This window comes from Pelobates fuscus, chromosome 1 (genome assembly GCF_036172605.1).
Source record: "Pelobates fuscus isolate aPelFus1 chromosome 1, aPelFus1.pri, whole genome shotgun sequence".
In the NCBI taxonomy this organism is placed as follows: Eukaryota; Metazoa; Chordata; class Amphibia; order Anura; family Pelobatidae; genus Pelobates; species Pelobates fuscus.
In genome coordinates, this window is record NC_086317.1 from 402065265 (window position 1) to 402201461 (window position 136197).

General features: G+C 44.2%; 2 protein-coding genes across 2 annotated transcripts; one reads left to right on the top strand and one right to left on the bottom strand.

Moving 5' to 3' along the window:
• Positions 1 to 16046: 16046 nt before the first annotated feature.
• On the top strand, positions 16047 to 40411 carry LETMD1 (LETM1 domain containing 1). The gene is made up of 9 exons (XM_063428040.1): positions 16047 to 16158; positions 18519 to 18670; positions 19079 to 19194; positions 23322 to 23404; positions 29223 to 29409; positions 30542 to 30643; positions 31103 to 31255; positions 36895 to 36991; positions 39589 to 40411. Exons 1-9 carry the CDS (start codon positions 16079 to 16081, stop codon positions 39660 to 39662), a joined length of 1044 nt encoding a protein of 347 aa, XP_063284110.1. The 5' UTR covers positions 16047 to 16078; the 3' UTR covers positions 39663 to 40411.
• A 14944-nt stretch (positions 40412 to 55355) lies between these two features.
• Positions 55356 to 109551, bottom strand: CSRNP2 (cysteine and serine rich nuclear protein 2). The gene is made up of 5 exons (XM_063444783.1): positions 108939 to 109551; positions 64810 to 64984; positions 61964 to 62223; positions 59198 to 59494; positions 55356 to 57726 (listed from the first exon to the last, which is right to left on the bottom strand). The coding sequence occupies exons 2-5, from the start codon at positions 64967 to 64969 to the stop codon at positions 56866 to 56868; spliced, it is 1578 nt and encodes a 525-aa protein (XP_063300853.1). The 5' UTR covers positions 64970 to 64984; positions 108939 to 109551; the 3' UTR covers positions 55356 to 56865.
• Between the last annotated feature and the right edge of the window lie 26646 nt (positions 109552 to 136197).

Below are 136197 nucleotides of genomic sequence, written 5' to 3' on the forward strand. Positions count from 1 at the left end.
GGTCCACGCGGATGGCTCGTCGCTCTCTCGCTTCCAATTTCGGAAAGTTTTCAGCCTGGGTCTGGGTCGGATGGGATTGGATGCCGGCACATACGGTACCCACTCCTTTCGTATTGGGGCGGCCACGGAGGCCACACGTCTAGGTTTGGGGGATGAGGTAGTCAAGCGGATTGGGAGATGGGAATCTGTTAGGTTCCGCTCATATGTACGCTTGGGTTTGTTGGAACACTAAGGGGCATTGGGGCGGCCTGGGGGGTACGGGTGGTTTTATCCTGTGTTTTTCTTTCTTCCCCAGGCCGGGTCGCTTGGATCGTGGGTCATTCCTTCATTTTCTGGGCCGGACGGAGGGCTGCAGCTCGAGCTCAAGGCCAGCAGCTGGGCTTTCCGGAGGACCAGCTCGTAGTGCGCTGGTGGGGGTATCGGGGCTTCTGCTGGGGGGACGTCTGCAGGGCAATATTTGGTATGGTCGCAGGCGGGGCGCGGCCGGATATGCTAGTTTTACATGCAGGCGGTAATGACCTGGGCCTCACCCCGCAGCGGAGGCTGGTAAAATGGATGAAGCAGGATCTTAACCGGTTGGTTGATCTGCTTCCCGGGGTGATGCTGGTATGGTCTGAGATTGTTCCGAGGCAGCGGTGGCGTTACGCCCGGGACCCGGTTGCCATTGATAGATGCAGGGGTAAGGTGAACAGCCTGATGGCGAGTTTTGTCAGGAAACTGGGGGGAGTGGTGGTAAGGCACCAGGAACTGGAGGAGGGGTTGGATGGGTATTACTGCTCGGACGGTGTACACCTTTCGGCAGTGGGCTACGACCTGCTGAACTTGGGTCTGCAGGAAGGGATGCGGAGGGCGTTCCTTCTTCGGGGTGGCGGAGCTCAGACAGCTTAAGGGGTCAAGGTCTGAGCTTGTGGCGGGATAGGGAGCTGAGAGAGAGGACATAGGCTCCCTATGAGGAACGTGAGGAACATGGAAAAAATTGGAATTATGGTCAATGGTGGTTTCGAGTCCTGGAGGTGGCTCAGAACCTGGTGGGGCAGGGGTATCCGGGTATACCCCTGCCATGGTTACTTATGGTTGGCACTTGTTCGGTTCAAGTTGGCGAGGTTGGAAAATGTCGTTACATATTTGTATTTGTTATGTTGGGGGTCATTGCCCTCTATTAAAAAGAAGGATACGGATGAGAGGGGCGGAAGGTGGGGGCAATGACCCATGTTTATATGTTAACTTATTTAAAGCAATATTATCGTTATATATATTATAAATTATTTAATAAAGCTGTGGACAAATTTTCCCATATACCAGGTGTCAGTGTGTTATTGGGTTAGGTATGTGGGGGGGTTTTTGTCCAAGGTTCCGCCAGCCCATATGGCGACTATACACCGGTCATGTAGCCCCATGTAGCCAAAGCGCAGCTTAAGCGGAACAGGGCCTTGACAGGGGTTAGGAGGCGGGCCCAGGAGGAACAGACAGGACAGGTGGGTTATGGGATATGTGGGATTGGCTATTTAAGGGAGGAGCCATTTTGTAAGGTTCACTTCTAATTTCCTACCCGGTTCAGTTTGTCCCGCCCACCCTCCCTATATTTTATGTTTAGATAAGGGTTTCCCGTTTTTTCACAGCGGCGGGATAGGGAGCTGAGAGAGAGGACATAGGCTCCCTATGAGGAACGTGAGGAACATGGAAAAAATTGGAATTATGGTCAATGGTGGTTTCGAGTCCTGGAGGTGGCTCAGAACCTGGTGGGGCAGGGGTATCCGGGTATACCCCTGCCATGGTTACTTATGGTTGGCACTTGTTCGGTTCAAGTTGGCGAGGTTGGAAAATGTCGTTACATATTTGTATTTGTTATGTTGGGGGTCATTGCCCTCTATTAAAAAGAAGGATACGGATGAGAGGGGCGGAAGGTGGGGGCAATGACCCATGTTTATATGTTAACTTATTTAAAGCAATATTATCGTTATATATATTATAAATTATTTAATAAAGCTGTGGACAAATTTTCCCATATACCAGGTGTCAGTGTGTTATTGGGTTAGGTATGTGGGGGGGTTTTTGTCCAAGGTTCCGCCAGCCCATATGGCGACTATACACCGGTCAAGCAAAAGATAACCATTTAACTGTCTATTCCATTATATAATAGGCTTTATTATCCATTGCCAAAAATAAACATAAAACTGACAGTTGTATCCATATGCTAATTAGATAAAGTGATCCTTAAAATCAAGCCAACGGGTGATATATTGTGTCTCTATATATTCCCTATTAGTATAACAAACATCCATTCAGAATCATTTCATAATTACAAAAAATCTGGATCAATCATTGAAAAAGGAGAGGGGAGTTTAATTGAAAAAAAAAACCAGTATTATAATAGGGAGAGCCTGTTAGGGTTAGGGGTAGGGTTAGGTTAGGTTAGGGTTAGGGTCAGGGAAGGGGTAGGGTTAGGGCTAGATTCCGGTCATCATTCCCTTAATTTTCCCTCCCTCTACTGTTTTGCCACTTTTCAGAAAGCCGAAGTACTTCCGAAAATCGGCACTTCAGCAATTCAGTTCAGCACTTCCGAAATTCGGTACTTCGGCAATTCGGACATCCGGAAGCATTCGAATGTCCTAATTGACTAAATTTGTCCAAATTTAAATTTGAACCGAAACGAATTGCACATGTCTAACAGTCTGGAGTATTATCGCTAAAATCCCTCAATTACTGAACCTTCAAGGGTGCAAAAAACCCAGAAGTATGTATATTCTCCTTCACCTACACAGGTTCTATTAGTGTCACGTTTAAACATTTGTTATGAAGGAACACAACTGCAGATTTCATATAGTTTGGGTCTTTATTATAAAAAGTAAAAGGTATTGACTTTAAGTCCAATTTACAGGTACTGTAGCTTTAATTAGTAAACGATAACTGAAGTTTCACAATTACAGGTACTGTAGCTTTAAGTAGTAAACGATAACTGAAGTCCACAATTACAGGCACTGTAGCTTTAAGTAGTAAACGATAACTGAAGTCCACAATTATAGGCACTGTAGCTTTAAGTAGTAAACGATAACTGAAGTCCACAATTATAGGCACTGTAGCTTTAAGTAGTAAACGATAACTGAAGTCCACAATTATAGGCACTGTAGCTTTAAGTAGTAAACGATAACTGAAGTCCACAATTATAGGCACTGTAGCTTTAAGTAGTAAACGGTAGTAATTAGCAGACACTGAATCAGAAAGAGTCTCTTAGTAGTATTAATGAATTAGGTGATAAGAAGTTACAATAGCTGTTCCATAGACTTTAACTGAAGCAAGACAGATGCAGCTAACTGAGATAAAGTATGAGTTGAAGTTAGCTGTAACGGGTTTGTTTTATCGAAAGACTTTGGAGACAGGAAATAACAGCTTTGAGATGCAACGCTTATCACAGAGGTTTTACTTAGCTTCCGGCACATAGAACACTGGTTCCCGAGATCTCCTCAGAGGCGGTTATCCTGGAAGGAGAGAGTTCAGCTTTAGTCGTGGAAGAGGAGAGGTGAAGGGAACTTGAAGTCTTCCAGTCCGGTCCGGTAACAGAGGGCTTTCACAACGATGTTGCAGCCGGTTCGTGAGTACGGAACGTAGTTCAATAATCCAGCGTCGATCAGCTGGTGCGGTCAGATTAAATAGGGAGACCGTGTCAGAAAGGGGTGTGGCTAAGCTCCGTGGAACCAGGAAGTAAGAGGATACCATAGTTAAGGCATGACAATTAGTGCCTGTTACTGACATCCTATAGCACCTTCATGGATGCTAATGGTATAAGCTGCAATGGAGGCGCCTATCTCCTAGTATACATAGGTAAACCCTAATTTAACCCCCACAATAATAAAAACAAAAACAGTGATCGAACTTAGTGTATAGTGAGTAAAGTGCTAAGTGAAAAAGCAAATACAAATAAAGTCCCAACGCGCGTTTCGGTGCTCTAATAGCACCTTTGTCACGGGACCAGCTTTAAAACTGAAAGCCTTGAGTTTTAAATGGTGATCGATCCCACCTTTATCATGCTTCCACCTATTGCGTCTCATGTTCCGTCCCCCAAAAGGACATCATCATCCAGGAGGGCGGATCTTGCAAGTTTAACCCTGCGTGGTAGTTCCCAGTAAGGAATGATGTATGTGATTCTCGGGTGGAGTATCCACTTTAACCCTTAAGCTTATCGATCATTTATAGGTAGTTAGAATAGATAGGAATATAGAGATATAAATTATGTTATGGGGGTGGACTACTTGTGATTTTGCAGATATATATGAAAATGCCAGTAAATATCAAACGGTACAGAGTGTATCTTCTTGACAAAGGGGCTATAGATCCCCCTGTGGAATTCGGCAATCTTTCTCGCAAGTAGTATTATTTTATGAATCCTTTATGACATCAGATCTGTAAATAGAAACTTAGAGTATACTTCCATCTTTTCATTGCAGTCTATTATAGGGTTACAGGTCCCTAATCTCTTTTCCAATGAATAGAACAATAAAGAAAATTATGGAGATGTTAGGACATAGTTGTCATGCTGAGTTGCTGAAGATCTACTAAATGGTTGCATGTTTTGGTAAAATAGTGTATAGTTTAGCGGTTGAGTCAGAAAAGAGTTCATAGGTAATCAATAGTTAGGAGCTATAAAGGAACTTTTATTGGCTGTTTGTCATAAATCAAGTTTACAATATGTCAAAGTTAACAGGTGATGCACTTGGAACAATGTATGTATAGTTCAGCATAAGTAGATGTCATTAGCAACAAATACAGTGGGACCTCGGTTTACGGATTTAATGCGTTCTCCGGGACGTTTCTTATTGCGAAACATTTGTAAACCGAAACGCATAGGAATAAAATGCATTGAAAACCAATTAATCCGTTCTGGAGGTCAGAAAAAAGTCAAAATGAGCTGGCATGGAAACCAACCCACAATGCAGAACACACAATAAAAGGCATGCAAACGACGAAGCTCAGCTCCCTACATTTCCACAGCTTGAGAAATGCACCAAAAAGTCCCAAAACAACTGCAAACAATTTCCAGAATGGCTCCAAAACTGGATGCAAAAGCCGCTCCAACACCTCCACCCTCTACGCCACGTGCTACTCACAGGCTCCAGCATGCAGGGGGCGGTGCTATAAACCTCCCAGGTGCAATGCATCCTGGGGAAACTTGCTTTGTATTGCGAAAAAAAAATTGTAAACCGAGGCATTATTTTCAATGGATTTTCATTTGTAAACCGAAAATTAGGTTAACCGAGGAGTTTGTAAACCGAGGTCCCACTGTATATATAGCCCACAGGACCAGGGATGGTGCAAGGATTCCTGCTGCCCTAGGCAAAAATTTATTTTGCCGCCCCCCTCATGAATGCAACCAGAGTCTCTCAGAGGTTTATTCACTAAACTCTGATTGGAAGTAAATTGAAAATCGAATTTCAAAGTTTAAAGCGGCACTGTCATGCCGAACTTATCTTTCTTTAATTGATTCTTCTTCTCTCCCTCTCTCAGGATCTGTTTTCTTCCTGTTTGCTCTAGTTTTCTTTAACTCCTTAAGGACCAAACTTCTGGAATAAAAGGGAATCATGACATGTCATGTGTCCTTAAGGGGTTAAAACATAAGACAAAGTAGGGACTACTATGCTGTGAGTAGGGGCATGCCTACTAAACAGTGAGCAGCCAGTAGCTGCTGACTGTTGTAAAAAAAAAAACCCCTCATGCCTCTAATAAAGTGCCCCTTAGTAGGGCATGAATAACAATTAACTCGGGGACATAGTGTCCCCCCGTTACTAAACTATATGGGGGACTTAGTGTCTCCCCCCGGCCACCACCCATGAGCGGCGGATGGGGGCCCTAAGATAAAACAGGGAGGGGAGGACCTATTGTCCGCCCCCCCCCACATGAGCAGTGGGTGGGGCCCTAAATGACAATGGGGGAGGACCAATTTTCCTCCTCCCGGCCCCCACCCCCTAAGATAAAACAGGGGAGACCTATTGTCCTGTCCCTCCCCGGGCCCCAACCCATTAGCGGTGAGTGGGGGCCCTAGTGACAATGGGGGGGGAGGACATAGGTCCTCTGCTGGCCCCTACCCATGAGCAGCGGGTGGGGGCCCTAAATGACAATGGAGGGACTATTGTCCTCCCCCCAGCCCCCACCCATGAGTGGCGGGTGGGGGCCCTAAGATAAAACGGGGGGGAGACCTACTGTCACCCAGCGAGGGCATTGCGCAGACTGAGCCCAGCAGGGCGGGGAAAGGCTTATAAAGCCTTCCCACGCCCTGCAATTTGACTCAGAGGGCTCTGATTGATTGGTTTAAGCCAACCAATAAGAGTGCTCTGATAGGTAAATAGTGAGCTTTTTACCTATCAGAGCACTCTTATTGGTTGGCTTGGGATCCAACCAATAAGAGTGCTCTGAGTAATTTTACACAGTGTGGGAAAGTTCGGTCTTTGTTCGTTTGAAATTTCTATTCATTCGTCCTTCTGACAATGAAAATAAATAGTTGAAATTCCCATACGAATGCCGAACTTGGCAAGCGCGGGAATTTCACAGCGCTATCTAGTGTGGGCACAATGACGTATCCCACAGCGACTTAATCTACCCACACAAAGATGGCGGCGCCCAGGACCTAGGTCCGGGTAGAAAATGAACATTAGGGGCATTTGGGGGCGCCCATGGGGGCTATTAGATGTATTAGAGTCGAGATGGGGTGTAAAAAAAAAAAACAGATGTGGCCATGACAGTGCTGCTTTAAGCAAGTACAGCTGAACTGTGACTGTAGCTGAGTTGGAGAATTCTTTTAAATCAGCTATTTTAGCCTAAATTTGACATTTGGTTTCCAATTTGGTCTGATCAGCTGTCCCTTTCCTCCACAGCTCTCATTTCTACTCTAACACACTGTTATTGAAGTATACACACACTCACTCTTACTAAAATATACACACAATGTCACACACACACTCACTAACACACACTCTTACTGAAATATACACACACACAATGTCACACACACACACACACACACACACACACTCTTGCCTAAGTATACATACAAAGTCACACACACACACACACACACACACACTCACTAGCACACTCTTACTGAAATATACACACAATGTCACACACACACACTCTTGCTGAAGTATACACACAATGTCACACAAGAGCCGGCGCTTCCTATAGGCGACCTAGGCAGTTGCCTAGGGCGCAGCTTTGAAGGGGGCGCCCCTCATGCTGCAGCCACCTTCAGGCGGCACAGCCAGAGCCTGCACCCCCAGAGCCAGTGCGCCCTGCAGATACAAGGCTTACTGCAGATACAAGGTTTAGATACAAGGCTTGTATACACAAGGTAAACAAAGCACACAATGGACAGCAGTTCACTGGAAATACAATATCGAGTGTACAAGTATAAACGACTGAACAACTATAAAGCACTGAACAACTCTAGCCCCTCTTATATCTCCTCACAGATCCATAGGTATGTCCCTTCTCGGTCTCTCCGTTCTGCCCGTGACCACCTCCAGTCCGTTGTCCGCACTCGTACGGCCAACTCGCGCTTGCAGGACTTCTCGCGGGCGGCTCCCTTCCTATGGAATAGCCTGCCTACCGCCATCAGACTCTCCCCATGTCTTGCATCTTTTAAGAAGTGCCTTAAAACCCATCTCTTTAGGAAAGCTTATGGCCTCCAAGACTAACCCTTACCTCACATACCTGTCTCTTGCCCTCTCCTAAAGGGTAGCCCACCTTATTTGAGTGTAAATTCCTGTCCTAATGTGTTTTACACCCCACCTCCTATAGAATGTAAGTTTATTTGTAATTGTCCTATTTATAGTAATTGTCCTATTTATAGTTAAATCCCCCTCTCATAATATTGTAAAGCGCTACGGAATCTGTTGGCGCTATATAAATGGCAATAATAAATAAAATAAATAAATAAACGAGTACAAAACTTGTTTGATTGATATTGCCATCTGACATGTGTCATTACTAAATCACAGTTGGTGGTTATGTAGCCCCATGTAGCCAAAGTGCAACTAAGCGAAAAAGGGCCTTGACGGGAGTAAGGAGGCGGGCATAGGAGGAGGAAAGGAAGTAATGGAGTTATGGGTAAGTGGGCTGGGATATTTAAATAGGCAGGCATTTTAAGTGAATTCACTTCTAATTTCCTACCTGACCGAGTTTGTCCCGCCCACCCTCCCTGAATATTGTTTCTGGTGGGGGTTATCCCGTTTTTTCACAGCGGCGGGATAGGGAGCTGAAGTAGAAGAAATAGGCTCCCTAGGATGAGCGTGATAGAAACGGAAAACTGTGGTCATTGGTGGTTGGTAGGTTTCGAGTCCTGTCGGTGGCTCAGAACCTGGTGGGGTAGGGGTATCCGGGTATACCCCTGCCATGGTTAATTTATGTTTGGCACTTTAAGTTGGTATGTATGTTATATATATGTGTTATTTATATGGGGGTCATTGCCTTTTATATGAACAGAAGGATTCGGATGTGAGGGCGGAGTATGGGGGGCAATGACCCATGTTTATTTGTTAAGTTATTATTATGATTATTATTATAATTAATACATTTGGTATTATTCAAGATTGTTTAATAAAGCTGTGGACAAATTTTCCCATATACCCGAGTGTCTGTGCGTTATTGGGTTAGGTATGTGGGGGGGTTGTCCTGGAGTCCGACTGCCCATATGGCGACTATACACCGGTCATGAACACTTACCTGACACAACAGGTGTTTAGTTAGGAGATACCACTGTTATCATTACTAAACAGCCTACTAAAAGGAGTAGAAATAAAATTAACTTAAGATAAAGAAAAATAATAGGCTGAAATACTTAAGGAATTACTCTGAGGGTTATGATTGGAGGGTTATGATTGCGGTAGCTGGTTCGACTTGCATAGTCTATCCCATGGTTCCCCAAAGAATTCTAAACTTAGCTAGAGGTTCCTGCATTTTATGCACCATCTCCTTACGATTCCTGGTGCTTGAATATTGGACCACACTAGATTAATTGGGGGAAAAATTAAGACTTCCAATGCTATGTTAATGCGAGCTTCCAGAATGACATGTAGCGGTGATTTTTGGATTGATCCATTGAATTGGTGTAGCAGCATATCTAGGCTTACTTATTCCTTAACCCCTTAAGGACCGGACTTTTTTTGCGATGTTGTACATTTGCGACCAGGCATCTTTTTGACACTTTTGTGGTGTTTGTGTTTAGCTGTAATTTTCCGCTCTCTCATTTACTGTTCCCATACAAATTATATATTGTTTTTTTCAGGACAAAAGGGGCTTTCTTTACATACCATTATTTATATAATCTCATGTAATTTAATTTTAAAAAAATGAAAAAATATGATGAAAAATTGAAAAAAATACATGTTTTTTTACTTTTATGTGAAAAATCTTTTATTCATCTACAAAAGCGAATGAAAAAAACTGCTAAATAGATTCAAAATTTTGTCCTGAGTTTAAAAATACCCAGTGTTTACATGCTTTTTGCTATTTTTTTGCATGTTATAGGGCTATAAGTACAAGTAGGATATTGCGGTTTCAAAACATACATTTTTAAAATGTATCAATAGTGACATTGTAACACTATTATCTGTCATAAATCGCTGAATAACACCCCACATGTACATATTTTTTTTAAAGTAGACAACCCAGGGAATTCAATATGGGGTATGTCCAGACTTTTTTAGTAGCCACTTAGTCGCAAACAATGGCCAAAGTTAGCGTTCATATTTGTTTATGTGTGAAAAAAGTAAAAAACTAAATTGAACGCTAATTTTGGCCAGTGTTTGTGACTAAGTGGTTACTAAAAAAGACTGGACATAACCCAAGGTATTGCAAATGGGGTGTCTTCTTTTGCAAATGGTATGCCATCATGGGGGTAATTCTCATTCCTGGGCTACCATACGCTCTCAAAGGCAACGTAACCAACCTGGCCATTTTCAATGTAAAAATATTTGACCCATATATTTGACCCTGTAACTTTCAAAAACGCTATAAAACCTGTACATGGGGGGTCCTGTTCTACTCAGGAGACTTTGCTGAACACAAATATTAGTGTTTCAAAACTGGAAAATGTATCACAACAATTATATCATCAGTAAAAGTGCTGTTTGTGTGTGAAAAATGCAAAAAAAGTCACTTTCACTGACAATATCATCGCTGTGATATGTTTTACTGTTTTGAATCACTAATATTTGTGTTCAGCGAAGTCTCCCGAGTAAAACAGTACCCCCCATGTACAGGTTTTAGGGTGTCGTAGAACGTTACAGGGTAAAATACAGTGATAGCAAATTAAATTCTCTGTACTCTCGGCCTGGGTTGGCAGGCAGGTCCCTTAAATTGCAATCAATAAAATAACTTAATTATGTAAAAATATTACATAAATATGCAAGTAGAATTTAATTATTTATGCATATTTATATATTTGAAGTCTACGTGTATATTTATATAATTATTTATGTAATTTTGTATATGGACATATGAATAGTTCGCATTCTTTTTATTTATTTATATATACATAGATATATATACAATTTCATTCTAAGTGTATTTTGATATAAATATATATATATATTAATATCAAAATACAGTTAGAATAAAATTTCGTATAGATATAATTTTTTTTTTAATTTTTATTATTATTTTTAATTTTTTTAATTTAATTTAAATTATTTATTATTCGTATTTTATAATAATATATATATACAATATATATAGTTATTATATATATTATATATATACACGTGTGTAAATTAATTATAAGTGTATTTTTATATTAATATATGTACATATTAATATAAAAATACACTTAGCATGACATTATATATATGATATATAGACATATATTATATAGGTATAATATATGTCTATATATCATATATATACACATATATTATAATATTTTTTTTTTTTATTAACTATAACTTTAATTTTTTTTTTTAATTTTACAGTTGCAGGGAGACTGCCTGTCAGCACAGACAGTCCCCCTGCAGGCAGAGACTAGGACACCTATTGTGACCATGTGGTCGCCCTGTTGGGCGATCACATGGCCACAGGGGTCCTAAACCGCCATGGGGAGACTGTCTGGGCTGCAGGCAGTCTCCCCACACCGGGAGCACCGCCGATCGCCGCCGGGGGAACGACGGCGATTGGGTAAGTACATTTTAAATTTAGGACGGTTCAGGACCGTCGTCGGTCGGCAAGTGAAAAATGCCGATGACGGTCCTGAACCGTCCAGCGTCCTTAAGGGGTTAAGCAGCAATTTCAAGTTTCACAGAATATAATAATTTTATTTAAAAACACCTCACCTAGGAAAAAAAATAATGGGGGTATAGTTACAGTATATGATCATACATTGCATAAGCCTGCCACAACATCAATGTACCCACCCCATTCTTGGTAGGTCCTACTCTAGCAGCCTAATGCCTGCTCTTATGAGATGAATCCACTTACTTGGGAAATCCTTCCTACTGGGACTCTCTGCATGTCAAGGGGGCTCTTTGTTTACATAAAAGGTGAGATCCTCATGATTATGATTATGATAAATGCAAAAGTGTTGTGAAACACTTTTTAATTTTTTTTAAACCTTTAGATAAATTACAAATATGTTCTTTTATTCTTGAATGAACTGAACGAATAGTCCGTCCAACATAAAAAAGTCCACAGGAACAGGGGAGGATGTAAATAACATTTTAGCGAAACATGTTTAATGATCTTTTATCTCAAAACCAATACCATTGATTTTTAAAGTAGTGACATGTCATGTACAGTTATTTTTTTTCTTTGCAAGTTAAGCAATAGCTGCTACCATAAAAGTCTTTATAAATATTGAACTGATTATTTTGCTTATCTAAGGTAAAATAACTATCAATCAAATTATGTTGAAGGTTTCTTATTCCCCTATGTACTATTACTGGCTTGCCTTGCATAGGGTCTTATTTTCAGAAATCTCCAATACAAAATACAGATTAAATATCAGCGGGCACACACACACAAAATAATTATTCAGGTTTAAATCTTACCAGGTTAAGTAAAATCACGTATCTTAGCAAACAAATATTGGCATTTGGTTACATCATATGGCCATATGTTTTTAATCTTACAACTACATAACAGTACCCAAATATCAGTGGGTCCTACACCGATTTTAAAATGGGACATAAACATGTGAATTGCAATACTTACTGCTCAAACTGCTTCCAGAAAACCTCCTCACATTTATGCGTTCCTGTGGTCACCTGCAAAGGAACGGAGTGTTGTGGTGCTCAAACCAAAAGGAATCCGGTCTGGATTCCAAATATACACAAATAAAAGGGATTTGGAACTCCTGGAACATACATTTCTCAGTAGTGATGCTGCTGTAAAGACCAAAATATATACACACAAAGAATTATGCAACGTTTTACATTTTAAGGTTACTTAAAATCTCTTAAATGGAGATTTGTTTATAGTGTATGCTTTTTTCTTTAGTCTGTATTTTGCATATATTTTAGTCTTTACAGTAGCATCGCTGTTGGGAAATGCCACCAGGGAAATAATATTGTGTGTGGGGAGGTGGATATCCCTGCATATTTTTTATTAGCTCCAACTTGCCACCTTTGGGTGGGAGCTGGGGGGAGGGGGGAGGAGGGGGGCAATAGGGATCTCCTACCTTTATTATATTTCGAGCCACCACTAACTGCCAATGAGGGGGGACTGGAGGGACAATAGCCCCGACCCACTGACTATGAATGAGGAAATGGGGGGACACTATGTTACCCCCTCTTTATTATTATTTTGGGGGAAGGGGGATTTGAATTAGCAACTGGGCAGCTAATCCATAGCTGCCCAGTTGCTACTTGCAACTTAGTAGGTGTCTCTTTTACCAGAGTAATCAGCTACTGGCTGCTCACGACATGGTGTGTGGGGGCATAAAAAAAAATATTTAAACCTCATTATATTATTAGTAAACAGCTGAAAGACCAAACATATAAAAATGGCTTTACCTCATTTTCTTTCAGCAGTTTAGTATAGGGATCTCCAAGCTATATAACTATACTATACATACGTAGCTAGGAGCACCTTAAGTACAGGTGCAAGATGCACCTGTTGATCACAGAATTTGCAAGCATGAAGCCCAGCCATGTGCCCTACACACAACTTTTTCGGCATAGCAGGGTGCGAACGAGGTACCCATGGTATTCCCCCAATTTTGTGAAGAAAAGGAATCAATAAACCAAAAATAATCGGTGGTCAAACAAAAAAAAACATCCCCCAAAAAATCTCTTTGTAAAGTTAGAAAATTGGATTTCTCCAAGAAACAATTGCAGCCTTTAATGCTATTATCATGTGGTATAATGCTAGAGAGTGAACTGGTCACAATTCACCAAAACACTGTCTATCCCAAAAGTGATATGCTTACGTTTTTGCGACATGTACATCATGTCTTTCAAATATATCGATATGTTACAAAAATATTGATTTGTTACAAGCAATGGTTGTATTGGTGTATCTATATATTCAGAAATTATAGATGAAACTGATCAAATCTTAAATATAATTGACCTACCTGGGGAATCGAATCCTCCTTGTGAAATTTGGGGCCATGGAAAAAAAAAAAAAAGTAGGATTTTAGGGTTATCAACGGTTAAATATTTGAATTCGGTTTTATTTTAACCCCTTAAGGACCAAACTTCTGGAATAAAAGGGAATCATGACATGTCACACATGTCATGTGTCCTTAACCCCTTAAGGACACATGACATGTGTGACATGTCATAATTCCCTTTTATTCCAGAAGTTTGGTCCTTAAGGGGTTAAACCTTTAAATCCAAAGCTTTTTTGACATCATTTTCGAATTTCTCAAAATTTATCCCTTGGCACTGGGTCAGCCGGCAGGGAGACCTAATGCACATGCACGGCAATGGCCGCACACGCATTAGACCTCCCAATAGGAAAGCATTATTCAATGCTTTTCTATGGGGAAAATCTGAAGCTGGAGGTCCGTGAGGATAACGGACCAAAAGTTTGTTTGGATTCCGGAAGCCCACTAGTGGCTGTCTGATAGACAGCCACAGAGGGCAGACTTAGAGCTGCAATGTAAACATTGCAGTTCTCTGGACTGCAATGTTTTACATTGCAGCACTAAGTGCAAAAGGGACACAGTACCCAGACCACTTTAATAAGCTGAAGTGGTCTGGGTACCTACAGTGTCCCTTTAACTATTTTTATCCAAGAAGGACAGATTAGGACAAAGAAATGTTTAAAACAGTCAACGCAAATAGTTACACCGCTATAAATAGTTACCATTATCCATCATGACTTATATAGGCACCTAGAAGCCAATTCATGAAAGTGAGAACAAACGGAACAGAAGAACGCAACAATTCTTCATAAAATTAAAAACAATTCTTAGAGAAAGAATATATTAAATAATAATGTAAGTGTATAATAGACCAGAATTAATAGAGAAGATCTCCTAAACTATAAAGATGAATATGACCTTCCGTTAATTGCAGATTTATTTGAAATTTTAGCTGCGAAAATCGACAAGCGAGAAAGATAATTACAAAAAGTTGTGGAATTCCCGAAAGATGTTGAATAATTTATTACCAGACAATCCAATTATAATATATAGGGCAGTAAGAAACCTTTGTCATTGTTTAATTAATAACTCTTTCACCTTAGACAAGTAAAATAATGCATTTAATATTAATAAAGGCCTTTATGGTTATGGCTATTGCCTAGCATGTAATAAAATGAATAAGTGTAAAAGACATGTCACTTTTTAAAACATCAATGATATTGATTTTGTGATTAAGGATCATTTAACATGTTTCTCTAAAAATGTTATTTACTAACTCTCCTATCCCTGGAAGGAGTATTCGTCCGTTTTTACAAGAATAGAACATAAAATCACAGCATTTCACAACACTTCTGCACTTAGTATAATCAAATTACTGAAGATTTCACTTTTAATCGAAATAAACAGGTCCGCCAGAATTGGAGAGGAGGTTATTTTATTAAAATTTAAGGGCTAGAAAAATTTCAGTACCCTGGTTCAATAAGGACTAAGAAATGATTTTCAACTATGTCACTCTTCGGGATCTCACCTGGTTCGAGGGCCACAGGCTGCTCACTGTTTAATAGACATGCCCCTACTCGCGGTATAGCGAGTAGGGGCACAATTTACTAATACTAAGTAATTTTTACTTAGTATTAGTAAATTTGGCTGAAAGACCAATTTAGGTCTTTCAGCCTTTTGGTAGATAACTCCCTAATACCGTGGGAATTAGGGATTTATCTACCAAGCGGCTGCAACAAAAGTCCCGAAATACCGGAGTTCCGAATTGATAATGTCCCGAATTTTGGAATGCCGAACCGAGCCGAATATTTTCCCCATGCACATGCCTATTGGTCACACATAATCCTGATTCTGCGCGACCAACGAATGGTTGCTGATTTGGACCTGTGTGTCCGCGAATGTCGCATTTGATGTTCTACTTGACGATCAATAAAAATCTTATTCCTTATTTTAAAAAAAAAATAAAAAATATGTTTGAAGATATATATTTAGAATGAGCTGCATGCACAGCACAATACAACATCCAGCGTGTAAAATAAACAGACAAAAAAAAACCCCACCAAAAATAGTGCTGCGCTCCAAAATAAGACATGCAATAAAATTACAAATCATTTAGCCGAAATCCACAGAAAATACAAAAACGTACATAGGTCAGAATATTCAAGTCAACAAAGCACCCCTTAGTATATAAACCAACATATATGTGAATCCATCATATAAACAAGGCTTTCTGAATGTGTGAAAACAGTATTAACCAAAGATAATAATAAAATGAAAAAAGCTGACTTGGATTCCCCAGGTTGGCTATTTCGGCGTAAAATGTGAAATTCCGAGTGAATATAACCATATTGAGCCCTGTCATTCTGCCCTTGTTTTATAGACAGGGGGCAGTTGCCAGCAACAAAGATGGCCGCCCGAGCCTCTCCATTGGTGACGCTCTTTTGCATCGCCTGAACTCCGCTCTTTTGACCTTGTCGTTGCCTGATGCTCTCCTCCTCCTCCTAAAACATGGCGCTGTACAGGGGGAAGATTTGCCGGTCAGTGCTGGATGGAGGCAACCGGCATCTCAGGAAATGCATTGTCTTGCTGTGAGTAGGCATGGGTGTCTGAGAGTGATGGGAAGAGGAGGCATTGCCAAACCAACATGACCTCCCTGATAGACACATTACTGATACTGGCGATGACAGCCCATTGGAGCCATTACTCATAATAATCAATATGAGGAGGAACCACCAAACACGGTCTGGCCATTGTCTCAAGCTAGGTGACAGCACAAGGTCCAATATTAAGGACATCATTGACATCCCACCTATGGCAAAACAAAATACAAGAGTTGGGCAGGGCACCTGCAGCATGGCTGACCTTATAATGAACTCCTCATGATTGTGTATTTAATGGGCTGCGGTGTCAATCTGTTATTTTTTTGATGTACTGCACTTCTTTGTAACCCAGGGTAAATGTTACAATGGTTATATGTGTTTGTAATTGCTTGTAAAATAAAACCAAATATTAGCCTGTTAAATAAAATTTTAAAAAAATGCTTTCTTAGACATGGGTTGCCCTCATAATCAGATGAAGACTCTGGAAATGATGTGGACCGTACCTCAGCCATTTCCTGTTTATGACAAAGGTTCCCTTTTTTTTTTTTTGCAGATTTTCCTAGGTGCAGATCCATGGCCAGTGTTGCTAAATAAAGACTTGCCATAGAGAGCAGCTTACCAGTATAAATTCCAGTGGCATGCATGTGTTTAGTGAAACAGGGGGGAAAACATTGCCTCCCATGATGGCGGAGATTGTTGCAAAGATTTGGCAGATGCTTACATGAAAAACTAACCGCTACCTTTCATTAGACTTCTGCAAACTCCCAAGTCTGGCCATCCTGGATACGTTTTCCCTGTCGGGGACACATCTCAACATTCTGATGTTTTGATCGACTAGGTTAATATTCAGGGATCCAGAGACAGCGCTAGCATTTTTGCCTTGTGATGCCTTTGCTCTCATGCATTGTGACACAGGTCTTCATCCTCCCCCCTCACTTCTTTTGTCTCTCTCTTATTCTCTTTCCATTCTTCACTTTCTACCAGTGACCTTTAACCCCTTAAGGACCAAACTTCTGGAATAAAAGGGAATCATGATATGTCACACATGTCATGTACCCTTAAGGGGTTAAAGGATCACTATAGTGTCAGGAAAAAAAATCATTTTCCTGACACTATAGCTTCCTTAGGGCCCCCGCCCCTACCCTCAGGGTCCCCCTCCCTTGGCGCTGAAGGGGTTAAAACCCCTTCAGCATCTTACCTTAATCCAGCGCAGGGCTCCCTCGAAGCTGGTGACCTCTCCTCCCCCGCCGACGTCCGCTCCCGAGTGGAGCAGAATGCGCGTCAAGAGCCGCGCGCGCATTCAATCAGTCCATAGGAAAGCATTTCTCAATGCTTTCCTATGGACGTTCTGCACGCTGGATGAGAATTTCGCATCCAGCATCGCTAAAGCGCCTCTAGCGGCTGTCAGGAAGACAGCCACTAGAGGTTGGATTAAAGGGACACTCCAGGCACCCAGACCACTTCTGCTCATTGGAGTGGTCTGGGTGCCCACTACCCTTAACCCTGCATGTGTAATTATTGCAGTTTTTATAAACTGCAATAATTACCTTGCAGGGTTAAGTCCTCCCCTAGTGGCTGTCTATTAGACAGCCACTAGAGGACACTTCCTGCTTCATAGCACAGGTTTTCTGTGCTAGAGCGTCGCTGGACGTCCTCACGCTGTGTGAGGACCTCCAGCGTCGCTCTATTCCCCATAGGGAAGCATTGAAATTCATTTTCAATGCTTTCCTATGGGGTGCGCGCATGCGCATTAGGTCTCCTCGGCCGGCGGGTGAGATCAGTCTCGCCCACCGGCCGACGTAAGCAGAAGGAGGAGCGGCGGGGGAGGAGGAAGCAGCGACGTGGGACCTGTCGCTGCCTCTGGTAAGTCACTGAAGGGGTTTTCACCCCTTCAGCAACTGGGGATTGGGGGGTGGGAGGGAGAGGGACCCTCCAGTGCCAGGAAAACTGATCGTTTTCCTGGCACTGGAGTTTCCCTTTAACCCTGCTATGTAAACATAGCAGTTTCTATGAAACTGTTCTGTTTACATCTGAAGGGTTAATACCTGGGGGACCTGGCACCCAGACCACTTCATTGAGCTGAAGTGGTCTGGGTGACAATAGTGTCCCTTTAATGTGTTTTTGCTTCTTCCCCTTTTATTATGAAGAACTTTACATTCTACCCAGGTGCTAGTTTTTTGATGTAATTTTGCACTCTCTTTTGCTTCCATTATCACATTACTTTTAAATCCAACAAATACAAAAATCATGATTGTTTCCTTTAGCAGTATGAAATTATTTACTGCTGCTAGATTTGATGAACATCCATTTATGTTTCAATGCACTGATATGATCTTTGTTGTTTACAGGTATCAGCCTTGCCATTTATCTACCAGTAGCAAACCAAAGGGTGTGATCTCTTTAATTGTTTCAAAAGCAAAATATGTCAATGAAAAATATGAGCGATTTTTGGAAAGAAAGTTTCCAAGGTTTTATGAATTATATTCTACTTTCATGAAAGGTAAGTGTGCTCCTACATTGATAAAAATATGATTGATCACTGTTTATATATCTGCAATAGATACATTTATAGAGGTATACAGTCTCTTGTCATAGATTCTGTTAAACAGTAATCATACCTGCATTAAACGGACACTAGCCAAATTAGTGTTTGCTCAGTAAGTACACCCTTTCTTATTATTTTATTAACCTGTAAAATGCATATTGATCATCGTGTGCTGAGTGACTCCTGTCTGTTAACAGAAGAAAATCTATATGGTGGGCTCTAAATTTCCTAATTCTACCCACGTAAGTTATACATTCCTAAAAGCAAGCATTTATGCGAACTGCATTGTAATGTACTGTAAACACCCTCCTTGATAAATAGCATGAGCCTACTGCATTGCATTTACTTTCTTTACTATTACAGGTTTTCGGATGTTGTTAGTTGAGGCAAAAGAAGTAGGAATGATCAAACAAAAAATGACTCATCAAGGAGTAGAGTTTCATCAGCTGTCTTACAGAGAAATGGAGAAACTAAGACAAGTAGGTATATGTACAATAAAAAAAAAAAGAAATCACAAAAAGTACCACTTTAATAATTATACTAAATGCTGCTATGTTATTGTTGGGATACGGGGCATGAAATACCAGCACATCAGATTTCGAGAGCATACTACATAGAGTTTAGTAATTTAAACACTGGGTGTCAGTCTCTACCGAGATATTTTGAAAACTGTTTAGGTTTATTCACTAAAGTGCAAATTGCATAGCATTGATAAGGAAATTGCAAATTTTAGACCAAAGTTGTACATTTCCATTCAATTTCCACTCACAGATCTAAAGCTCTCTAGAAAGTTTATAAATTATATTTATTCAAAACAGTGGCTTTACTGTTTTTTCACAGAGTGTCAGAATGCTATCTCTTACTTAAAGTGAACCTGTTGTGAGAAAAACAACTTACCTTAAAATGCTCCTGTACACCTTGAATTCACCATATATTATAAGCTACATGGTGTATTCAATGTAAAGATTCACTCACTTTTACTCTGTTTCAGCGCCAGTTTGTGGGTGTTAGTCTTCGTGTAACATCCACCTCCAGACTGTCCTCCGCTTCTCACAAAGTTTTCTTTGGTTTGCCCTACTTAGGATGCATCCCCAAGCAAAACAAATCTCATCATTAATGTTGGCAGGCTGGCTTCATGGACTGCATTGGAACAGAGGGACGTCATGTCACTCCATTCCTAGTGCTGGCTAGGGAACATCTATAGAAACTACAGAGCATGTGCTGCGGTTGCTAAGGGAGGAGAGCAGCTGGGAGATTCTCCATATCTATACATTTGCTAGCAAAATATTGAGAATATTGATCTGCAGAAACCTAACACGACTTATCAAAAGCCAAACAAGTAATCAATAAGATATCGTCATAATATCTGCTGAGATAAATTACTGTACCCCAGAAGCTGTAGGTCAGCTACCCATTGGTATTCAAATATAAGTAATATGCTGGATAAATACAGTGCCAGCTAGGAATTAAGTTCATGATAACCAAACCTATAAAAAGGAAGTCTAGACTAGTACAAGACAAACTCCCATCTTGCATTTGCCTATATTTATACCGATTTCAGAGTTCTATATTCCTGTCCTTTCTTCTGTGAAGGGAGGAGCTGACCCATAAATAAATGCTGCCATGTTTGATCAGGAAATGTATTTTTCTCATTTAGTCAAAAGGCCTTCCCTCTGTAAATGTCACATTTACCGCATTACTAAGTCCTTTATTATATTTTTTACTAGGATCAGAACTCAAGTGCTTATAATACAGTGGATCATTAAGCATTAAGTAGGCTTCCCCCATTTAATTAGTCCTATCTAGACTCACAATCACCCTTCCCTTATCTGCTCCTTTGATAATATTAGGGTTGTTCCAAAGTTTGTGCAAAGCTCTTATTTCCTCTCTAGTGAGGTTATGACCTCTAATTTAATTTCCATTGTGGTTCATCTGTTTGAACTCTTTTAGTGCTGCCTCCGTAAAGACCATAATATAATTGTCTTTGTCTACAGTGAGTTAATCATTTAGACTTGGTTGTGAAATTAGTATTGATGTTGGATGGAACAAAAGGTGTCTTTATCAAACTTCTCATTAGATGTAGCATAATTATTCTCTAATCTAATAAATGTAGCCAAATAGATTCATTATAGTTTATCAGCTGCCTTTTAAAAAAATTTAGATTCATGCCCTAACGTATTGGCTGATTGCAAATTAGATGATCGTATTAATGCACGTTTACAAGCAAATACATTTAAATCTGTAAATTAATCTTCCACCCGTGGATAAAAGAAAATGTAATTCAATAGTGTCATTTAACAAATAATAAGTACTAACTTAGAGAGATTAAAATTCCTTTTACTTTGATCCAATTATTTTCAGATTTTTTGCATAGTCTTCCACATCTAGTCCCCTTATATCTAAGGTTCTCTTTTTGCTCCTGGGTGCCTCTCAGATATTGAAAAAAGAGGCTAGGATCTGCTCGGACGGGTGCTCTTGGGCTATATACTGTCCTCTGAAAAACTACTGCTTGTTTATGGGGCAAGGGGATAAACTAAGTTTAGGTTTAGCTACTATAATCTCGTAATTGCTGATAGGCTTATCTGATGGCCTGATATCTTTATTCAATTGCGATCCAGTCCCTTTATCTAATTGTGGAGACGTACATGGGGCAAAATAGTTAATTCTGACTCGTATAAAATTGGGATTAAGAAAATCCTCAGAATTTGTTTCCTCAAATGTCTACATCTATGCTTCTGGGTGTGGGGAGAGTGAGTACGAAAATTTACTGTACTCTTCTCCCTTGACTCCCGGTACCTCAGAGCTGTGAAGTGTGTTCTATGAAGTTTCTAAATTAGTTTGTTACTTTAGACACCCAATTGTCAGTGGTGGCCGCAATATTACTTTTACATATATTTTTACGGAAGCTGTTTAGGAAGCTGCCCTATTCCTAAACCTAATCCTAACTCTAAACCAAATGGTTTCTGTCTGCTAATATCCGTACTGATATCAGCAAAGGGATTTCTAAGATAAAACACGGAATTGTCTGTGACCACCATCTATTGACCCTCATCACTTTGAGCGCTGCATACAGCTCATTTGTCAGTCTGGGGCCACTAAATATGGATACTGGCAGGGGCGTATTAGCCGCGAGGCAAACAAGGCATTTGCCTTGGGCGGCATTTTCCAGGGGGCGGCAAAAAACGCCGCCCCCAAATGCCCAAGGCAAATGTCTTGTTAGCCTTGCGGCTAACAGACATGCTGGGCTGGTTGCTGGGCGGCCGGCGAGGGAGCTCTTCCCCTGAGCTCTCTGCTCAGCTCCCTCGCGCGCCGCCCGCAGAGTGAGACTGGGAGCCGGAATATGACGTCATATTCCGCCTCCCAGCCTCACTCTGCGGGCGGCGCGCGAGGGAGCTGAGCAGAGAGCTCAGGGGAAGAGCTCCCTCGCCGGCCGCCCAGCCTGCCCGCCAGTGCCGTCCTGCAGCCACTGGACCACCAGGGAATGGGAGAACCCCCCCACCCCCAGCATTCCCAAAGGTAAGGGGGGGGGGGGGAGTAAATAAAAAAAAATGTGTTAATGTGAGTGTGTGTGTGTGTGTCTCTGACTGTGTGTGTCTGATAGTGTGTGTGTGTGTGTCTGTGACTGTGTGTGTTAGTGTGTGTGTGTGTGTGTGTGTCTGTGACTGTGTGTGTTAGTGTGTGTGTGTGTGTGTCTGACTGTGTGTGTGTCTGACTGTGTGTCCGACAGTGTGTGTCTGTTAGTGTGTGTGTCCGACTGTGTGTGTTTGTTAGTGTGTGTGTCTCACTGTGTGTGTCTGTTAGTGTGTGTGTGTGTGTCCGACTGTGTGTGTTTGTTAGTGTGTGTCAGACTGTGTGTGTTTGTTAGTGTGTGTGTCTCACTGTGTGTGTCTGTTAGTGTGTGTGTGTCCAACTGTGTGTGTGTGTGTTAGTGTGTGTGTCTGACTGTGTGTGTTTGTTAGTGTGTGTGTCCGACTGTGTGTGTTTGTTAGTGTGTGCGTCCGACTGTGTGTGTTTGTTAGTGTGTGTGTCTCACTGTGTGTGTCTGTTAGTGTGTGTGCGTCCGACTGTGTGTGTTTGTTAGTGTGTGTGTGTGTGTCCGACTGTGTGTGTCTGACTGTGTGTGTCTGTTAGCTAGTGTATGCGTATCTGTCAGTGAATGTGTGTGTATTTAGAAGGCGGGGCAGGGGGGAAGGGTTGGTGGGGGTGGCGCGCGCGCGCGCGGGGAGGGGGGTGGCTGAGTTTTGTCCTGCCTAGGGCAGCACAAAACCAAGATACACCACTGGATACTGGCCCTGTTGGTAAAATATGGATGGAATTATTCTGTCTTGCAACCTTAAGGGGTTAAGTAGACAATAAGGATACGCTATTTTGTCTTTACCATAAACAGCAACATTATTATTCCAAATGTATTTGGAACATCAAAGGGTGTTTCAACTTTGGCCTTGTCACTCTCTGTATACTTGGCCCTATAATTACATTTATTGTTAATATTTCTAATCTGTATTTTTTTATTTATTTTTTTATATATATTTAGGTGTTGCTTGACTCACTTATAATGTTCCTCCTCTTTTTAAAATGTTTAAAATTGTATTTATTTTCTCTCCAGTTTCGCAGAGATATTATAAAGGCTGCACCTGTGGTGCTTATTTCCATTCCACCTTTTGCCAACTACATTGTCTTTCTTCTGATGTAAGTAGAACTTGCTCCACTGAATTCAAATGTCCATTGGCGGGTATGAAACCTTGTATCACATGTTAAAATGCAATTCAAACAGCCTCTGAGAATGTATAATTTGTTTTACAATGGCTATAAGGTAATCATTCACATTCAGCAAGGACGTGAAGCACAGATTTTAGTATAATAAAATATATTTATCACAAATCCCTATAATTTGTGCTTTTTAGTTTTATTTTAGAAATAAAATTCTGAATCACTTACAGTTTTTTTTCCTCCTTTATCACTAAAGTATTTTTGGCTTCCATACTTTATTAATCACTTAACGATGTTAGGACATGTTATTATGTTCTAACTATACTGGGCTCTAACGCTGTTAGGATGTATTGAGTGTAGGGTTCAATTCCTGCTCACACCAGGAAATCTGAGGTATCATTCTATAGCTGGGGATTCCCTCTGGAAGCTGAGGCCATTTTTAGTGGCCTTAAACTTTTTCAGATGTTCTGTATGCAGGGCTCAAAGTGATTTATATCTCCATTAAGTGCAATGCATTGTGTGCAAGATTAAAACTCTGGGTCCATATTTAGTTGGCCCAGACTCACAAACGCACTATATGCAGCCCTCAATCCAATACCTGGGACTTTTCTCTACCAGCTAGGACCCCAGTGACCCAAGGCGACTCGAGTAACTGTATGCAGCACTCAAAATTAGCTCTGCATACAGCCTTTTAACCCCTTAAGACCGCAGGGCGTTCTTTGCCGTCCTTAATTGGCCGGCTCTAAACGCCGCAGGGCGGCAGTGTACTGATTGCAGCTGCCTATACTGTGATTAGTACATTTATATTATTTTTTGAGGGCGGGTAGTAGGTGTTAGGCAGGTAGATAATTAATTATCCACTTAGTATATAAATTAATTTGTCCCCCTAAAATGGCACGTCGCTACTCAGCCGAGGAGGTGTATGCCATTCTGGCAGGCAGAGTGCCACTATCACTGCCTCTGACATTGAGCCTCTGAGTGAGACCTCAAGTGATGGTGCCCCACCACCACTCACAAGAGGATGCTCAGCAAGCCCAATGCCAGACGGAGACTGGGTGCCTCCAAATATGATGGCCCCAGAAATACTGCCGTTCACTGTAACAGTGGACGACTGCGAGACAATTCGTTTTATTGAGCTCTTTATGTCAGACGATATATTTGAGCTCATGGCTCAGCAAACAAATTTGTTTGCCATGCAGTATCTCTCTGCACATCTGGGGTCCCATCATGGTCGCAGGAATATGTGGGGACCCACGGATGTCGCAGAGATGAAGCGGTTTTGGGCTTTAACCCTAGTGATGGGTATAGTTAAAAAGCCCAGTATCCGGTCCTACTGGAGCAAGCAACGTATCCTGGCTACCCCTCTTTTCCCTGAGGTTATGCAGAGGGATCGCTACCTGCAACTGCTGCGATTCCTTCATTTTAATGATAACTCACTGTGTCCCCCTAGAAACGACCCACTGTTTGACAGGCTCTATAAAATTCGGCCCTTTATCCAACTCCTGTCAGACAGATTTTCTGAAAATTATGTCCCCGATTAAAGATATGTCAATTGACGAGTCCCTTATGAAATTTAAAGGTCGACTGCTATTTAAACAATATATTCCATCTAAGCGGTCCCGATATGGCGTTAAATTTTATAAATTATGCGAATCCTGTACTGGTTACACATGGGCGTTTTGCATTTACCAGGGGAAGGATAGCCATCTTGACCCACCAGGATGCCCTGATTCTGTGGGGACAAGTGGCAAGATTGTTTGGGATCTAATCCTTCCCTTGTTGAATAAGGGATATAGGCTATGGGTTGACAATTATTATACCAGTATAGAATTATTTAAAAATGTATATTGTTTTGAAACCCTAGCCTGTGGCACAGTGACGAAGAATCGCAGGGGTTTCCCCTAAGCCCTGACAAATCACTTTGTCAAATCTCCAACTTTGAAAAGGACATCTAATATTTTTGTTCCCGTGACTTCCCCCAAAAACTGAAAATCTAGTACATGGGGGTACTGTTACATTCAGGAGACAATGTTAAATACAAATAGTGAGGCTTTGTTGCAATAACTCATATCAGGAATATGAAATGTCCTGTGAAAAGTGAGTTCATGTGTGTGAAAAAGCACAAATAAAGCTATAACCGCTATGTGGGCCCTTCATTTCTGATAAAGTGGTTAGAACAGACATCTTACAATGCACCATTTCTTATACTCTGGGTTGCCTACTTTTGAAAATGGAATGCCATAATAGTGGAAATGTTATTATCCAGGGTGCCATGCTCTCTCAAATGCGATATAGGCCCAGAAAATCACAAATTTCAATGTAATAAAGCATAAATGGATAAGCTGTATATATGACCGTGTAACTTTCCAAAACACCATAAAACCTATACATGGGGGGTACTGTGGCACTCGTAAGACATCACTGAACAGAACTAGGAGTGTTTCAGGGCAGTAAACTATATACTAACAATAATATTATCAGTGAAAGTACAGTTTTTATGTAAAAAAACGCTAAATTTGGCTAGGGTTTGTGCCCAAGTGGCTACTACAAAAGACTGGCCATATCCCATTTTGAATACCCTGGGATGTCTAATTTTTCAAATGGTATGCCATGATGTGGGAATTTTTTATTTATGGGCTGCCATACGGTCTCAAAGGCAACCTAGGCCACTCAAACCAATCTGTCAAATTTCTATGTAGAAAATAAAATAATGGACAAGCCGTATATTTGACCCTGTAATTTTCCAAAACCCCATAAAACCTATACATGGGGGGTACTGTTTTACTCGTGAGACATTTCTGAATACAAATATGTATGTTTTAAAGCAGGAAAATCGAACAGAATTCTGACATTAACAGTTAAATTGCCATGCTGAAATTGAAAAATAACAAGATTTCTTAATGTTTTCAAGTTCTTTTAGATTTTATTCATATAAAATGGAGTTCCATATATGAATGTTTGATATGAAATTAAAGCTCTGTTTCCCCTGAACAAAATTATATATAATAAGTGTGGGTGCACTTAGTATGAAAGAGGTAAATTATTGTTGAACAGACATATAGTAAAATTCTGTGGTTTGTTTACATTTTTTTGGATCACAACTTGTACATTTGGCTGCGGTCTTAAGGGGTTAAATACTTAGAAGACACCGCAGGTGAGCAGTTCATGCTCAACTTTAGTTAATATGGGCTGGCAGGTGCTCAAGGGAGGTCCACAGAGTGTGGACAGACCGCAACAGCATCTCCTAATATAATAGAAAATATTAAAGAATAGGCATCACAGCAAGATGTGCTAATAAAGCAATATTTGTTGAAGCCACGTGTGCCCCTGGTTCATGGTAAAAAACATTTCGGCTGTATGAGCCTTAATCATGTAGGGTCTCCCAACATGGCCCCATGCTGATTGTGATCGGTACTGGACGTTGCCAGCTGCCCAGTAGTGATCAAGTGTAATCAGCATGCCTGATTTTCAGCATTAGAAAGATAGGCCTGTAATGTTGAAAACAGCCAGTAGGTGGTGACAACAACATTCTTTACTGTTTTAAATAGAAAACTCATCTGCTGATATCAGTACTAACTTTAGAAGAGGGTTATGATAGGATTAGTGGTTAGTTGTAGGGTTAAAGAGCACCTGTCATGACAATACATTTAAATCTTAAATGATAGATAATCAAATTTCATTTATACATTATACTAGCACAATTCCTAGCAAATGTCTTTTCTCTAAAATCTCATTAAAAAAGAGCCCTTCCCACCTCCTCTCAGTCAGTTCAGTCTGTGCCAAATTGCAAAGAGATAAAGTTGCGCTCTGAATGTCTTTTACCAGGAAGAGTCTCCTTTTGGTGTGCCTCCTGCTTGGATTCTTCAATCTAAGGGAAAGCAATGCCTGCAAGGGGAAGTAGGGGAGGGGCAGGCTCTATGTCAGAGCAGTACCTGCAGCAAGCACAGACAGAGGCGAAAAACAGCCAGAATGATTTATTGCAGAAGCTTTGGATAGGTATTCTCAAAATGGAGGGAGAGAGATCAGATCAGTTTTATTTACATAAAGTGTTGGGGACTTTTAACCTGCTTCTTCCCAAACAGGGATTTGTAGGAAAGGTGTGTTTTACAGCAAGTGTAACACCCACTGAAACATGTTTAATAATCTCCGCAAGATGCAGGAGTAATGGAAATGCATTTAAAATATGAGCTTTTGGGTGGGCGGGGCCTGACCAGCATGGAAGACAGACGTGCTACTGCAGAGCTCCCCAGACAACAAGGCAAAAAAACCCGGGACTGGCCTTCACCAACAGCAATCAACCACAGCTTGCAGTGCCTCGGGACTTAACTGCACATGGCCTAAATTGGAGCTGGGACTTACCTATGCAGGTCCCAAAACCGGAGCTCCGTGCTGCCTGCCATGGACGCTGCGCACTAGACTATGTAAAATCCCTGCTCCACGCTCATAACCAAGTTTAATATCTTTACCACAGCTAATTATACCATGTTTCCTGCCTTATACCCATGAGAATATAATGCCAGACATACTGTTGGTGTTTAGCAGTCTTGGCTAAGGAATACACACTGAGCCTCACTCATATAAGCTCTAGCTGATAACAGCTAGCCAGTTAAGAGACCATCACCCTCTCTCACTACTGCCAGCATGTCAGTACCTTATATAGCAAGGTTTCTTTCTCATATAGTCTGCAAAAGATGATATGCCTACCATCTCTATTCATTGAGGCATTAAGCCTGACTAACACAACGATAATCAACATTCTGTTAACATGTCTTCTAAGGTATAGATTAGTCTTTACTATGCCTGTACATGCCTTGTCTCTCATCTCTATTACTCCTCTGAATAAGCTTCCTGGATACACTCTATGTACTAACTTACTTAACCTTATATGTACACTCTCATGCACAAGCCATGCTCTCATCCTATGTCTCTCCTCTACCTATTTCTCCATGACATGTGCATTATGCTAACGTTTTCAAAACCAAAAGTGAACCTAAACTACTGTTCTAGAGCTCATATAAATATTATAAATAATGTGCATGTAAATCAAATGCCATAACATGTAATACCAATGTTCACCTATTCTACTGGATGTCGCTGCTGTGGCGCACGCCGGCTGTTTGTTAATCTTGTGCACAACCAAAATAAAGAATTAAAAAAAATATATATAGATATATATATATGAGCTTTTAAGAGCATTAAGGGAAGAAATATTTAACTATATAATGTGAGTCAAGCCAGAGATAAAAAACTGCAAAGGTTCACTTTAATGTTAGGGCAGGTATATGGTTAGAGCGTAAGCAAAGGGTTAAGGGTATGCCACCAAGGTGGACTCTGCAACCTTTTGTCATCCCTGAGTACCAGTGTAACACATACAGTTTAAATACACACTTAATCATGCATAATTAATTGTAAGTGATTTAAGTTGCCAAAAGGTGGAGTAAATAGAGAGATGAAAGAATTAACTCCAAACATAGTATAAGTAGACAGAAAAGAGATTATAGTCCATGATTAGAAAAAAAACGAATTGATAATAAACTGTATTGACCGCACCCCTTAATGACTAGCATCCAATGAAAGTAGATTATGGGAACATGCTAGAAAATGTTCTTTTATATTTCAATTAATACATTACATTATTACATTAAAATCTTATTTTAGATTGCATATGAAAAAAAGTGTGCATTCAATTTGTTGTAATTAGGGTTTTTGAATGTATTGATATGCTACCACGTGTTCGAATTTTTAATTATATGCTGAATGCTCTTATTAAATCTTAATTTCTGCTCTCTCCATTAAGGTATTTTTTTCCTCGGCAGTTGTTAATTCGTCATTTTTGGACCCCAAATCAGCAAGAAGAGTTCTTGGATATTTATCACCACATGAGAATGGAATCCTATGTAGATATCTTGGACAACTTGTCAAAAGCCATTCCCCAAGTCACGGAAAAGTCGCTCCAAAGCCAGATGCTAAATCTCTGCACCCAGGTACTGCTTTATTTGTGAACCTGTGATCAGGAATGTTACTGTGGCTCAAATTCACTGGTTATTTAACATATTGAGCCTGTAAATAACTAATGCACAACAAGACTATTATTTTATTCTATGTGTGTTTTGGTAACATATGCCAACATGGATTTGAAATTTACATTGCCCAATGCCTGGTACATGTAGTTCCAGGGCCTTGGCAGGAAGTTATTTTTTACCTTGAGTACAGGACAAGGGCAGGGAATGTGTGGTCTGCACCTCAATCAGCAGACCACAGTAATTGCTCCCTCATGGTCGGGTGCTCATTAATGAGTCAGAGCACAGCCGCCAGTACTTCCAGCAGCTGTGCTGTGAGCACTGGACTGGGAGGGAGCGATTACTGGACCACCAGGCAAAATTAACCTCTCCAATGACCACCGGCTAGAGGAAATCCCTCCTCTCCCTCTGTAAACCACTAGACAGAGTTAATCCCTACGGGCCAGTAGGGAAAATTTAGCAGGAGGGGGCAAAACATAGATCACCATTATTCATAGCCAAACACGACACACACAGTTTACATCAAACACATAGCCAGCACACAACACACACACATACTACAAACAGCCAGAGCAACACACATTATTCACAGCCACCACACAGCACGCCAGCACACCACCCACTCGATAAGCCAACACACAGACACTAAGCACATTTACTGCACACAGCCAATACACAGCACATCACGCAACACACACACTTACACACAGCCAGTACACAACACCAGGATTCCCAACTGTTCGGCTTTTGGCAGGAAAGTGCCTATTTTGGACTCCTGTTCCACCAATCCAATTTATTTTCCTGGTGTCTTGCATCAGGGTTAGCCATGAAACAATCCTTGCGCAGTGCAAGTGCATTATACAAGGAGCATTTCAGCAATGCACTCTGTATGGTCCTTTATGTTGGGGGGTTGCAGTGGTGAGTAACTTTTTGAGTTGTCTAGTAGTGCAGGATTTGAAATTTTAAGTCCTGATTGGTATTGGAGCAGTATAAAGGTGACCATTGAAAGTGAAAAGCTGCACTCAAGCAATGTTATATAAAGTGTGTGCTTCTTACTTGTTCAAGTGATCTCTGAATATGACCTATTGTCTCTTAGGTGAAGCATGGATCCCATCCGCAGGTAAATGATATCCAAGCAGTCGGTGCCGCATTCACCGGCCCGCCCTTGGGTTTGAAGAGACTGGATGTCCATCAACTGGTAAGATACTATTACCAACATTACAATAATATAGACACAATATATACAAATTCCTCTAAACACAAAAGATAACCATCAGCATTTACATAGGTAACAGGGCAGATCTTATTTTTTAGTTGCCCATCCCTATTGAAAGAACTAAAGAAAAATTAGGTATGTAGAGGTAAAACAGTAAAAATGATTTAAACCTCAAACATCTTTTGTAGGTAGAAGTAAAAACAGAATCAATGGTGGGGCGGGGAGAAACACACAGAGACTCATCCCAGCATGCACTACGTGTTCTTGCTAAGCAGCACTACGTAATTATTTCCCTGTGCATTGATTTATTCATCAATTTTTGGTGACTGGGATACTTTAGAATCCTTAGATTACACATGAGCGTTGTTTTTTTTTCTGAAATACTTACTGTAATTCATTGTTTTCTGAATCTACTGTCCATCATTATATTTCTTCTAACAGAAAGCCTTTAGCCGTGTTCTGTTCCTGACACCACACTTGCCAGCTTTCTTTCTGCAGCGTCGGCTCGGGAGCCATATTTGTGAGATCCATAACCTGGACTGTGCACTGCTCAAGCTTGGAGTTGGCAAGCTTTCCGAAGTAGAAGTAAAGAGGGTGAGAAATATATTGATCCTATGTGGCCAGAAGGCAGCAGCAAAGCAGGAATTGTTAAGATTTGCTACCTAAAGGGGACGTATTATGTATGTTTGGATGATTAGGTCAATTAATAATATACATCGTGTTACTGAAACTGCCATTAAAGAGACATTTCTAGCATCATAACAAATTGATGATGTAAGGAGGTCTTCTATCCAGTGGTGTATTTTGAATATGTGCTGCCCTAGGCATTACGAAATTCAGGCACCCTTCCCTAATCTAAGTTTGCTGCACCTCTTCCTGTTTAAGACCAACATGCACTTTGACTGACAGACACACACTGACACATCCACTCAGTGACAGGCACACACTCTTAGATACACATACACTGATATACACACACACTCTCACTGATTTGACACTGACATATGCACACAATCACGCACACATATTGACACACACTCACTAACAGACATACACTGACACACTCACAAACAGACATACACTGACACGCACACTCACAAACAGACATACACTGACACAGGCACACTCACAGACATACACTGACACAGGCACACTCACAGACATACACTGACACAGGCACACTCACAGACATACACTGACACAGGCACACTCACAGACATACACTGACACAGGCACACTCACAGACCTACACTGACACATGCACACTCACAGACCTACACTGACACACGCACACTCACAGACATACACTGACACACGCACACTCACAGACATACACTGACACACGCACACTCACAGACATACACTGACACACGCACACTCACAGACATACACTGACACGCACACTCACAGACATACACTGACACACGCACACTCACAGACATACACTGACACACGCACACTCACAGACATACACTGACACACGCACACTCACAGACATACACTGACACACGCACACTCACAGACATACGCTGACACACGCACACTCACAGACATACGCTGACACACGCACACTCACAGACATACGCTGACACACGCACACTCACAGACATACGCTGACACACGCACACTCACAGACATACGCTGACACACGCACACTCACAGACATACGCTGACACACGCACACTCACAGACATACGCTGACACACGCACACTCACAGACATACGCTGACACACGCACACTCACAGACATACGCTGACACACGCACACTCACAGACATACGCTGACACACGCACACTCACAGACATACACAAATTCACTGACACACACACATTGTCTCACACACTCGCAAACTGTTATAGATTTATTTTATTTAAATCCACCCAGCCTCCCTACCTTTGGGAGAGCTGGAGTAGATTATTTCCCTGTGGTGCGGCTGGCCTGTCTGCTGCTGCTGGAGATCTTGTGCTGCTGGGTGTGTGGGTGAGCCATCAGCGTTGGCAGCAAGGGAGCTGTAATCTTCCTGCTCAGTTCCCTCACGCATAATGTCATATTCTGGTATCATGTCTGGGCGCGCAGGGGAACCGAGCAGAAAGAGTTCAGAGGACAGCACTCACTCGCTGCTGGACCACAAAATAAGTAGATGCCCATCTCGCGGGGCCATAAGGTGGCCAGCCGGCCAGCTCTTGAGCCCCTCATGAAAGAGGTTGACAAGGCATCTGCCAGGGCGCTTTACGGCGGCGATTTTACCGCCACCCTGAAAGTGCCGCCCAAGACAAATGCATTGTTACTTTCGCTGTTACTACAACACTGCCTCTGTCCCATAGTGCACATAGTGTCTTATAAGTGCAGCATTTAGCAAAAAAAACAAAAACACTACACTGCAACTACAAGCTGTCCTTGTCACTCAAGTATGTCACGCAACTAACTATGTTTTACTCCTCCTGTACAAGTACTATTTTGATAGGCTGCACAACAGGGGTTTATGGAAATTATAATTCATTTGTTTCTTTCTACAGCGGGAAGCTGAAACTAAACTAAAACTATCATAATCTTGGCTGTGATTGAATTTATGAGATAAGCTTACCTTTTCCGTAGAAAGTTACTGAAGCATCATAACTGGCAGATTAACTTCCTGATTTGTGCATAGCCCACCTAAACCCTGCAAAGCCTGAGGATTTAGACATCAAATATAGGAGTTTTTTGGTTGTTGTGTGTTTGTTTTTTTTATATTTATTTTGCATATTGTTTTGAATGCATTTTGTTGATATCATGGATTAAATGTGTGTTCTTTTCGATCTGGACAATCCAAAGAATTGAGCCTGATGCTTTAAGCTGTGTCAGCTGTAGACATTCCTGTTAAAGGTGCATTGCTTTAAACAGCAGAAGAGCAGTGCTCGGCCATTGCAACATCCAGATTTGTTTTCAGATGTAACCCCATAATAATGTTAGAACGTGTCATTACGCCCCAACTTTAATGGGCTTTAATGTCTTTAGGGTGTAATGACACATCCTGTAAATTTGGTGTGAGCAGGGTTAAATTGATACCTGTCTGCTGGGCCAATTTTAGTGCCCCCAGTCTGTTACATGAGCTGTTTGCAGCGCTGGAAACCAGAACTGCAAACATCTTGTTAAATAGGCATTTCAAGGCTTATTAAAATGATCGTGATGTGAGCAAGGTTAAATCTCTGCTCACACCACTAACCCCAGGTATTAATGGATACTTTGGGCTCCACTGATTTTGCTGGCCCCAGAATTTTTGATGAGTTATTGCAGCTCTGGAAGTGACTCCTTAACCCCTTAAGGACACATGACGTGTGTGACATGTCAGGATTCCTTTTTATTCCAGAAGTTTGGTCCTTAAGGGGTTAAATGACTGTTAAATGCATTCAAAGAGATTGGGGTGTGATCAGAGTTAAATCCTTGCTTGCTCACACCACTAACCCCAGGCTCATTTAGATTACACTAAGTGTAATTTTGAAATGGCCAGTAGATGGTGGCAACATACCATCATCTACTGTGTCAAATACAGAATAAACAAAATTGATATTCACGGTGGGTTAATTTAGGTTTAGGTGAGGGTTACACTTAGTGCTAGGGTAAGGGCTCATACTTGGTGTGGGTAAATGTTGTTTTTGGGCTAAAGATAATGTAGGGTTGAGTTAAAGCCTCCAGCCAGCCCCCTTTCCATAGAGCCAGCTGCTCGTCCATTCCCCTGCGCGGCCTCATTGCCAGGAGGAAGTAATTACAGTTCTCTTCACTTCCTCCCGGCGCACAGAGAGTTGCACGGGGCTGGAGAGACAGGAGAAGGAAGAGTCCGGAACAGCGGCAGCCTACTCCCATCAGCTGCAACCAGCCCCACTAACCTGATGTCACTTGCTTCTGCCCAGTTCCCTGTGTTCCAGGGAAGACACCCTCCTGAGCCCAAGGTAGGAAACAGGAGGGTGGGTATAAATGTATTTTTGTTTTATTTTTTGTAGGTATGTTTGTATCTGTCGTGTGTATGTCTGTATATGTATTTGTCTATGTGTCTATGAATCTTTCTGTGTGTGTGTGTGTGTGTGTGTGTGTGTGTGTGTATCTATTTGACTATTTGAGTGTATCAAATAATAAATAATACTTTGTGAGTGTGTGAGAGAATTTGTGTCTGTGTGTGTTTGTCAGTGTATGTCTGTCTGTCAGGCTGTCAGTCAGTGAATGTGTATGTTTAGGTCACCAGCTCCCCATCCGATCAAATGGAATGATGTTTTTACTGTAGGGAGAGGTATTAGCAGTAGAAAGAGGGAAGTGCTCATGCCATTGTACAGAACACTGGGGAGACCTCACTTGGAGTATTGTACGCAGTACTGGAGACCGTATCTCCAGAAGGATATTAATACTTTGGAGAACGTTCAGAAAAGGGCTACAAAACTGGTTCATGGATTGCAGGATAAAATTACCAGGAAAGGTTGAATGATCTTAACATGTATAGCTTGGAGGAAAGACGAAACAGGGGGATATGATAGAAACATATGAATACATAAAGGGAATCAACACAGTAAAGGAGGAGACTATATTTAAAAGAAGAAAAACTACCACAACAAGAGGACATGGTCTTAAATTAGAGTGGCAAAGGTTTAAAAATAATATCAGGAAGTATTACTTTATTGAGATGGTAGTGGGTGCATGGAATAGCCTTCCAGCTGAAGTGGTAGAGGTTAACACAGTGAGCGGGTTTAACCATGCTTGGGATAGACATAAGGCTATTCTAGATATAAGAGTATTCAGAAAATTGGGCAGACTAGATGGGCCAAATGGGTCTTATCTGCCGTCACTATCTGTGTTTCTGTGTCATCTTTTTCCAACGCCGTGCCAGTCTTGCCAAAGCTGGCCCGCCTCAGTAGCTGAGATCAATTACCAATAAGCATCTCCTTATAGAGATACGATAAATCAATGCATCTCTTTGGGGAACGTTCAGCGTCTCCATACTCACTGTGCAGCACTGAGTTAGGAGACACTTTAGTGTCCGTTTGAGTGACTGCCACTAGAAGTGTTACTAGGCAGCAATGTAAACACTGCCTCTTCCCTGAAAAGGCAGTATTTACATTGAAAAGCCTGCAGGGACAATATATAGACACCAGAGCCACAACATTAAGCTGTAGTAGGTCTGGTGACTATAGTGTTCCTTTAAGAATTGTATTTTTGTCGTAGGGGGGAAAAACTGGCTCCTAGATTGAAAGCAAACTTGTCAAGCCCTGTGTTATAGTATTGGATGTTAAATTAAAGCCCTTTCTTTCCTTTACAAAACTCTATATAATGTGTATGGGGGCACTTGACGAGACAGTCAAGTGGAACAAACCTATAGCTCTGTCCTTAAGGGGTTAAGCTTTAATTTTATAAATGTATAAAGTGCCATTTTATGATTTTGCTAGCAATTTAACACCAATTATAGATTGCTTTTTATAGTCTCTAAAGTGACACCATAATACAATTTTTTTAAATCAAATCATTAACATTTGATTAATGGGAAAAATATGATCTTTTTCTTGGGACTGGAGTTTGATCCCTGCCCCTGCTGTTGAGTATGACTCTTTATTACAGTTAGGGCACAGTCACACCCACGACTCATTTGGCTTTTCTTATCTTAATATATTTACCTGATCGCTAATATAGTTGCATAGTAATCTTGGCTGAAAAAAAACTCTCCAGTCCATCAAGTTCAACCGTTAAATGCATTTTTTGTGCTGTTGCTCCAAAAGAATGCAACAAAAACAGTTTGAAGTGATGACAAGTTATGCCACTAAATGGGGGGGGGGTGTGTGTGTTTCTGGACTCCATGATGGCAATCCGATATCTCGTCGACCACCAACCTGTTTACATACATGTTAATTATATCCTTGAATATTCGGTTTCCCATACAAACCTCTATCAAAACATAAAGTACATTTGTTTAAAATGTTTCTTGTGTGGTAGAAACAAAAGTATAGTATATAATAATGTAGCTTATGCAAGGTAAAAACATGTATAGTTGCAAATACAGACCTTTTACAATGAACTCCAACTCCCTGCAAATACGGCTTGGGGAACTGTCCCCTTAAGTTAAGGTTTTTGTTTTTTAACCCTTTCATTATCCGTAAGGTGTATACACATTGTTGGCTTATTTTTGCATATTCAGATTTTCTAACATGGGAAAATTAAATGCTGGTATATTGCATGACATTACATACATATTTGAACTTCTCTTTTTGCATTTCAGGCTTGTTATATCAGGGGCCTTAATTCGACTCACCTTAGTACAGAAGACTGCAGGACGTGGTTAAAGTGTTGGCTCCAACTCTCTAGCAGACTAAAAGGTAAGGATTTTCATTGCACTGAATGTTATAAATATAAAGAACTTACTAATATTATCTGTCTGCCTAGATGTATCATCAACATATATACACTGCTCAAAAAAATAAAGGGAACACTTAAACAACACAATGTTACTCCAAGTCAATCACACTTCTGTGAAATCAAACTGTCCTCTTAGGAAGCAACACTGAGTGACAATCAATTTCACATGCTGTTGTGCAAATGGGATAGACAACAGGTGGAAATTAAAGGCAATTAGCAAGACACCCCCTATAAAGGAGTGGTTCTGCAGGTGGTGACCACAGACCACTTCTCAGTTCCTATGCTTCCTGGCTGATGTTTTGGTCAATTTTGAATGCTGGCGGTGCTTTCACTCTAGTGGTAGCATGAGATGGAGTCTACAACCCACACAAGTGGCTCAGGTAGTGCAGCTCATCCAGGATGGCACATCATTGCGAGCTGTGGCAAGAAGGTTTGCTGTGTCTGTCAGCGTAGTGTCCAGAGCATGGAGGCGCTACCAGGAGACAGGCTAGTACATCAGGAGACGTGGAGGAGGCCATAGGAGGGCAACAACCCAGCAGCAGGACCGCTACGTCCGCCTTTGTGCAAGGAGGAACAGGAGGAGCACTGCCAGAGCCCTGCAAAATGACCTTCAGCAGGCCACAAATGTCATGTGTCTGCTCAAACGGTCAGAAACAGACTCTATGAGGGCACAACATCCAAAGATGGGGGTTGTGCTTACAGCCCAATACTGTGCAAGACGTTTGGCATTTGCCAGAGAACACCAAGATTGTCAAATTCGCCGGTGGCGCCCTGTGCTCTTCAAATGAAAGCAGGTTCACACTGAGCACATGTGACAGACGTGACAGAGTCTGGAGATGCCGTGGAGAATGTTCTGCTGCCTGCAACATCCTCCAGCATGACCGGTTTGGCAGTGGGTCAGTAATGGTGTGGGGTGGAATTTCTTTGGGGGGCCGCACAGCCCTCAATGTGCTCACCAGAGGTAGCCTGACTGCCATTAGGTACCGAGATGAGATCCTCAGACCCCTTGTGAGACCATATGCTGCTGCGATTTGGCCCTGGGTTCCTCCTAATGCTAGACCTCATGTGGCTGGAGTGTGTCAGCAGTTCCTGCAAGACGTAGGCATTGATGCTATGAACTGGCCCGCCTGTTCCCCAGACCTGAATCCAATTGAGAACATCTGGGACATCATGTCTCGCTCCATCCACGTTGCACCACAGATTGTCCATTTGTTGGCAGATGCTTTAGTCCAAGTCTGAGAGGAGATCCCTCAGGAGAATATCCGCCACCTCATCAGGAGCATGCACAGGCGTTGTAGGGAGGTCATACAGGCACATGGAGGCCACACACACACACACACTACTGAGCCTCATTTTGACTTGTTTTAAGGACATTACATCAAAGTTGGATCAGCCTGTAGTATGTTTTTCCACTTTCATTTTGAGTGTAACTCCAAATCCAGACCTCCATGGGTTGAAAATTTTGATTTCCATTTTTTAATCTTTGTGTGATTTTGTTGTCAGCACATTCAACTATGTAAAGAACAAAGTATTTCAGAAGAATATTTAATTCATTCAGCTCTAGGATGTTATTTTTGTGTTCCCTTTATTTTTTTGAGCAGTGTATTATCAAACCATACAATAAAACCATGCAGTCACTCCTGGGCAGCAGGTGCTATTCTTGTCTGCCACAATAAATTATGCCCATCTTGCATTATTCAAATGATTGGCGTCCATGCCAGCTGCCCTTTGAAATAGAGGTTGATGGTTTTAGCCAGTTTGTGAGGGGTGGGGGAGGGGGAGGGGGAGGGGGGGGGGGGGGAAGATGCTGGACCTGCTCATGCAAAACATCAAACAGCAGGAAGTGTTTCTAGTGACTGTCTGTCAGCAAGTCTTAACCCTGCAATGCAAACATTGCAGTTTCTCTTAAACTATAATGTTTTACATCGCAGGGCTATGGGACAGGGACATTGCACCAAGACCACTTCAATGAGATGGGTGGGTGCCTATAGTGTTCCTTTAAAGCTTCATCGAATTTTTTTGGTTTACAAAGATCTATTTGCAAATTGCCTCCTTGCAGATGGAAACTTGGGTGCAATGTACCAGTCCCACTTAGCACTTAGTACTTGCTTTCCTATGGGGAGGGCCGTATGCGCTCACGGCGCTTGATGCCATGCACATTTGACCTTCCCCCAGGAGGGACATCAGTGCTTGTATCGAGTGAGTAAATTAAGTGTTTTAACCCTTTCTCTGCCGGAGGGCACCAGAGTGTTAGGAATATAGATTTTATTCCTAACACTATAAAATCCCTTTAATTACGTATTTTTTCCACACTGGGTTGGTACATGCTCATACTTGGTTATCAGGCTATTACAGCTGTTTTTCTTTGAAATGTATGGATCTGATTTCCTATGTGAGTACCATCTGTGATTGTGTTGCTTATTCTCTAGCCCATGAGCTCCCTCTTGTGTTAATCTGTTGCAATGATGTACAAGGTTTAACTTTGTATTTTCCTGACAACCAGGGTTATTTACTAAAGTAAAAGAAAATATTAACAGCTGTTTTTTGTATTTTGCAGTCTCTGAGGCATCCTTATTGTTACACAGTATGGTACTGCTGTCTACGAACTACCACAATTCCATAAAACAATAATTGTAGAGGAACCCTTGGACAACCAATGAAATTCCAGTTTACTGGTCGCTATTCCATTAGAGAGCGTAACATTTTGGAAGTGGGACGCTGGATTCTCAAGTCACCATGTTTAGGGTTTTCTATAATGTGGCCTGAATAAATATCTTCTTCTGATAAGCTACAGTGAAGCTTTTGGAAACCTAATGTTTGTCAGGGAATATCCACTTAAATGGTAATAAAGGGACCACATGATGTAGATGAAGCTACTGCACTGGACAATCACTAACATCTTTAATGTCCTAGCTAAACTAACTCTCCTTTGCTGAAATAAATACATGTACAGCCCTTATATGTAATGGGCCAATGCACTGGGAAGGTAATCAAACTATGAAGACTGATCAACACTTGCCCACTTAAACTTGTGCAAAGCCCCTCATTTCAAGAATTCAATCCCTTTAAAGTGGTCTGAACCATGACATATTGCTACCACTAGATGAACACCTTCCACAGACTGGACACTGGACATGTGCAACCACGAGACACTTTCTAAACCTTTTTTCCATTGGTAACCACCGTTTGTCTTTTATAGACTTAATAAATGCAGTTTTCTTGCTGTTGCCATGATTAGGTTTATCTTTGTTTTAAAGATTTGCATATTTTTGTTTTATATTATGTGTAACTGGCGCTGCATGGCTGTATATTCTGTGTTTTATGTCATTAAGTGATGTTTTCAGATTGTAAGATTAACATTATGGACACGGCTCATTGTCTAAAACACTGAGGTTCCTATTTACTTCTATGAAGGTTTTTTTTTTTTAATGAAAAGTCTTTGTGTAAATGAGAAGTATGTGCGCATAAGCTGAATGTATACCATTAAGGGGAAAAAAAAAAGTGAAAGAAAAAAGTCCTGGTCTTTGTCAAATCTTGACAAATACTCCATGTGGTTAAACACTGGCAGGTCACCCATGTGGTGACAATGTACTAAGGACAATTGTACCAATGTACCATTTCTGCTTTGAAGAGAAGGTAAGTTTAAAAGGTATAGTAAAGTCCATGATTTACTAAACAGTGTGTTGCGGTCAATTGAAAACTAAAGTGCAATTTTTAAGTTAAAGGGTTACTCCAACCCTTTCTAATGTTTTTTAATTTACAATGAGCTATTGGTCATTTGTTATGAAAGGAAAGGAGTGATGCAGTGTGATGTTGGACAGGACATGGAAATACTCAAGGAGAGCTTTGCCCACTGCTGGATTCAAGGTAAGGAAGAGCGTTTAGGACAGGAGTGATGTGGGGTGACGCTGGACGGAGCATGGAACACTCAAGGAGAGCCTTGTCTGCCGCTGGACCTAAGTGCAATAGGGCACTATAAGGTATAAGGATTTTTTTTTACTTAACCTTGGTCCTGAAAGAGGTTAATTCACACCTTATTTAACTTTTCCTTAGTTGAACTTGTAGTGAGAGAGAGCGTCAGAGAATTCATCTGTTTGAATCCACTAGGTTTACTCTGCCAGAAAAATTTCGGGTATTGCCCCGAATGTATTGTGGCATCGATTCTAATGCCCATTAAAATTTTGGAAATGTTATTTTCCAAAAAATGTGCGCGTTAGATTTGAGTAAATATGGTAAATCCTAATAGTGGAAGTAAATTAGGATGTAAATATAATTACATGTTAATGGGTTTGCGGCACCTCAGTAAAATGCTTTCGAAGTGCTTGAATTTTTCAAAATGTTTAATATATATTTTCAATATTTCATCTTTGCATTTAATAAAGTACATTTATTGTCAACACATGCGATGATGCCCAGGTTTATTAAATACGTGTAACACATCTATACATTCAATAACCGTCAGGAAATTATTAAAACATACTTACATTGCAACAAAGTGAAAATGAACCCATAATCTACATTACCCTGCAACTACATTGTACATTGTTGATGATCCATGGTCAGTTTTGTCCCATGCTCAAAGTCATTAATTGTCAATATTTTTATTTTATAGTATGAGCCTCCTATCTCCTATCTAGGCCTGCTTTCAGGTGGCGGGGCTTCGAAACAACACACTCAATATCATGACGTGATGACGCGTTTCGCCTTAGTCGGCTTTTTCAAATCTCTGTCGGAATCCCACTATCCATCCAAATTTATATCCACCTATAGGGGCGTGAATACGAAAAAGTCTCAGTTTATTGGGCCTGTTAAAAGACCATACAGTCCATAGGAAAACATCCTTATGCAAATTAAAGTCTTTAAGCAAAGTATATAGGGAAAGATTGGCTAAATGTTTTCTTTATTGTACACACAAAGGCTTTGAACGGCATAGCGTATCCGCACACTTTAAAAAATGCCACAACAAAGATCCCAGTGGGTTTAATTTTCTAGGGATTAAATTAGTGAAAAAATCCTAGCATGGGGGGCAATCATATTTTAGACATAGGCAGAGAGGAAATTAGATGGGTCCACAAACTAGGCACTTTAGAACCAAAGGGACTCAATATAGAATTTTACCTGTATAATTTTTTTTATAAAGCATTTCCTCATATTATTTTATATTTTTTGTATAAAATATTTTTTTTATATGCAACATCTTTTAGATATATTTGTGTGTGTGTATGTGTGTGTGTGTATATATATATATATATATATAATCTTTATACATAATTTTTATAAGTATATGTATATTATTTTTTAGAGATATTATATTGATATACTTTCTGACATTTCTATATGTAAGGTTCCTGTTACTAATATTGTGTTTTTCCTTCCTCTAGTAGGCTATATTTTAATTTTCTTATTTGTTAGTATATCTGTCAATGTACCCTTAGATGATGACTTTATATGGTGCTAAAATATTTAGTTTTGTTTATATATCTTAATATCAATTTTTAGCTAATGTTGCACAATAAAGAAAACAACATTTAGCCAATCTTACATAGTTGCATAGCTGAAAAGAGACTTGCGTCCATCAAGTTCAGGCTTTCTCACTTTTTTTTTTTTTTTTGCTATTGATCCAAAAGAAGGCATAAAAAAAAAACAGTTTGAAGCAGTTCCAATTTTGCAACAAGCTAGGAAAAAAAATCCTTCTTGACCCCAGAATGGCAGTCAGATTTATCCTTGGATCAAGCAGTTATTACCCTACATTGGAAAATGATATCCTTGAATATTCTGTTTTTGCAGGTATGCATCTAGTAGCTGTTTGAACATCTGTATGGACTCTGATAAAACCACTTCTTCAGGCAGAGAATTCCACATCCTTCTTGTTCGAACAGTAAAAAAAAAATGTCTTTGCCTTAGACTAAATCTTCTTTCTTCCAGTCTAAATGTATGACCTTGTGTCCGGTTTGTGAATAGATTTCCACACAATGGTTTGTATTGGCACCGAATATACTTGTGTAATGTTATCATATCCCCTCTCAGGCGACGTTTTTCTAAACTAAAGAGGTTTACATTTGTTAGCCTCTCTTTATAGCTGATATATTCCATTCCTTTTATTAATTTTGTAGCCCGCCTCTGCACTTTTTCTAGTGCCATAATATCCTTTCGAACACGTGCCGTTTGGCACGTGTTCTAAAGGATATTATGGCACTAGAAAAAGTGCAGCATAGAAAAAGTACAGCATATTCAATATGTGGTCTTACCAGAGATTTATAAAGCGGAAAAATGATATTCTCATCCCGAGAATGAATGCCCTTTTTCATGCATGACAATACCTTACTGGCCTTAGCCACTGCTGATTGACATTGCACATTGTTGCATAGTTTGTTGTCTTTAACAATTCCCAAGTCCTTTTCATGTGTTGTTATCCCCAATTCGCTTCCATTAAGGGTATACGTTGCTTTTGCATTCTTTATGCTGAAGTACATTTGCATTTTTCAACATTATATTTCATCTGCCATTTGAGTGCCCAGTTCCCCAGTCTATCTAAATCCCTATGCATATGCAGCAAAGTAATATCTTGCTCTCATTGTATTACTTTACAGAGTTTTGTGTCATCTGCAAACACTGAAATATGACTTCCCCTATCGACTTTGCTTAAAGACTTTGATTTGCATAAGGATGTTTTCCTATGGACTATATGGTTTTTTAATACACCCAATGATCTTAGACTTTTTTTTTTGTATTCACGTCCCTATTGGTGGATACAAATTCGGATGGCCAGCATGAGGTGCAAAATGTCATCCGAAGCCCTGCCCCCTGAAAGCAGTCCTGTGTATCCGCGCTGTGTGGTATCGCCTGAGCCAGCAGCATACCGCAACTGCTGTGTCTGGGTCATAAGGAGTGAAGATTATGGCTGGAGATATTGTGGCACCAGGCCTGGACTAGCCATCGTGCATACCGGGCAAATTCCTGGTGGGCCGCAATGGCTATGGGCCGAGGCTATCGGGAGATCACAGGATCTTCCCTGTCGGCCCATGCAGAGCCAGCGCTATCCGAGCGCCAGCCCTGTGTGCCACTCCCTTCATGTGCCGGTGGGGAGATCAAAGATCTCCCTCTCCGGCCCACAGGCACAGACAGGCGGCCGCCAGCTGGGGAGTGAGGGAGGCAGAAGAGGACCCGGTGAGCACTAGACAGCAGCTCTGCCGGGTTCCATTCGAGTGGTCGGATCATTGCCGCAGTTACCACAGCAACGCTCAGATCTCGAGAGAGTGAACTCTAGCCACTAAGATCACCCAGGATGGCAGCACGACTCCACCTCATTTTTTTCCCAGTCCGGCCCTGTATGGCACTTTTATATGTATACTTGAAATAAAGTGTTATCTTTACCTCCTGGAGCCATCTGTCCATCTTTATTCAATTGGGTCCATCACACTGAAAGTGATTACAGCTGGAGCAGTTTACAGTTCTGCTCCCTACTTGTGAGTGGAATTTCATACTTTGATAGTTCACTGCAGTAGCGTACATACTGGGGTTGCAGGGGGCCCGGCTGCCCTGCGACCCAGGTATGTACCCACTGTGCCAGCCTCTTCTCCTGGGGGGCCCATGAGACGGCCACCTCAGGGCCCCCCAGGCTGGCCTTTATGTCACTCGGCAGGCGGGCGCGGGAGGGAGCACTCTCCCCTGAGTGCTTCCTCTTCAGCTCCCTCGCGCACCGCACTGATACTGGAGCCGGAAGATGGCGTCATCTTCCGGCGCCGGCATCCCTACGCGGCGCGCAAGGGAGCTGAAGAGAAAGCACTGAGGGGAGAGTGCTCCCTCGCGTGCCCGCCAGCCTGCCCGGTGACCAGCCGCCCAGGAGCCCAGCAGCACCACTGGAGCCCAGGGAATCCCCTCAGCACTCCAAAAGGTAAGGAGGCTGGGGGGGATTAAATTTAAAAAAAAAAAAAAAAAAGTGTGAGTGTTAGTGTGTCTGTTAGCGTTAGTGTGTGTGTCTGCTAGTGAGTGTCAGTGAGTGTGTTACTGTGTGTGTCTGTTACTGAGTGTGTTTGTTTGATGTCTGTTAGTAAGTGTGCTTGTCAGTGAGAGTGTATGTTTTGTAAGGGAGTGTGTATGTCTGTCTGTCGCTGAGTGTGTCTCTGTTAGCTAGTGTATATGCGTCTGTTCGTGAGTGTGTGTGTGTGTGTGTGTGTGTGTCTTCAGCACTTTCCTTTCTCCAGCGCCGGACTCCCTTGGCGCTGGGGATCCCTCCAACTCTCAGCTCCAAATGCACATGCATGGCAAGAGCCGTGCATGCATTCAAACCGCCCATAGGAAAGCATTACTCAATGCTTTCCTATGGACGTTTAGTGTCTTAGAATCGCGGAAGCTCCTCTAGCGGCTGTCAGTGAGACAGCCACTAGAGGCTGGATTAACCCTCAGTGAAACATAGCAGTTTCTCTGAAACTGCTATGCTTTCAGCTGCAGGGTTAAAACTAGAGGGACCTGACACCCAGACCACTTCATTGAGCTGATGTGATCTGGGTGTCTGTAGTGGTCCTTTAACTTTGTGTGCATCTGCATGCACTGGCGTACATACATATTTTATGTACTATCACCCCCTGTGATGACATGAGACAGAGCTAGGAGGAAGTGACTGCCCGTCACTCCTTTCAGCTATTAGAGAGCTGCGCAGGAGGAAGTAGGAGGGAGTCAGAGTGGGAACTGACTCGCATAAGGATGAGGCCCCCACTGGACCCCAGGTAAAGTCACCCTCCTGCAAAAGGTAGGAAACAGGAAAAGTGTTGTATATATATATATGTGTGTGTCTCTGTGTATGTATGTGTCTGTGTGAATGTCTGTCGAGCGGTGTGTTTGACTGTATGTATGTTTTTCGGGGTGGGAGGAGGGTGTGAGAGGAGGCCCAGTGATAAGTTTTGCACCAGGGCCCCATGGATTCTGTGTACGCCACTGAGGTTATTAAAAGGGATACTATAGTGTCCCATGAGATTTACCACTTATTGGAGTGGAGATATACCTGTACATTGCCTTTATCTTGTAAGTGTAGTATCAATAAAAGGGGTGTGTGTTTTTTTGATGGTGTACACAATATGTCTCTTTATATTTATATATAGCAGAGGACTTATGGCAGAGCTCTGGCTGAATTTACTGATGAAACCCTGGAGGGGGTGATAGGCCTTGTTCTTCCTATTGTTTGTTAGTGCACATAGTATTACATATCTCCTTAAGGACACAACTTCTGGAATAAAAGGGAATCATGACGGAATATTTCCGTCATCTGTCCATAAGGGGTTATTCACACATATTGTATGGAGTTACCTTCAGTCTGAAGGATTTAGGTTCTTATTTATATTTAGTAGGAATCTTAATTGGTGATGAATTAGTCGCCTTACTATTTTGGTGTGTTCATTTGGGGGTTTGGTTTTCAGTTCACTGCAAGCCGATGTTTATTGAATAAACTGTGTTGTCATTTCATGTAATGCCTTAGCTCTCAGTGTGTGGGTCATACATACAGCCTAAATTAGCAAGTATCTATTATCTGCCTGATCAATTACCACTAATAACCCTCAACTCACAGCACAAAGAAACCTTCTGAACGACAGACCGTGTGGACACATGTAGGTTCCAGACCCATAGACCAGGGATAGGCAACCTTCGGCTCTCCAGATGTTTTGGACTACATCCCCCATAATGCTCTTACACACAATGCTGGCAAAGCATCATGGGAGGTGTAGTCCAAAACATCTGCAGAGCCGAAGGTTGCCTATCCCTGCCATAGACGGACACTCCAGACCCATAAAGCACTTTAGCTTGCTGAAAAGCTTTAAAGTGTAATTTAAAAGGCAGTTTTGTTTACAATGGATTATCCAACAATTGTACCTAAAAAATAATGTGATATGCTGGTGACACGTGACTAGCCATTTTGATTACATAGATCATGTGTAACACAAGCGCTTCACATTTTGGAGTAATTACTATATATAGTTCTACCCTTAGTCATAAAATTCATAATGTAAAATAAGTGGAATTGCTAAATAAACAGAGCGCAGCCACATACTGCAGTTGCTACCACTGGGTGCAATGATCTCCTGCACCTGAGCCATGTCTGTCCAAATATTCACACGCAGTGTGTGCACGTTTAACATACACACGTGGGTCAGCCCATAGATGTTGAAAGGAGAATGGGGGAAAAAAAAAGGTCACTAGTCTGTGAGCACAAGATAGCAGCGGCTATGGGATGGAAGACATTGTACTCTGTATACTACAGTTTGAAATGATGCAGGATTGGAAAAAAACACAAAAAACTATTTAAAGAGAAAAATGATCAGTATATTAATTTTATATAATATTGAACAAACCAGAGTTTTCAAAATGTATGCAGGTAAATATATAGGTTGTATATATAATGCCCAGTCTGAGCATTATCAATATGTTTCTTATCTCAAATACATGTTGTAGAATACAGTCAGATCAATAACCATTGATCAGACATACAATTACTGTATTTTGTTATACTGGCTTTTAAAGTAGAGAAGAATTGTTTCATTACTTCTAAATAGAAATCATTTACCTGGGGAAAAACAAAATAGTCAAAGAGAAGTTTCATAAAGTGTCAGCATAGTTTCATTTATTTTTACATTTAAATATTCTCTTAAATACAGAATTATCACAATTCAGAAATCCTACAAAGGCAAAAGAAAATGGCAGGGACATCAGATTAAAAAAAAATATATAAAGAAAAAACAAACAAAAAACATGGCAAGCTATAGAATTTACATTGAATTTATGTACATTTTTCGGTAATGTGTGCAATGACAGGACAGCTGGGTAATTAGTTTAAGCTTACATCACTAGCAATAGGCAGATAAGAGTTCTTTCACATAGGATGTGTCAATTGGATGCATGTATCACAGGGAGTGATAACTTACAGGTCTCCCCCTTAATATCCTTCACCACCAACAAGTTTCTGGATAATGAGGATTTGTGCTATAACCACACAACTAGTTTAACAACCCCGATCTTACCCCATCTTCAACAAGGAGAGCTCACAGTGAATGGTACAGAAATGGATGGAGTGATAGACATTCAAGAACCCATCTTAACAAAATTGTCTTCATTAAACAAAAGGGTGAGGGTTTGAAATGACAAGGACCAGATTTGTACAAACCACTGACCATAGTCCAAGAGCTTTTCAGAGCACCAATTGCTTGGCTTGGCATCATCCTAGTATGGTCATTTTTGGAAAAAAGGACGCCCCCAGTAAATCGCATATAAATAAATATTTCTTGCTTAGTCTTTCATGAAGAAATGTAGAATAAAATCTATACAGTATGAGATCACACAAACCCTGAATTTGTTTATTATTCTAGCTGTGCAAGTCAGGTAACAGGGTTGAAAGGTGAAATAATGCAAAGCACTTAAAAGCCTGGACACATTTGCCTTAATATGGAAACATTTTAGGAAATGCTCATTTCAAGTATAAATCAGACACACAAAGCATTACATTTTCACAATCGCAAAACCTGGTGCAAACAAACGGGGAACAATTGGAGTTTTTATTAGTGTTCATTAACCTCTCCAACATAGAACGAGTGACCGTGCTCTTTACAACAATGTTAGATGCCCAACAGAAAACCAGAGAAAGTATGCTTATTAAGCATTTCATTTGAAAACTATAAATGGTAACATGTTTAGACAACACAATAATGATGGAAGAAAAAAAAAAATAGTTTCACTTTGTAAATTTAAAAAGAAAAAGAAAAAAAGACTTTCTGGCAATAGGGCTGAGGTAGAACAAAGGTTTGGTACATTGGATTGTCTTCCAAACGTATTGCCCACATTAAATCCTAGCTACAGCTTCACTGAAGATGCCAAAGCAGGGTTGTTACACAGAAATGCATGGATCTCTCAGTGAAGAGTTCAAGTCAATAGGATATCACAACATTACCAGTCTACCATGTTTTTACTCTGTCTACGAACACATTAATAGTTATGTATATCAGGAATGCTAAATCTAGAGTGATCAGGGGTTTTCTACGAATTGTTGCATTTTGCACTAAATTGACTTGTACCTTTATAAATCTGACCCACAGTAAATATGATAAAGAAGAGATACCTGCATTGGCCTTGGTTTCATTTAGAGCCCCCCCCTCTGTTTATTTTTTTTAATGATATATTTCAGACACCGGGTAAATAATGTTAAGACCAGTCATTCTTTATAGCGTGCAGCGCAAGAGGAGGCCTTTATGACATCACTAACTTAATTTGCTTGTAAAACATTAAATAAATCATGGCTGTGAGTATTTATCAGCAATTTGCCATTTTATATGGTTCTTTAAAAAAAAACAAACAATTATTTTCTGCTAAAGAACAGCTAGCAGCGGCGTTATTTTGGAGGATTTACGCATTATGTACAATGTGTGGTTGCAATATTTCAAAAAAGGATAGTGCCCAGGAGGCTTCATTTTTATAGGTTATTTTATCCCACTTCTATTTAGGGATATAAATCATTTTTATTTGTACAAAGCACAAATCTTTTGAAGCTCAGCAGTGTACCTTAATCAGGAAATACATTGTATAAATGTAGAAATTTATAGAAATTACATTTCCACGACGAAAAGAGTTTTATGTCCAGAAACTCTAAAATATCCAAATAGAAAGGTAAATATACACCCCACGATAACAATGGATCAACCTTTTTATCTTGTGTGAGTCACTTCTGTAAACGAAGAGAAGCCCCACAAACACAATAAACCCTAGTACTCCAGTTCACTCATCACGTTTGACTCAATTTGTGGCATTAGTGTTCTGTACAGTACAAATTAAAACCATGGACTTCTGAAATCCTAGCAGCCACTTGCAAAATGCATCAGAATTTGAGGTGCAAAATCACCTTTTCTAATACACTTTCAATTATAATCTGTCTGGGTCCTAAAATCAGATCGGACATGTGGATGTGCACAGATTACCAGCAATGGCTGTATTTTGATTGACACTGTAATACATGTGCACATTTAGCTCATGACGGTACTGGGATAACCTAATGTCAAACATTTGCATTCCCACCTACAAGATTTATAGGTTTACATAGAAAGATATCAGAAAAAAACAAACCATCTGTTGTACAGGGAGTTATAGGATACATTTGGTGCTCCCACAAGGAACAATGAGCGGAACAGGACTGGCTGAGAAAGCTCAGTCACTTGCTGTGGAAAAAAACTGCCACAGAGATTTACTCCAAACAAGGGGCATTCACAGGCATGTTTTTGTTTTATTCACCGTTTCACATTTTCATGTGTGTGGACTCAAATCAAAATTCCTTCTCCTGCAACGTGGGATAGCTACAGCGCTTGGTGTGTAGAAGAACATTTACTGTAAAGGAAGGAATACTTAAAAAAAATAAAAAAAATATGTAAAAACACACAAATATACCCACAATAATAAATACACTCAGAAAATATGCAAATTGATCGTTTTGCATGTTTTCTTTTGGCGTATATTAATATTTTCCCGCAATAGCTGCAGATCTAGTATCTGCAGCTACAGCAAGCCCCCACAGCACAGATGTTTTGTGGCTGTCCAATCACAGATTTTCCTGTGAGCTGAAATGCAGCTCATTGAGAAGTCTTTGCAAGGCAGGTGCTCTGTGCAATTGCGGCCTCTTGCCTTTAGCTCCATAGGGCTACAGGACCAGCAATCCAACAGACAGTCAAAGTCAAGGAAGTATAATCCGGTTTACTTCTAAAAGTACAGAATTTTATTGAACGCAAGCTGAAGAGTTGTGTGTTTAGAGTATCCTTTAAGTCGCTATACCAAAGTAAAAACCATACAAACCATGTATGCCACAATAGAATTCTATATTACATCCTCACTAATGTAACATTTTAAATTGGTGCACTAATAACATTCAGAATGTTCCATGTGCCTAGTTGGCAGCTACAAATTTCAATACCTACTTTCTTTTATAAACTTTGCTATAGAAACCAGATCAGTACCCAGTCTAATTTTTAATAAATCCTTTCCTATTTGTGCATGAGGCAAAGGCTCCAGAAAATGTTTACTGCTTCTATTATAAGGCACAATCACTTGCTCAAACGCTTCCAAACAAAGTCATTAACCCCTTAAGGACACATGACATGTGTGACATGTCATGATTCCCTTTTATTCCAGAAGTTTGGTCCTTAAGGGGTTAAACCTTTAAAAGCAGGTAACCCTCTGCGTCCAATTTTATGCCTATTTAAGGCAGGAATCCCCATCCTCCGTACAGCTATATTCACATGGGCTTTGCCAGCCTAAATGCAAAGCAATGGCACAAACAGGCCATCTTTGATTTAAATGGGATTGTTACACCTCGGGATATTACATTGGCGATTGGTTTCTGGGTGGGTAAACTAGGTGCAGTATTTGCGCTCTGTAAACAATGGAAAGAACTAAAACAAAACATACCGGTAATTAAAAGTGAACTCATCTTAAAGTAGGTTTCATTAATGGACTACTAGATTTCTCCCTGCTATTCCAGCTGCTGTCATGTTGATAGCACTAACTGGAATACCTTACCAGTGACGATTTGCTGCAAGGCTGAACTAGTGCAAAACGTGTATCGTAATGACACTGGTTATGTGTCCAATTTACCCTATCTGGCATCTCGCTAAATTTTTAACTATTGCTTTTTATTAAAGGGATACTATAGTCACCAGAACAACTGCAGCTTAATGTATTTATTCTGTAGTGTATAACATGTCCCTGCAGGCTTTTTAAAGTAAGCACTACTGTTTCTCATTGGCACAGCGTGGCATTGTGCATTCCTTACACTATAATGTTCCTTCAATCATTTCAGCTACAATCAAGGAAAACAACATTGGTTTAAAAAATAAATACAAAAAAATGCAATTAGAAGAGTGGCCTACACTTTGCAAGGTTTTAAAGGATCTATTCACACACATTGCTCCTGTGTCTGGAGTCTGTTATATTTGTGACTGTTCAGAAAAGTGCTGATTTCAATAGAAAATTTTATAACTGAACTGGAGGCAGAAACACCTTCCTGGCAGCCTGAGAGTTTTTTTTCCCTACTTCCGTTCTTTTCATGCAGCCTACAGAAGTGGCAGTCACATTAACCCCTTAAGGACACATGACATGTGTGGCATGTCATGATTCCCTTTTATTCCAGAAGTTTGGTCCTTAAGGGGTTAAAGGAACTCTATAGGATCAGAAACACAAACATGTATTCCTGACCCTATAGTGTTAAAAACACCATCTACTCCCATCGCCCTCTTCCCCTGCCCCCCTAAAAATAGTGAAATTTTACCTTTATTCCAGTATGCTGGCTGGCTGGCTGGCTGGCTGGGCTCCTGATCGGTCTGCTTGGCTGACATAATCAGAAGTGTTGATTTGAGCCAATCGCAATGTTTTTACATAGGAAAACATTGGATTGGCTGAGTGTCAAGGAGGCAGATCAGGGGCAGAACCAGCACAAGCCAAACACAGCCCTGGCCAATCGGCATCTCCTCATAGAGATGCATTAAATCAATGCATCTCTATGAGGAAAGTTCAGTGTCTCCACGCAGAGGGTGGAGACACTGAATAGCAGTGCTGCCTTAGGAAGCATCTCTGAGGAGTGGCCAGTGGAGGTATCACTAGGTTGTAATGTAAACACTACATTTTCTCCAAAAAGACAGTGTTTACAGCAAAAAGCCTGAAGGGACTGATTATACTCACCAGAACAAATTCAATAGGTTGTAGTTGTTCTGGTGACTATAGTGTCCCTTTAAGCTAGAGTGCACCTACCTTCCCCCTTCTCAATGAGCTGCATTACAGATCATTGAAAACCATAGCAAAACTGTGGTTGTGTTCAGAATCATGGCTCCATTACAAATGGTTCTGAACCAGAAGCTTCAGACTGATATAGTCCCTGGCACAAATGGAAAGCATGTGCTGGGTAAAGGGAGTGGTTTTCTATATAACATACCACACCCCCAAGAAAACATTGAGGGGAAAAAAAAAAAATATGTATGCATGTCTTCTTTAAGTGGTAAATCTACAAAATTGTTGAAAAAAAAAAAATATTCTGAAGTAAATAAGTACTATGTATATTGCACACCTAAAAAAAGAAATAAAAAAAGAAAAGGACAGTGGAAGATGACTTCATACTTCATACTGTTTGGGCATTTCTTTTCCTTCTATGTTGCATTAGGTCCATCCGAACCAACACTATATAATAAAGGGGAATTTAACCTCTGCCCACACCTGCTTTAAGACGCTGCATAGAAATGTCTATTAGAACTCCTGTAAACCCTGTGTTCTGTTCTCGGCATTATTTCAGCGGTTAATGTTTGCGATGCACATCATTACAAATAAAGCTTCCAAGAATTACTACTTAGAAATTCAACAGTTTGGGATTTCAGGAACTGCCAACAAAGAAATTAATTTCGATTATTTAATTCCCCCCACCGGCTGATGTCGGTGGAGACTGAACCAGCGCTGAGAAACATTGGAACTGGAATCCGGTAAGTGATAGAGGTTTTTACACCTTCAGCATCACGGAGGGGGTGGGCAGAGAGGGAGGGGTGCACTATGGTTCTCGGAAAACAACTTGGGTTTTCCGAGCACTATAGTTTCCCTTTCCATTTTTTACACTAGGCATGTCCATATGCAACATAGGTGGGTTATGTTGGGTTTAGAACAGGAAAGATCCCCAGATGTTTTAGAACTACAAATTCCATGATGCTTTGCCAGCCTTTACAATAGCAAAGCATCACGGAGGATGCAATTCTATAAGATTTTGGGATGTACAATTTTTCCACTACTGCTTAAGAATGTACGTTTACTTCTTTGTGCTGTGATATACGTGAAGTATGAAGTAACAAACACCAGTTTACACTGACCTGTTACCAATACTCTATATGAATGATAAACAGACACTACAAATAAAAAAAAACGCTAAATGAATTGCATTGATGACTATGCAGGATTATAGCAAGTCTTATTCAGCCAGTTCTACTTGATATGCACTGGACCAGTTTACCAGCATAATTAAATTCTGCTTAAAACAATAATAAAAGAATAAAATGGATAGATGTTAAGCTGTAGATTGCACATTATTAAAAGTGAAAATGCATGGTCTGAAATTAAGGACAAATAAATTAACACTAGTAAGCTAGCCAGTGCATGGTTTTTGTTTATTTTTTTTCTACTCTGCTATCTGAACAAGATTTCTCCCCTTACAGCCTTCTCCCTTGCCTCAACTGGCTGGAACAGCCATGTGCAGCAAATTGGTCCCCCAAACCAACTGAAGAAGTGTAATAAATCAGACAAGTTCATTCTTCACAATCTCATTAGTGGATATCATCACTCATGCAACATTCTATTAAATAAACCATGACCTGCCAATTGTTTGTTCCAAATGCTTAGCCAATGAATGCCACCCAAATATGTATGGAATTAATGTTGCTAATGAGAAAGTAGCATCTGCAAAAGCAATATGCCTTGTGAGGGGTTGGGTCTTGGTTACCATCTGTGTCAAACAACTCAAAAATGTTTTGCTACCATGGGATGCCACGAGAGTCATGCTAGAACCATGACAACTATACCAGGCTCTGTGGGTGTGGGTGTGGGTATATATACACATACAAGAAGAAAAAAAAAAAAAGAAGAATACTGCACTCCATAAATTAAAGTTCCTTGTCCGGTGCTTGTCAGCAAAATACAAAAAACAGAACATGATATAGCACTCCCGTGACTTGTTTAAAAGTTAAAACTAAATATTTATTGTTTACCTAAAAAGTCAACGTTTCAGCTCAATTCCTTCAAGCTTTCCTCAGGACTTTTTAGGTAAACAATAAATATTTAGTTTTAACTTTTGAACAAGTCCCGATAGTGCTATCATGTTCTGATTGATATATATACATACACACACACACTTTTAAGCCAATCTAAAAGGAACATGGAATTAGTTTGTAACAGTCTCTCGCCAAGCTTCGATAACACAGACACAAGAATTTACTGATGTGATGGCTTCCACAAGTACTAAAGGTAGGAGGTTCTAGGCAAAAATATTATCATAGGTATGGGAGAAATTGATTATGTAAGTAATTTTAACTTAAAATGTTATATATGTCTTTAAATCCTTATAAAGCCAATTATAAGGCCTTCATTTACAAACACTTGCAGGAGCTCTAGCTTGGATATGATTGTCGGCTATTCTCTTCAACTCCTTATAAATGTTGTTCTAGAATATTGAAATATTACAGACCAAAAAACAGAACTTCAGATAATTTTGAATGCTTAATGCAGTGTGTACAGCTTATACACACACTTTTTGTCATTTGGTATATAGGTCTTACATACAGAACTTTGAGTCATTCTACGGACGGTGATAAATTTGAATTTTTTTCCACATCCGGGACGGTGGAAATAAAATCATGATTTGCTTCACTGTTTTAAGATTTCTGAGCGGAATATCCCAGTCATTCTGATGAGTGCTCATTTATGTGCAAACAGATGTACACCCAATGCAATTCTTATCATGGATGGATTCAGGATTGAATCATTGTACACACAGGCAAATTACATTTATGAAAATTTGAGGGTAAAAAGGTTCCACATGGCATTTAATTATGAAACACCATACAGTATCCAAAAAGAGATGTAAATTGATACATGCATCCAAACAATTTCAAAATTCTCTGTTCCTTTAAGGTGTGTACACATTCACATACCTGGTTTGAAGAAAGAGAAAATATTTTAGCCTTCATTGTCCATTAGTATCCGCAAATAAATATTTTTTTTTATTCATGGGGTGTCAACTTAACGCAATGAATGAAAACTCAATGTGAAAAGTAAAAATTAAAAATACACCTCAACGAAGTGGTGTTTGAGCTCTGAAATTAATAAGCACTGAATTGTCACCATTATCATAATTGATGAAAGAGCACATCTAGCTACACCAGACCCAATTGTTCCTCTGTATTGTACAGGTTATGAGATTAGCAGCTTTAGTGGAGGGAGTCCGTTCTTTATAGGAGTCCTGTGTGTCAGCCTTGTCCTAAAGTTAAAGTGCTGTGCACTGGTTAAAGGCAGCTCAACGCTCCATAAAGATGAAATTCTAGTCCCATCCAATTTATTAGCACCATAGTACCCAGCCCTGCCTGTTTAGTCTACACGGACAAACCAAATATACTCACAGCACTCGTACAGAAAAGATCCATGTGAAGAACCTAGAATGTGATGGGTCCACGATATAGTAATTCACACTATGAACTCATGCACAGGGGGGGGGGGGGGAAGGTGCCAAATAGCAATACCCTTCTTATGCCATGTAAAACAGCAGATTCTTTGGGTGGTAGATCAACGTCTGCAGTGCCATTGTTCTCGCATAGTCAAGGACAAATAAAAACAGGATCAGCATTGCAAGGTTACTAAACATCCATGATTGTGAGGGTTTCGAGGGACTGGAGGGGAAATATTGCAACAAAACCCAGCAATAAAATAAGCCATACTCCCTCCCCCACTGGGTCTCCACTAGATGATGGTACGATCACAGATAAAGCATACAGACTAGGACATGTTGAGGATTTAAGTCCCACACCCATCCTAAAGGTTCTGCGAAATAGATAACCGAAAATAATGACTGGGGATGGGGTTAGAATTATACATTTCTCATACAGCTAGGGTTTTGATGAGGTCTAAAAAAAAAATACAAATAAATAAAAACTGACATTTGTAAATAGCAAACTAATAAAAAGAGAACCATCAGATGCATGGTTGGGTCAAGTAAGACTATGGAGACTTTTAGAAGTAAATAAGTAAAGAGGGGGAGTTAGAATGGCTTGTGCAAAATAGTTGCCAAAAATTGTCACACGCTCAGGGCACTATTCGCAGAAGAAAACTGCTGCTCTGACCAGGGGGTTTGGCTTTCACAATTTTCCTCCAGTGTGCCCTCATCACCCACAGTTGCTAGTTTCCTATTTGAATGTACCACGGGCGCAGAGCTACCCTCTGCCAAATTAGACAATGACCCAGGAAGCTCTGGAACCAGGTCCACTGCATCAGAGCAAGTGGCTATCGTGCATTCATCAACTTTTACCATGATACTTTGCTCTGCAGTGACAGAGTTGACAGATTCTGTCACTACTGGACCAGGCTCCAAGCCTGTGTGGTTGTGGTCATGATCATACAGGGACACCACACTGCCATTAGTGTATTCCGGTGGTGAAGCTGGCCTCCCTGAGTCCTCATCAGTGAAGCAAAGAACTGAGGTACCAGCAGAAAGTAGGATTGGAGTAATAGAGGAATGGCAGGTGGATGGTGGTAGTGTAATGGGTGTCTCTAGTAGACAAACCTCTAGACTCTCCACACTGGAGTCCAGACTGAGGCTAGAGCCACTAGAGGCTTCATCTGCCTCATCAAGCATCCTCTGGCGTTCCTCTGCACTCTGTAGATGTCGAACTGCAGCCTCATTTTCAAGATGATAGTTCTCAGCAATGAATTCCTGAAAATCTTGTGTCTCTTGGGGAGTTGTTGCTACCAGAGAGCCATGAGGAGGCTCCTCTTCAAGATGTTGTGGTCGAGGATGCTGCCTCTTATTCTCTAGCTCTAGCTTCATGATGGTGTGAAGATAATGAGTTCGTACCCGAATTGGGTTAAATTCAATGCGGCCTGCAATGTTACTGCAGCCATCTCGAGAACAGCCACAAGGAAAGGACATTCGATCCACCTGAGAAAGATATTTGAGGGAAAGGAAAAAAAAAAAAAAGGAAGAGTATCAAGTGAGTAGTGTGAAGGGGGAATAAATAAATAAACATAAAAAAGAGAAATATACCCATTAACAAGAAACACACTGTACTAACCCCGTAAAATTGCTTATTGAAGTTTAACAGAACATGGTCAGACTACACTACTTTAGGTCAATGAAAAGGATGTTGCATGGTTTAGAATAACATTCATACGTGGTTTTGCCATCTCAAATGCCTCTTAGTGGCACTGGAAGGTACAAACTTTATCCAAATGTAGTATGACTTCCCTTGTAATATATTTTCAAGTTCCTACTTAAATGAACAACCACGTGTCTATTCTACCTGGAGCATACCTGCACAACTTGGCAGTAGGTAAGGGCCAAAATTAAAATAGGCTAAACTTCTTCAGGTTGCAGGTTTTTTTGCGCCTTACTTCATATGAGAAATGTAGTCCACCAACATGTGCATTGTCAAGTTCCATCCTATTTATTACAGAGGGAGGAAGCTGCGCGGTGGAATATGGAGCAAGGATACCCATTAATCCTTTAACCACTGACATGTTGTGAGCACTGGGCATCTATTAATAGAATCCCTGTGGACATCTGCTTTATTTTCTATAATTTTCAGTGCTGAAAGGGATTTTTAAAAATCCTTTAAGTTCTACTGTTTTTTTTGCCAGAGTATGCCGTAATGGTGATGACTAGCACAAGCCAAATTTGCACATGTAAACTCAATTTTCAGTGAACAATCAAGTGTCACAAAGATTACTAGTAAGCATATAGTTAAAGGGACACAAAGTTACCAGCTTGATGTAGTGGATCTGGTGAGTATAGTCCGTCCCTGCAGGTTTTTTAATGTAAGTACCACCTTTTCAACATTATTGCCTAGGGACATCTCTAATGGCATTCACTTAAGACGCTCAGCGATGCACTGACGTTCAGACACTGAACATTTCCCCATAATGATGCATTGATTTCCTTTGGGAATGCATTGGATTGGCTGAGATTGTCAATTTTGATGATCTCAATCTAGGAGGCGTAGCCAATCGTGACATACCCGTGTAGCACTGGAATAAAGGCAAGTTTCCACCCATTCTAAAGGGAAGTGGTGTCCAAAGATGCGGCACGGTTTACATGTTTTCACAAAATGTGTTTTCTAAACGAGGATGGTGAGAACTCCAGGGGAGTCAAAATAATTTCAATTAAATAAAAGTATTAATTAAATAGGATGGAAAACAAGGAAAATAAAGACAAAAGGAAACAAAATGCAGTAGGGATATTGCTACATGGGTTATGGGTATATTTGGGAAGAGTTCTAGAATGTCACCATTCACTTAAAGTAGAAAGAAAAAAAAAAATCTAGATTTTTTCCCAATTAATAATTCAGTGCAGGTGAGGGTGAATAGAAAACAAAATACAAAAGTTAAAAAAGATAATTAAGTTCTCGATATACCTGACACTTGATCCCAGCCTGACTGCAAGGGCAAGCCTCTGGATCACAGTAGAGGCGGCAGTCACACCCGCACTCCTCCCTTGAGAGGCGGATCGCTCGCAGCTCCTGCTTTTCTTCAGCATCTATACGATGCACCCCAGCAGCTCTAAGAAGGGCTCTGCGTCTCTTGGTAGGTAGTGGCTGGAGAAAGAAGTAGTCATCCACTTCCACGTTATCTACATCTATATCCTCATCAGACACGTCCTCCAAGGTTAGACCTTCAGCCTCCTCAGACTCTACAGTGCCATTCTTGGTCAGCTGGTGATAGAGGGCAGAAACAAAATAAAATTTAACTACGTTTAAGTCTATTACACATTTCTGTTTCAGCACAGATGTCATGCCATTGATAAAGTTCAGTGAGGGACAAAATTAGTTTGGCAATATATTCATTGCCCGAACCAGTGCCGAGGCACATTGGTGCTGGACTCAGGTAAGTGACAGGAGGTGAGGAGGGGGTTACTATAGTGCCAGGAAAACAACGGTTTTCCTGGCACTACAGTTTACCTTTAAAGGAACACTCAGAACTGACTATCTCAGCTAAGTCAATGCTTTCCCATGGGAAAGCATTTGATTGTCTGAGATCGTCATTTCTAATGATCTCATCCAAGGAGGCAAGGCGGAGCCAAATCATGCCCTGGCCAGTCAGCTTCTTCTAATAGAGATGTATTAAATCAATGCATCTCTATAAGGGACGCTCAGCATCTCTATGCACAATGTGACTGGAGGTGTCCCTAGGCAGTAATGTTAACACTGCCTTTTTTATGAAAAGGCATTGTTCACATGAAAATGCCTCCAGGGACTGATTCTACTCACCAAAACAACAAGATTAACTTGTAGTTGTTCTGGTGACCATCGTGTCCTTTTAAGGAAAAGATGAAGCAGCATTTATTCTGCACATTATGTAAAGGGCCACCATCAGGATTCTGACATGCTAGTCTAGCATAGAAACTGCTCTGCAGTTTTGTGCCAGAGGTTAGTTGCTACACCAGCACACACGAGTGTGAGTTATGTATAAAAATTATGTTTCCCCATAAGTAGGCAGGGTGCACGGGCGACAGTTGTCATTAGCTTTTACCCTGGCACGCAGCGCTGGAAGGGAGACTGCAGATTTCCCTCCCTCAGTTTAAAATATATAACAGAGAAGCATTTTATTGGACCTTGAATGACAAAACATGAAGTCAGATGAGCTGTGGATACGATGGAGGATGACCTTGTCTCAAGCTTGATAAGGTAATAAGTAGGTTTCTAGTGAATAGTAAAATCAAGAAAAGGGTTATAGTAATTTGTTAAAGGACAACTATAGTGCCAGGAAAACATACTCGTTTTCCTGGCACTATAGTGCCCTGAGGGTGCCCCCAACCTCAGGGACCCCCTCCCGCCAGGCTCTGGGGAAAGGAAAGGGGTTAAAACTTACCTTTCACCAGCGCCGGGCGGGGAGCTCTTCTCCTCCGATCCTCCCATTCAGCTGAATGCGCACACGCGGCAAGAGCTGCGCGCGCATTCAGCCGGTCTCATAGGAAAGCATTATGAATGCTTTCCTATGGACGCTTGCGTGCTCTCACTGTGATTTTCACAGTGAGAATCACGCAAGCGCCTCTAGCGGCTGTCAATGAGACAGCCACTAGAGGATTTGAGGGCTGGATTAACCCATGTTTATAAAAAAAATGGGTTAACCCTAGCTGGACCTGGCACCCAGACCACTTCATTAAGCTGAAGTGGTCTGGGTGCCTATAGTGGTCCTTTAAGGTTCGATGGGCTATTAAGGACTGAATTATAGTCAACTATTTTTAACACATTTTACGAAGTTTGTGTTACCCATCCCTCCCCCCCCCCTTTTCTTTTTTGGTAAAAAGGTACACTATAGTCACCTGAACAACTACAACTTAATGAAGTTGTTCTGGTGTGTATAGTCAGTACCTGCAGGCATTTTGCCACTAGAGGTGCTTCCTGTGTCTGTGCTGCAGTGTGCAGCTCTGACGTTTAGCATCTCCACGCTCTGCATGGACCAGTATTTTAAGTTTCCCCATAGAGATGCATGGATTCATTGATGAGGAGATGCTGATTGGCCAGAGCAGTGTTTTGCTGCGCATGCGCAATAGCCTCCCAAATGCTTTCCTATGGGAAAGCATTAGATTGGCTGAGATTGTCAATTAAACACTATTGGGACAGGAATACAGGTTTGTGTTTCTGACCCTATAGTGTTTGTTTAAGCGCAAGTCCATTAGTTGTTTTGTATTTTAGACATTAGCCCACATATTATAGGAACATTATAGCATTAGGAATAGAGGTTTGTATTCCTAACACAATAGTGTACCAGTCCGCAGCAAAAAAATGTGTCCCCATTGGGGCTTCCACGTCACGTGGCAGAGTTTTACTCTGTCAGTGCAGTGGAAGCGCCTCAGGTGGCTACCATACTAAACTGAAATGCTTTACATATTGCAGGGTTATAAGGACAGGGGTACTGCACCCAGACCACTCAAGGTGAAGTGGTCTGGGTGAAATAAGCATCACGTTGCTGCATCTTTGATTAAATAGTATAGGAACGCAGCACATGGCTCCTAAAAATCAGAGATTATCAACCATCTTGGATTAAACTAATAATCTAAACAGCAAACTATGCAAGATTTATAGAAAACTAAACAAATAAGTGAATTTTAGGAATGGAACGATAAGGAGACTAAAATAATGACACCCATTTGCACGTGTTATCTTTGATTGTGATGATACCTTCATCTTGCGTGTATGAAGTTTCTCCTCCTTTAAGTGTTCACGAAGGATTTCACGGTGGGTCACCTCTTGTTCCTGGGCAAATTCACAAAGTGTATACTTGCGCACAGAGTTGTGGTGTTGCGCCATTCCAAGAGAGCTGCCGCCTTGGCTGGGCACACTGGTGAAGCCCTGCCGGCGGGAGAAGTAGTATACGGTAACTTGGTCAAAACGCACATTCTTCTGCCTCAGCTGTTTTTGACGTTTTAGGATGGATGTCGCTGGAAAGGAAAAAAAAAATGTAATTGTATGTATAAAAAAAAACAAAAAAAACTTCCATGGTAATCTTTCCTATGGAAATGTACACACTTTCCTGGGTGCATTGGGTATCTTCAGCATGTGACTACCTGATGCTAACTGCTTATTAAAACAGCTGAATATTATGGAAATATCAGCTCCAACAATTGTGACCACTCTCTAGGGCATTCCGAAGTAAATACATGATTACATAGCGGATAGGAGACATGCATTTTTTTTTTGCTGTTTAACTCAAAGAAGGCAAAATACCTAGTCTGAAGCACTTCCAAATTTACAACAAACTAGGAAAGAAATTCCTTCTTGACCACAGAATGCCAGTCGGATCTCTCCTTGGATCAAGAGGCTATTACCCCACACATTAAAAATGATTTCCCTGTATATTATGTTTTTGCAAGTATTTACCCAATTGCGGTTTAAACATCTGTATGGGCTGATAAAACCACCTCTTCAGGCAGAGCATTCCACCTATTTATTCTTACTGTAAAAAGCCTTTTTACTCTGCCTTGGACTAAATCTCCTTTCTTCCAGTCTAAATTTGTGACCTTGTGTCCTATGTATAGCCCTGTTTATGAATAGATTCCATACAATGGTTTTTATTGGCTCCAAATAGATTTGTATAATGCTAAAATAACTATTGTATATCATGTCTTTTTCAAGGAAGTGGAGATAGTTAAAGACACACTGTAGCTGCTTATTCTTTTTGAAATGGTTATACGATCTTGGTCCTCTGGTCCCATCCTTTCATTTAGTATTAAACAGTATCAAATGGTTCAATGCTAAACTAGAGTCCTCGATTAGGAAGCATTAGCCTAAGGCAGCTTTGGGTTGCAGCAATAGGCTGAAAGCAGTCACCTGACACTCTTGGCCAATCACAGTGCCCATTACAGGTATAAAATGGTATGATTAGAAAGAAGTGGATAATATCAGTCTTAGCCATACATTAGGTGGGGTCATGCGGTGGGTGGGTGGCCAGGGACATTGTGTGTTAAACTGCTTGAAATTTTTTAATATTGAACGGATAGACCGAGTAACCGAGATTAAATACTTAAAGTGCCTATAGCGTCCTTTTACATTGTACCTAGTTATGGAATCTTATCTGAAAAGAGTGTTTCAGAATAGTCTGATTTGTTGTGTAAAGCCAGTTTTGCAAGTAGGAAAAAAATAAAAATACAAAATAAAATAAAAAAACAAGCTATTCCTAATTTGACAGGACAGACAGCAATATGATTAATACATTGTTTTATCTAGATCCAGACAAACAAGGGTGGAGAGTATATGAGTAGTTTGGGGAGGCTCATAACTCCGGAAATAGATACTCTGGATTCAGGTGGGGCCGTCTGCACTAGATAATTGCTATGTCTGCATGCAGCAGGATTTATAACCTCTCCTGTTAATCACAGAAGTAGTAACAATCATATTTAGCGATATGGAACGGGCAAATTCAGTGATCCACACCTGGATGTAGATCAAACAGGGGTTTTGAGTCGAAGATCCCAAAATAGTCAGTGATGTAACTCCAAATTGACATTTTACATCTGCAACATAATGAACCGGTTTCAGGTTCAAGACTAATTTCTATACTCAATGTAAGGCCATCGATTAAAGCGAACAGAACGTATGTAACTAAAAGCCAAACTCAAAGCAAAACTGCAGTAGGAGGTAAATCATAACTAGAAAAGCTACAATTTGAGGAAATTGTGTGAAGTGTTCTTGCCTCCACCAGTAGTCTACAACTGGAGTGGGCGGAGTAACCGGGTGGAGTGGCTTGAGTAACTGTTGTGTGGTTGGAGTGGCTGGAGTAACTGTGGAAAGGTTGGACTGGGCAGAGTTACTTTATGGAACATTGATTAGCTGTATGCTAGGCAAATTTCTAAACAAAAACAAAATAAACATTAAAAATGTCTACATGAAATATTACTTTACATGGAAAATGACAGATCTTATTTATGTGCCAACGATATTTAGGGAAATAATACTCTGCAATTTGAGACATTTTATTAGTTTTCATGGCGAGTGCTCCGAATTTAGCTCTTTGCTCCAGAACAGCTAACGTTCTTGCCTATTAATCTCCCTACATTCCTTTTTTCTTTTTTTAATGGTCTACTATTCTGTGTTACAGAGTAGAAGAACTTCAAAAAAATAGTGTGCCCTGACTTATAATACTGGGACAGGTAAATGGTCAGGCATCTGTGGTCTTAAAGCAACAATAGGAAGTAACAGTAGGAATACAAACCTGCATTTGTAAGACTTCAGTTCCTCCCCCCACATGAATAAACAAAAAAAAAAGTGCCCCCTTCCCTGTCCCATAGTGTCCCTCACATGTCCCGTAGTGTTCTTTCCCCCCCTCATTTTGGTGCATCCCTAGTTGTTTTGCATACTTTTTAGAAAAACAAACTTTAAATAAAATGCCCACAAATTGGGTCAGTTCTGGGATGGAGTGCACCTTTAAGCTTTTTCTGCATAATAAACTTTATTCGAATACCTATATAATTATGCTTTAGTGGAGACTTCCCGTTCTCATGAATTTTAAATGGATGAGTCCTACTTACGTATGAATCCAGTGGAAGTGGGAGCGTTGATGCTGTCACAACTCTCAGCACTGTCACTATTTGAGATCTCATCATCGGAGTCTTTCGGTGTAGAGATTGGTGAACTCACATCTACCTCTTCAAATTTTCTTTTAAAACTCCTGCTTGTGATTGCATCCATTTGTTTAACAGTGACCTGCAACAGGGAAACAAAAAATAAAATATATATTTTGAAACTTTGTACAACAGTCATATTTAGGCTTTTAAGTATGCCTTTCTGGAAAAGGGAATTAATAAAGGTGAACTAACACATATCTGGAATGTACACTGTTGAATAAAACATCTATAAGTTACTTTAAACATGCATATTAAAAAGGGACAGTATAGTCACCAAAACAACTCTCTTATTAAAGCAGTTTTGGTGTATAGAACATGCCCCTGAAGTCTCACTGCTCAATTCTCTGCCATTAAGGAGTTAAATTACTTTGTTTATGCAGCCCCTAGGTACACCTCCCTGCATGTGACTTACACAGCCTTCCATAAACACTTGTAAAGAGATATCCAATATTTACACTTCCTTTATTGCAAATTTTGTTTAATTTAGAATTTCTCATCACCTGCTATGTTAATAGCTAACAACTTACAGAGAATATATGTGTCACACAATATCTAGATTTTAAGTAGCCTTATAGAATATAGAAATGTATTTTAGGAATGTGCTGTTCCTTAATCTGTATTATGTATACATTTTGGTCACTAAGGCAGAACCTTAGGGTTGCCACCTGACCGGTATTTTACCGACACAGACGGTATTTGGGGCTGTGTGACCAGTGCTGGTATTGCAGGAATACCAGCAATGCAGGGGCCGGTATTTCTGTCTGCTGGAACTCCCAGGCTCTCCCAGCTCTGCATGTATCTCTCTCCAAGCTCCATGAGACAGGCAGAGTGGGGAGGATACAGAGGCAGAGTAGGAGAGATACATAGTTGCAGTTCCTCTCAGATGGATATTTAGCTCCGCCCCTTCCTCCTGCTTCATCTCCTCACTCACACACTCAGTGAGGAGTGCTGCTCTGAGTGTACTGAACTGGTTATCAGGCAGAGCAGCTTTTTACAGCTCTGCAGTGTTCACCCCTGCCCCCCTCCACAGGACACATTGTAAGTAGCCAGGTCTCTGCAGATGGGAGCACTTCGGGACATAGAAATAAGTGTTTGTTGTATACTTCTTTCTTAATTGTATGCCCGAGTCTGAATGTGTAGGAGGTCAGTGTATGACTTTATCTGAATGTCTGTGACTGTGTATGACAGTGTCTGTAGGTTTCTGTATAACTGTATGACACGGTCTGTGTCTGTATATCACTATGTCTGTCAGTGGTGTATTTAGGATTTGCTTGGGCACACCCCCCAACCCCTAATTTAAATTTTCCCCACCCCTTCCTGTGAAGGACGCACACTCACTGACAAACACACTGGCAAATAGTGATGTACCGAACTGTCCGCCGGCGAACAGTTCCCGGCGAACTTAGCGTGTTCGCGTTCGCCGCGGCGGGCGGACACATGCGCAGTTTGATCCGCCCCCTATTCGTTATCATTGGGCAAACTTTGACCCTGTGCCTCTCGGTCAGCAGACACATTCCAGCCAATCAGCAGCACTCCCTCCCTTCCACACCCTCCAACCTCCCTCCCAGCATCCATTTTCGATTCATTCGGAAGATGCATGCTTAGTGAGAGGAGGGAAAGTTTAGCTGCTGCTGATTAGATAGGGAAATTGATAGCTAGGCTAGGGTATTCAGTGTCCACTACAATCCTGAAGGACTCATCTGATCTCTGCTGTAAGGACAGCACCCCAAAAAGCCCTTTTTAGGGCTACAACATCAGGCTGCTTTTTTTTTTTCCTGTGTAATGTAATTGCAGGTGCCTGCCTGCCAGCTTCTGTGTGAGGTTCACATTGGATACTGTGCCCACTTGCCCAGTGCCACCACTCATATCTGGGGTCACAATAGGTTAAGCTTTACATTTAAAAGAAATAATTTGTTTTCACTGTAATAGAAGAGCAGTTGCCTGCCTGCCAGCTTCTGTGTCAGGTTGGATGCCTTGCCCATTTGCACAGTCAGTGCCACCACTCATATCTGTTTTTACAATAGCTTAAGCTTTAGATTTAAAATAAATAATTTTTTTTCACTGTAATAGAAGAGCAGTTAGTTGTCTGCAAGCGTCTGGGTGTCAGGCCTACTTCAGCGTGTGCTCTGCAGACCTGTGCCAGTGTGCTTTGACAGTTGCCAATCATATCTGGTGTCTCTTTAGCGTGCTTTTACAAAGAAAAAAGGTTTCCAGTGTAAGCTAATAGCAGCCAGTCAGTGTCCTTCAAGCGGCTCTGTCAGGCCTTCCTTCAGCGTGTGCCCTGCACAACACTGCCAGCGTGCTTTGACAGTTGCCAATCATATCTGGTGTCTCTTTAGCGTGCTTTTACAAAGAAAAAAGGTTTCCAGTGTAAGCTAATAGCAGCCAGTCAGTGTCCTTCAAGCGGCTCTGTCAGGCCTTCCTTCAGCGTGTGCCCTGCACAACCCTGCCAGCGTACTTTGACAGTTGCCAATCATATCTGGTGTCTCTATAGCGTGCTTTTAAAACCAAAATTTTGTTTCCACTGTAATAGAAGAGCAGTTGCCTGCCTGCCAGCTTCTGTGTGCGGTTCACAGTGGATACTGTGCCCTCTTGCCCAGTGCCACCACTCATATCTGTTTTTACAATAGCTTAAGCTTTAGATTTAAAATAAATAATTTTTTTTCACTGTAATAGAAGAGCAGTTAGTTGTCTGCAAGCGTCTGGGTGTCAGGCCTACTTCAGCGTGTGCTCTGCAGACCTGTGCCAGCGTGCTTTGACAGTTGCCAATCATATCTGGTGTCTCTTTAGCGTGCTTTTACAAAGAAAAAAGGTTTCCAGTGTAAGCTAATAGCAGCCAGTCAGTGTCCTTCAAGCGGCTCTGTCAGGCCTTCCTTCAGCGTGTGCCCTGCACAACACTGCCAGCATGCTTTGACAGTTGCCAATCATATCTGGTGTCTCTATAACGTGCTTTTACAAAGAAAAAAGGTTTCTAGTGTAAGCTAATAGCAGCCAGTCAGTGTCCTTCAAGCAGCTCTGTCAGTCCTTCCTTCAGCGTGTGCTCTCCAGAACTGTTCCAGTGCACATTGCCAATCATATCTGGTGTCTCTATAGCGTGCTTTTAAAACCAAAATTTGTTTTTCACTGTTATAGATTGAATAGCAGTTAATTGTCTTCAAGCGGGTGTGTCAGGCCTACAGTGTGTGCTCTGCAGAACTGTTACAGTTCACATTGCCAATCATATCTGGTCTCACAGTAGCTTGCACGCATAGTACCACTAATCCCCCAAAAAATGACAGGCAGAGGCAGGCCATCCCGCAGGGGCCGTCGTGGTCGTGGTGCTGTGATTCCCTTTTGCCCTAGAATAATGCCCAGTTTTCAGAAGCCACGTACCCTGAACTTTAAAAGTTCTGAGGACATAGTTGACTGGCTAACACAGGACACCCAATCTTGTACAGCCTCCGCTCGGAACCTTGACGCACCATCCTCCTCCAGCTTAGCTTCAGGCACCTCTCAAGATAGCACTCACCCGCCTGCCGCCACCACCAAAACTAGCACCACAGCCGCTTTACTTGGTATGTCAGAGGAGTTATTCACACACCCGTTTGAAGAAATGAGTGATGCGCAACCATTATTGCTAGAGGATGTAGATAACAGGGATATGTCTCAGGCAGGCAGCATTAAACACATGGAGGTACGGTGTGATGATGATGATGATGTTGTACCCGCTGCTGCTTCCTTTTCTGAGTTGTCAGATACAAGCGAAGCGGTTGATTATGACGATGCGTCCATGGATGTCACGTGGGTGCCCGCTCGGCAAGAAGAAGAACAGGGCGAAAGTTCAGATGGGGAGACAGAGAGGAGGAGGAGACGAGTTGGAAGCGGGGGGGTCGTCACAAGGAGCTAGTGGCACAGTCAGACAGCATGCATCAGCGCCCGGGGTCAGCCCTACAGCACGCCAATCAACGCATGCCGTGTCCACCACCAGAATGCCGTCATTGCAGAGCTCAGCAGTGTGGAATTTTTTTTGTGTGTCTGCCTCTGACAACAGCGATGCCATTTGCAACCTGTGCCAAAGGAAACTGAGTCGTGGGAGGTCCAACACCCACCTAGGCACAACTGCTTTGCGTAGGCACATGATCTCACATCACAAACGCCTATGGGATCAACACATGAGTACAAGCAGCACGCCTACTCTAAGCCGCCATCCTCCTCCTGGTCCAGCATCTTCAGCCACGTCAACCACTGCTGTCCTTCTTGCCCCCTCTCAACCATCCGCCACTCCGTCTCCCGCCTTGAGCAGTTCCCGCTCATCTGCCCACAGTCATGTGTCTGTCAAGGACATGTTTGAGCGTAAGAAGCCAATGTCACCAAGTCACCCCCTTGCCCAGCGTCTGACAGCTGGCTTGTCCGAACTATTAGCCCGCCAGCTTTTACCATACAATCTGGTTGAGTCTGAGGCGTTCGAAAAATTTGTAGCTATTGGGACACCGCAGTGGAAGGTACCCGGCCGGAATTTCTTTTCACAAAAGGCAATCCCCAACTTGTACTCGATTGTGCAAAAGGAAGTCATGGCATGTCTGGCACACAGTGTTGGGGCAAGGGTCCATCTGACCACTGATACCTGGTCTGCAAAGCATGGTCAGGGCAGGTATATCACCTACACTGCGCATTGGGTAAACCTGCTGACGGCTGACAAGCAAGGAATGCGTGGCATTGCAGAGGAGTTGGTGACACCGCCACGAATTGCAGGCAGTCCTGCTGCCACCTCCTCTACTCCTCCTACTCCATCCTCTTCCATAACCTCCTCGGCTGAGTCCTCTTGTGCTGCTGCGTCTTGCTCCACATCAACGGCACCCCCCCAGCTCCCCAGGTACTATACCACATCCCGGATACGGCAGTGTCACGCCATCTTGGGTTTGACTTGCTTGAAAGCAGAGAGTCACACCGGACAAGCACTCCTGTCCGCCCTCAACGCACAGGTGGAAAAGTGGCTGACTCCGCAGCAACTGGATATCGGCAAAGTGGTGTGTGACAACGGAAAAAATTTGATAGCGGTATTGAAGTTGGGCAAGTTGACACATGTGTGTAATCTGATCGTACAACGCTTTGTGAATAAGTACACAGGCTTACAGGACGTCCTGAAGCAGGCTAGGAAGGTGTGTGGCCATTTCAGGCGTTCCTACACGGCCATGGCTCACTTTGCCGATATCCAGCGGCGAAACAACATGCCAGTGAGGCGCTTGATTTGCGACTGCCCTACACGTTTGAATTCAACACTCCTAATGTTCGACCGCCTGCTCCAACAAGAAAAAGCTGTTAATGAATATTTGTATGACCGGGGTGCTAGGACAGCCTCTGGGGAGCTGGGAATTTTTTTGCCACGTTACTGGACGCTCATGCGCAATGCCTGTAGGCTCATGCGTCCTTTTGAGGAGGTGACAAACCTAGTCAGTCGCAACGAAGGCACCATCAGCGACATCATACCATTTGTTTTCTTCCTGGAGCGTGCCCTGCGAAGAGTGCTGGATCAGGCTGTAGATGAGCGTGAAGAGGAAGAGGAAGAGTTGTGGTCACCATCACCACCAGAAACAGCCTTATCAGCATTGCTTGCTGGACCTGCGGCAAGGCTGGAAGAGGATTGTGAGGAAGAGGAGTCAGAGGAGGATTGTAGCTTTGAGGAGGAGGAGGAGGAGCAAGACCAAACACAACAGGCATCCCAGGGTGCTCGTTGTCACCTATCTGGTACCCGTGGTGTTGTACGTGGCTGGGGGGAAGAACATACCTTCAATGACATCAGTGAGGAGGAGGAACGGGAAATGAGTAGCTCGGTATCCAACCTTGTGCAAATGGGGTCTTTCATGCTGTCCTGCCTGTTGAGGGACCCTCGTATAAAAAGGCTGAAGGAGAACGACCTGTACTGGGTGTCCACGCTACTAGACCCCCGGTATAAGCAGAAAGTGGCGGAAATGTTACCGAATTACAACAAGTCGGAAAGGATGCAGCATTTGCAAAATAAATTAAAAAGTATGCTTTACACAGCGTATAAGGGTGATGTCACAGCACAACGGGAATATAACAGGGGGAGAGGTGGAAGTCATCCTCCTCCTCCTCCCACGACCACGCCGGCAAGGACAGGACGCTTTAAAGACGTGTTGTTGATGGAGGACATGCGGACCTTTTTAAGTCCTATGCATCGCCACAGCCCTTCGGGATCCACCCTCAGAGAGCGACTCGACCGACAGGTAGCAGACTACCTCGCCTTAACTGCAGATATCGACACTCTGAGGAACGATGAACTCCTTGACTACTGGGTGTGCAGGCTTGACCTGTGGCCTGAGCTATCCCAATTTGCGATAGAACTTCTGGCCTGCCCCGCTTCAAGTGTCCTGTCAGAAAGGACCTTCAGTGCAGCAGGAGGTATTGTCACTGAGAAGAGAAGTCGCCTAGGTCAAAAAAGTCTAGATTACCTCACCTTTATTAAGATGAATGAGGGATGGATCCCGAAGGGACTGACACTGGGCGATACATTCGATTAAAAAAGGCCTGATGAGATGAGCTGCCTTGGGCTAAAAATGGTCCACACGCTGCTGTATTTTAGCTCTGAATGACGTTTGACTTGCGTGACTTATCCGCCACCAACTAGGGTTCAAGCCGCCATGTTTTAGGGCACTTTCTGCCTGTGAAACAAACAAATTTTTCTGGCCGCTGCTACAGCAGCGGCTGCAACAATACCAAATTTTTCAGGCATGTGTACATGCCTAATTTTTAGGCCCACTGGTGCAGCACTGTGGCTTCAAAAACCAAACCAAAAAAAAATCCTCCAAGATGGCACCAATATACCAGTGGTCTAAGCATCTTCCCACCTTGGCCTAAAAAGGGGAGGTGATAAAATAATTAAAAATCTCTGCCATTTACACGTCCACTGATAGGAGACGCAGAAGGTATTAAACTGATAAGAACAATACTAAACTCACCACTCCTATCTGGTGGCACATTAGCTTGCCCGCGCAGTGCCCCAAATTTCAAGTAAGAGGACCGACCAAGCATCTTCTTCCATCTCCCTGTTACATAAATCAATGCCATATCCATAGAAATTGTAGCGAATATCCAGGATAGTTTTACAGGGCCAAATCATGTCGCCTGTTGAAAGAGGTGACCTTGCTCGGGTCCCAGGTGTGCGGTTCCTAAAATGGCTGCCATATACATGTCCTCTGATAGGAGACACGGAAGGTATTAAACTGATATGAACAATACTCCACTCCTATCAGTAGGTCCGTCCCATTGTGATTTATGCCCCCCACCCACCGCGCAGGGATGGGGGCCGGGGGGGAGGAAAGTAGGCCCCCCCCATTGTGATTTATGGCCCCCACCCACCGCGCAGGGGTGGGGGCCGAGGGGGGGAGGACAGTAGGTCCCCCCATTGTGATTTATGGCCCCCACCCACCGCGCAGGGGTTGGGGAGGACAGTAGCTCCCCCCAGTGTGTATCATGGGCTTTGAGGACAGGTGTCAATCCATACCTGCCAAGTGACCCTATGTAGGGGGAACAGTCCCTATTCTGCTCTGTGTCAGTGTGTATCATGGTCTCTGTGGACGGGGAACAGTCTCTATTCTGCTCTGTGTCAGTGTGTATCATGGTCTCTGTGGACAGGGAACAGTCTCTATTCTGCTCTGTGTCAGTGTGTATCATGGTCTCTGTGGACAGGGAACAGTCTCTATTCTTGTCAGGGTACCTGTGGTCTCTACCTCCGAAAGAGGTAGAGACTTAGCTGTTCCTCCATCCAGACGGTCTGATGGCTCCCTTCCCCGCGGTCTATCCGGTCATGCTAGGCCAGCCGCGAGGGAGTGACTGCCTTTTACAGCATCTAGGCAGGAAGTTGTCATCAGGACACTCCTCCGGAACGACCTGTCACTCAATTGCTGCAGGACCAATCAGGACGCCTCGGAGGCGTGGTTACTGCTCTGAACAGGGTATTTAACAGAGCTTCTTTCATTAGCTCATTGCCCTGTCGTGGTTCTAGCTTGTTCTAGTCACTCAGTGCTTGTGTATTCTATTATCCCTTTTGGTTTTGACCCGGCTTGTTTACCTTACTCTGCTTATCTCTGTTACCCTTGATTTGGCTTGTCTCTCGCTTACCTGTCTTCTGTTACCCTCGACCTCGGCTTGTCTTTGACCATTCTATACTGTACTACTTACGTTAGTCCGGCCATTCTAAGGTCCGGTATACGTATCTGGCTACTGTTTGTACTCTGCGTGTTGGATCCCTGTCCCGATCCTGACAATTCTGCTCTGTGTCAGTGTGTATCAGGGGTTTTGAGGACAGGTGTCAATCCATATCTGCCAAGTGACCCTATGTAGGGGGAACAGTCTCTATTCTGCTCTGTGTCAGTGTGTATCATGGTCTCTGTGGACAGGGAACAGTCTCTATTCTGCTCTGTGTCAGTGTGTATCAGGGGTTTTGAGGACAGGTGTCAATCCATATCTGCCAAGTGACCCTATGTAGGGGGAACAGTCCCTATTCTGCTCTGTGTCAGTGTGTATCAGGGGTTTTGAGGACAGGTGTCAATCCATATCTGCCAAGTGACCCTATGTAGGGGGAACAGTCCCTATTCTGCTCTGTGTCAGTGTGTATCAGGGGTTTTGAGGACAGGTGTCAATCCATATCTGCCAAGTGACCCTATGTAGGGGGAACAGTCCCTATTCTGCTCTGTGTCAGTGTGTATCAGGGGTTTTGAGGACAGGTGTCAATCCATATCTGCCAAGTGACCCTATGTAGGGGGAACAGTCCCTATTCTGCTCTGTGTCAGTGTGTATCAGGGGTTTTGAGGACAGGTGTCAATCCATATCTGCCAAGTGACCCTATGTAGGGGGAACAGTCCCTATTCTGCTCTGTGTCAGTGTGTATCAGGGGTTTTGAGGACAGGTGTCAATCCATATCTGCCAAGTGACCCTATGTAGGGGGAACAGTCCCTATTCTGCTCTGTGTCAGTGTGTATCAGGGGTTTTGAGGACAGGTGTCAATCCATATCTGCCAAGTGACCCTATGTAGGGGGAACAGTCCCTATTCTGCTCTGTGTCAGTGTGTATCAGGGGTTTTGAGGACAGGTGTCAATCCATATCTGCCAAGTGACCCTATGTAGGGGGAACAGTCCCTATTCTGCTCTGTGTCAGTGTGTATCAGGGATTTGACTATCTTTATTCAGATTCAAAAATTACAATTCCAGGAAAAATTTAACAAACATTTACAAGAACATGTTATGCACATCATAGAAACAACGTAAACCTCTTTAACCCCTTAAGGACCAAACTTCTGGAATAAAAGGGAATCATGACGTGTCACACATGTCGTGTGTCCTTAAGGGGTTAAAGCCACAAACTTAAGACAAAAAATACGTACACACAATGTGTAAGGGTTTGAAAGAATATTCTGAATCCTTACATGTTTACTTTATCGTTTGTTTGATTTTTGTGAACCATATATAAACTACAAGCAGCGTGAAAACTATAAAAACTCAAGTGGCCATGCTGATCAAATTAAATAGTATGCTTTACACAGCGTATAAGGGTGATGTCACAGCACAACGGGAATGTAACAGGGGAAGAGGTGAAAAGTCATCCTCCCCCTCCCACGACCCCGCCATATCTGCCAAGTGACCCTATGTAGGGGTAACAGTCTCTATTCTGCTCTGTGTCAGTGTGTATCATGGTCTCTGAGGACGGGGAACAGTCTCTCTTCTGCTCTGTGTCAGTGTGTATCAGGGGCTTTGAGGACAGGTGTCAATGTTAGGTGATTTCTGCCCTTTATGGATTAAAAGCAGACTCTGCATCAACTATGTAATTTTCCATGGGAGTTTTGCCATGGATCCCCCTCTAGCATGCCACAGTCCAGGTGTTAGTCCCCTTGAAACAACTTTTCCATCACTTTTGTGGCCAGAAAGAGTCCCTGTTGGTTTTAAAATTCGCCTGCCCATTGAAGTCAATGGCGGTTTGCGCGGTTCGCGAACATTTGCGGAAGTTCGCGTTCGCCGTTCGCGAACCGAAAATTTCGGGTTCGCGACAACACTACTGGCAAACAATGACATACACTATTACTTGGACACACACTGACAGACGCACGCACTCACTGACAGACCAACAAACACACATACACACTGCTCCCAACACTCAAATTATTTTTTACATTTTATTTTAAATCCACCCAGCCTTCCTCCCTTTTTTTTTTTTTCCCCAAAAAAGGTAGCGACCCTGAGCACCATTCCTGCAAGATGCATGATCCGGTGTGCTCCCAATTCCCTTTTGTTTTTACTAGGCATACACACAAAAAATATTTCCAGTAATTTACGGACTTTTATAAAAAGTTCCATGCAAAGCAGCCCCATGAGCTTACAATCTAAAGAGATAATGTGAAGGGGAAATAATTTGTGTGGCACATGGAATATTAAAAAGAGCAGCTGATAATTGCAACAGATGACCATTTTGTTTCTTATTGGCCTCACAAGTATTTTTACATTTGCAGCAATGCTCTTATTACCTAGCAGCACCTAGCAGCCCAAATTCACACTCCACAGGGGCGAGGTTAGGAAGAATAAGAGTAACAACTACAGTGGTACTTCAGTTTACAAATGCCTCGGTTAACAATTTTCAGTTTACAAATGAAAATACATTGAAAATAAAGCCTCAGTTTACAATTTTTTTTTTGCAATACAAAGCATGTTTCCCCAGGATCCATTTTGCCTGGAAGGTTTACAGCGCCGCCCACGTGCATTCTGAAGTCTATGGGTAGCATGTGGTGTTGAGTGTGGAGGCATTGGAGCGGCTTTTGCATCGAGTTTTGGAGCCATTCTGGAAATGTTTTGCAGTGGTTTTGGGTCTTTTTGGAACTCTTTTGGTGCATTTCGCAAGCGGTGGAAAGGTAGGGAGCTGAGCTTCATTGTTTGCATGCCTTTTACTGTGTGTTCTGCATTGTGGGTTGTGGAGTAGTTTTTTCAATTTCAGTTCATTTTGACTTTTTTCTGACCTCCTGAAAGGATTAATTGGTTTTCAATGCATTTGTATGGGAAACCGCGTTTCGGTTTACAAATTTTTCGCAATAAGAAACGTCCCGGAGAACGCATTAAATTCGTAAACCGAGGTACCACTGTACTGAAGAGTGAAATGGCTCCTATCTTACAGACCTGAGAAGTAAGAGAAGGGAGTGGTTTAAAATACATCATCGTTTGAAAGTTTTTTTTTTTTTTTGTTTATGTAGACATTGTTCCTGATATTCTATTTATATGGCTGTAAGTTTATATACGTGTCTGAAAGGGTAAACCTGTCGTTGTATACCGGTTACTAGAGGCTTGTGTGTAATATGTTACTGTGTTATCTGTAACTATATCAGTGCATGTATCTATGTATGTATTCTCTGTGAGCATGTAAATATATCTGTAAGTGTTTCATTGTTTTTGTGTAATGTGGACATTATATATTTATGTAATGTGTGTGTATTAATATTTATATACATATCTATGTGTAAGTGTATCCCTTTGAGTTTTTGCAAGTATCTAAGGGTTTTTGGGGCTTCTACAGCTCTGTCCTTTTGGTTCTGTAAATAAGTGTGTGTCTTTGGTGTTCTATATTAATATTAATGTGGACATCTGTGCCAGCAACGAGATAAAAGAGAAAGGAGAGAGATGCATAGAGAGATCTCAGTCTTACCATCTATATATATCTCTTGTAATGTCCAAAAGGTGAGCAACACAAAAACAGAATGCATATTTAACAAAATTGCCTACACACAACGCACATCTCACACACCTACCCCCACAAGTCCAAATGTACACCCAACTAATATAGACACAGCTCCTTCCATAACTCCAATCACACACACACAGCTGCAAGTACACACACATACACAGACTGATTTCCAATATATTTAATCCCCACCAAAAATAAAGACTCCGAGGTGTGAAAAAGTATCTAAAGGGAGAGGGGGTGGGGGTATGATAAGGGCGATAAATACATTTTTGTCTGAAATAGTAAAAGTGCTTTTGCCGGCCCTGTGGGGGCTCTAACTCCCACTAATCTAATTGTTCTGTCTGAGGGAGCCTGATGTCTGCATGGTCCCATCTCTTCAGGCTGAACACAGTAATATGAGAAGGAAGAGTGGGCAAAGATCTGGAGCAATCCCCTTTCAATTGCTGCATTCCACGCACAATTCATGAATGCGCCGTCTGCAGAGGGATATGCTGTGATGCAGAGAGCCACTGGGTCCATTGAGCAAGCACTCAGGAAGGGAGGCTCCTTAGTAGAGTATCCCTAAACAGACTTCCCTCTGCATAGAAAGAAATTATATTGGAAGTAGTTTTTTTGGGGGGGAGGGTGGGGGGGAGATTTAGAGATGTGGCCTTGGTTTGCTATTATGTGGGAAAAGTGGTCTCTGCTTTCCAATAAGATGCCCAGGTTCCACAGGAAAAGAAGTAGAAAGATCAAAATTACAACTGAGAAAGGATTTGCCCCTTTATGATGGTAAGACTATCACTGTTGAGTCTGCCTAACCTGAAAAAATATTGCAAGAAGTTTATTCGTAATTTAGTGAATTTTCCAATGCATTTTCTGTCTTTACCTTATGCTGCTCCCTGTGAGGTCACGCATATATAAATAAATTATGAAAATTACCATGGCTGGTACTTTTTCCAAGAGAGTGGCAACCCTAGTTACACTTCTGGTCAACATCCCACCACGTCGCGATTGGGAGAGGGGCTTCTGCTCAGAAACGTAACTCCCACTAATCTCAAGAAGACTGGGGAATGTCATCAACGTGCTGCTCTAAGCTTAAAAGAACAGTATAGAGTTAAGTATACACACATGAATTGCTAACACTTTCATTTTATTCTATATATTTCAGGGAGTGTCCCCACTGCGTGAGAGTTTGAAAGGGGAGTTACTTGCCTTTCAGCGACATTATCTTTCCTGATGCTCCACCTATAGATCAGCCAGTCTAAAGTTTCCTCATATGGAAACTGTGGGAGGCTAGAACGCATGAATGGCAAAACAGCACTGTGCCAATCAAAGGGTCTCTAGGAATTTAACTTGGCTATTGGGGCAGAAGCGCCTCTAGTGTGTCAGGATCGGGACAGGGATCCAACACGCAGAGTACAAACAGTAGCCAGATACGTTTACCGGACCTTAGAATGGTCGGACTAACGTAAGTAGTACAGTATAGAATGGTCAAAGACAAGCCGAGGTCGAGGGTAACAGAAGACAGGTAAGCGAGAGACAAGCCGAATCAAGGGTAACAGAGATAAGCAGAGTAAGGTAAACAAGCCGGGTCAAAACCAAAAGGGATAATAGAATACACAAGCACTGAGTGACTAGAACAAGCTAGAACCACGACAGGGCAATGAGCTAATGAAAGAAGCTCTGTTAAATACCCTGTTCAGAGCAGTAACCACGCCTCCGAGGCGTCCTGATTGGTCCTGCAGCAATTGAGTGACAGGTCGTTCCGGAGGAGTGTCCTGATGACAACTTCCTGCCTAGATGCTGTAAAAGGCAGTCACTCCCTCGCGGCCGGCCTTGCATGACCGGATAGACCGTGGGAAAGGGAGCCATCAGGCCGTCTGGATGGAGGAACAGCTAAGTCTCTACCTCTTTCGGAGGTAGAGACCGCAGGTACCCTGACATAGTGGCTGTCTGAAAGAGATCCACTAGAGCAAGTTTAACCGTGCAATGTAAACTGCAGGGACATGGCACCCAAACCAATTCAATGGGTGCCTTTAGAGTCCTATTAATGAAATCTTGACCTAACAAAAATGGTATTAAAAATAATAATTTCAGGCAAATAGCTTTTAACAATGCAAAGTTATTTTAGATTAAAAACACCTTTTGCGTAACTAGGCAAATAGTTTTGCATGTTTCTTAGGTTTCTCCCCCTACCCCTTCATATTTCAAAGCCTCTTGCCAAGAAACAGGCTCACACATGGGAAAGTGCCCCTTCTCACCAGTAGCCACTCAGGCAACCCCAGAAAGTGTCTATTGCTCAGCAATAAATACCCAGGCATCCTTGAAAGTGGCCCCTTGCTTTCCGATAACTGCCTTGGATCCCCTCAAGGAAAGGGTCCCCTGCTCACAAAAAGACCAGGAACCCTAGGAAGGTGGCCCTTGCCAAATCCCCTAGAAGAGGAACTTGTTTGCCAATAGATGCCCAGGCTCTACATAAAAAGAACTGGAGAGATCAAAATTGCAACTGGAAAAGGATGTTTGCCTTCATGCTGGTAAGATTATCACTGTGAAGTCTGCCTAAACTGCACTGCAATCCCTCTGTATAGAAAAATCATATTGTAAGCAGTTTTTTTTCTTTTCTTTTAATACATATCTGTGAACAGCAACCAGTTTCTGCATCCGAGACCAAGCATCTTAAAATGCACACTTCTAAAATTATCCGCAAAAATCACTGCAATTCTACCACCACCCCTCACTTTCCATCTTGGGGTTATTCGGAACCCCTCATGTTTTGATCATAGGCAAAGATACTTCCAGATGGAGATCTGTTTGCCTGTGACTAGTCTGTGAGCTGCAAGTGCGGATCAGCCATCACCACACTTCCACAAACCGGAGACTGTTGTCGTGGCAACTAAAGCATATGATTAGAAGAGGGTGGTGCCACGAGAAGGGGGGTGGGGGGGGGGGGAGGTAGAAGAGAGGAAGGGGGGGAGATGTCAGTTGTGCAGAAGAAAACAAAGCAAGAAATAAGATCTACATAGACGTTCAGACTGAAAGGATGAAGCATATGCATGTGTTGCTATCAAAATAACTAAATAAAATAATTATAAATGTTAAAAAAAAGTCCCATAAGCAGTAGCTTTTCTGAAAATAACATACCTGATTGCATTGTTTTGTTTTGAAAGAACTGGTTACTAATTCATGGATTTAACCTAACCCATTGTATGCCTTTCTATGATCAGCGATGACCCACACCTTGCATGGATAGTGAGGGTTAAATTAATTTTAACAATTGCACAATGCTGAAAAGATTTTAAATGATGTCAAATCTGATTGTTTGGGTTATTTTGTTAAAGTCTCACTAATATTTTTTTGATTAGAGAGAACTAAAAGTGAGTCATGGGGACAGGTCAACAGATTTTGCAGAGTGAAAAAGTATAATTTTGATGGGGTCTTCATCAAGAAATAGGAAATAATCCATGTTACTGGTACCGTGAGAGCACATTAGACTAGGAATGGCAATATGTAAATGTCTAATTTGTTGTGCAGTCTTTTGGCTAGCTATACACCCGTTCAAATGAGGAATATAGCAACTAGCATAATGGGGGACTTTGTTACACAACTAACCTTCAAGCTATCTGCACATGGCCTTTCAACAGATAATATTTAGTTGAAATTAGAGTATAAAACAAAAATGAGAACATACTGTCAGATTTAAAAGGTTCCTCCAATGCCCGTGATCACGTCTGCTTGTTGAAGTGTTCACTGAGGAACTCCATGGAAATCTGCATGTGCAGCATTACTGCTTGAAACCAGAGACCTTATTTTCAGACCATAACCACTGCATGTCATTGCTTCAGTATGTTAAATCATTTAATTGGATTAATATTTGTTAATGCAGCCCTAGCCACACCTCCCTGTATGTGACTTACACAGCCTCCCAACACACTTTCTGCAAAGAGACATCTCATGTAAACTTCCTTTATTGCACATTTATTTTTTAATTTCTTAACTCCTGTTCTGTTAATAGCCTCCTGTGTATGATTCAGTGTGAGGTGGAGGGGGGCTAATGCGTATGCGCAGTAAGCAATGTTTTCCTATGGCGATTTCACCGAAGTTGGATGCTCTCATGCAGAGCGTCATGTAGGGGATTCTGAGTCTGCCATCATCCAGGAAGTAGAGGCTAGTGGCTGTCTGACAGCCACTAGAGGCCATCTAGTCCTACAAGGTAATTATTGCAGATTATCAAAAACTGCAATGATGTACATTGCAGGACTAGGTGGGATATGGACATTGCACCCAGACCACTTCAATGAGGTGTCCCTTTAAGCAAAAGTAGTTTCGATGCCTTCAGTATATCTAAGTAATGCGTATGACTTTTTTTTTTTTTTTAATGATTGAACTAGGTATACATTGGTGATTTCTAATAATTCTAATGCTGTGCCAGTGCACACAAGATTTATCCCATTGGTTACCTTTTCAGCATCCCCATCGACAGTTACTGGCATAACAAGGTAATTATGGACTCAATTTAAAAAAAACCCAAAAAAAAATAAAAAAAAATTACAAATTATTCAATACGATTTTTCCAATTATTTTTTTTCAATCTACAGAAGTAACCAATAAAGTATATGGTGTTTTCTTTGTAGAAGATTCTATTGGAAACAAATTATTTTAGTGTTGAATGATTTGGAAGGCTTATTATTAGCTTACATTAAATGTGATCTATCTAGATGTGACACTTATTTTATGCTTTACAGTAAACAGGTAGAGGTATAAGCATATATGAGGTACACAAGTGACACGCTCACAACATATCCTTTAAAGGACCACTCTAGGCACCCAGACCACTTCAGCTTAATGAAGTGGTCTGGGTGCCAGGTCCAGCTAGGGTTAACTAATTGTTTTATAAACATAGCAGTTTCAGAGAAACTGCTATGTTTATCAATTAGTTAAGCCTTCCCCTATTTCCTCTAGTGGCTGTCTCACTGACAGCCGCTAGAGGCGCTTGCGTGATTCTCACTGTGAAAATCACAGTGAGAGCACGCAAGCGTCCATAGGAAAGCATTATGAATGCTTTCCTATGTGACCGGCTGAATGCGCGCGCAGCTCTTGCCGCGCGTGCGCATTCAGCCGACGGGGAGGAACGGAGGCGGAGAGGAGGAGGAGAGCTCCCCGCCCAGCGCTGGAAAAAGGTAAGTTTTACCCCTTTTCCCCTTTCCAGAGCCGGGCGGGAGGGGGTCCCTGAGGGTGGGGGCACCCTCAGGGCACTCTAGTGCCAGGAAAACGAGTATGCTTTCCTGGCACTAGAGTGGTCCTTTAAATACATTCATCAACACACACTCCCAAAATGCGTCTTCTCAGTAACGCAGGGGCAATAACAATAACGATGGGGCAATCATCACTGCAGATATACAATGAAGGCTAATGAACTCAAAAATCAGATCTCCCCCTGCTCACATTAATGCAACTTGGGAAAAGTTAAAGCGGCGACTATAAACCTAACAAGCATGTGCCTAGTTTCCAGATATGCTAGCGAAGGCAGAGTTGAGCGGTGTACAGTTGAGGCAGCTTGTGACAGATATATTATAAATGTAATGTAATAAATAAATGTCTAGCCTCATACACGCACTGATTGAGTAACCCGACTGGCTCTATAGCTCCAGCTGAAAGAACAAACGTCTAGTCTTGGACCTTCCTCAGGTTTCCGACAGATGCATTCAGCATAAACGTAAACTGTACAGAGTTTCTTTTATATGTACTGCACAAAAAGTCACATTCTTCAAGCTATTCAAAACCCAAGCATGCATGAATGGGCACATAAACCTGAGCAGAAGAGAGGTAAGAGATCAACGGAGTAATAACAGTAACCAGATTGGGGTTTTAGGGAAAGGTAATTAGAAACTCGGCAAAAATAGAGTTCCAGTTAAAAAAATAGATTAGGTTTCTTGCAGATTTTCCAAAATGTGGTCCAATACCATGGCTATTTGGTCAATATAATGCATATATTCCAAAATTCATCTTAGGTGCACAATTTTCTATTTTTGGGCCTGCCTTCCAGTGCTTCCCTATAAACAACATTGTGTTTGCCATGCACTAGCAGTGTATACACAGCAGTACACAATCCCTAGTTTATAATTAGACAGAAGAAGACCACCGATCTCTCTTAAGGCTCCACTAAATATATATGAAATTATTTACAGACAGTGCAAAGATCTCATTTTCCAGTTCTGGAAAGTTAAGACATACAAGAACAATTTAACACTTAAAAGTAAGACGGCACTGAGTACTTGCAAGAAACCATAATTTCTTAAGAGGAAATTGCTATGGTCTGTTGAGAATCTAAAAAAATTAAATCCAAGATATAAATTCACCATACTAAAAGTAATCACACAAATCGAAAATATTTCTTCCCAGTTATGAATAGTGTTGCTTTCCATGCAGTGTTTCGTTGTGATAATTCTACACCTTTAAATCAGGCTACTTACTAGAAGCATTACATTATTTGCAGGGCTACTGAATGCAATGTGTGAAATGCCTAGCGGTACTCGTTCTGCTCATCGGTACTCTGCCAAGGATGTGACATCACCAGGTACACACAAACTAAGAGATTACTCATTACTGATGATGCAGATTTGATGCATCATCACCAATTTTTTTAAAGACTATTCTGTACACAATAGAGGAAAGAGGAAGGGCCAAAAACTAAGCCCAAATGGAGAGTAATGGGGGAGGGAGGTCCCTACCTTTTAATGATCCTAAAGGAAAACACAAAATAAATAAAATAGATAGGCAGGGGAGTGATACTGGACCAAGCCTGGGGGGATAATACTAAGACAGCTGCTCGCTATGCAAGGAGACAAGCTGATCTTTATCCTATTACAAAAAATCCCCCATCCGGCTTGAGAGACTCACAGTAACTCAAAACAGAGTAGTAAAGTAGACTTGAAGAAATAGGGCTAAAAAGGAGTCAGCCCTGTAAGGAAAAAACCCCTACTCAACCCCCACTAGTACTGAGTCCAAAGCAAGGATTCCTATAGTGAGAAGGCTGTCCCTGAATACCTCAGCACAGTGGATAACCCACTTGTGCCTACCAAGTTTCAAGTCCCTACCCAGTCCCTGCCTATCTCAATAACTTAAGTTAAATTAAATTAAACAAAAATCATTATTAGTGCTACCTATAAAGTGCAAAATTATAAAATAAGTTAAAGAGGCTAGCTCGACGCGCGTTTCGGCGTTACAGCACGCCGTCGTCAGGAGCAGTGAGCTTGTGGTGTCCCCTGAACCTGTTTAAATACCTTCACATATCAGCTTGGTTGGTGCCGGCTGTGTGCGGTCACGTGAGTATGTGCGTCATCCTAAGCTCCTCCCCACGGGTCGCGTCACGTGACGCGGACACGGAAATAATATCCTGGGTGGGGAGAACGTATGGACGTCATCCGACACTCCGCCCCGTGGTCGCGTCATATGACGCGGACCGGGAGGCAGTGTCCTAGATGATACGAGCGTGTCTCTAAACACGACCCTACCATGCAATTCCTTACTGAAATTAAAGCTTTGTTGAGTCAAGCTCTATCTGATAACTTGATCACTAAAAATGAATTTGATTTCATGCTGGTAAGACAGCCTATACTTTCCACCTTTTATAGCTTACCGAAAGTTCACAAGTCTCTTGACCAACCATCAGGTAGACCGATTGTATCGGGATGTGGAAACCTGACCCAGAACTTGAGTATTTTTTTTGGATAAGATCCTGGCACCCATTGTCTCTAAGTTACCATCGTACATAAGAGACACGAAACAAATGCTCAATTTCTTGAAGGATATTTCCACACCAGATCAGGCATCACTATGCAGTTTAGATGTGGAGTCCCTTTATAGTTCTATACCCCACACACAGGGAATTAATAACATCAAGACTATATTGGAACAAGAATTACAGTTTCCAACTGCATATACGGAATTCGTCTCTAATGTCCTTAGAACTGTCCTGACTAAGAATATCTTTCTCTTTAATGGCACTCTATACCAGCAAATCAGGGGGACTGCGATGGGGACATCGTGTGCCCCATCCTATGCAAACCTGTACCTGGGCACTTGGGAGAAATACATTAGATCAGCCCCCCATTTGAGTCACTATATGGGGATGATTTTTTGTTGGAAACGGTATATAGATGATGTACTGATCATCTGGACCGGCAACGAAAAAGATTTTGAGACTTTTGTAAATCTTCTCAATATAAATGATCTAAATCTAAGATTCACGAGTGAGATGGGTGGCAAAAAACTTAATTTTTTGGATATTTCAATAACCATCCAGCCGGAAGGAGGTGTTTCTACAACCCTCTTTAGGAAACAAACGGCCACAAATAGCCTTTTAAACTGGCAGAGTTATCACCCTCACCCCTTAAAAGCTGGCATACCAATAGGACAGTATCTAAGGTTAAGACGCAACTGTTCCTCTTTAGAGGACTTTAAGGTCAAAGCATGGGAACTTAGACGCGCCTTTAAGGATAAGGGCTACCCCAATAGGGTCTTAAGGAGAGCCTACACCAGAGCAATTAGCACGGAACGAGAATGTCTCCTTACTGAAGATACAACAAAGAAACAAGATGAGAAACTAATTCGGTGCATTGCCACTTTCGATGCAGGTTGGGATTTCATGATGGGAACTCTCAAACGCTACTGGCCGATTTTGACATCGGACCCTGAGATTAAACAAGTAGTCACTACATTCCCCTCTGTGACTGCACGGAGAGGTAAGAACCTGCGTGACACCCTGGTTCACAGTCACCTAGCTCCCCTTAAAAGAGGTGGCAAAGATTATCTACCAAAGGGGACATTTAAGTGTGGACACTGTAGCGCCTGTGAGTTCATAGATCAAAAAACGAAGGAATTTACTGACAGCGAGAATAGCGAATCCTTTCCGATACGTTCCTTTTTTAACTGTAGGACAGAGGGCGTGATATATCTACTCACCTGCTCTTGTGGCCAAAAATATGTGGGTAAAACCTTCAGACCTTTTAAACTACGAATAAGAGAACATGTCAACTCGGTCAGGAGACCTTTAGAGACTCCGATCTCGCGCCATCTCAAAATTCACCATCAAAATTCTGCGGATAAATTGAGATTCATAGGGATTGAATATATCCCACAAACTACACGGAGGGGAGACTGGGATAAAAAATTAAGACAACGTGAATCGTATTGGATTTACAAACTTAAAACCCTATCCCCGGCAGGCCTAAATGAGGGCTTTTCCTTTTCAGCCTTTCTTTAAAATGTGCTTTAATTTAATTTAAAGCGGCACTGTCATGCCGAATTCCGTTTTTTTTTTAACCCCCCTCCCGCCTCAACTACATCCAATCGACCCCCTAGTCATCCCCAAATGCCCCTATGCCCCCCACATTACCTATTTTTTATTCTTTATTTTCTGCCCGATCTTTATTCAGGGCGCCGCCATCTTTGTGTGGGTAGGTGAAGTCCCTGTGGGACACGTCATCTGCCCACACTAGATAGCCCTGAGATTCCCGCACATGCCCAGTGAAACACCTGGACATGCGAACGGGAATTTCACCTATTCATTCATTCATCAGACAGACGAATGAATGAATAGAAAAAATCAGACGAACAAACTAACACTGTGTATCAGTGTTAGTTTGTTCGTTCAGTTTATTACAAGGAGGGAGCTACCGGCGTGCAGCTCCCTCCTTGTAATATGTAAAGATAGAAGCGGCAGGGAGCAGAGCTCCCCACCACTTCATAAGCCCCCCAGGTCCCCCCCTCACTCTATGGGGGTCAATATGACCCCCATAATAGCACAAGGGAGATTAAAATCTCCCCAATGCCCCTACTCGCTATATCGCGAGTAGGGGCATGTCCACTAAACAGTGAGCAGCCTGTGGCTGCTCACTGTAAAAAAAAAAAAAAAAAAAAAGGGTAATAAGGGGGGGACGGGGGGCCTACTGTCCTCCCCCGCCGGCCCCCACCCCTGGACGGCGGGTGGGGGCCATAATGGGAATGAGGGGGGACCTACTGTCCTCCCCTCAGGCCCCCACCCCTGGGCGGCGGGTGGGGGCCATAATAGTAATAAGGGGGGGGGACCTACTGTCCTCCACCCCCCCGGCCCCCACCCCTGGGCGGCGGGTGGGGGCCATAATAGTAATAGGGGGGGGGGACCTACTGTCCTCCACCCCCCGGCCCCCACCCCTGGGCGGCGGGTGGGGGCCATAATAGTAATAAGGGGGGGGGACCTACTGTCCTCCAGCCCCCGGCCCCCACCCCTGGGCGGCGGGTGGGGGCCCTAATGGAAAAAAGGGGGGGGGGGACCTACTGTCCTCCCCCCCGGCCCCCACCCCTGGGCGGCGGGTGGGGGCCATAATAGTAATAAGGGGGGGGGGACCTACTGTCCTCCAGCCCCCGGCCCCCACCCCTGGGCGGCGGGTGGGGGCCCTAATGGAAAAAGGGGGGGGGGGGACCTACTGTCCTCCCCCCGGCCCCCACCCCTGGGCGGCGGGTGGGGGCCATAATAGTAATAAGGGGGGGGGGGGGATCTACTGTCCTTCCCCCCCCCCCGGCCCCCACCCCTGGGCGGCGGGTGGGGGCCATAACGATAATGGGGGGGGACCTACTGTCCTCCCCCCGCCCCCACCCCTGGGCGGCGGGTGGGGGCACTAAGTAAATTCCCCCCCCCCCCCCATCAAGGTGACTAGGGGTGCCCAAGCCCCTAGTCACCCACCCCCCACCCAAATAAAAAATGCCCCTACCTACCCCCCTCACCCTAAAAAATAGTGAGGGGGGAATAAAATTGCTAACCTGTAAAGTAAAATTAAACTTACCATTCGACGTCTTCTTTTTTCTAAAATCTTCATTTTTCAGCCCCAAAAAAGGCCAAATAAAAAAACCATCATAGCCGTCGAACTAAAAATAAAATAAAAAACCCGAGCGCAAAAAAAAAAACCCGACGAAAAAGAAAAAACCCGAGCGCACAAAAAAATAATCCATCTTCACCCATGGAGGGCTCCGCGCAGACTGAGCTCCGCAGGGCGGGGCAAGGCTTATAAAGCCTTGCCCCGCCCTGCAATTAGCCTAAGAACACTCTGATTGGTGGGTTTAAGCCAATCAGAGTGCTCTTTGTCATTTTACAAGCGTGGGAAAGTTCTTTGGAATTTTCCCACGCTTGTAAAATGTCACAGAGCACTGTGATTGGATGGCTTGAAATCCATCCAAATCACAGTGCTCTGTGTCATTTTACAAGCGTGGGAAAGTTCTTTGGAATTTTCCCACGCTTGTAAAATGACACAGAGCACTGTGATTGGATGGATTTCAAGCCATCCAATCACAGTGCTCTGTGTCATTTTACAAGCGTGGGAAAGTTCTTTGGAATTTTCCCACGCTTGTAAAATGACACAGAGCACTGTGATTGGATGGCTTTAAATCCATCCAATCACAGTGCTCTGTGTCATTTTACAAGCGTGGGAAAGTTCTTTGGAATTTTCCCACGCTTGTAAAATGACACAGAGCACTGTGATTGGATGGATTTCAAGCCATCCAATCACAGTGCTCTGTGTCATTTTACAAGCGTGGGAAAGTTCCAAAGAACTTTCCCACGCTTGTAAAATGACACAGAGCACTGTGATTGGATGGCTTTCAAGCCATCCAATCACAGTGCTCTGTGTCATTTTACAAGCGTGGGAAAGTTCTTTGGAATTTTCCCACGCTTGTAAAATGACACAGAGCACTGTGATTGGATGGCTTTAAATCCATCCAATCACAGTGCTCTGTGTCATTTTACAAGCGTGGGAAAGTTCTTTGGAATTTTCCCACGCTTGTAAAATGACACAGAGCACTGTGATTGGATGGATTTCAAGCCATCCAATCACAGTGCTCTGTGTCATTTTACAAGCGTGGGAAAGTTCCAAAGAACTTTCCCACGCTTGTAAAATGACACAGAGCACTGTGATTGGATGGCTTTCAAGCCATCCAATCACAGTGCTCTGTGTCATTTTACAAGCGTGGGAAAATTCCAAAGAACTTTCCCACGCTTGTAAAATGACAAAGAGCACTCTGATTGGCTTAAACCCACCAATCAGAGTGTTCTTAGGCTAATTGCAGGGCGGGGCAAGGCTTTATAAGCCTTGCCCCGCCCTGCGGAGCTCAGTCTGCGCGGAGCCCTCCATGGGTGAAGATGGATTATTTTTTTGTGCGCTCGGGTTTTTTCTTTTTCGTCGGGTTTTTTTTTTTGCGCTCGGGTTTTTTATTTTATTTTTAGTTCGACGGCTATGATGGTTTTTTATTTGGCCTTTTTTGGGGCTGAAAAATGAAGATTTTAGAAAAAAGAAGACGTCGAATGGTAAGTTTAATTTTACTTTACAGGTTAGCAATTTTATTCCCCCCTCACTATTTTTTAGGGTGAGGGGGGTAGGTAGGGGCATTTTTTATTTGGGTGGGGGGTGGGTGACTAGGGGCTTGGGCACCCCTAGTCACCTTGATGGGGGGGGGGGGGGAATTTACTTAGTGCCCCCACCCGCCGCCCAGGGGTGGGGGCGGGGGGAGGACAGTAGGTCCCCCCCCCCATTATCGTTATGGCCCCCACCCGCCGCCCAGGGGTGGGGGCCGGGGGGGAGGACAGTAGGTCCCCCCCCCTTTTTTCCATTAGGGCCCCCACCCGCCGCCCAGGGGTGGGGGCCGGGGGCTGGAGGACAGTAGGTCCCCCCCCCCTTATTACTATTATGGCCCCCACCCGCCGCCCAGGGGTGGGGGCCGGGGGGGGGAGGACAGTAGGTCCCCCCCCCCCCTATTACTATTATGGCCCCCACCCGCCGCCCAGGGGTGGGGGCCGGGGGGTGGAGGACAGTAGGTCCCCCCCCCCTTATTACTATTATGGCCCCCACCCGCCGCCCAGGGGTGGGGGCCGGGGGGGGAGGACAGTAGGTCCCCCCCCCCTTTATTACTATTATGGCCCCCACCCGCCGGCCAGGGGTGGGGGCCGGGGGGGAGGACAGTAGCCCCCCCCCCCCACTTATTACTATTATGGCCCCCACCCGCCGCCCAGGGGTGGGGGCCGGGGGGGAGGACAGTAGGTCCCCCCCCCCTCATTATCTTTATGGCCCCCACCCACCGCTCAGGGGTGGGGGCCGGGGGGGGGGGGGACAATAGGTCTCCCTCCCTTATTTTACTTTACGGCCCCCACCCGTCATTTAGGGGTGGGGGGCAATATTTTTTTTATTTTTTTTCTACAGTGAGCAGCCACAGGCTGCTCACTGCTTACTAGACATGCCCCTACTCGCGGTATAGCGAGTAGGGGCATATTATTTACAAATACCAAGTCATTTTTACTTGGTGTTAGTAAATTTGGCTGAAAGACCAATTTAGGTCTTTCAGCCTTTTAGTAGATAGCTCCCTGATACCGTGGGAATTAGGGAGTTATCTACTAAGCGGCTGCAAGATGCAGCCACAGCAATGAATAGGATCGGAGTTTCATTCATTTGAATGAAATTCCGATCCGAACAAAGTACCGAATTGCATCCTAACACCAATGGAGAAACGGTACTCATTCTGTTAGGATGCAATTCGGCAGTTTTGCCGGCGTTCTGTCTAAGTGACAGGACTTTCGGCAATACTGACAGGAAGTATTGTGGGAACTGGGAGGAAAGCTAGGGATCATGGGAAAATTGCTCTGACCAGCGGAAATGAAGCACACTTTGCTCCTCCGCTGGTCAGAGCTGGTCAAGCGGAGGAATCCCATAAGACAAAGAGTCCCTACTTTGTCTTATGGTTTTAAAGAAAACTAAAGAAGACAGGAAGAAAAGAATAACAGATCCTGAGAGAGGGGGAGAAGAGGAAGAGATTGAGGAAAGGTAAGTTCGGCATGACAGTGCCGCTTTAACTGTTCTACACTCACTTAGGATGTCAATACAATTGAGGGACGCCTCCACCAGTCCTGTAATGTGAATATATTACACTGTAAATACACTACTTTCTGCACTTATGTTTATGTATATATTTATGTTTTGTAAATGTTTGCTCGCAAGACTTTACCTTTAAGTAGGTACCACGCGACTCAAATAACATTATCAGAACCGTATATTGGGGCTGTACGAACTTGTGGTTTCCAGACCAATTGGCACCATGAGTACACCTGGCACTATTGATGCCCATGTCTTTGATGACAGTGGGTACACTATAGATCAGTGATGGCGAACCTTTTTGAGCCCGAGTGCCCAAATCGCAATACATGCCAACTTTTTTTTCCTTAAAGTGCCAACACGGCAATTGCGTGTGTGTGTGGGGGGGTGCGTGTGTGTGTATGAGGGGTGCTGTGTGTGTGTGTGGGGGGTGCTGTGTGTGTGTGTGTGGGGGGGTGCTGTGTGTGTGGGGGGTGCTGTGTGTGTGTGGGGGGGTGCTGTGTGTGTGTGGGGGGGTGCTGTGTGTGTGGGGGGGTGCTGTGTGTGTGTGGGGGGGTGCTGTGTGTGTGTGGGGGGGTGCTGTGTGTGTGTGGGGGGGTGCTGTGTGTGTGGGGGGGGGTGCTGTGTGTGTGGGGGGGGGAGTGCTGGGTGTGTGGGGGGGGGAGTGCTGGGTGTTTGGGGGGGAGTGCTGGGTGTTTGGGGGGGAGTGCTGGGTGTTTGGGGGGGAGTGCTGGGTGTTTGGGGGGGAGTGCTGGGTGTTTGGGGGGGAGTGCTGGGTGTTTGGGGGGGAGTGCTGGGTGTTTGGGGGGGAGTGCTGGGTGTTTGGGGGGGAGTGCTGGGTGTTTGGGGGGGAGTGCTGGGTGTTTGGGGGGGAGTGCTGGGTGTTTGGGGGGGAGTGCTGGGTGTTTGGGGGGGAGTGCTGGGTGTTTGGGGGGGGAGTGCTGGGTGTGTGTTTGGGGGGGAGTGCTGGGTGTGTGTTTGGGGGGGAGTGCTGGGTGTGTGTTTGGGGGGGAGTGCTGGGTGTTTGGGGGGGAGTGCTGGGTGTGTGTTTGGGGGGGAGTGCTGGGTGTTTGGGGGGGAGTGCTGGGTGTGTGTTTGGGGGGGAGTGCTGGGTGTGTGTTTGGGGGGGAGTGCTGGGTGTGTGTTTGGGGGGGAGTGCTGGGTGTGTGTTTGGGGGGTGCTGTGTGTGTGTTTGGGGGGTGCTGTGTGTGTGTTTGGGGGGGGGTGCTGTGTGTGTGTTTGGGGGGGGTGCTGTGTGTGTGGGACGGGTGCTGTGTGTGAGAGGGGTGCTGTATGTGTGTGAGAGGGGTGCTGTGCTGTGGGGGGTAAGGGGTACTGTGTGGGGGGGGTAGGGGTACTGTGTGTGGGGGAGTAGGGGTACTGTGTGTGGGGGAGTAGGGGTACTGTGTGTGGGGGAGTAGGAGTACTGTGTGTGGGGGAGTAGGAGTACTGTGTGTGGGGGAGTAGGAGTACTGTGTGTGGGGGAGTAGGGGTACTGCTGGGGGGGTAGGGTGCTGTGGTGGGTAGGGGTGGTGCTGGGGGGGTAGGGTGCTGCTGGGGGGGGTGGGGGGGTGCTGGGGGGGGTAGGGGTGGTGCTGGGGGGGGTAGGGGTGGTGCTGGGGGGTAGGGTGGTGCTGTGGGGGGTAGGGGTGGTGCTGTGGGGGGTAGGGGTGGTGCTGTGGGGGGTAGGGGTGGTGCTGTGGTGGGTAGGGTGCTGGGGGTAGGGTGCTGCTGTGGGGGGTAGGGGTGGTGCTGGGGGGGTAGGGTGGTGCTGTGGGGGGTAGGGTGGTGCTGTGGGGGGTAGGGTGGTGCTGTGGGGGGTAGGGGTGGTGCTGTGGGGGGTAGGGTGCTGCTGTGGGGGGTAGGGGTGGTGCTGGGGGGGGTAGGGGTGGTGCTGGGGGGGTAGGGGTGGTGCTGGGGGGGTAGGGGTGGTGCTGGGGGGGTAGGGGTGGTGCTGTGGTGGGTAGGGTGCTGGGGGGGTAGGGTGCTGCTGGGAGGGTGGGTAGGGTGCTGTGGTGGGTAGGGGTGGTGCTGTGGGGGGTAGGGGTGGTGCTGTGGGGGGTAGGGGTGGTGCTGTGGTGGGTAGGGGTGGTGCTGGGGGGGTAGGGTGCTGCTGGGGGGTGGGGTGGTGCTGTAGGGGTGGTGCTGTGGTGGGTTGGGTGCTGTGGTGGGTAGGGGTGGTGCTGTGGTGGGTAGGGGTGGTGTGGTGCTGTGGGGGGTAGGGGTGGTGCTGTGGTGGGTAGGGTGCTGTGGTGGGTAGGGTGCTGCAGGGGGGTAAGGGTACTTCTGGGGGGGTAGGGGTGGTGCTGTGGTGGGTAGGGGTGGTGCTGGGGGGGGGTAAGGGTACTTCTGGGGGGGTAGGGGTGGTGTGTTAGTATCCCACCCCCCTCCTTCTTACCTTCAATGAAGTGGGGGGGGGGAACACAGCGATCCCTGGTGGTCCGGTGGTGGTAAGTACTGCAGGGGGAGGGATCTGTGTAGCAGCTCCCCCTGTCCTCCCGCGCGATGCTGTGTGGAGCGTTGCCATGGTAACGCTCGGCAACGCTCCACACAGCATCGCGCGGGAGGACAGGGGGAGCTGCTACACAGATCCCTCCCCCTGCCTCCCGACCCGGAAGCAGAATAGGCGCCTGCCGTTTCGGGCAGGCAGGCGCCTATTCTGCAGTGATGGCGGACCTGTGGCCGCGTGCCCACAGAGAGGGCTCGGCGTGCCACCTGTGGCACGCGTGCCACCTGTGGCACGCGTGCCATAGGTTCGCCATCACTGCTATAGATTAATCTCAGGCCACTTGGTGCCAGTTGTGTGAATTTGTCCCCCCTCTTTTCCTTTATTACCTCACATACGGGACGCATACCCTTACTGATTAACAGGCATTATCAGCATATCCATTAATATTGATGAATATGTCCCCTCATAATATTGGGGCTTTTGTCCTCTAATGGCATTGAACTAGGCATACTCATTCTAGGTATAGATGGTCCTGCCCTTGCGGTTATATAAGGACCAATCAATATACCTATTTATACTGATGTTTTATGTCCCCCTATGAGATTGGGGCAATATACAGTTAAATATGGGGTTCTCTCCTCTTCTCTATTACCATTAGTAAGGACAAAATCCTGCTCCTTCGATATGCAGGATTTCATACTCATCACTCTGGCTTACACTGCAAAGGACCCTTTAATATTGATGTTTACATCCCCGCACAACATAGGGATATTTTTCATTTAGAACGGGTCCCTGCCTGGAATCCTGTGGGACCGAGCCCGTTTTCGCCTCTCTAAGGGGGGCGGACACCTTCTTCGCAATAGTGGGCGGGTATACTTCCCCACCCATGCTGGCGATTGGCCGGGGGCGTGTTTAGAGACACGCTCGTATCATCTAGGACACTGCCTCCCGGTCCGCGTCATATGACGCGACCACGGGGCGGAGTGTCGGATGACGTCCATACGTTCTCCCCACCCAGGATACTATTTCCGGGTCCGCGTCACGTGACGCGACCCGTAGGGAGGAGCTTAGGATGACGCACATACTCACGTGACCGCACACAGCCGGCACCAACCAAGCTGATATGTGAAGGTATTTAAACAGGTTCAGGGGACACCACAAGCTCACTGCTCCTGACGACGGCGTGCTGTAACGCCGAAACGCGCGTCGAGCTAGCCTCTTTAACTTATTTTATAATTTTGCACTTTATAGGTAGCACTAATAATGATTTTTGTTTAATTTAATTTAACTTAAGTTATTGAGATAGGCAGGGACTGGGTAGGGACTTGGAACTTGGTAGGCACAAGTGGGTTATCCACTGTGCTGAGGTATTCAGGGACAGCCTTCTCACTATAGGAATCCTTGCTTTGGACTCAGTACTAGTGGGGGTTGAGTAGGGTTTTTTTCCTTACAGGGCTGACTCCTTTTTAGCCCTATTTCTTCAAGTCTACTTTACTACTCTGTTTTGAGTTACTGTGAGTCTCTCAAGCCGGATGGGGGATTTTTTGTAATAGGATAAAGATCAGCTTGTCTCCTTGCATAGCGAGCAGCTGTCTTAGTATTATCCCCCCAGGCTTGGTCCAGTATCACTCCCCTGCCTATCTATTTTATTTATTTTGTGTTTTCCTTTAGGATCCCCCCCATTACTCTCCATTTGGGCTTAGTTTTTGGCCCTTCCTCTTTCCTCTATTCTACTATTATCTAAGGGTTATTCCCTATGTTGGGAGAGTAATTTTGAAGGCCTTTGGCACTGATTCATTGGCCACTTTATCTGACCTCTGAATCGGCGCCATTATTACTTTATTTATTCTGTACACAAGTCTAATTCTCTAGCTTTTTTTTTAATCCTTGTGGAACCACCACAAAATAATTAAATAAAAGCAACAACCTGAATTGTATTGTAATTTAGTGATATTTAGAACCTTTTATTAAAAGCAGAATGGGGGGTACAGGATTAAGTTTAAAAAATAAATTTTAAAAAATGCCCAAGTATACAGATTTAAAATTACAACAGTTGAATAAAGCGGTGTACTGATGAACACCTATTTTTTAATAAGGGTATAAAACAAGTTTGGGGCTATACCACTCAACCAGCCTTTAGCGCTATAAATAAGCAGTGCATCATGGGAGCCGATTTAGCTAAAAAATAAAATAAAAAGTTTATGCTTCAGAAAGATTTTGTAAAACAAAGTTATCACTAAAAGCAACTGCAAAGGGATATAAAAAAACAAAAAAAAACATACACTAGAATAATGGTTGCACGAGAACACCCAACAATAACATGTTAAGGAATAACCCTGTGCAGAGCAGTCAGAGATCCAATTACACTTGTGACCGAATAACATCCTGTACTTCTATCCTTGCACAGCCACCCTGAAACAAACACTACATTTCCGCTCTGCTATTCCTCAGTCACTTCCAATGCGGAATGTGAGATTAACATTCATGAAAAAGAAAAAAAGAGATCCAAATTTTCCTCGCCTCATAAGGTCATATTGTATTGTATCAACTACAAGATAAAACAATCTCAGGTCATCATACAAAAATGACTGATAGTAGTGAATAGAATGTATTTAACCAACAGGCTTTGCAATATCATAATTCAGAGCATCAGTTAAAGGGAAGGTGTCACCAATTACCTGACCCTCCTTGCCCCTGCCGCAATCTCCTTGCAGAGGTAGGTGTTACACTTCTGGAACACTCAGCACGGGACCGCTTGCGCTTCTCCTCGGCTCATTGTTTTGCCCAATTTGTGGACACTTCCTCATCCTATAAAGTATGGAAAACTACTAGTTCAGGACTTGGGACTACTTTGTCATAAGGAAAGGCCCAAGGTTGCTAAAAGATGGTACTCTGTCAATTCCCACACCTGTTGCTAGCGATAACTGTGGGACACATACATCTCACAGAGCGTGGGAACGACGAACAGCAGCCCTGTAAACTTTGCAGGACCTGCTAGTGGTTGTTCGGGTGACAGCTACTATAGGTGGACTTAAGCAGCCATGTAAACACTGCCTTTTCTCAGTGAGCACTTCTGGTCAGACCGGGGAGAGGTTACCCCGGTCCATGGCTCGGCCACACTAAATTATGTGACCGACAGGAGGAGAGCGCTATGCTTCTGGTCAAACTGATTCTGCGCTCCCAAGCCGGTGAGCCCTAATGCCTTATGGTAGCACTGGCCTGAGACCTCACGGGCCACACAAAATAATTTGGTGGGCCGTAAACAGCTTTGCGATACACATGTTGTGCAGGACTGCTTTAATTACAGAGTCTCTCCATTTAATTTCAGCAAAGTGGAAATTGTTTAGAACACACACACTCAGAAGCCAATTATATAAAAAAGAAAGTATATGCAACATGCTATAGAGAATACCTAATACAAATATTATAAACCAAATGTAGATTCTATATGTGGGCAAAGGACTGGAGCATCTTGAGAAGCATCCTGGTGGACTCTGAGGTTGCACAGTACAGAGTGAGGCCCCTGGGATCTGAAATGAAATGATGCATCCTCCCTGCCCACAGTGATCAGCAGGGACAGCAAGCAGGAGAAGGAGAGCTCCCACTTCAAACATACAGTATAAGCTGGGAAATTCTTATTGTTACTGTAAAAGTGTTTATAGACTGAACAGCAGCATGCCACGCAGTGATATATCTATGCTCCTCATTACATTAGAATGCATTGCCAATGTCAACAATAGTATTGCATCACTTCTAAACTGCATGTATATGAAGAAGAAAAAAACTGAATGATGTAATCACTGAAACAAAACAGATGTGTGTGATATTTCTGTGGAAATTCACAAGAAAGACATTTATTAAGGGTTTTATTTAAAAGGAACGGTTGCTGGGACTCTAGTACAGATGCCGCCCATTAAATTTTCTTATTGCGCATGCAGTCGGCAGTCCCGCCTTTAGTGTGATGTGAGGTGGAGGCAGTGTTATGTTCTAAACAATGTTCTCCTGGGAAACCTTGGGTCCAGGCATTTATGTGGATGTTACTTTGATACCTACCATCTACCTATAGATTGTTGCAGACCATGTACACTCCAAGGCAATGCTGTTAGCCGAAGTTGAGGGCCTCTTTCAGCGTATAATGCACCCTGCCACACTGCAACAATTGTCATGTTCCTCAAACCATCCCTGAACAAAGTTCAAGATGTTTCATTGGTCTCCAAATTCCCCTGATCTCAATACAATTGGCCATCTGCGGGATGAGCTGGAACAACAAATCTGAGGCATGGAGGCTCCATCTTGCAAGACTTATGGTTTCTGGCACCAGATCCTATAGGACATGTTTAGAGGTCTCTAGGAGTCCATGTCCATGCATCAAATCAGTTTTGGTAGTACGAGGGGAACTCACACAATATTAGGCAGGTTGTTTTAAAGTTGTGGCTGATGAGTGTATACTGCTTATTCGGCAAACTTCTTACATTCAATGTTTATGCTGTGCACACACTGCTTATACAGAAGGCAATGCTTATATTGTGCACACTGCTTTCACTCTTATACTGTACACAGGCGTAAATTTACATAACTGTTTAAGCTAAGCATACATATCTATTCGATTTACTAGGATTAAGTTTATGCGCAAAATACTTGCTAGATATGAAAAGGTTGTTTGGAAACACCCCAGGGGCTCCCAGGTAGCTTTCTGCACGAGTCCGTCAATCTCGGTATAGAGATGGGTGTACAAGAAGGATTGCCATGGTATTAGATTGCTTTGGGGATTGGTAACAGTGTTAGGCAGTAAGGTTGAAGCCTGGTCCCCTTTAACCTATGCCTGTGGTAGCTAGGACATAGTCACCCCAGAGTCTGCAGATCTGAAAGGTTCGGCGCTGGACTGCTGTCAGCCTGACTGCAAAGAGCCTCTCCGGTTCCCTGTGTGAGTTCACGACCATTTCCCTCCTCCTGGAGGTCCAGATGCTTGTCACCGGATGAGGCCTGTGTGCCTGCCGCCGCAAGTTTTGCAGTCTCCGCCATTTGCGGCGCGTCTTACGGGTTTTGTGGACCACACGTCGGGCTTGCTGGCTTCTTGGTGTTGTCTTCGGCGGGTAGGTGTTTTGGACTCGTGTGCCAGCTTTCAGCTGTCTGTTCTGCAGCTTCCTCCAGAACGCCTCAAAGAGGCTGTCCAGCCTAAATAATATGTTCTGTGGGTCAGTGGAGCACGCGGCGACCGCCATTTTGGGAGTGCTGCTTAAGGTGCCGCCTGCTCTTAGACCAGTCGGGAAGTCCCCAGGGTGTGGGCCGGGATGACCCTCGCCGGCCCGGGGGGGGGTTTGCAGGGCGCTTGTACTGTGTGCATGGTAGCCGGCTCCCGCCGGGTAGGAAGATCGGCCGCCTCTCCCATCTCCGGCGTACACCAGGCCATACTTATGGATCTGCGTCCGGAGGGCTTCATGTGGCTGCTGACAGCGACCCCGAGCCGGACAGTCGGTGCTGGGTGCCTGAGCCGCTCGATTTGCCTCGGAATAATAGCTGATACTGCCGATATTTAGGGTGAATTGAGTATTGCTCGAGGAGCTAGCTGAAAATGCGTCCGGGCGCCATTACAGTCTGGCCCCGCCCCCCAAAAAGATATTTTGATATTAAATTATACCCATCTTGACAGGTTCGCATTAACAAATTAGTCTCCCTAAAAGGTAGCCTAATTTTATATCCTAAAGGAACACTCCCACTACCATCAACACTATAGTGTTATTAATGTGCCAGGAATGTAATGGCACCATCCCAGGGTAAGTGGTCAAACAGGTTTTGATCGTGTTGGTCTTTTCCTTGTGTTAAAGGCAACAGTGGTTTTTAGACCTACTGGAACGCTTGCGCAAGGTTGCCTAATTGCATCATATGTTCCAAAACCTACTGCAAGGTGGTCTACACATGCATCCTGTAAACTCTGTAGATTCGTAGGCAACTAAAAACCTGTTATGGGACTCCTACACTCCTGGGACCACGACCAAGAGGCTACTTTACTGCCTGATCCACAAGAAGGACAAAAAAAAAACCAAAAAAACATACCACCTCACGCTATACACCTTTTCTCCTGAAAGGTTTAAGACTAAGTTGGATGCCACTTCCATTTTTTATTTTCTTTAACAACACCTGCCTTTGCGTGGCTGATTCTCCTGCGTTATCTGAAAATAATTTTAAATTAATGTTATGGCAAATGGGAGGGGAGCACAAATCTAACCATGGACAGGAGCACTATAGTACTAGGAATACAGTCTTTTAAATCCACAGTTTCCAGTGGAATTTCATCACCAACCATTTCAAAATTGGACTTCAATCCTATAATAAAGATGTTAAGAATGAAAAATAGAAAAGAGCCCATTTGATTGACAGCACTGATGTAGGAATGTACCTCACAGGATGCAAAACGGAAAGAAAAAAGTCATGGGTAGTTGACCTTGGGTGATACAACTTTCCCTGGGTAAGTGGGAGATCCTGGCTTTAGAGAAGATAATCAGAATTCTATTTATTGTGAAATTTGAATGAATGCCTCACTAAGTCACATATATTGTGCCCAAATAATAGTATCAGGGAGTAAGAATCCAGAACCACACATTTCAGATTGTTTTCTCTGTGGCTATTTCAGTTGTGGTGGGAATAATACAGAAATAAGCTCACATTGTTTTTAACCCTTTCAGCCACTGAAGCAAGTCACATGCACACCTGAATGGCCTTGTTCGTGACCTTTAAAAAGGTGAAGCTGGAATGTGCTTTTGCAAGTCACCTTACCACAATAAGCTGTATATCAATCATTTGGCTCAAGCACCCCTCTCATGCATCCTGTGTGAGCTCGGAATGTTTGATGTGGATTGGCATATCACAGAGCTCTCCAACAAGACAGAAAAAAAAAAAAAAATGAAGATCCAAAATGAAGAAAATGCATTCAGAAAATTAGTTGGTAAAAATAAAAACAATTTTAAATGTATCCAGATGACTACATATAGATAAGCCACGGTCACTTTAACACTTTAGAGACGTCCTGCTTCTTGGATACACCTGTATATAAGTGTCCCTCCATGACCCTTTAATATTATGAAGTGTATGCTAACCACGATTCCAAGACATGGACAAAGTTCCACTGAAGTGCCTCTCAAAAGGTCAGGTCTAGGGCTGACCGGAAACCTGTGAGGTCATTCTTTGTTCATACAATATGTATGGCAGTCAGTAAAGTGAAATGTAATGGTTAAGTAGCCATTAACAATTTACATACTGAGTGCCCATCAAAAGGTATTCCCACCACAACTGAAATAGCCACAGAGAAAACAATCTGAAATGTGTGGTTCTGGATTCTTACTCCCTGATACTATTATTTGGGCACAATATATGTGACTTAGTGAGGCATTCATTCAAATTTCACAATAAATAGAATTCTGATTATCTTCTCTAAAGCCAGGATCTCCCACTTACCCAGGGAAAGTTGTATCACCCAAGGTCAACTACCCATGCCTTAGTTATGCCTTTTCTGAACTGGATTAAGAGGTCCTTATCACTGTCAAATGTGGCAGTGCCCGGCTAAACCCACCACCAGCCGTCAATCAGATGACATTTACATGGATCCACATTATTCATTCATCAGAGATGGGGCATGCTACATGAAGCGCCCCAGTTTAACATTCAGCCATGAGACAGAATCGCGGTAGCAATTTTGTTGCTTATGTTTTTCCATTTAATGAAATCTAAAAATTGTTAAAAATGGATCTGTCACCCCAAAAGAACACTTGTAGAAGATTGTGTTGAATTTACACTGAAATTAAAAAGCAGTCAAAACATGCAGAGGGACGTTTTTGTTTTATGCTAAATCCCTAGCCGTCACGTTTCTTTACTTCCCCGGGGCGTTGCCATCAACAGCTGTGGGAAGAAGACATTTTCTCGCTCATCATCATCAATACAGGGTTTTACTATCACGCAATAGGGTATGGACATGGGCTCCTGGTGGATGAAGTGGCACACAGAAGGTGACAGAGCCACTTCATTAAGGACATTAAAAAACTTGTTGAACCATGGATACATTTGATTTGCATGTAAAACGATCAAGGACACCCCCTTTTTTTTTTTTTTTGCAAAATCTGAACCTCTTCAGTAGGATGGGTTTGCCTTATTTTGGTTCAATGGATGCATTAGGGGTGTATGAAACCTGAACTAGATTGACTCAAATGTTTGTTTCTACCTGCACAATTACCACACATTATGAGCATATGGATTAAATGATCAGGAAATTAATAAGCTTGGGACAGTGTCATCCTGAAATAAAATATAAACATCACATAGTTTTACAAGGGTTTTACATCTTCTGCCTAAATTCAAAACTCCATTATTTCAAACCACAGATTTCAAGATATGGTCTCATTGGTAATACATACTAATCTCAGGTGTTAAACAGGGCTATTGTATTGAAATGTGGTGTCTTGCTAGGTTGGGCTCAACAAGGTCAGAATGTGAACCCATTTGTTCCTATAACAAGAACATCACCTCCACTTTCTGATTGCAGCTACAAAGCCACAATAATCACCACTTTTGGAAATATCTCACCTATTTTTGGAATGGGTAAGTCAAGTCAATATCAAGAGCACAGATGGTCTGACTGACCGGAAGGTTTATCAAGATAACATGAATATGGACTCCAACACTTTGCCTTCCTTGTAGATACAGCCATTTTCTCCTTTCCATACACATTTTTTTGAGAAGAGGTCTTCATAAGTTTGATACAGATGCCTTTTTCTACGTTGCATAGATTTAAAAAGGCACTGTATGCCCCCACACCACTTCAGCTCTTTAAAGTGGTCTGGGTGCAATGTCCCATGAACCCTGAGCATGCAATTATTGCAGTGTCCCATTAGTTCCTCCCACCTGCCCAGCTCTGCCTGTGTCCCTTTAGTCCCCCCAGCTCTCCCCGTGTCCCTTTAGTCCCCCCAGCTCTCCCCGTGTCCCTTTAGTCCCCCCAGCTCTCCCCGTGTCCCTTTAATCCCCCCAGCTCTCCCCGTGTCCCTTTAATCCCCCTTCTTCCCACCTCTCTGTGTCCCTTTAGTCCCCTCTCCCCCATGTCCCTTTAGTCCCTCCTTCCCCCAGCTCTGCCTGTGTCCCTTTAATCCCCCCCAGCGCTCCCTGTGTCCCTTTAATCCCCCCAGCGCTCCCTGTGTCCCTTTAATCCCCCCCAGCGCTCCCTGTGTCCCTTTAATCCCCCCCAGCGCTCCCTGTGTCCCTTTAATCCCCCCAGCTCTCCCTGTGTCCCTTTAATCCCCCCACTCTGCCTGTGTCCCTTTAGTCCCCCCACTCTGCCTGTGTCCCTTTAGTCCCCCCAACTCTGCCTGTGTCCCTTTAGTCCCCCCAACTCTGCCTGTGTCCCTTTAGTCCCCCCAACTCTGCCTGTGTCCCTTTAGTCCCCCAAGCTCTGCCTGTGTCCCTTTAGTCCCCCAAGCTCTGCCTGTGTCCCTTTAGTCCCCCAAGCTCTGCCTGTGTCCCTTTAATCCCCCCCAGCTCTCCTCGTGTCCCTTTAATCCCCCTTCTTCCCACCTCTCCGTGTCCCTTTAGTCCCCTCTCCCCCATGTCCCTTTAGTCCCCCCCTCCCTCAAGCTCTCCCTGTGTCCCTTTGGTTCCCCCCCCCCAAGCTCTCCCTGTAACTTGCTTTAGCGTGGTCGAGTAGGCAGGACATGGTGGAGGAGCTCCTGCTCACTGTACCCGGTCTGACAGGAAGCAGTCATGTGCTCTGTGTGAGCACTTCCTGTCAGACCGGGTAGGGGAACAGGAGCTCCTCTACCGCGGTCTGTCTCCTCGGCCACGCTACATTCTGTGACTGGCAGGAGGGGAGCACATCCCCTCCTACCGGTCACCCTGTGAATGTGCCGTGAAGCCCGCTAGTATGCAGGCTCACCAGGAAATTTCCCGGTATCCAGTCCGGCCCTGATTTCGATTCTAGAGCATGATAGGTTAAGAGAGCTAGGTTATATTTCAAGTTACAGGGTGGTAGAATAAAAACGCTGTTTTGGCACATTTGACAAAGTTCCAATAAGGCACTAACAGGATTACGTCACACAAATATAAGAGATTCATAAAAAATAAATAAAAAATAGAACTTTGAAGGATTGATAAGAGAATTATAAACTAAAACTGCCGTTTTTATTTTCTGAATCAAGTTATTTTGGGCTTAAAATATGCAATTCCTTACAAAAGTCAAAACTTCACAGTTTAGTGCATAACGCCAAAGGCCAGTTACGAGAGAGACGCTGAGATGTGGTCTCTCAGCAAGAACTGCTGTTTCTGTTAAAACCATTGTAGATGTAATTCTAATGCATGCTTTCCCAAACCCCAGAATTGTAAAATCCTTTTTAACAACTGGGCGCTGCAAAACTTTAACAATTTTTATTCCACAACTATTAGAGCAAATAGTTCACAAATATGTAATAATATCTACACTCTTGTATGTGCACAATAGAGCAATTTTAGGCAGCTACTGGAGATTTCATATTCACAAAAAAATGGAGATCCCACACATGCAAACACAGCTCAACAATACTACCTTTATTTTATTATAAAGAAAGAAGTGCTACAGTCACACATTCTAATGCAACCTTTTTTGGATAGGTGGCAATTAAACAGTTATTTGAAGCCATCCCAAGGCAAGAGTCCCTCTGTGACCTGTGTGTTGTGCAATGGTCAGAGCCTCTCTGTGAAGCTTGAACTCCTAACTAAAGTCTTAAGATTCCATTCTGGCTCCGAGCTGCCAAGAATTGCACACCTCTAGCCCTACTTGAATAGCCAGACAGAGAAATGGCATCTTTGAATAGAGCAAGGTTAAAGGAACACTATAGTCACCTAAATTACTTTAGCTAAATAAAGCAGTTTTAGTGTATAGATCATTCCCCTGCAATTTCACTGCTCAATTCACTGTCATTTAGGAGTTAAATCGCTTTGTTTCTGTTTATGCAGCCCTAGCCACACCTCCCTTGGCTATGATTGACAGAGCCTGCATGAACAAAAAAAACTGGTTTCACTTTCAAACATGTAATTTACCTTAAATAATTGTATCTCAATCTCTAAATTGAACTTTAATCACATACAGGGGGCTCTTGCAGGGTCTAGCAAGCTATTAACATAGCAGGGGACAAGAACATCTTAATTAAACAGAACTTGCAATAAAGAAAGCCTAAATAGGGCTCTCTTTACAGGAAGTGTTTATGGAAGGCTGTGCAAGTCACATGCAGGGAGGTGTAACTAGGGTTCATAAACAAAGGGATTTAACTCCTAAATGGCAGAGGATTGAGCCGTGAGGCTGCAGGGGCATGTTCTATACACTAAAACTGCTTCATTAAGCTAAAGTTGTTCAGATGACTATAGTGTCCCTTTAAGTTATTAGACAGAACTATAACTTATCCCACTGTTGGAACTGGATGTGGAGGAACAGGTGGTCATACAGACCTGTGCATGACTGTGGCTCCCCGGACTACCTCCCTGATCTGTACAAAAAGTATGCCAACATGCATGGTGGCAGGCTGTCTCTGCCGCAATTTGTTGTACCTGGAACCGATCTGGGGTCAGAATAATCTCATGATATTTACAAACCTGTACATTTTCTCACTTTGGGGCCAGCACAATTCTATAGGAAATATGCAGATTAAAATGTGACAATCTTGTTGTGTATCACAATGACGGTTTTCTCCAAGAGCCATAACCACTACAGCATGCTGTACTGGCTATGGTACCAGGAATGCCCTGATGTCTTTAATGCAAGTAGTGAAACAATTTGAAAACTCACCTAGGGTGCACAAAAGGCCACTCACTGCCCCTTAGGTTTCTGGTCATAAGAGCTGAAAGCTCTCGCTACGAGCTCTCTCAAGCTAAGCTTATTGGTCAAGAGCGTCAACTGTTCACTCTTAGCCGATGAGTATCCTGCCCAGGCTTATATCAGGCAGAGCTTCTGGCTCGAGAAGGGTGCCACTCCTGGTACCATACCCCTTACAGCATACTGTAATGGTTAAGGGACTAGAGTGGTTCTTTAATTATACCTCTAATTATTTTGCTAATACATAAATTAAGATGTACATAATATTAGGGATAAAGGTTTCAATATTATAAAGGTGTCCAGAAGGGGCAAAGTTGGATGGCACTTCTGTTGCAATTTTAACACCGGAAACTAAACACAAAACACTGAAATGTACATTTCATACAAAAATAAATATTTTAATATTTAATACAAAATGGTCACTGACAAATTACTGACCATAGTAGGAAAATGATGAGCATCTGGACATAAAAAGCATCAATGCCGAGCTGGACAAGTTTTCTAGAAATTGTATACCAGAAAAACATTTCATTAGCAACACACACCTTAAATCTTTCACGGGCACGGACACACACACAGTACCACTTACCCCACAACTAGTGGTACATGCAAGCATACACAACTTATACAGATACAGAGTTTATTTTAAACCCATTTCCTCCATCCTGCTGCTCATCTTAGTGGTGAGCTGGAGGAGACAGAGGCCTGGCCTAGTTTTCTTGTAATGAGCTTGAATTCTCTGCATATTCAAGTGGAAGAGACAGCTTTGTTCTCAACTCATGGCATCTTGATTCATTGCTCTATGAAGATGACGTAACATCATGAGTGCAAGAGAAACATGAAAGTCTACGTGCTCATTGGAAGACTACAGGGTCTAAAAGATCACAATCAAACATTCTAATTTCTGTATCGCCATGGATTTGTTGGTAACTCTGGCTAAATAATGTGTTACCATTTCCAACAGAATGCAAATTCCTCACTCAAACACTCACAGGTATCACTTCACTTTCCATCACCAAGAGGTGTATATATACACATATACACAGATAGATGAGCTTAGGGAGAACCAAAAGGAAAACATATCCATCACCAGGCTCCATGGGCAAGTCTTTGTTTTATATAAATTTTCTTACAAAGAACGGTTTTACAAGTCACAAACTTGTCTACATTAAAAGGAACACTCCAAGCACCATAATAGCTTGCTTTAATCATATTAGTGCCAGGAGAGCAATAGTCCCCTTGCTGTAAGGAATGAAACGGTTTTTGAATGGTTTGACATCTTACCTGGGGGGTCTGTCCGGCACTCTCTCATTCCCTTGACTGTCAATAACGGAGAGCCAGAAGTTCCAGAGCAGGAACTTCCATTAGCTCTCCCGAGCTAAGCCCTGCATAACGAGTTGTAGTGGTTATGGTGCTTTGAGTGTTCCTTTCAAATGGACACTCTTAATGTAATGGATTCGGTGCAATGACTGTCTCTACAATCTGGAAAAGGATAAACAATGTTTTTGACATAATTAAGGTTTACGTTTGTGGGAGAATACACCTCAAATGGCGTTAACAGAGGAGGCACAAGAGTCAAAAATAGGTATTCATGTTTAGCATCATCACGCCCATGATGGCGCTGAACGCTGACAATTCATCACAGAAAAGAACTTTGATAATGCCTTTCTCTGAGAACATCCAACTGATGGAGAGTAGCTGTTGCCGTTTACCCACCATAGATCCCCAAAGCCAAGACAAGGATAGTGCTGGCTAAAGGGTTTTATTGAATATTCTTTTAGATTTACAAAGAGGTGTAGGACCTTTAGTGTAAATGGGGAAAAAGGAAAAATGAGCGTTATAGAAATGTTTTATTTAGTTAGAATATTTGTGTGTACTTTCTCTAGATTGAGAACACAACTACAATAAACGCTCTTCAATTATCTGATGAATAAAGAAGCAAGAAACCAATGACAAACTGGAACAGTTATTTAAATAGCACCAACATGGTCAGCAGTGATGTACTGCAGGTAAATGACGCGCACCCGTTTCTTTAATAGACATGAGTTAAGCAAACAGGAAAGGAAGGTGATGAGGGTTAATGCACTATGCATTTGTTCACGCTGCTGTGGATAGGCCATAGCACTGCTAAGACTTTCACTAGCATAAAGGAGTGTTACACATTTACTTTACAATACAGTGCACGTATTCACAAGGTGACTCAAGTAAACCAGACAAGCACCAGATGTGATCAATATGTACCCAAATTTATTGATTAACCATGATTTGCAGCAAGTCATCCACACATGCAAAGATTCCCCTCCCCCATATCGTAGAGTTTGAAAAAATTGGCAGAAGTCCCAGAAAGACTTGAACAAATGCCAGGTTAGCAGGAATCCAGAGGCCATGATTCGCAAGAACACTGGTCACATATTCATGGCAGATAAAATTAAGTCACTTTTAAAAGAGGAAGGAAAAAAAAAAAAAAAATGTAACAAAAAAAAAAACCCCACTATTCATCAATTCATACTTTGACATTGGATGGGAGTGTTTACAATAGCCATTACAATGTACTTTGTAACCGTGGACCCAAACAGTAAGGTCTATGATGAGGCCTACAAGCTTTGAGCTCATACCATAGATCATCGTAAAAAAAAAAAAAAAAAACACCACCACAACTAAAATGTTGGCTTTAGATTAGCATCTTTGTTGCGGGTGGGCCTACAGTTTGATATAGCACCCATGCAAAACATGCGGCTTTTACAAAGCAATTCAGCCAATATAAAAATGATATTGCAGAAGCCAGCAGCACTATGGCCAAGTCTATGGAATCTAGGATGCTGTGAAACTGCTTATTCATGGACTATACAAGCCTACTCAATGGGTTGAGTTACATTAAAAAATAAATATAGTTTTATTGTAGGCATAATTGTACAAAACTCCACCCTTTGAAAAAACGTTGAATTGGTGAATTCAGCAATTCATTTTAACAATGTGTGCACTCTGTTAAGAACACATAAAAACAACAATACTCTTCAAGACTATAGCAGCATAGGCAGAATACATTTTACTTCCTTTGTAAACATTTGTTGAATTACAAAAATAAAAAAAAAGTGTAAATAGCTGTAAGAACAGACAAAGAAGAATAAAAACCTAGACAATGTCAGAAAAAATGCTGTTTTTTTTGTAAGATTCAGAGTGTTTGGGTCCCAAATTTACAGACAATCTAGGGTTCCCAAAATTGTATGGCTGGCACTAGGATGTGTTTTATTGGTTCTACACGTGCGCTTTGAATATAGATATATATTATAAAACCGTTTTAAAATTTTGGTTAGACAGAGTAGAACGGTCAATATTAGCTTTATATACCTCCAAGAAATACACCAGATCCTCTTCCAAAATCCGTTTCCTGAGTCATTCTGACAATCCAGCCAGGTCACATCAACCCATAAATGATCTATGTACCAATCTAACTTGATAGACAATATATCATGAACCTCCATTAAAAGTGACATGGCTTTGACAGGCAACAATACAAAAGGTGGATGCTAAAGAACTTGTCTTTTCACAGCCTCAATACGGATTACATTCTTCACAAAAGGATGATGGCCTACGTGCCAGTTTCAAGTCATGTTGCAGCAGTTTTTGACTTTATATTGTCACAAAATACCAGAGATTTTACAAGTTCTGCCACTGATTCATACTGACATCACAATGCTTATTTCAGACGTTACTGTCAAGAAACACATACATGCACAACACATTGCTTGTCCTGCAGTTAACAGATTGGATGACAGGGGCTGGGGGGGAAAAAAAGTCACCCAACAAAGCATGTGATCTTTACTAAAAGAAGATTTAAAAAAAAAAAAAAAAAAAAGTTAAAAATGGATGCATTATCAAACTCCTTGTTACATGGCAGCATTAGAGAATTGACATTTCATATTCATAAAAGGGACAAAATGATTCACAGTTATAAACCACTCAAATACATATTCAAAGCTAAAACACTGTGTTCTAAAAGATTAAGAGGAATAAATAGGGGAATACTAAGAAGCCCAACATTCCACGCCCCCTCCTCCTCCCATCCATGGGCATTTAAACTCCCATCCTTCCTGGAAAGCCTGGCAGAATGGCTGGGCTTCTTCCTATCACCAACTATCCGTGCAAACTCAGCCACTCAATCCACAATACGTACTTTGGAGGGGCGACCTTTCTTCAACGCTGATTTAGGTTGATCCTCAATGATTTGGAAGATTGAGTTTTTTTTTTTGTTTGTTTTAAACAGGGCGAGTCCTGGATATTGTAAATAATATAATCTATAAAAAATATATATATTATATGTCTCCAGTTATTGCACTTCTGAAAAATTCAGGATCCGGTGAAATAAATAATTGGCTGGAGTATAGACAGAGCAAGTGGAATAAATAGAATAAATGACTGAGATTTCTAGATCTGCATGGCTGAATCATTTGGGCTTGGTGGGTGTTTAATCGAAAAGAACCAAGATCCGGGCCAAATAATAATTAAAAAATAAATAAATTATTAAGTGTACAGTCTGAGTAGTAAAGGGATTGCAGATCGCTTTAATTTCATTTCCTCATCGATGCCCTTCACCCACTGGTGCTAATAGCTTTAAGTCCCTCCATGTAGGCTCAGCCACCCTGTAACATGGAGCTGTGGGTGATGGGAGTTGGTGGTGTGAGGGGGGATGTAGTATGATTGCTCGGGGACACGGATGGCAAGGTGGAGATGGGATAAACCGGTCGGGGAATGCAGCCGAGTCCCTGCCCGATCCGCCCCGGCTCGGTACAACGGTAACAATGGGCTGCGAATGTTACAATGTAGGCACTTATAGGCGGCGTGACGTCAGGGGCGCCGCGCTGCACGCAGGGAAATGTAGTCCGCGGCGGCGCAGAGGCTACCGGGAGATGCTGCAGTATGTGGGCGGTTCCTGGCACCGGGTGCCTTGTACTGGGAGGGCGTCCATCTCCTACAATGAGAGCGGACGGGGATGGAAGAACACGGGTCTCTGCCGCCCTCTATCCCCTGTCTGTGCTGCTCCCAGAGCTTAGCTGGCGGAGGAGAGGGGAGAGGGGGTTGTATGGCTTTCCAGGCGAGAAGTCTCGCGGTTTTTGCACAGGGTTTGTCCACCCTAGCTACAGATTGGGTAGTTACTAAGCATATACCCACAGCTATTGTTTGGCCATTCGCAGGGAAAGCACAATAAATACAGAGTAAATAAAACATCCTGGGAGCCTCCTAACATGGTTATAGGTTGTCCATAAATCAGCTTGCTGCCCTCTGTCCCAAATCCCTGATATTTGCCAGATTATATTCCCCCAAAAATAGTTTACAAATAAATATTGCACACATAAAAAAACAAAAAATACTGACCTCCATAAAGCTGGAGGGTCTCAAAGGAATGTTTTTTGGATTTCCTTGACCCTTGCAACACATAGAGGTGTTAGGGTTAAAAATGCGGCAGTAGGGGGCGTGGCCTGACTTTGATGGCGCTGGTCGCGCACTAGGCGAGCTCCAAGGCCTGAACCACCATAATCAGCTAAATACCCCATACTATCGGCGATGGTGCGGACAAAGAAGCTTACCGGAGCCGAGAGCACGACCTCGGGATCACCGAGACGCTGTACGAGCACCCTGGATGATTTCATCAGCACTCCAGCGGGGCTCCGAGGCAACGCGCCCTCTGACAATATGGCGGCGGTCTCCCCCAGCGCAACCAGCGGGGGGACTCCATGCCAGACTTTAGCCCGGACGATGCCCTTCACTCCATCAGGGCTGAACTCTCCAGGATTGGGAGCAACATGCTCACCAAAGCGGACACCGGGGCCCTGGTCCGGGAGGTACGGGAGGCAGTCCGGGAGGATCTGCAAGGCCTCCGCACAGACCTAACAGAAAGAGTAGATGCAGTGGAGGCAGAGGCACGAATCTGCTGCCAGCAGCACAGGGCGGCGGAGACAGCGGCCACCCGACAAGGCAACATGCTGCTGAACTTAAGGCGCCAGGTGGAGGACCTGGAGAACCGCAGCCGGAGGCACAACATCCGAATCAGGGGCCTGCCGGAGCCAGACACGGAACCCCTGGCGGTCTCCCTGAAGCATCTCTTCGGTCAGCTCCTGGGACCTGATGCACCGCCCCACATCCGCATAGACCGGGCCCACCGCGCACTGGGGCAGGCCAGACCAGACGGCAGACCCAGGGATGTGGTGTGCTGTCTCCACTCCTTCCCGCAGAAGGAACAGATCATGACGGCGGCTAGGAACCTGCCGACAGTCAAATTCCAAGGAGCGGACCTAGCACTCTTCCAGGACCTTTCCGGCCTCACGTTAGACGCCAGAAGGGCGCTGCGGCCTATCACCACGGCCCACCGCGACAAGGGGATCCACTACAAATGGGGGTTCCTCTTTAGCCTACAAGCACGGCAGGGAACCACCTGGCACACGCTCAGGATGCCTGATGACGCTCCGAGATTTCTCAGAGCGCTCCACCTTCCACCCACTCGAATCTGCAACTGGCTGCTAGAAGAACCCCTGGGCCCAAGGAGAGGAGAAGATGTAGGCCTGCAGCCCTCAGCTACCAACTTGAGCCGGATGAAACCGCCACGCCGCTGGGGAGGACCGGCGGGGGCGGAGGAGTGACCTGGGACTTTGCCCCTGCATCGGAGCGGACACCCCATGACCCCCCTGCCTGAACTGTAGCTTATGGTGGGTCTCCCTTCCTTCCTCTCTTTCTTCCCCTCCCCCTCCCCTCCCTCCCCGGGTGGGGAATATTGGTCCGGATGCACCCTTGGACTGAGGTGATGTTGGCATGGAGGAGACGTACCGTGGGACTTGTGCCTGGGGCGGGTGGGTGCAACTTGTCGCACTCTGTTCTGGCACGGTGCACCATGAGCGGACGATTGAACATTTCAAGTAAGTGCCTGGGGGGGGGGAGTGGTCATACATACACAGCAGCGGGGGACACGTGGGGTACACTTGTGATGAAGTGACCGGATTCCATCTGGGATCCTGGCCCGTCCTCAATGCTCCCACACCTTTAATTACGACCACTAACTGCACTCCAATTGCATACATTAGGGGGGATACGCTACCTAGTAAGACGGTGACGGCCATGAAATAGGATTTCAATACTACGCAAGACAGATACAGACCTAGACACAGTGTGACGGATCCCTGACAACAGTCACGCTCCACAGGCAGACGCACACCTGTACAGGTACATAAGGTGTGACCTAGGGATGACCGACGATAGTTGGACTTATTCCCCCGGGGCACACCAGGTGCGTTGAGCCACTATAGGCACCTCACCACTCGGAAGAGGTGTGAGGACAGGGGGTGGGGTAGGGTCAAGACCCGAGGGTCGGCTCCTAGCCGCGGGACGTGGTCTCCACTGGGATCTAACTCCTGACTGGTCCTATCTCTCGGCCTCTCCACTCTCTCTCACTCTCTCCGTTACCCGCCTGCCCTTCCCGGCCACACCCCATATCCGCGGACAATGACCTGTAACTTCAAACAAGCAGAACTCTGCCTTTGGTCAAACAACGTTCGAGGCCTTAACGTACCGGAATGACGCTCTCACCTATTACGCACCCTGTGGGCGGCGTGCGCATCGCTCGCGTTCGTCCAGGAAACTCATTTCCAGGGGCGAAATGCACCGACGCTGCGGGACGCCCGCTTTCCAACTGGATACTTCGCCAACCATCCGCACACTAAAAAGGCGGGGGTGGCAATCATCATAGCACGCACGGTACCCTTTCAGAGCCAAGCTGGCTGACCCAGAGGGCCGTTATATATTCGTGAAGGGCACGATTGCCTGACGACCCTACACCTTCGTGTGTGTTTATGCGCCCAATACGGCGCACCCTACACGCCCTGGAACGCTTTAGAGAAGGCATGTTAATCCTGGCGGGGGATCTCAACCTGGCCCTGGACCCACGCCTGGACACGTCTCTGGGAACTAGCTCCCTACCGGCTTCATACCCTCCTGGCCCTCAAGAACTCAGGGTTGGCAGACTCTTGGCGGGTGGCCCACCCGCTGGACAGGGACTATTCATACTACTCCACGATCCACAACCGCTACAGTCGATTGGACTATATCTTCCTCCCCATAGAGTATCTTTCGCTCTTGCAATCCAGCGGGATCCACGCGGCCACCTGGTCCGACCACGCTCCGGTCTGGACAAATATTGCCTCCCCGCTATACAGACCAAGGGAAAGGCAGTGGAGGCTCAATGAGCAAGTTTTGGAGGAGCTGGGGGCGACCACGGAGATGAAAGAGGCACTACAGAAGTACTTTGAGGAGAATTCCACCCCAGGTGTGGAACCTCAGACAATATGGGAGGCGCACAAATGCATGATCCGAGGCCATCTCATACGTTATTGTACCCATCGGAAAAAAAATCACAAAGTCGCGAGTCTGGTACAACAAGTGGCAACACTTGAAACCCTACATAAGACCACCCTTTCGGAAGATACATACAAGGAACTCCTGGAAGCACGGAGAAATCTCAAACAACTGCTCTCACAAGGTCTCCTCCGAACCATCCGTAAATCCCGTAGACACTTCGACGAATACTCGGATAAATGCAGGAGACTTCTGGCCAGGCGCTTGCAAAGGGAACGGAGACTCTCACACATTACTAAGATCCGTGATCAGACCGGCGGGATCACTCAACTGCCAGACGGAATAGCGAAGGCTTTTCACCACTTCTACACGGACCTATATAACATTCCGGCGGCACGAGGTGCAGCCGCCCGGCTGAGGCACGAGACCGACATTGCAAACTACCTGGAACAGCATATCTCCCGGACCCTTACAGACGAACAAAGGGCTGCAATGGAAGAACCTATCTCCCTGGAGGAACTCAAACAAGCTCTCAAGATCGCTAAAGCCCATAAGGCGCCTGGCCCAGACGGCCTCCCTGCGGCGTACTACAAAAAATTCCAAGACATCCTGCTGCCACACCTGCTGGGTAGCCTTAACCACCTGCTAGACGGCGGCCGCCTCCCGAGAGACATGCTGGCAGCCACAATCTCTCTCATCCCAAAGGATGGGAATGACCTGACGAACTGCTCCAGCTACAGGCTGATTTCCTTACTCAACGCGGACCTGACGTTGTTCACCAAAATACTGGCCATGCGAGTGGGCCGCGCGTGGCCGGACCTGGTGCATCCGGACCAGGTGGGATTCATCCCCGGCAGGGAGGCGCGCGACAATACCATCAGAGCTCTCAACGTGATCCAACAGGCGGGGGAGCCTCCTCCTCTCGACCGACGCTGAGAAGGCGTTCGATCGGGTGGATTCGGGATTCATGCTGGCAACGCTCTGTGCGATGGGATTCGGGCCACATATGCTAGCCTGGATAACCACCCTTTATACGACACCTACGGCTCGCCTACGCATCAATGGTGCCCTATCGCAGCCATTCAACATCCGCAATGGTACGAGGCAGGGGTGTCCCCTTGTCCCCCCTCCTGTTTGCCCTCTCCCTGGAACCATTCCTGGGGGCGGTCAGACGGGACAGGGGAATAACAGGCCTCGCATACAATGGACTGGAGCAGAGAGTCGCGGCCTACGCGGATGATCTCCTCTTCTTCCTTGCCAACCCCCTCATCTCACTCCCGAACCTACTAGAAAGGTTTCGGGAATATGGACTTCTCTCCAACCTAAAGCTCAACACCGATAAATCAGAAGCCTGCCCACTACATCTATCTGCCGCAGACACAACCCACCTCCGTGCACAGTATCCATTTAAATGGTGCGCAGATAAGATCAAATACCTCGTCATCTGGCTCACCGGAGACACAACACGCCTCTTCCAGGAGAACTTTATACCCATTCTCTGCACACTGCAGCATGACATGATGAACTGGGGCGGTCTGTGCATCTCCTGGTTCGGGAGAATCAATGCACTGAAATTAAACCTCCTTCCGCGACTCCTCTACCTATTCCAAACCATCCCAATCATAATACCCAGGACCTTCTTCCAAACGCTCAACACTGAAATAATAAAATTAGTATGGAAAACGGGGCGGCCTAGGATCAACGGGGCACTCCTGTCCCTGCCCAAAAGGATGGGGGGCCTGGCTCTCCCTTCGCTGGTTCACTATTACAGGGCCACCCACCTCTTACGGCTGGTGGACTGGCACGCATTAACCTCAGACAAACTCTGGAGGGAACTGGAGAATAGCCAAGTGGCCCAAAAACTGCCATCCGCAGTATGGACAACACACCCCTTAAAGGATCCCAGTATGACCCAAAACCCGTTTATTCGGGCAAGGATGCAAACATGGATTGCCACCCGCCTGACAGACGGACTCACCACGATGCCAGGTCCCCTGTGACCCGCGGATGTGTCGGGGCTAGGGGGCTCGGACTGGACCTATATGAAACGCCTATGCTCCACAACGGGATTGAAAACACTGAGGGAACTGGTCCCGGAGGGCACCATCTCACTAATGAATAGGTTCCGCTACCATCAGATCCAGCACTTTTACCAATCCACGACAGGCAAACACCTGTTCCACAGAGAACTGACCGCCTTCTAACACATGTGCGTAGCCAGAGACCGACGACCGAAAGGAATCACGCAACTCTATTCTCTGCTGCTCACGACCACGCCACGCGCACCACCGCGATATATGTCCCGCTGGGAACAAGCTACAGACCAAACAATAACAGACCAACAATGGGAGAAGATCCACGTACTGACACATCCGGGCACACTCAGCTAAAAAATTCAAGAACTTAACTACAAAATCATGGTCAACTGGTATAGGACCCCAGCGAAGCTACATCGCATGAACAGAGAAATCCCTGACATCTGCTGGAGGTGCGGAGCCGAGGGGGGGACAGACATCCACATCTGGTGGTTGTGCCCCGCAATCCAGCAGTACTGGAAGCAAATCCACTCCAAAATCAAGAGCATAGCAGACCTGGACCTACCGTTCCAGCCCCTACCGACAGGGCTGCCATCAGAAATTTGGGGGCCCCTGACAAAGCACAAGGTCTGGGCCCTCCCCCCTCCCTCCCGGGCCCGCCCACGCCCTACCTAGTTCGCTGACAATGATGCAGGACTGAATGTGGTGTGTATGGTGGAAGTAAATTAGAATGTGTGTAATGGATGTAGTGTTTGTGTGTATTAGATACTGTTTGTGCAGTGAATGCAGAGTGTGTGTTTGTGTAGCGGATGCAGTGTGTATAGTGAACATAGAGTGTGTTTGAGTAGTGGATGTAGTGTGTGTTTGTGTAGTGGATGTAGTGTTTGTATGTACTAGATGAAATGTGTTTAGTGGATGCAGTGTCTGTAGTGGATGTAGTGTGTGTATTAGACACAGTGTCTGTGTATAGTGAATGCAGAGTGTTTCAATTTATGGTGGATGTAGTGTGTGTACAGAGTGTGTGTTAGTGTGTAATAAATGCAGAGTGTGTGTTAGGGTGTAATAAATGCAGAGTGTGTGTTAGTGTGTAATAAATGCAGAGTGTGTGTTAGGGTGTAGTGAATGCAGAGTGTGTCAGTGTAATGAATGTAGTGTGTGTAAATTTGTAGTGAATGCAGAGTGTGTGTTAATGTGTAGCGGATGCAGAGTGTGTGTTAATGTGTAGTGGATGCAGAGTGTGTGTTAGTGTAGTGAATGCAGAGTGTTAATGTGTAGTGAATGCAGAGAGTGTGTTAGTGTGTAGCGGATGCAGAGTGTGTGTTAGTGTAGTGAATGCAGAGTGTGTGTCAGTATAGTGGATGCAGTGAGTGTGTTAGTGTGTAGTGTATGCAGAGTGCATGTTGTATTAGTGAATGCAGTGTGTGTATTGTATTAGTGTATGCAGTGTGTGTGTGTGTTAGTGTATGCAGTGTGTGTGTTGTATTCGTGTATGCAGTGTGTGTTGTGTCAGTGTTTGCGGAGTGTGTGTTGTGTCAGTGTTTGCAGAGTGTGTCTTGTGTCAGTGTACTCCGTTGCGTGTGCCTGCTCAGCCTCACCTCACTCCATGTAGCATGACCAACTAGGCAAAATGCGGAACAGTAGCTTCTTTTCCCTACCTGGTCTGACAGGAAGCTGTGCTGTGCTCTCAGTGAGCACTTCCTGTCAGAGTGGGTTGTGGAAACGGTGGACACTATAGTCACCAAAACAACTCTAGCTTAATGAAGCAGTTTTCGTGTATAGATCAGGTCTCTGAATTTTCACTGCTCAATTATATGCCATTTAGGAGTTGTCACTTTTGTTTCTGTCCATGCAACCCTAGCCACACCTCCCTTGGCTCTGACGGTCACAGCCTGCATGGAAAAAATGGTTTGATTTTCTATCAGATGTAACTTACTTTAAACGTTTTTAATTCCTGCTCTGTAAATTGAACTTTAATTGCATACAAAAGAATCGTGCAGGGTCTAGCAATCTATTAACAGAGCAGGATATAAGAAATTCTAAATTAAACAGAATTTGCAATAAAAAAAATGCAAACATTACATGACTCTTTACCAGAAGTGTTTAGGAAGACTGTGTAAGTCACATGCAAGAGGGTGTGACTAAGGCTGCATAAACAAAGTGAGTTAACTGATAAATGAGAATGAGCAGAGAAATGAGCAGGGAGAATGCAGGAGCATGAACTATATACCAAAATTGCTTCATTAAGCTAAAGTAGTGTGGTGACTATAGTATCCCTTTATTGCTAAAATAAATTTGGAAAAAAAGACACTGTAAATGTCAGGGCGTTTGCACCACTTTTTTCTATACCTTTAAAAGAAACACTTACTGTAATTATATTTCATGGGAAATAATCCATAACTGCAAATAGCTAATCACTGAAGAAAAAATAAATAAAACATATGTCACACAACATGTAGAATGGTGACAGCACTCAGTCCAGCTTTGGTGCCATGCATCCACTAAGGTGCACAAGAGGACTAGGCACACACCTCCTCTGCTCCAATAAGCCTGCTAAGTATCAATGTTTCAGTTTGTGAAAGACTCAACATTTCTTTCATGAGTTAAAACATTGCTTTACATTGCACCAGTAAACATGCTAAGAATCAGAAGAGTTGTGTGCCCAGTCCGTTTGTACACAAATATTTCCAAACCCTAAAAACATACCCTTCTTTAGCTACAGAATTAGCCTGTATTGGCCAGCACTTATTTCATTGTCATTAAAGGAACACTATAGCTTTAGGAATACAAATATGTATTCCTAACGCTATAGTGCCCTAGTCATTGTTTAGGTGACTAGGGCCCCGTTCTGCAGCAAATAAATTATTAAACATTTATTTGCTTACCTTAATCCAGTTCCGGGCTCCCTCGGCACTGGTGACCTCTCCTCCTCCATCGACGTCAGCTTCCTAGTGGAGCCGAATGCGCATGCACAGCTAGAGGCGAGCACGCATTCAAACCCACCCATAGGAAAGCATTACTCAATGCTTTCCTATTGGGATCTTTTTGATGATGGGCTCCATGAGGATGTCCAGCGTCAAATAAGTGCGATTTACTCCGCGTAAATGGCAGAAGCGGCCTCTAGTACCTGTCAGGGAGACAGCCACTAGAGGCTGGATTAACCCTGCAGTGTAAACATAGCAGTTTCTCTGAAACTGCTATATTTTTAGCTGCAGGGTTAAAACTAGGGGGACCTGACACCCAGACAACTTCATAGAGCTGAAGTAGTCTGGGTGCCTTTGGTGGTCCTTTAAGGAAAATGTTTCCAGCCCCATGCTTTTTTTTATAAAAATAAGTTGTTTTGCTGAGTTTTCGAAATTCATATATAATAAAAATAAAAATCGTAGTTCGGCCGTATTGATGTGCAATTACATTTATTTTAAATTTCTCTTTAAAATGCTGACTTGCGTTAGGAATCTATTGTGGACAAAACAGGTGGAATGGTGGTATATTCCAAGTAAGCCTAAGTATTGCCTCACTATCACCCTCACACCAGATATATATTTTAACTTCTATTATGACAATGAAGGCCGGGGGTAGGATGGGATTACTGGTATTACTATCTTTTCCACCAGCCTGTATTCTAAACGTACAAATACCTCTTCCGGCATCTGGCTGCAGGGATACTATGTAATGACTTAAAAAAAAAAATATCTGTTCTGTGCTCTCTCTCTGGTCAGATTAGTTCAATGGTCAGAGAAAAGAAAAATCATTGCACTCTGCTGAATAAAGTCTATGCTGCCACTCATGTCTGTGTGTCACAGGGAGAAGCGGTGCAGTCTAACCAAGGCGCCTGTGTTTGCATGCAGAGCATGCGAACGTCAAAGTTGCACAAAACAGGTATTTTTACAGAGCAGGGGCTAAGAAAATCCAAATGAAACTTGCAATAAAGGAAGGATAAACATTAGATGACTTTACAGGAAGTGTTTATGAAGACTGTGCAAGTCACATGCAGGGAGGGGTGACTAGCAGTGGCGTACATACCAGGGTCGCAGGGGTCGCGGCTGCGACCGGGCCCGGCCCACCAGGGGGCCCGGCCGCCCTGCGACCCAGGTATGTACCCACAGGGCCAGCCTCTGCTGCTGGGGGGCCCAGGAGCCGGCCGCCTCCGGGCCCCCAGAGGCTGGCCCTGCTTTCACCCGGCTGGCTGGCGGGCGCGCGAGGGAGCACTGTCCCCTGGGTGCTCCCTCTTCAGCTCCCTCGCGCACCGCACTGAAACCGGAGCCGGAAGATTACGTCATCTTCCGGCTCCGGCATCAGTACGCGGCGCGCGAGGGAGCTGAAGAGGGAGCACCCAGGGGACAGTGCTCCCTCGCGCGCCCGCCAGCCGGGTGACAGCAGGGCAAGCAACACCACTGGACCCCAGGGAATCCCCCCAGCTCTCCCACAGGTAAGGAGGCTGGGGGGATTAAATTTAAAAAACAAACAAAAAACATGTGAGTGTGTTAGTGAGTGTGTTAGTGTTAGTGAGTGTGTGTGTGTGTTAGTGAGTGTGTGTGTGTTAGTGTTAGTGAGTGTGTTAGTGAGTGTGTGTGTGTTAGTGAGTGTGTGTTAGTGAGTGTTAGTGTTAGTGTTGGAGTGTGTGTTAGAGTGTGTGTGTGTTAGTGTGTGTGTCTGTTACGGAGTATGTTTGTGTGCGTCTGTCACTGAGTGTGTGTCTGTCAGTAAATGTGCGCGTCTGTTCATGAGAGTGTGTGTGTGTGTGTCTTAAGCACTTACCTTTCTCCAGCGCCGGACTCCCTTAACGCTGGGGATCTCTCCGTCCCCATCCGCCTCTCAGCTCCGAATGCACATGCGTGGCTAGAGCCACGCACACATTCAAACCGCCCATAGGAAAGCATTACTCAATGCTTTCCTATGGACGTTCAGCGTCTTCTCACTGTGATTTTCATAGTGAGAATCGCAGAAAATCCTCTAGCGGCTGTCAATGAGACAGCCACTAGACGCTGGATTAACCCTCAGTGAAACATAGCAGTTTCTCTGAAACTGCTATGTTTTTCAGGTGCAGGGTTAAAACTAGAGAGTGTATGTGTTTATGCATGCACTGGCATACATACCACGGTCGCACGGGTCGCAGCCCTGCGACCAGGTGCCCGCCGCCATGTGTTGCGGCCCCAGCCTGCGCAGAGTAAGCGCTCGCGCGGGGGGAGGGGGAGGGGGAGGCCCCGGATCAGTTTTCGCACCGGGGCCCCATGGGTTGTGTGTACGCCACTGGTGACTAGGGTTCATAAACAAAGTGATTTAACTCCTAAATAACAGATAATTGAGTAGTGAGACTACAGGGGCATGTTCTATACACTAAAATGGTTTCATTAAGCTAAAGATGTTTTGGTGACTATAGTGTCCCTTTAAACACTAAAACAAGTTTGTTTGTTGAGCTAGGGCTCAGATCCCTCTGCTTAAACCAATATGGTGAGGGTCATACTGAAACTTCATCTCAAGCTAGCAGGCTCTTGTGGGAACACAATCTGTCCATGCTAGCTTATTTAAAATGGTGGTTGCAGACAATAATTACATTGCCAAAATTTGACTTTCTGGAGGCCCTCAACCTCTTATGCACGAATTTTTGAATACAGCTAGAATCTCTCTGAAGACCTATGGGTCAAGTGTACTCTCCATGCAACGCCCTATGCAGCAGTCTCACACACGAAGATGGGAAGCTAAAACTTCAGCCCACACAAGCAAAGTATGACTTCTAGCAGATTTTAGGATCCAAGCTGTTGGACTGCAAAATTCTGGAAAAATGTTCAAAATGTACAATTCTCTGGATTTCACAAAACAGCATCCACATTAGAATTCAGGACACATTGAAGGTAATACAACTTCATTATAGTCGCACTTAAGTGGATATAGTATCTGGAGTCCCCTGCCGCTGTTCTTTAGCATTAAACCCAGTTTAAAGAGACACTATAGGCACCTAGACCACTTCAGCTCATTGACGTGGTTTGGGTGCAGTGTCCTTGTCCCCCTTAGTCCTGCAATGTAAATCATTTCAGTTTGTATCTCTTCACACCATAGAACCCCTTTAATGCTGGAATCCCACAAACCAATCTCCTATGAGGAAACATTGGCTTTAGCAACAATGGTCATCTGTTCAGGGACAGGCAGGTTCAGGGACACTAGAGACAGTCAATTTTAAAATGCATGAAATGGTTAAACATGGAATAGAGGGACAGTTACAGAGACTAAGCACTATAACAATTTCATCTCATTCAGTGTCCCTTTAATCTGATCCTGGTGCAACCACATGGGCCACCATCTGTCTGCAATGGGGCTTAACCAAATTGTGCAAATTTGCAGGCAGAGGCCAAATCAAATACAAAACAATACATTCCTAAAATTTGTCTTTAAGCACTACATTAAGATAACCAACTCCTGTAAAAGTATTAACTCCAGGATTACATTATATCCCATAATTGAAACATTAGTTTTATTCATTTGTTTATAAAAAAAATATGCATGAAAACAATACCCATTGTTTGTGTTGCCATTGAGCAAATATTACAGACTTCTCTAGAGTCACCAGCAAAACAAAAAATGCCCCTGTCGTTTTTGTGGTTTTTTTTAGAGTTAATCTGATTGTCTAAATTTTAATCTGAAATTTAGTGGTTGATGAAAGTAAATCCTGTAATCGGATTTGGATTCACCAGTTTTATACCGTCACATTTCAAACTTATCTGCCTTTATCAAGAAAGAAAATTACAAGTCTAGTTAACATTCAGTCACAACCAAACTTGGTCCACTTGAATAAAAATGGAGAATTCCAGCACAGATATGTGGCAAAATATTATCTGAGATGTAACCTCAAATGGTGGCTACTTAAGCACTATAGGAGAAACACAGGGTTAATTACGAACGTGAATGTCAAGTTTAAGGCCAGAGTAGCTGAACTGAACGCATAGCTAGCTAACAGAATGAAACCTAGCTTGTAGTTACATACTATTTAGTTAATCTCTACCTGTCTAACTAGACCTTCACACTTAAAAGTGCAAAAAAAACAAAAACAAAAAAAAAAAACCAAAACAAACGCATCATCTAGCGAATGTAAAAATTATATGCTATTCTCATACATTATGGCTTGAATATTTTTCTGCATGTAACATTCTTATTTTTATACCTCAATAAAAGATTGACAAAAAAAATTAAAACATGCAGAAAAATATTCAAGCCATAATGTATGAGAATAGCATATCATTTCATAATCACTAGATGGTGCTTTTTATTTTATTTTTTTAAATCATAAATAAGCACGTGTAAACTAGACAAACATTATTATTATTTTATTATTTAGAATATATTTTACCAGGAAGGATACATTGAGATTTCTCTCATTTTCAAGTATGGCCTGGGTCAGTTTATATTTCCTACCTGTTCTGTGTTACATTTTGTGTATTAATATTGTTTTTGTATTTTATTGTACCCTATTGTATCAATGCAATGTTTTGTGGACCCAGGACATACTTTAAAACGAGAGAAATCTCAATGTATCCTTCCTGGTAAAATATTTTAGAAACAATAAAATAATAATGTCTGTCTAGTTTACACATGCTTATTTCTGATTTACAAAAAAATAAAATAAAAAAAGCATCTTCTAGTGATTGTGAAATGATATGCTATTTTTATACATTATGGCTTGAATATTTTTGTGCATGTAATATTCTTATTTCCATACATCAATAAAAGATTGACAAAAAAAAAATGAAAACATGGCAAACTGACATATAGTACATCAACAATCCAGATGCAGTAGCACACATCAGGCTTATAGTGTTCAACTCAAAACATCAATACGCATGTGACAAAGAACAAAACCGTACAGTATCTCACAAAAGCGAGTACACCCCTCATATTTTGTAAATATTTTATTAAACCTTTTCATATGACAACACTGAAGAAATGACACACTGCTACAATGTAATGTTGTAAGTGTACAGCCTGTATAACAGTGTACATTTGTGGTCCCCTTTAAAATAACACACAATGTCTAAACCGTTGGCAACAAAATTGAGTACACCCCTAAGTGAAAAAGTCCAAATTGGGAATAGCCACCATTATTTTTCAGCACCGACTTAACCCTCATGGGCATGGAGTTCACTAGAGTTTCACAGGTTGCCACTGGAGTCCTCTTCCACTCCTTCATGACGACATTACGGAGCTGGTGGATGTTAGAGACCCTGCGCTGCCCTACAGCTCAATAGGGTTTAGGTCTGGAGACATGTTTGGCCAGTCCATCACCTTTACCTTCAGCTTCTTTAGCAAGGCAGTGGTCATCTTGGAGGTGTGTTTGGGGTCATTATAGTGTAGGAATACTGCCCTGCGGCCCACTCTCCGAAGGGAGATCATGCTCTGCTTCAGTATCTCACAGTACATGTTGGCATTCATGGTTTCCTCAATGAACTGTAGCTCCCCAGTGCCGGCAGCACTCATACAGGCTCAGACCATGACACTCCCACCACCATGCTTGACTGTAGGCAAGACACACTTTTTTTTTGGTAAATCTTTCTTTTATTAAGGCATATATTAGGGATACAAAATAAAGAAAGGGAATGCATAGGTAGTACATATCTTTGGTGTTAATACATCGAAACCATAGTTAGTTACATTTCCAGGAAGGTATGCCTTGTTTTTATATTTTGTGAGTCGCTTAGTGGAAAAGAGTTTTAAGCAAGCTAGAATAAGATGCAATACAGCGAGTAAAAGCTTTCCATTAGAGATTATTATCATGTGGGGCATCTTTAGGTTAAGTAATTTGTTAGCCTCATTTTTTGTTAGGGAGAGTAAAGGACTGTCTATGACTATACTGCAGGACTATTAAAGCAGTGCTGAGGCAGTGTTTATAACAGTATGAGTGGTATAGATACATTTTACTGATTGTTAATTCAAGCTAGGGCTAAACAATTATTTAATTGCTGATTATTTAAATGTAAGGTAAACTGTGGAACATTAGAATGAGTGTAAACAGGCTGAATACTAATTGCTAGCATCTGCTATGCATATTGTAGAATATCTTTAAACATGAGTACTCTGTTAGCTAGGCATGACCATTAACATAAAAAAAACAAAAACAAGTGGTTGGCACAAACGATAAAACATAGAAATAGAAAAACAATAGCTTGTCAGCGTAGGCTGGTAGTTAGATGTAGGACGTGGTGCATAGGTATATCATATGTTGGCTAAATGCAACCATTAGACGGCATCCTTAAGCCACGTGGTAAGTGTGGTGGAAGTCCAGTAAGAGGAGTTAGTGTCTGCCAATCGGGCCAGGTCCCCAAAAGTCATTGGTAGTGCGTGTGATGAACTGGACTATCAGTCCGTGAGGCTGGTTTAGCCTATACCGCTACTGTGTAGGGCACAGCGTGGTCCAGTAGTACGGGATAGATGGTACCTTCGTCTTGGGAAATCCTCAAAGCTGCGGCATGGTGCGGGTTGATGGTAGTCGCCCTCCGGCCCCAGGTCTCCACGAAGGCCTGCACCTGTGATCCACCGACTCGGTTGCTCATAGAGGTCGGGTCAATCGGTGGTCGGGCGCCATGTGAGGCCAGGGTGTTCAGCCGGCGCCTCCGGGGGTGTGGTTGGTGCTTCGGAGTGTCACTCCCTGCGGCCTTAACCTGGGAAGGCATTGTGGGCAGCCTACGGTGATGGCCTCCGGTAAACGGCGGAAGCTTTAGGTGGTATGTCGTGGCAGTTTAGTACCGCATCCCTGCCGCTGCGTGTGTAGCTTTGGGCCCTTAGGCAGTCCTCTGGATGCGGCTGGGTGTTTGGGAATCGGGCTTCGTTGCTTGGTCCAAGGTTGGGATGTCGCCTTATTCAGGCTTGTTTTACCCCTCTGGTATGCTGGGACTCGTCTTGTAGAAGGTTGCTTGTTACCGCGTCGTGAGTCGGGCTGGCACTTATGTGGGAGGCTGGCTGTCACGTTGGTTTGGGCCGGGCGGTTTATCAGTACCTCCAGTTTGCGCCAGAATTCATGAAAGTTTCTCTCCAGCCTGGCCTCGAATCCCGTTTCAGCCTCTGCTTTGCCGAGTGTCCACGTGCCCTGCACTGCTTCCCTAGCGCTTCGGTTCTGGAAGTCGCCAGTGTGCAGATCGTGGCTAGTCTCATGGGTTCATATGTTGGACCAGTATATCCCCCCCCCGGTCCGGTGGGGGGGTTGCGGAGCCTTGAGTGATCTCGGCGGCAGGGGAGACCAGGGACGGGAGGTTGGCCGCCTCCCCTGCCCCAGGCCTCCGCTAGGCCGCACCCGGACTTCGGCGGTCGGCATTCCGGCAGTCCACGTCGGAACACTCCTGCATTCATCTACGGTAGGCGGAACCATATTTGGGTCACTTTGTGTGTGGCAGGAGTCCCCGGGAGTCGCTTGGGAGAGTGGATTGGTAGGGAGCTCCTCGGCAAGACACACTTTGCTTTGTACTCACATGGGAGCCGCCACACATGCTTGACACCATCTGAACCAAATAAGTTTATCTTGGTCTTATCGGACCACAGGACATGGTTCCAGTAATCCATGTCCTTAGTCTGCTGGTCTTCAGCAAACTGTTTGCGGTCTTTCTTGTGCATCATCTTTAGAAGAGGCTTCCTTCTGGGACAACAGCCATGCAGACCAGTTTGATGCAGTGTGAGGAATATGGTCCTGACCACCCCTCCTCTGCCCCACCACCCCTGCAGTAATGTTGGCAGCACTCACACATCTATTATCCAAAGACAACCTCTGGATATGACGCTGAGCACGTGCACTCAACTTCTTTGGTCGACCATGGCGAGGCCTATTCTCTGTGGAACCTGTCCTGTGAAACTGCTGTATGGTCTTGCCCACCGTGCTGCAGCTCAGTTTCAGGGTCTTGGCAATCTTCTTATAGCCTAGGCCATCTTTATGTAGAGCAACAATTCTTTTTTTCAGATCCTCAGAGTTCTTTGCCATGAGGTGCCATGTTGAACTTCCAGTGACTAGTATAAGAGAGTGTGAGAGCGATAACCCTAAATTTAACACACATGCTCCCCATTCACACCTGAGACCTTGTAACACTAACGAGTCACATGACACTGGGGAGGGAAAATGGCTAATTGGGCCCAATTTAGACATTTCCACTTATGGGTGAACTCACTTTTGTTGCCAACAGTTTAGACATTAATGGCTGTGTGTGGAGTTATTTTGAGGAGACAGCAAATTTACACTGTTATACAGGCTGTACACTTACTACTTTACATTGTAGCAGAGTGACATTTATTCAGTGTGTTCACATTAAAAGATATAAAAATATTTACAAAAATGTGAGAGGTGTACTCGCTTTTGTGAGATACTGTATATAACGACCAAAGTGGAATAATATGAAATGTCTATTCTTTTCTTAAGAATATGTAGTTTTTGTTTTGCATTCCAGATTTTTTTCGGGGGAGAAAAAAAAAAAAAACTATACATTGCTTATCTGCCATTGTCTTGTAGGTAAAATATCACACTAAGCACTATAACCACTACAGATCACTGCAGTTTTGTTTTGTTAAGCCATTTTATAAATTAAGGGCTCTATCTCAAAGCCCATCTTTCATTATGCAGAAGCTACAAAGATGAAATTTCAAGTAGGATTCCATCCATGCCATTGATATTCACACAAGTAACTATTTTTAAGAGTATTTGTGTAACTGAATACCTAGTTTAGTCCTAGCTTTAACACAGCAGAAAATGGAGAAATTACCACTTACCTGCATAAAGCACAGAACTCCGTTAAGATTTTTGAAATGCCATTATACAGCAAATAAGAAATATGTTAATCAGTTTATAAGGAAACATATTGTAATGTTTTGAAACTACAAAATTAAATGTTAGTTTCTCTCCAATATAGCTATATATACTAGAAAATGTTCTGAGTTTTCAATTCTGGATTTGTAGAACATTTGTGCCCTTTACACAAACATCTGAATTTTCAGATTATTGGGCAATAATGACCAGGATTAGTAAATCATGGCAGTAATTTTTATGTTTGCAAGCATCGACTAGGCATATACAGCTGCTAATAATAAACAGATTTTTTTTCCATTATCTGTAAAGACTGCTATTTCAATATTTAATACTTTATGCCGTTGCTGGATATCACAATTTCTTATTTTCCTGGGAAATTACAGTTTATTATATACAAATGTTTATTACGCAGTCATAGCCTCAGTCTTAAACACACGACATTAAGAAATAAATTGGTTCCCTAACAAAACAAAAAAACTTTGTAAAATGAAATCGGCTTATAATAGTAACTAAAAAGAAAGACGCCTTTGGATTCAAATAGGAAACCATGAGGGTTCCAGATTTTATTAAAGACACGGAGGCTCATATTATGCATAACTCTTTCTTTATTTCCTCAGCAGCAAAGATAGAGGAATATAAATATTATCAAAAATGAAAGAAAAAAACTGTACAGGCACAACAGGCAGCCAATCACATAATAGAGGCAATAGCTATATAAGTCCTGTGTCTCCCACAATCCCCCTCTTTCTTTGCTGCTTCCTCAGACAGATAAGTGTTTTGCTCTTCTCTCTATAATCTGTTTTAGTTTTGCATTTAATTGTATTGCCATTTTACTGTGCTATTGCATGGTTTGCACATTATACTGTTATTTTCCTTTTGGCTTGCCGTTAGTGTTCCCTCTGGGACCCCGCAGGTGTTCCCCTTCCCGACCGGGAGGTCCTTTTTCCCTGCCCTCCCCTGCCTCCTCGTGCTTCTGCACGGAACCCGGCACTGTTTTGTCTGCCGCGGCCGCTCTCCTCCTCCGAGAGTGGGAAAATCCCGGCCGCGGCTGTGTGCGCACTATCTCTCCGCTCGCGCGCTGGCGCGGCGGGTCGGGTGCACGAGCCCCTTCCCCCACCGAGTGCCAGGTTGCGTGCGCCTTCCCTCTCGCGGCGGCCATTTTGGACGGACACCTCGTGTGCCCTGGTCCCCTGGGAACACTAACCGGTCTGTTTTGTCGCAAGTTTGTTTCTGTGGGTTACTCAACCCTTTTTTCTCCCTGTGCCCTTTGCAGATAGTTTGGTTATTTCTAAATTTTCGCTACCTATTCACTAACATGCAGGATAGGGATGATGGGCCTACAGGTCCCTCGGGGGATTTGCACTTAGACAGTGCTGAGGGCGCTATGGCCTCACAGGAGTTTCAAACCTTGCTTGAGGCCACTATGGCTTCCTCCATACAGAAGGCTATTGCCTCGGCCATGGGAGCTGTCTCTACCTCCTTTTCTCAGTCCCTGCACTCCCTAGTCTTACCTGCTTTGGCCACCCCCGCCCCTATGGGTTCGGGGTCCCCTTCTCCTGCTCAGACCATGCCTGGCGCCCATAAGGCAAGGGCCAAATCTAAACATGTCGGCTCCCATTCCTCGATGCAGGCTCTGCCTGCCATGACTGACACGCTAGAGGCGGTCACAGATGGCGCGCACCCCACGCGCAAAAGAGCCCCTGGCCGGGCTAAAAAGGCTACATTGTGGAAACGGGCTAAAGCCCTTGATGATGGGTCGGATTCCGACCGGAGTGTGGAGGACGAATCCGACATTATGGAGTATGACTCCTTTGATGAAATTGAATCTGGAGAGGATTTGCCCCTTACGGGCGTGAACCCCTCGGGGTCCTCTGCCAAGGCCCGGGGTCAGATATTAGGCCCCTCTGGGGATGACAAAGCAATCCTTGACCCACAGGGTAACCCCCTGTTTTATCCTGACGACCTACGTCACCCACGGTCCGCTGAATGGGTCCCACCCCTGACCATATTGCCCAGTACGTGGCTAAGCGCATCCGCACGCCCCTTTCTAGAGAAGGCCGCAATAAACTGCGCGCCGAATGCCCGCGCCCTACCCTCCCGGGCGCTGCCTGTAAGACTCCAGACATTGACCCGCAGCTTGCCCAGTTCTTAAATAAGTCGGGCTGGAAGCTCAAGAAGGGCCTTGACCATTCCCTGAAGGGGTGCCAGGACAAGATCCTGGATACTCTGGGACCCCTCTCAAAGCTATACGAGCTTCTCGATTCTGCTAGAACTGGAGACTCAGTTTTAGATATAGATGTGGCCGTAGGTTGGGTCCAACGGGCCATATGTTTACTGGGGAACGCCAATGTCTACAGAGAGGCGTAAAGCTATCCTCTTAAAGATCGACCCTAAGCTGGTCACCATGACTGTGGCGGAACCTGACCCGACCGATGAGGGTTTGCAGTCCGGCACCTCCTTTGTTAAGGACATGGGGTCATATGTCAAGACCTTCACTGCAATTGACAAGGCGCAGGCGAACATGAAGCGCGTGTTCGCGCCTAAGGTTTTCAGAGGGGCCGGGCGTAGCAGGAACCGTCCACCCGGCCGTGGTTACCGAGGCGCATTCCGCGCAACCAGAGGTTCCTTTTTTCCCTCCCGGGGATTTCAGGACCAGAGAACCCCTCCCTTCTTCCCAGCCAGAGGTCGGGCTTGGGGCTCCAGATACCCCCGCGGTGGTACCCCCAGCAGACGTCCTTACGGTGAGTACCCTTTCTTTCCCTCCCGTTCAAGTGGCGGGGAGGCTGGCCTTATTTTACCGAGAGTGGGAAAATATCACCTTGGATGCTTGGGTTCTGCAATGTGTAAGGGGGTATCGTCTAGAGTTTGTTTCCATGCCTGTCCAGCTTTATTCCCCCAGAGAACTGTCTCTTCCACCGGATCAGGACGAGATGATTTCCACGGGAGTCATGGAAATGTTGTCCAAGGGCGCTATAGAGGAATTGCCGTTCGCCACCGAAGGCTTTACGAGCAATCTGTTCCTGGTGCCCAAGAAAGGGGGCAGAGTTCGCCCTGTGATAAATCTTTGCCCCCTCAACGCCTTCCTACGTTATCAACACTTCCAGATGTAAGGTATACACTGCCTCAGAGACCTTCTACGCCAGTCGGACTGGCTAGCCAATCTGGACCTGAAGGACGCTTACTTCACGGTACCCATTGCTTTGGAGTTCAGAGACTACCTCCATTTCACATGGCACGGGCGTCGTTGGCGCTTCACCTGCCTGCCTTTCGGTCTCTCCTCGGCTCCCTGGTGCTTCACCAAGCTCATGAAGCCGGTAGTGGCGTTCCACCGAACCCGCGGGGTTCGCCTCATTATTTACCTGGACGACATTCTGATTTTGTCCCAATCAAAATAGGACCTCCTCCTACACCTGGAGTGGACTACCAACCTGCTACAGAAGTTGGGTTTTCTGATCAACTGGGACAAGTCGTCCAAGATCCCGCCCAGTCCATAGAGTTCTTGGGCTTCAGAGTGGATTCCGTCCAGCAATTTCTGTTCCTACCGGGTTCCAAGGTGAGCCATCCAGAAGGAAATTCGAAGGGCTCTCCGTGTCTCAGACTTGTACGTCAGGCAACTGGCGAGAATAATTGGCCTTCTCGCGGCCTCTATTCAAGCGATCTTCCCAGGCCCACTACATTACCGGTCAGGTCACTCCTACGAGTCTCGGATACGTTTGGACGCGGAGTCCAGGGACGAATTGGTGTGGTGGTTGGCACACATGGAGGCGTGGAACGGGAGAGCCATTTTCAGCTCCATCCCGGACGTAGTGATCGAGTCCGATGCCAGCTTGCACGGCTGGGGTGCTCGTTGTGGCGACGTTTCCACAGGAGGCAGATGGTCCGACATGGAGAAGTCGTTACACATCAACTGCTTGGAACTCCTGGCAGGGGCATTCGCGATCCGCAGCCTTACCCCAGGACGAGCGAATTGCTGCGTTCTCCTCAAGATGGACAACGTGTCGGCGGTCCGTTACATAAATCACCTGGGGGGTACGAAGTCCAAGATGTTGGCGGTTCTAGCAAAAGATTTCTGGCAGTTCTGCCTCTACAACAACGTTTCGGTAACAGCGGAACACATTCCGGGTCTGGACAATTCGGGAGCGGATTGGAATGCCAGACACTTAAAGCGGCACTGTCAGGCCGAATTCCGTTTTTTTTTTAACCCCCCTCCCGCCTCAACTACATCCAATCGACCCCCTAGTCATCCCCAAATGCCCCTATGCCCCCCACATTACCTATTTTTTATTCTTTATTTTCTGCCCCGATCTATATTCAGGGCGCCGCCATCTTTGTGTGGGTAGGTGAAGTCCCTGTGGGACAAGTCATCTGCCCACACTAGATAGCCCTGAGATTCCCGCACATGCCCAGTGAAACATCTGGACATGCGAACGGGAATTTCACCTATTCATTCATTCATCAGACAGACAAATGAATGAATAGAAAAAATCAGACGAACAAACTAACACTGTGTATCAGTGTTCGTTTGTTTGTTCGGTTTATTACAAGGAGGGAGCTACCGGCGTGCAGCTCCCTCCTTGTAATATGTAAAGACAGAAGCGGCAGGGAGCAGTGCTCCCCACCACTTCATAAGCCCCCCAGGTCCCCTCCTCACTCTATGGGGGTCAATATGACCCCCATAATAGCACAAGGGAGATTAAAATCTCCCCAATGCCCCTACTCGCTATATCGCGAGTAGGGGCATGTCCACTAAACAGTGAGCAGCCTGTGGCTGCTCACTGTAAAAAAAAAAAAGGGTAATAAGGGGGGGACGGGGGGCCTACTGTCCTCCCCCGCCGGCCCCCACCCCTGGACGGCGGGTGGGGGCCATAATGGGAATGAGGGGGGACCTACTGTCCTCCCCCGCCGGCCCCCACCCCTGGACGGCGGGTGGGGGCCATAATGGGAATGAGGGGGGACCTACTGTCCTCCCCTCAGGCCCCCACCCCTGGGCGGCGGGTGGGGGCCATAATAGTAATAAAGGTGGGGGGGGACCTACTGTCCTCCACCCCCCGGCCCCCACCCCTGGGTGGCGGGTGGGGGCCATAATAGTAATAAGGGGGGGGACGGACCTACTGTCCCCCCCCGGCCCCCACCCCATGGCGGCGGGTGGGGGCCATAATAGTAATAAGGGGGGGGGGACCTACTGTCCTCCACCCCCCGGCCCCCACCCCTGGGCGGCGGGTGGGGGCCATAATAGTAATAGGGGGGGGACCTACTGTCCTCCCCCCCCCGGCCCCCACCCCTGGGCGGCGGGTGGGGGCCATAATAGTAATAAGGGGGGGGGGACCTACTGTCCTCCAGCCCCCGGGCGGCGGGTGGGGGCCCTAATGGAAAAAAGGGGGGGGACCTACTGTCGTCCTCCCCCCCGGCCCCCACCCCTGGGCGGCGGGTGGGGGCCATAATAGTAATAAGGGGGGGGGGGGATCTACTGTCCTCCCCCCCCCCCGGCCCCCACCCCTGGGCAGCGGGTGGGGGCACTAAGTAAATTCCCCCCCCCCCCCCCCATCAAGGTGACTAGGGGTGCCCAAGCCCCTAGTCACCCACCCAAATAAAAAATGCCCCTACCTACCCCCCTCACCCTAAAAAATAGTGAGGGGGGAATAAAATTGCTAACCTGTAAAGTAAAATTAAACTTACCATTCGACGTCTTCTTTTTTCTAAAATCTTCATTTTTCAGCCCCAAAAAAGGCCAAATAAAAAACCATCATAGCCGTCGAACTAAAAATAAAATAAAAAACCCGAGCGCAAAAAAAAAACCCGACGAAAAAGAAAAAACCCGAGCGCACAAAAAAATAATCCATCTTCACCCATGGAGGGCTCCGCGCAGACTGAGCTCCGCAGGGCGGGGCAAGGCTTATAAAGCCTTGCCCCGCCCTGCAATTAGCCTAAGAACACTCTGATTGGTGGGTTTAAGCCAATCAGTGTGCTCTTTGTCATTTTACAAGCGTGGGAAAGTTCTTTGGAATTTTCCCACGCTTGTAAAATGACACAGAGCACTGTGATTGGATGGCTTGAAATCTGGTTTTTTTTTTTTTGCGCTCGGGTTTTTCATTTTATTTTTAGTTCGACGGCTATGATGGTTTTTTATTTGGCCTTTTTTGGGGCTGAAAAATGAAGATTTTAGAAAAAAGAAGACGTCGAATGGTAAGTTTAATTTTACTTTACAGGTTAGCAATTTTATTCCCCCCTCACTATTTTTTAGGGTGAGGGGGGTAGGTAGGGGCATTTTTTATTTGGGTGGGGGGTGGGTGACTAGGGGCTTGGGCACCCCTAGTCACCTTGATGGGGGGGGGGGGAATTTACTTAGTGCCCCCACCCGCCGCCCAGGGGTGGGGGCGGGGCAGTAGGTCTCCCCCCCCCTTATTACTATGATGGCCCCCACCCGCCGCCCAGGCGTGGGGGCCGGGGGGGGGAGGACAGTAGGTCCCCCCCCGCCGCCCAGGGGTGGGGGCCGGGGGGGGAGGACAGTAGGTCCCCCCCCCTACTACTATTATGGCCCCCACCTGCCGCCCAGGGGTGGGGGCCTGGGGGGGGAGGACAGTAGGTCCCCCCCCTATTACTATTATGGCCCCCGCCGGCCAGGGGTGGGGGCCGGGGGGGGAGGACAGTAGGTCCCCCCCCCCACTACTATTATGGTCCCCACCCGCCGCCCAGGGGTGGGGGCCGGGGGAGGACAGTAGGTCCCCCCCCTCTTATTACCATTATGGCCCCCACCCGCCGCCCAGGGGTGGTGGCCGGGGGGGGGAGGACAGTAGGACCCCCCCCCCCTATTACTATTATGGCCCCCACCCGCCGGCCAGGGGTGGGGGCCGGGGGGGAGGACAGTAGGTCCCCCCCCCCCACTACTATTATGGTCCCCACCCGCCGCCCAGGGGTGGGGGCTGGGGGGGGGGGGGGAAGGACAGTAGGTCCCCCCCCTTTATTACTATTATGGCCCCCACCCGCCGGCCAGGGGTGGGGGTGGGGGCCGGGGGGGAGGACAGTAGGTCCCCCCTACTACTATTATGGCCCCCACCCGCCGCCCAGGTGTGGGGGCCGGGGGGGAGGACAGTAGGTCCCCCCCCCTCATTATCTTCATGGCCCCCACCCACCGCTCAGGGGTGGAAGCCGGGGGGGGGGGACAATAGGTCTCCCTCCCTTATTTTACTTTACGGCCCCCACCCGTCATTTAGGGGTGGGGGGCAATATTTTTTTTATTTTTTTTCTACAGTGAGCAGCCACAGGCTGCTCACTGCTTACTAGACATGCCCCTACTCGCGGTATAGCGAGTAGGGGCATATTATTTACTAATACCAAGTCATTTTTACTTGGTGTTAGTAAATTTGGCTGAAAGACCAATTTAGGTCTCTCAGCCTTTTAGTAGATAGCTCCCTGATACCGTGGGAATTAGGGAGTTATCTACTAAGCGGCTGCAAGATGCAGCCACAGCAATGAATAGGATCGGAGTTTCATTCATTTGAATGAAATTCCGATCCGAACAAAGTACCGAATTGCATCCTAACACCAATGGAGAAACAGTGCTCATTCTGTTAGGATGCAATTCGGCAGTTTTGCCGGCGTTCTGTCTAAGTGACAGGACTTTCGGCAATACTGACAGGAAGCATTGTGGGAACAGGGAGGAAAGCTAGGGATCATGGGAAAATTGCTCTGACCAGCGGAAATGAAGCACACTTTGCTCCTCCGCTGGTCAGAGCTGGTCAAGCGGAGGAATCCTCCATAAGACAGAGTCCCTACTTTGTCTTATGATTTTAAAGAAAACTAAAGAAGAATGGAAGAAAAGAATAACAGATCCCGAGAGAGAGGGGGAGAAGAGGAAGAGATTGAGGAAAGGTAAGTTCGGCATGACAGTGCCGCTTTAAGAGACTCTGGAGATTGGCGTTTACACGCTTCGGTGTTCCAGAGCCTGGACATGTTGTGAGGAAGATTCCAGATGGATCTGTTCGCATCTCGGCTGAACACTCCGCTGCCGAAGTTCTACAGCTGGAGGCCGGACCGGGCAGCGTTGGCGACTGATGCCTTTCTCCAAGAATGGCCACGGGGTCACCTATACGCCTTTCCCCCGTTCAACATGATCGCGCGCACGATCTCGAAGCTGGTTCCCCACGACTGTCGTATGGCATTGATCACCCCTCTATGGAGATCTCGACCATGGTTCCCTCGCTTGATGGAGTTAGCGATAGATTACCCTCGACTGATACCAGTCTTCCAGGACCTCCTTCTGGATCCGGATGGGAACTCATGAGCTGGTGTTACAACACCAGCTACCCCTGATAGCATGGTTCCTTTCAGGGGACCTTGGACTGTCCCAGACGTTTCGCAGACAACTCTCCTGCTCCTCGATAACGCCTGGGCCCCAGGCACACGTACAGCTTATCGAGCTTCATGGAGATCGTGGTCTGGTTGGTGCATGGAACAGGCAGTGGATCCCGTATCTGCCCCTCTACATTTGATCCTGGAATTCCTCACGTTCCTGTTTGACTCGGGCAAGGCATACCGCACGATCAATCTCTCCCGCTCGGCTATTTCGGCCGGCCACAAGGGTTTGGATGGTTCCCCTGTCGGCAGACATCCTTTTGTATGTCGTCTTCTAAAGGGTATTCGCCTTGCTCATCCTCATCGGCCTGGTTTCTCTGCCTTTTGGGATGTCAACGTGATGTTGCAGTTCCTCTCATCATGGTACCCTAACCAAGAACTGACTTTAAAACGATTGTCATCCAAGTTGGTGATGTTACTCTGTTTGATCTCTTGCAAGAGGGTCTCTGACGTCAGGGCCCTGGATTGGGACGCCGTTGCATTCACCCCGGAGGGTGTTACTTTTGACATATCCAGGAGGACTAAATCTGCATCCAAGTCATTTTCATACCCTAGGTTTTCTGGTTGTCCGGCGCTCTGCCCGGTGGATTGCATCAAAGTTTACCTGGATGTTACGCCTTCCCTTCGCTCAGCCGATCTACACGATTTGTTCGTATCTTTTAAGTCACCTCATCGGCCAGTTTCGACACCTACTCTGGCATGTTGGCTGTTATCCTCTGCGGGTATAGACACCTCTGTATTTACGCCTCATTCTGTGCGAGGCGCGATGGCTTCAAAAGCTTCCTCAGTCGGATGTCGTCTGGAAGATATTATGCGGGCGGCAGATTGGTCCCGAGAATAGACCTTTCGAGACTTCTATTTCAGACCTATTGAACACATCGCATCTCGAGTGGTGGCACAGCTTTGAACTTGCATAATATGAGCCTCCGTGTCTTTAA

What these genes read in the sequence shown, in the direction of transcription:
- CSRNP2 (XM_063444783.1), bottom strand. Translation starts at nt 64,969, where the DNA reads ATGGATGCAATCACAAGCAGGAGTTTTAAAAGAAAATTTGAAGAGGTA. An exon ending in TTCATACACGCAAGATGAAG is followed by an intron (nt 59,495 to 61,963) that starts GTATCATCACAA and finishes CTCTATCACCAG; the next exon opens with CTGACCAAGAATGGCACTGT. An exon ending in AGGCTGGGATCAAGTGTCAG is followed by an intron (nt 57,727 to 59,197) that starts GTATATCGAGAA and finishes TATCTTTCTCAG; the next exon opens with GTGGATCGAATGTCCTTTCC.
- LETMD1 (XM_063428040.1), top strand. Translation starts at nt 16,079, where the DNA reads ATGGCGCTGTACAGGGGGAAGATTTGCCGGTCAGTGCTGGATGGAGGC. An exon ending in ATATTCTACTTTCATGAAAG is followed by an intron (nt 18,671 to 19,078) that starts GTAAGTGTGCTC and finishes TTACTATTACAG; the next exon opens with GTTTTCGGATGTTGTTAGTT. An exon ending in GACTGGATGTCCATCAACTG is followed by an intron (nt 30,644 to 31,102) that starts GTAAGATACTAT and finishes TTCTTCTAACAG; the next exon opens with AAAGCCTTTAGCCGTGTTCT.